Source organism: Myotis nattereri, assembly GCF_964212035.1.
Source record: "Myotis nattereri genome assembly, chromosome: 11".
In the NCBI taxonomy this organism is placed as follows: domain Eukaryota; kingdom Metazoa; phylum Chordata; class Mammalia; order Chiroptera; family Vespertilionidae; genus Myotis; species Myotis nattereri.
The window spans coordinates 52,274,546-52,418,724 of record NC_138086.1 but is presented as its reverse complement, the minus strand read 5'-3'; the positions used below and the strand labels follow the sequence as shown (position 1 = coordinate 52,418,724).

The 144,179-nt window shown below is 39.7% G+C and overlaps 3 protein-coding genes across 7 annotated transcripts in view; all 3 read right to left on the bottom strand.

Moving 5' to 3' along the window:
- Positions 1-32,175: 32,175 nt before the first annotated feature.
- ARL4A (ARF like GTPase 4A) lies at positions 32,176-61,536 on the bottom strand. 5 transcript variants are annotated; one of them, XM_081101982.1, is made up of 3 exons: positions 61,346-61,536; positions 50,163-50,225; positions 32,176-34,512 (listed from the first exon to the last, which is right to left on the bottom strand). In XM_081101982.1, the coding sequence occupies exon 3, from the start codon at positions 34,421-34,423 to the stop codon at positions 33,821-33,823; it is 603 nt and encodes a 200-aa protein (XP_080958108.1). In that variant the 5' UTR covers positions 34,424-34,512; positions 50,163-50,225; positions 61,346-61,536; the 3' UTR covers positions 32,176-33,820. The 5 variants fall into 5 exon arrangements, 4 of the variants coding, with proteins under 4 accessions (XP_080958108.1, XP_080958109.1, XP_080958106.1 ...); XM_081101983.1 differs by lacking the exons at positions 50,163-50,225; positions 61,346-61,536 and adding an exon at positions 35,641-35,705; XM_081101980.1 differs by lacking the exons at positions 50,163-50,225; positions 61,346-61,536 and adding an exon at positions 35,641-35,661 and having other exon boundaries at positions 32,176-34,509.
- A 4,538-nt stretch (positions 61,537-66,074) lies between these two features.
- On the bottom strand, positions 66,075-120,944 carry SCIN (scinderin). Its single transcript, XM_081102289.1, has 16 exons — positions 120,674-120,944; positions 113,088-113,242; positions 109,229-109,390; positions 96,211-96,360; positions 88,746-88,838; positions 85,910-86,042; positions 85,412-85,500; positions 83,900-84,115; positions 82,539-82,660; positions 81,727-81,817; positions 77,517-77,687; positions 73,080-73,257; positions 72,683-72,804; positions 69,351-69,428; positions 67,317-67,377; positions 66,075-66,904 (listed from the first exon to the last, which is right to left on the bottom strand). Exons 1-16 carry the CDS (start codon positions 120,870-120,872, stop codon positions 66,777-66,779), a joined length of 2,148 nt encoding a protein of 715 aa, XP_080958415.1. The 5' UTR covers positions 120,873-120,944; the 3' UTR covers positions 66,075-66,776.
- A 23,222-nt stretch (positions 120,945-144,166) lies between these two features.
- Positions 144,167-144,179, bottom strand: part of LOC308526578 (taste receptor type 2 member 2-like) — a gene marked incomplete at both ends in the record, with an annotated part of 912 nt that continues 899 nt past the window's right edge. The window contains one exon of the mRNA XM_081101700.1: positions 144,167-144,179. This exon is cut by the window's right edge and continues 899 nt beyond it. Coding sequence (XP_080957826.1) covers positions 144,167-144,179 — 13 coding nt within the window.

Genomic DNA, 144,179 nt, shown 5'->3' with positions numbered 1-144,179 from the left:
GTCTGAAGGCAGTTTTGTCATATGAAATAGAATAGCAATATCCCCTGAACATGATTTAAAATGTTTTTATAATCAAGAACATTCAATTTTATTGAATGAATAATTTATTTATTAAACATCAAAAATGTTTAATTCCTGGGAACTTATTCTCTAAGGAAAATTGTGCAGATGTAGACATTTCTGAGGAAAACACAATCTCAGGATGTTTAGAACACTGTTCAGTGCTTCTTACTACTAATTCAAATATGATCATCAAAGTGAGATTCTAGAGAAAATAAAATGTTGATTTAATACTTAAGAGAGAAGAACTATACAGAGGAGAAATGAAAAATTATCAATACCTTGATCGTATTATTCATTCACTTAATGAATGTTATTGAGTGCCTTCAATATGCTGTGCGCTGGGGAACATGTCATGAAGAAAAGAGATCTGTTCCCCATCATCCAAGTGGGACATGGGAATGATGGCCAAAGGAAAAAATTATAATTGTGATGAATGCTACAAAAAGGAAAAACTGAATCCAAAGGAAGGTGCCCACCCCAAGAAAGATGTATTTTTTTCCCCTTAAGATCTATTAAAAGAAAATTGACAGAAAAGTAGAATTTTCTAAACAACTAAAGGCTGAGGGACTTTGGGGTGGTGGGTGGCAGGACTATGCCAGACAAGCTTGGATGCAAAAGGGAGGGGGGTATGTTTAATGAAAAGAAATCCAGAATTGCTGGGGGCAGTGGGAGGGTGGGGTTTGGGGGTAGGGAGAATCAAAAGGAAAAGTAGTGAGAGATAGCATTTGGGGCTTTAAATTACAGTAGACAGATCATGAAGGTTCATGTAAATCGTATAAGGGTCAATATTTTAAATCTGTCTCAAAGTCACTGAAAAGTTTTGAGTAGAAATATGACCATTTGATGTGCATTTTTAAAAGCTCACTAATGTTGGGTGGTTGATAGGCTGAAGCGGGTAGCAGTGGCGCTGGATCGTAGCAACAACTAACAATTGTGAGCTTCCTAAGTGCCACACACAATACAAAGAGCTTTACACACATTACCTATGAAAACCCTTTGAGGGAAATACTATTTGATCCCCATTTCATAGAAGGAGAAACTGAGGCTAAGCAAGGTATGAACAAGCAAGGATTTTGAAACCTAGAAGTCAGACCTCAGAGCCCTCACTTCATTGCTATTTACTGTGGATACCAGAAGATTAGTTAGGAGGCCACTATAGAAATTCAGATAAAAGATAACTGTGGCTTAGACTAGGGGGTGTGACAATGGAGTTAGAGAAAAGTGTAAAGATATGAGATACGGCATGCATTCTGATGCCGGAGAAGAGGAAGTAAGAGGAAGCAGAGAGCTGGCCCTAAGTTTGAACATTTGGGTAGATGTTGCTTCCTTTAAGATAAGAAACACTTAGCAGAGGAATATAAAAATTTTGCTTTTGAACAAGTTGCCTTCCAAAAGGAAAAGCCCAAGAGGCTGTTGGTTATATAAGGTGTGGAATGAAGTCAGAAATTAGAAAATCTTGAGCAAATGTATGGTAATTAAAGCCACAAGAGAGAATAAAATTTCTAAGGCCAAAATTTTCAAGTGCAATTTGTCCCAGATTCACTCGAAGAACTTGTTAGAAAGGCAGATCCATGCTCCCACCTCCCTCCTACCCAGACTCTTCTTACTCTGCATGTATCCAGGGAGGGGAATCACAGGTGACTTTTATACACTTGGCCGATTAAACTCTAAGAAACTCTGAAAGAGGGAGAGAATGAATAACAAGAGGGAGGATTAGGACAGGATCTGATAACTCTACCAATTAAAGGCTAAATATAGGCCTGGCCAAAGTGGCTGAGTTGGTTGAGCATCATCCTGTACCCAAGCATGGCACACTCACGGCCGGCCAGCATAAACAAGGCATGTGGCCCACTGGCCGCAAGTTTGAAGAGGCTTGCCACTGAAAGGTGCTGGTTCGATTCCCTTTAGCATATATGCCTGGGTTTTGTTTGATCCCCAGTCAAGGTGTATACGGGGAGGGCAGGAGGGCAACTGATATTTCTCTCCCTTTCTCTCTCCCCTCCCCACTTCCTCTCTCTAAGATGTCCTCAGTTGAGGATTTAAAATAATAATAATATATATAATAAATAAACATAATAATAAAGGGTAAATATATGAAAGGGATAAGAATATACCACCACAAAATATACCACTTAGAATAAAGATTTTGAGCTGAAGGCAATTGAGAAAGAACAGACAGAGAAAAGCTCTCTCTGCCCTCCCCATTTCTGCCTTGTGGACAAAAGGGGCCACATGCTAACCTGACAAGCTCAGGGCAGGACTGGCAGTCCCACAAACTCAAAGACCTAAAGTAACCATGAAAGAAGGTCTGAAATTAAACTTTAACTAAGCAGTTATGGTGGGTAGTCAGTTACCTCCTAGGCCGGTATCTTCCCTGACAAGGTCAATCTTTTCCTCAATTGAACTTATTATCTTTTTGCATCTATTAAAACATATCATGCAAGTAAAGTAAAAAATAAAACTATTTGCTTTTCCTCCTGTGAATTGGTCTTTTGCCAGTTTAATTTGCAGTCCTCTGAGACTGAACCTAAGAGGGTAGAGGAAGTTTTTCACCCCTTTTATATATGAGGAACTCCCAACGAAATGTATGGAAACATAACAGCCAGAATGATAGGAGACATATAGATGAGAATTGTCTAAGAAAATCCAAGTCAGGAGAATATGTTTTAAGAGAAAGTTGGCAACAGTGTAAAATGCTGACATCTTATCAGCATTATATGAGGGCCAATTCTGTTCTAGCTTGAAAACCCGAAGGAGAACACATATAACCACGATTAAGGGGAGATCCAACTACATCTGCCTATCACAGCATGTACTATTTCTTTTATGCTTTATAAACTTTATTTTACTTAAAACATATATGGACTTTTATGGCAGGTATTATTAATATAATTAATTACAAATAAAAATTTGATATGTATTGAGGTTAAACTATATGTGTGAGTTTCGGTAGAATAAATGGAAGACTCATAATTCAAACCCAGATCTGTCTGATTTCAGTGGCAATAATCTTTCAGCCTCTTAGGGTTACGTCAGAGCCCTGTTTCAGAAGCCTAAAGGAGGGAGGGGCACATTATTCAGAAAGGGTGAGACAGAAGTGTCAGGAAGGTTACACAAGAGCTGAGCCTTGAGAGAAGAAATTGACCAGTCATACAAGGAAGGGAAGGGTGTTTTCTGCAAAATAGTACGTGCAGTCAGGATGGAAAAAAAGAGCATCAATTTCAGGGAACTTGTGAAGCACAGGATTCATGTAATGGAGATGGGGATCTGAGGGAAAAGTGTGGAGGTAGGAACTTTATCCTGAAGAGAAACCATTTAAATATTTTAATAGGGGACCGGCTGGGACAGATTTGTGTGGGAAATCTGTGTCGACAGTGTGAAGGATGAATTAGAAGAAGAGGATGAATGCAGGCTGGACAGGCCAGAGCCTGGACAGTAACCTGAAAAAAGAGTTTGTCAGAAATATCAGACAGGCATAAAATTAAAGACCTGGACAACTTCAGCCAAGGTGGATGGGAAGGGGAGGTAACAAAGAGAAAGGAATTTGGAATGAATATCTGGCAGGAAATGGATAGAGGAAAGCAGATGGGGGAAAACTGTGAGTTCAGTTCTGGGGTTTGCATTGCCTGTGGAGCTTCCAGGAGGACATCTTACAAAGCTGGCTGTATGGGCTGACACTTTCAGGGCCGTTGCTGAAATCATGGAGTATATATACACCAGTGATCCCTAAACTCATCTGGCCAAAGCAAGTATTCTGAAAAGAGTTTAGAATTCTGTCCTGGGGAAATGTTGAAGCTTTATCCGTGACCCTTCCCCATTTATTTCAACAATGAGATTGTCATTAAAGAAAGCAAGGAAGAAGGTAGCAGGGGCCTTATCTGAATCTTCTCCATAGTCTTTATCATTTTGCTAAAGATTCTTTTTATCAATTTGCTTGAAAACTTGTAAAAATATCATTCATGAGGACAAACAGAATTTATCTAACACAAGATACATTTTGATTCATTGTTTTTATTACTATTATTATTCAGTTTTCATTTGTTTGTGAATTTCCAATATCCAATGACTTGTTTTTCTCAGTTTTGGTGTACAATTTGGATTAGATCAGCAATTTTCAACTGGTGTGCCGCAAGAATTTTTAAAACATGCAATACCTGACATTTAGTCAGGGACGCTAATTTCTTTTCCCTTAGACCAGTGGTCAGCAAACTGGCTCACGAGCCACATGCAGCTCTTTGGCCCCTTGAGTGTGGCTCTTCCACAAAATACCACGTGCAGAGGCGCATGTACAGTGCAATTGAAACTTCGTAGCCCATGCGCAGAAGTAGGTATTTTGTGGAAGAGCCACACTAAAGGGGCCAAAGAGCCACATGTGGCTCTCGAGCCACAGTTTGCCGACCACTGCCTTAGATGTCAAATAAAAAAAATCACAACAATAACTGTCTGATGTAAATAAATCAAAAGAAGACCTTTCTTTTTTTGTCACATTGGCAAAAACACATAGTTTTTGGTGTGCTGCAGAATTTTAGTAATTTATGTGTGCCTTGAGGTGAAAAGGCTGAAAATCACTGGATTAGATAAAGGAAAAAAGGTTAGGAAGTTAAGTTGTACCATCTTTTGTACTGTGACATTTTAAGTAATCAAAACAATTTAACTGTTATGTGAAAAATTCTGTCGTCAAAAAGACAAAAATCAATTAATAAAGAATGACAAGGATGATGTTTATTTTGTAAAGTAACAGGCTACTAAAACTTGTTTTAATTTATCTCTAAAGGCAACAGTGTCACAGAGAAGCAATTTCACATCTCTTATTCTTGGGGCAACATACGTATTCTTTAAGAAGTTTAGACAGGCCCTAGCAGGTTTGGCTCAGTGGATAGAGCATCGGCCTGCGGGTCCCAGGTTCAATTTCAGTCAAGGGGGCATACCTCGGTTGCAGGCTCCTACTGGGCCCGGCCCTGGTCAGGGCTCATGCAGGAGGAAACCAATCAATGTTTTTCTCTCACATTGATGTTTCTCTCTGTCTTTTCCTCTCTCTTCCACTCTCTCTAAAAGTCAATGGAAAAATATCCTCAGGTGAAGATATAAAAAAAGAAGAAGTTTAGGCAGAAATATTGCACAATTTTCTAAAGTAATGCCTTTAAAGGGGAATTTCCATAATAATTATGTAATAATTAAATGAAAATAGCGGCATTGCTAGACAGGAAGGCCCATCCCAGAAAAAAAACAAAAACAAAAACAAAAACACTGGTAGATTTCCGTTAAAAAGTACTATTGAGAGGGTGATGAGGTAAGAAATAAGATGAATAATTCCAGTTCATGAAGAGAGAGGCCGTCCCCTTCTTTTCTGGCATGAATGCACTTTCTCTTAGAAAGATGAGTCATCGTGTACAATCCAGCTTTTCCTTCTGTGATGCACACTGACTGACTGACTTGATATGGATCAAACCCATCCAAGGGAAAGGTGAACACCATCCACAGACTGTCACGGAACTGTCCAAAGGAAGAGTATGTGCTCTATTGTTCTCTCTAACTAGATTCCTTCTCTTTGGGGGAATTCCTGCAGTTGCACACTTTTTGTCGGTTACTCCGGATCATATATAAAATTTATAATTAAATTAACCTTAGCCAAACCCACTGAATTAGAGGCTACTTAATCACCATCCACTCCTATTATATTTGATTACTCCCAAAAGACATACTAGGCAAAAGTTGGCAGTCTAAACTAGGCATACATGTTCAGGGAAGAAATAAAAATAAAATTTGTAGGGCTGAGGACAGAGAAAGAGCTTATGTCAAGGAGTGTTGGGGAATCATGTAGTCTAAATTCTTTCTTAATCAGTAAGGAGAAAGAAGAAATGATGGAGCAGAAAAAGAAGTCTTTTGTCTACAATCATTATTGATAAAAACATTATCTTATCTCGGGCCAGTGTAGCGAAGTGGTTTGAGTGTCTGAAGGCTCACAGGTTTGATTCCCAGTCAAGGACACATGCCTAGATTGCAGGTTTGATCCCTGGCCCTGGTTGGGGTAAATGAGGGAGGCAGCCAATCAATGTGTCTCTTTCCCATTGATGTCTCTCTCTCCTTTCTCTCTCTCTCTTTCTCTTTCTCTTCCTGTCTCTCTCTCTTTCTCTCCCCCCATCCCTCCCTTTCACTCTCTCTAAAAATCAATGGGAAAAATATCCTCAGGTGAGGATTAACAACCATTAATAATAACAACAACAAAAAAACACATTATCCTTTATTTCTTATAATTGATTATTTTTGTTTAAAAAGAGAGAGAGGAAGACCAGTTTTTGTTGTTTCCACTTATTTATGCATTTTTTGCATCAACCAAAGAATGCATAAATAAGTGCTCCGACTTGGGATTGAACCAGCAAACTTGGGATGATGTTCTAACCAATTTTACTACCTGGCCAGGGCCAAACATTAACTTTTATGATTCTTTACATGAATGTTCAAGTAAAGGGGGTCATGAGTATAAAAATTATTGAAAATTTGGTAATATTGTATAGTAAATATTATTAGGACTAACCCATGTACCACTAACTCCTCCTTTCTGAAAAACACCCTTCCCATAACCAGACCTGATTATAGAACAAGACCTTGGTCCCATTCTGGCTATTGTGAATCAGGGCAGAAAGGGAACAAGAGCTCATCCAAATGATTCGCTTCCCTAAGCCAGGAATAGAGTTGGGTTTCAGATACTTCAGTCCTTCTCCTGGCTGCTAGCACTGGGAAGTAATATACAGCAGAAAAGCTGGTCTTTAGAGAAAAGAATGAAAGAGATGTAGAGGAGAGGTATAGAAACAAGAGGCCATGAAATAGCCTGAACAATAGGGTAGGTGGTGCTTTAATGAATTAGTGAAATAGTGAAAATTAAAAGTCTTCCTTGGTGCCCTAACTGGTTTGGCTCAGTGGATAGAGCATCAGCCTGTGGACTGAAAGGTCCCAGGTTCGATTCCGGTCAAGGGCAGGTACCTTGGTTATGGGCACATCCCCAGTAGGAGGTGTGCAGGAGGCAGCTGATCAATGTTCCTCTCTCAATGATGTTTCTAACTCTCTATCCCTCCCCCTCTCTTTAAAAAAATCAATAAAATATATATTTTTTAAAAAGTCTTCCTTGGTACACGTTAAAAACACTGTCATTATACAGATGAAGGGCGTGTGGACTACACATCTGGAACTAAGGAAGATGTCAGGACTGAAGAGAGAAATGTTAGACTCATGGGCATAGAGAAGGTTTTGAAATTTGTGGGGTCAGATGAGATCAGAAAGAGATAGAGAATAGATAGAGAAGGAGGCCACAGCCAGATCCAAGGCCCTTCAGCATTTAGCAGGTGAGTAGAGAAGGAAAGACTAGCAAAGACAAGCAAGGAGAAATAGCAAATGAGGCAGAAAGAAAACAAGATAACTGCGGTGCCACAGAAGCCCTGAGCACAGAGTGCTTCCAGAACAGGTGAGCAAGTCATCTCTCCTAAGAAAAGAAACACTTTTTAGAATTACTAGCATTCAGTTTAGGGCTCACCAAATGAGCGCTATTGGTATTGGCTAAATTAAAGCCACATATCTAAAATTTTAAAAAAATTTTAAAAATAACATAAGCATACATAAACCAAAAATATTTTACAATGCCTCAGACCAGAACCAATTGGATTTTGTTAAGAAAAAAAAAGGGGGGGGAGGGCAGGAGTAAGTTGCCTTACAGTATTTCTTGCAATGATTGAAATTGGTCGCAGGATTAGTCTAAGTGTGAGACTTTAGAAAAATGTCGATGATAACAAGTTTTTGTGAGGTTCACTTGCAGAAGCATTAGGATATAGTTTGATGGCCAATAGTGAACACCTATCCCAGAGAAGGGGGCCTGATAATAAAAAGGAAAACTTCAATCAGGTGTACTTGGCTGGAGTGAAGACGATAATCCCCAATTGTCTATGAAGTCTGTGAAGCTATAGAAGAGACCATGGTGATTCTAGGTGTGGGGTGAGGCCACTGGGGGAAGTGCTTAACTATGTAATAATATCTATCAACATCATCCCCTCCTCCAGTAAGCATCCAATCTAAATAAAAACAACAAGCTTCTTGTGCCACCTTCAAGGGAAGTCCTTTGGCCCCCAGTTTGAGCAGACTGAGCCTGCCTTTTAATGCAAAGGCTGGTGTAATGAATGGCTGAATTTCTTACTGGTTAAGATCTTGAGCTCTGCACTCTACCAGGCCTTGTTAGAATTCCAGTTCTTCCCATTATTAACTGAGTGACCACTAAGCCTCTCTTTCCTTGTTAGTGAAAAGAGGATTATAGAAGTTACCCCACCACATCATGCAGAAAATTAAATGAGAAAATGAATATAGCATTGTTAAAGCAAAAACCACAGACCCAAAATGGTGTCACTTGTGCTAAAAGCCCATGATATCAAAACTAGATTTAATACCTGATTTCATTGCAGTTTCAACCTCTCCTAGAAATGTAATTTCCATCAACCAGTCTGGAATTTTCTGGTCAAGCACCAGTGACATAAGCTGTCACATGGGCCCTCCACATCCCCCATAGGAAGAAGAAGCAATCTGCCTGGTATAAATCCTTGCCACTTCCTTTCCTCCAAAGGAAGATATCCTGGTCTAAAAATAACCTTTTTTTTTTTCTTTTGTTAATAGCTCCCTTGCCCCACCCTTCTTTCTATAAAAACCTTGCATTTTGTACAACTCCTCAGAGTGCCCGGAAGGTTGTTAATGGGGTGCCGGCCTCGCTCATGAATCATTTAATAAAGCCAATAAAATGTTCACATTTACTTAGTTGAATTTTGTCGTTAACAGCATTCAGCACGCTGCCTGTAATCAGCATTCAATAAAAGATAGTTTTGTATTATCTATTGTATACAATAGAGTTCGGAATGGAATATGACATAGGATGCATTTGAACCTGTAACAGGGTGTGAGGAGGCTAGGAAGATGATTAAAATCTCATGAAGGTGATTGTTAGAGGTGATTGGGAAGCAGGAGATTTAGTTCTCCAGTTTCGGGTCAGGTTCCAAGGTCAGCCCATCCGGGCTAACACCACTTCCTAGAGCTGCCTGTGGAGACCAAAGGTTCCTTTACTATCCTGGCATATAGAAGTGGGTATTTGCTAGACATGAATGTGTTGTTACAAATAAAAGTATGAATTTCTCTAAATCAACCCACTTCTTTCTCACTGTCACTGCACTTTTCCTAACATATGGATTTCCTAACAGATGGATTTCTGAGCCTATTTAAGTGATGGAGTGGATCTTCGTTCAAAGCCTTCGCCAGCCTGTGAGTCCCTGAGTTCCCATCCTAAGACTCCTCCTTAGGCCCAGAGAATCTCCCGGGCCGGACACTCTGCATCACAATAGGCGAGCCCCGGAGAGGCCGTTTGGAAATCCCAGGGCTGCGGTCGAAGTCCAGACCTCCAGGAAGGACACAGTGTTCTGTTTGTGTAGCACAGGGTGTGGCTTCGGCCGCGAGTAAAATAATCTTAACACAAAGGCCCGGAGCCCCCGCCGAGCGGCCGTGAACTGACTCAGCGGAAAGCGGTGGGAAAGGAAGCTCGCGCTCGGCCTCCGGGGCCCTCGGAGGCGGCCCCCGCCCCGCTGCGCTGCCACCGGCCGGCAGGAGGGGGTCGCCAGCTACGTGCTCGCGCACTGAGCAGAGAGGACGAGACCAGCCCGGGGTGAGCTGGGGAGAGCCCAGCACCCGCTCCTGGCAACCTCTCTCCAGGCCCCTGCCTCATCCTGGTTTCATTCCAGTGAAACCTGGTTGCTTCCAGGGACTGGGGCGGGGGGGCCCTTTACTGCGCTCAGTCACCACTCACAGCTGCGGGGAAAGAGGCGGGCGCATCAAACACCCCCAGTTAATATTGGGGGGACTTAGGGATGTGAGAAATGGCTCACCGGTCCGAATTTCAAATGACGGACTGGGGAACAGAAGCAAGGCGAAAATGAGCCTTTTAATAGCACTCTGGGAGCGGGTGCCCACTGTAGAGGGACACAGGTGGGGCAGGGACACAGCCTCTCTATTTAGTCCCTCCCCCGGCCCCTCATTGGCTGAGCCCTGTGAGACCGCCTTTTCCCCACAGGTCGCCGAGGTCTGGCTGTCTCCCGTTGGGTCATTAACAGATGGGGCTGAGACCTTTCTAGCTGCCTCCCCCTGGGGAATCTTCCTGTAAAATGCGCTATCGGCCACCGTGCAGCTCTCCTGCCCTCTCCCCACCCCCCACATCCTGTTCGCTCTGGGAAATTCAGGAAGGGCCTGGCCACATGCTGTTTCTATTCTATGAAGATGAATGGGAAGCATGTGTCTTACAATGAATATCATTATAAATAGACGCTTTGATTATCAATGTCCAAAAGAGACCTGTGTTTTGAAAGCAAAATACTGACAGTTACACATTCATTTCGTACAAATTAACTGGTGAGTTAAAATCTAGCAAGGTTTTGCTCAGGTACTTTTTAAGGTTCTACACAGGCCCTCACCATTACCACCACCAATTTAGGCTTCACAAATAAGCAGGGCACATTTTAGAAAGTGTTAGGTAATTTAAATCCTCTGATCATGTATCTGAAATTTTAAAAAAGGAGGTCTCAATTATGCAAAATCAGGCCATAGTGATTAGATTTTTCCTTATAATTGCTCAAATCTAATTTGACTCAGATCATTTTGTCTAAATGTCACTTAGTCAGCTTCACCTAAAGATGTGGAAACTTTTCCTGATAAAGACCGGATAGAACTTCATATTCTATTAATAAGATTAATGTTCTGCCCTGGCCCGGTAGTTCAGTTGGTTAGAGCTCCTCCCAATATGCTAAGGTTTCGGCTTCTTTCCCAGGTCAGGGAATTTACAAGAAGCAACCAGTGAGTGCATAAATAAGTGGAACAACAAATCAATGTCTCTCTCTCTCTCTCTCTCTCTCTCTCTCTCTCTCTCTCTCTTCTCTCTCTCTCTCTCTCTCTCTCTCTCTCTCTCCCTCTCCCTCTCTCTCTCTCTCACTTTCTCTCAAGTCAATAAATAAAAATTTTAAAAATGATTAATGTTCTGTGGAGCTTATATCCAAATAAACATATATTCAGGAAAAAAATGTACTAGGATGAACAAGAAACACTTGATTTACCTTTTCTTAAACTACCAGAAAACTGATTAAGAACAAATTAATGTTTTATCCTCACCTGATGATATGTTTATTGATTTGAGAGAGAGAAACATCGATGTGAGAGAGAAACCTCCAGAGGTTGTTTTTTTTTTTCATGAACCCCGACCAGGATCAAAACTGCAACCTAGGTATGTGCCCCCACCGGGAATCAAACCTGCAACCTTCTGGCGCAAGGGATGACACTCCAACCAACTGAGTCATCCTGCCAGGGCCAAATTAATTTTTGTTTAAAAAATCATGAATTAAACATAATGGTACATTTACCCCCAAAAAAGTTCCAAAATATGAAGATAGTTAAAAGAAGCTTTATTGTGAGCTTTTTGCCAAAAAACATTTGAAGTTAGCCCCAGAACAACCTAGTCTGCTGACAATATCCTGTGGGTTAAAATTTTATATATTTATGAGTCTTTTCATTAAAGTTTTAAAAAATAGTTAAAATATATATAATTGGTAAAATATGGGATTTTCCTTCATCTAGATTAGTAAATATGATAATGTAATAGGGTTTGGGTGGGTGTTTTTAAATTGGTCTTTTTAAAGCTTTTCTTACTCTGACTGGATTACATGACTCTTTTCTTATTCTAGAAGTTCTGAAGTGCAAAACGGGGAGTAGCAAAAGATAAACTACACTGCCTATAATGATGTGACAATAGGAATCCATGAAAGGAAGGTTCCTTACAAAATACGAGGCCGCTGGAGAATATTTTTGGAAGCAACCTAAGTGTCCATCGATGGATGATTGGGTAAAGAAATGGTGCACACGAACAATGGAATATTACTTGGCCATAAAAAAGAAATCTTAACATTCATACAACATGGATGGACCTGGAGAAGTACTATGCTAAGTGAAATAAGTCACACAGAGAAAGACAAATACCAGATGATTTCATTTATATGTGGAATCTAAAAAACAAAATAAATGAATAAAACAAACAAACTCATAGATACAGAGAACAAACTGATGGTTGCCAGGTGTGAGGGGACTTGGGGGACTGGGTGAAAAAGGTGAAGGGATTAAGAAGTACAAACTGGTAGTTACAAAATAGTCCTGTGGCTATAAAGTACAGCATAGGGAATACAGTTAATGATATTGGAAATATCATGGGAACCACTTCCTAAGTTATATAAATATCTAACCACTAATATTGAATGTTCACTGTAATTGAAATTAAAAATAATACTCCCCTTTAAAATGGCATTTGTCTTTGGAAGATGTGTATCTACCCCCTGAAGAGAGTGTACTGAACACCTAAGTGTACACTAGGTCGTGTCCCACCCAGATCCTGGGACTAACAGTAGGAAATAAGACGGACAAGTTGCTGTTCTCACGGACCCTATATTCCTGTGGAGGAAGGCAGGCATTGAAACACATAAGCAACTAAATCAACAAGAAGGGAGATTGCAAAAAAAAAAATTACAACAGAGTGTAATAAATAAATAAATAGAGGTAGGGTTGCCAGGCTTAGCAAATAAAAATACAGGAAGCTGAGTTCAATTTGAATTAAATAATAAATAATTTTTACTGTGAATATGTCCCATATAATATCTGGGACATACTTTTATTTAAAATACATACATTGCTTATCTGAAACTCCTGTGCTTTATCTGAATACCTACCTGGGAGACTTCTGAAACTGGGAGGTTGAGAAAGGCCTCCATGAGAATGTGATACTGACAACATGCCAGATATAAGCTATAGCGAACGCCCTAGAGCAGAAACAGTGTGTGTGCAAATTACAGTGTTGAGAAATTGTGAGGGTCAGAATTGACCAAGAAAACACTTTCTCACCATGTACCAGAGACGTCCTACGTGGGGAACAAAGAAGGTAGGGTGGAGATGGACTGAGAGAGGAAAGATGCTGTAGTGAATGCAGCTGCCGAGTGGGCAGGGTTTGGAGTTTCTGTGTAGCACATTAGAGTTCCTCACTGGAAAGGTTAGGAGGAGGAGGCACTTTGAATAAAATGTGTGAACCTGAGGCCAGAAGAACCTACTTAGGAAGAGAGGCTCCATAAATGAGAGTTCCTTAGGAAAATTTTAAGATTTTAATTAATTTTCTTGTATCATCAGGAAAGTCATACAGGGTGTAACTTTAAACTTACTCCATTCACGACGTAATTCCTTTTGAAAATTGTCTTAATTCTTTAGAAAAAAAAAAAAAGAGGGGGAAGGAAATGGAATATACTGAGACAAACACAGCAATTTTTGGAAAAAAGGAGAAAACAATTAATGATAGGGAAGCCTGGATTTTCCACTCCATACTTCAAAGGAGACAACAGGAAGGGGTGGGAACACTCTTGGGGACCAGCACAAGATATGTGCCACCCACAACACACGACACCTCGAGATATGACTGGAGGGTAATCTAAAGTAGGTCCTGCATACTTTACGTATTTGATCAAATTTCCTAAAATTATTCACCAAATCAGAAAGCAAGGTATTTTAAAAACAATTAAAAGGCTTGAATAGGTCATTGCTTTACTCTCTCTTAGAGCAAGAATGGTTCGTATACTTGATGTATAACAAATACAATTGATAAAAGAAATTAAAATCTAATCCTATCTAATAAAAGAGAAACATGGTAATTAGCGTATGACCGCTACCCTTCCCATTTGCTAATCAGGGCGATATGCAAATTAACTGCCAGCCAAGATGGCGGCCTGCAGCCAGGCAGCTTGAAACTAACATGAGGCTTGCTTGCTTCAGTGACAGAGGGAACCAACATTCCCCGCCTGCCTTGCCGGCCTCTGAGCCTGCAGTTTGAAACATTGTAACAAATATAGAAGCTAAACAAAACCCCAGAAACCTGCTTTCAGCTAGCCGGGATCTCAAAGCTGGAGTTATACATTGTTTCGATTATAGAACCGAAACAAACCCGATACCTGCTTTCAGCAGCGGACAGCCTAAGAGCTGGAGCCTCAGAGCTAAAGCTGACCCAGAATTAAAAAAAAGAAAAAAAGGAGCGGTTGGGAGCTTCCATCACCAGCCAGCCTGAAAACAGCCCTCAGCCTCTCACCCAGACTGGCCAGGCACCCCAGTGGGGACCCCCACACTGAAGGGTGTGTGACCAGCTGCATACAGCCATCATCCTCTCACCCAGGCGGGCCAGGCATCCCAGTGGGGACCCCCACCCTGATCCAGAACACCCTTCAGGGCAAACCAGCTGGACCCCACCCGTGCACCAGGCCTCTATCCTATATAGTAAAAGGGTAATATGCCTCCCAGCACCGGGATCAGCGGAGCCACGAGGCCTCCTGACACCGGGATCAGCATGACAGGGGGCAAGGCCCAAACCCCCTGATCGCCCTGCAGCTCTGTGTGTGGAAGGGGGCGGGGCCACAACCTCCCTATTGGCCCTGCTCTGTTTGTGACAGGGGAAGGCGCCCCAACCCCCTGATCAGCCCTGCTCTGTGCCTGATAGGGGGGAGCTCCCCAACCCCCTGATCGCCCTGCGGCTCTGTGTGTGACAGTGGCGGCGCCCCAACGCCCCCCCCCCCCACAGGCCCTGCTCTATGTGTGACGGGGTAGAGCCATAACCTCCCCATCGGCCCTGCTCTGTGCGTGACAGGGGGTGACGCCACAACCTCCCCATCAACCCTGCCTTGAGTGTGACAGGGGGCAGTGCCCCAACCCCCCAATCAGCCCTACCCTGAGCGTGACTGAGGGTGGCATCGCAACCTCCTGATCCGCCCTGCTCTGTGCATGACAGGGGTGGCGCCCCAACTCCCCAATCGGCCCTGCTCTGAGCCCGACCAGGGGCTACACCTAGGGATTGAGCCTGCCCTCTGCCACCCGGGAGCAGGCCTAAGCCAGCAGGTCATTATCTCCCGAGGGGTCCCAGACTGCGAGAGGGCACAGGCCAGGCTGAGGGGCACCCCTCCCCCCCGAGTGCACAAATTTGTGTGCACTGGGCTTCTAGTGGTTTATAATAGCAAAAATAATTGAAAATGATTTCAGTAACTAGAAATTGAAGCATTCCTCTTTTATGGACTATTATGCAGTTATTAAAACTGAGATAGATTAGATAGATAGATAGATAGATAGATAGATAGATAGATAGATGATAGATAGATAGATAGATAGATAGATAGACAGATTTGCAGGGTGTCCCGAGAAAATGTATACACATTTTAACAACTGATAGCTACATTTTTTAAGGTGCCTGTACATATGCTGACAGAGATCTGCAGTAACCAGCCTCTTGCTTTGTCTGGAATTGGGGGTCGGGGCAGTGCTCAGGATTTTCAGTGTTAAAATAAGGACATTCCCTACAAACCTGGACCAGTTGACCAACCTAGCAAGATCTCCAAAAACACTGTGATAAAGGCAAGTTGGCATATGAGGTAGAAAACAAAACAAGAAGTATCTACATTTAGATGCAGAGGTATATGTATTCAAAGACTAGGGTTAGAGAGGAAGTTGAGCCTGTCACCGTTTTTATTTGTGTTACATTATTACTTTATTTGTTTGTTCATTTATATATTTATTTATTGGTTAATCCTCACTCGAGGATATTTTTCCATTGATTTTTAGAGAGAGTGGAAGGGAGGGGGAAAGACAGAGAGAGAGAAAACTAATGTGAAAGGGACACATCAATTGGTTGCCTCCCACACAAGGCCTGAGCAGGGCCTGGCATCTAGCCTGTAACTGAGGTACATGCCCTTGACCAGATCAAACACGGTACTCTTCAGTCGATAGGCCAACAGTCTATTCACTGAGCCAAACTGTCTAGGGCCATAACTATTATTCATTTAAAGAGCATATCTTGTGTAAAGGAAAAAAATGAATGCTTTTATGCTTGTATATCTTTAATTTTAGGATGAGTCTTTTCAATGTTTATTTCTATTGATTTCTGTTTATATTTTAGGTAGATCCAGGTCTTCAAGTAATATTATTATCTTACATTGTTAGCTGTTTAAAACAAAATACTTTCAGTCTATCTTTATATGTTTTTTTTCTCGAAAACACATTTTACAAACTTATTTTAACAAATCCTCAACCAGACTTTTATACTTCAGTTTAACAGTAATATTCACCACCACTGTGAGTTGGTATACCTCATACAACTTTTATTCCTTAAAATCATATATATTTTTGGTTTTGGGTTTTTTTTAAATTTATTGCTGACAGTATTACAAATGTGCCCCATTTCCCCCGTCTTTGCCTCCCTCCACCCAGTATATTTGCAAAGTCCTGTGACATTTATTATAATTTAAAAATACATTAGATATTGTTGGCAGAAAAAAATGCAGAATGTGCTGTTTCCTGATGTTTGTGTTACAAAAGTTCAAAGAATTGACTTACCAATAAGTAATGATTTTGTTATGTAATATTTATACTAGTGGAGTTTTGTAATAATGAACATAATTTCAGTGGGCTGATGAAATTGCTGGATTTCAAAATGAAAGTCTCTTGTTGACACTTCATTTCCTTTATTGAGAGACAAACACTGTAGGCATTCCATAAAAGCTGAGAACATGTTGGAAGGCTACTGTGAGGAATTTAAAAGAAAAGGTGCCAACTTCAAGTCCTCTGTCAAACTATATATTCCCACATATTTAAGAATCAATAGGATTCAATGATTTACCAAGTCATTATAGAATATCATTAGCTAATAAATCTAAGGACAAAGGTCTCTCTGAACCATGCTATAGGATGTTCCTTCAGTGGTTTCGATGGTTGTTAATTACACACATTGCAAGAGTCATAGGCATACAAGAAGCAAGTCTATCCTGCTATGTTTTATTATCGCTATCATTACACTGCTGTTTTCTCAAATACGTATTTTCAGTAAATGCTTGTCAAAAGACTAGTTTAGCTAGAACTTAATGATTATTTTAAAATCACTCATTACTGTCAGCCTTAATGTTTCTATCACTAAGCACAAAATAATAATACTTATTACCTATTTCCTGAGGCCCTGTATGATAAGGTTAGTATTATAATTTGCTGAATATTATGCTTGATAAAATAGTTGTGAAAATAATGTATCATAGTATTCTACCAACTAAAGCGATCCAGGAGGGAAATCTAAGAAAAGTATCTTCCTTTAACAGCTTTGAAAGCAGATTTTCAAAAACTCTTTTCTACTTACATGACTTTTTTTTTAAACAGAGTTAAAAATGAAACCAAAGGAAGTAGGGAGAAATTTCTAAAAGAATAGAAAAGGTGATTGTGCTGGACTTAGTGATTTTCTGGTTTTAAAATCATCCAAATCCAAAGTAAGTAATGAGAGTTTATTGTACCTCCACCAAGACAGGATTCCAAGATGACAACCGTGACAATTTCTAGATACCTAGAAATGAATAAACACTGAGACCTAGGTGCCCCCAAAGTACAAACTGCCTTTTACGTGGCCACTCATGCATTTTGTTTATATGAATTCCTATGAACTCTGTGAACTTGTAAGCTATAAGGAAAGTGTCCCTGTGCTGTGTCCAAGGTGTAATTATAATGGGCCTCTCCTGCAGACTCCACCCTGAGTTTCAATCAGCTTTCAACAGGCCTGAGATCCTTGTCAGGATGTGATCAGTATTCATGCCCCATATCAAATATACAGAGACAAATGCAGTTCTAAGTAACACTAGTCCTTCATTTAAGAAATATCTTTATATTTTAAAATATATAGGGTGTCCCAAAATTCACGCAAGAAGTAATTTTGATAGAAAACACGGGTTTATACTTAAAAATTGTAAATTTTTATTGATTCATAAAGTATATAGTATAGGGTTATGTATGGAATAGCACATTGGGTAAATGGCCTCCATAGCTTTGCTGGCACATATGCAAAGCTATGGTCTTCATTGTCCCTGCTCCTGGGCCATAATTGGTACTTGGTAATGCTTATCAAATTGAAGGGACTGAAATCAAAGGGCAACAGATATTAGAACATGATTCAATAAACCAAGTAAAATTAGGCTTTTATTTTTTGTTGTTGTTGTTAATGCGCACACAAAATTCAAATCTTGCGTGAATTTTGGGACACCCTATATAATGGTGGTGTAACAGGGTTAATATAATATTAAAGAGCTGTCAATTTCTGTAATGCAGAGAGAAAAGAGTTTTAATGGATTTTTAATTACATTACAATTGCCCTTTTTTGGTAAGCTCAAAGAATATTTTTTAATGTGAATTGATTTTAATTAAAAATTGAGCATCTCAAATTTTTGAAGGCCAATACTGACAAGGCACATGGCTTTCTGAGGTAGAATTTGACACTCAGTTTCATCTATTTATCTCTCAGATGAGTTGAGGGAGAAAACGGGTCAAGGATCATTCATCTGGATTGATTCATTCTATTTGCAGCATGGAAAATTGAACCAATTTCTCCAAGTACCTTACCTTCCTTTCTTGGAAGGCATGGAGCAATAACTTTTATTTGGAGAGCAGTAAAATCAACCCACATTTCCACATTGTTGAGAGGCTTAGCCAATAAGTATGATTTAAACACACTTTATACAATAAAGGGGCTCTTACTGGACAAATCTAGGAATTTTGAGCATCAAAATAAATAATAACAGTAAGCCATGCACTGTTTAATGATGGGTGTATGTTCTGAGAAATGCTTCATTAGGTGACTTTGCTCTTGTGCAAACAGCATAGAGTGAGTTAACAACCAAATGGTATGTGCTACACTTTCATAGGACTGGTAGCATAGTAGGTTTACATCAGCATCACCAAACACATGAACAATGCATTGCACTAGGCAATAGGAATTTCTCATCTTTATTACAATCTTATGGGGCCACTGTCATATATGCATTCATTGTTGACAGAAATGTCATTATGCAGGGCATGATTCCACTGAATTGTAACTCATTGAATAAAATAGGAATTCATGAATCCTCAATATTATAGATAAATAAATAAATGGGAAGAACAAAAAGCTCTTCCTTACAGATTAATACCTCATAATGTAGAAGGAATGAAGGGATTAGAAAATCAACATTTTTCAACCAATCTATATATATAAAAGCCTAAGCGACCAGACAACCAGACAGTAGCTATGATGCACACTGACCATCAGGGGGTAGATGCTCAACGCAGGAGTCAGTGGTCAGTGTTCTCCCACAGTGGAAGCGCCGCTCTGCTGACAGATGGGTGCCAGATACTCTTACGGAAACTCCCCCTGCACACCTGAGTGGTAGCGGTGGCAGGTGCAGCAGGGCTGGGATGAGCGGGAGCAGCAAGGTGCCCAGGCCGGGCTCAGGCTCTTCCCCAGCTGCCTGCCACTTGGTACACTCCTTTGTGCTATGCGGGATCGACACAGACAACGGGCTGGAGCTCAATGAGCTGGTAGATAAGGCTGGGCTGCAGGGGCATGGAGGTCCACTGATCCCCGCAGGTCAGGCCAAAGGACCCCACTGGTGCACAAATCTGTGCACTGGACCTTTAATCCTATATAATAAAAGGCTAATATGCAAATCAACCTAACAGCAGAACGACCGGTTGCTATGATGTGCACTGACCACCAGGGTACAGAGGCTCAATGCAGGAGCTGCCCCCTGGTGGCCACTGCACACCCACAGGGCGAGCGCCACTCAGCCAGAAGCCAGGCTCACAGCTGGCAAGCCCAGCAGTGCTAAGGACCCCTCGGGGGATGTCCGACTGCTGGCGTAAGCCCGCAGTCGGATATCCCCCGAAGGGTCCTGGACTGCAAGAGGGTGCAGGCCCGGCTGAGGGGGGACCACCCCCCACCAGTGCACAAATGTCATGCACCGGGCCTTTAATATAATAATAATTAATCAGGCAAGAAATAGCAATGGATGCTAAAACTAATTGGTGAATGAGGGCTGAGGAAGAGGATTTTATAGTCTCAAAATTCTCCCCACAAAATAATGATTAACTTCAAAATTTTTTAAAAATCACACATTTATAGTAGAGAAACCTCAGAGACAGACACCATCTTATTTAGTGATTAAAATTAACATCACAAGTAATGAAAAAAATTGACACCGTGTGCCTGCCATCTGACTAGATACAATGAAAAAAGAACACACAGAAAAACAAAGCATCATTTCTGTAAAATTTTGTTCAAAAAATTGTATGACCTGTATATAATTATGAGATGACATTAAATAAACCCAAATTGAGGCACAGTTTCCAAAATAACTGGCCTATAATCTTCCAAAATGGCATGGCTGAGAAAGTCAAGGAAAGAAGGAAGAACTGCTCCAGAACAAATGAGACAACCAGGTACCACAATAGATCCAGGATTGCATTTCGTATCTACAGAACATTAGACAACTGGTCAACCACGGATAAAGTCTCTGGGGAAAGATTATACAAAAATTTTTATACTTGCAACTTTTTTATAAGCTTGAAATTGTTCCAAAATTAAAAGTGGAAAAAAAAATTTTAAGTGCTCTTTTTTCTACCATGACTCCAATGGTTGAATTTCCCAATAGTAAAGTTCATATAAGAAATAATCTAATACATTTGCCAAACCAAGTTTAAACACTAAACACTCAGTAAGTGGTAACTCACCAAATGCCTCATCTATGCATTACTATAATTGTTATTATTAATACTTAACATTTATCTAGCACCCGCATTGTTATATATAATATGGCAAAAGTATTGGTTCCCTCAAGGAGCACTTCTAAAAAAAATAAAAACGTATATACAGGGGCACATATCCAAATACAATGTTTATAAAGGGACAGAGAGCCAAAGACAAAACTAGACTCAGCTATTCTTCTCCCTTTTATTTCAGGTTAAAGGAGGTACAAATCCAGGTGTTCACACATTACCAAATTACTGCTCTGTAATTTGAAAGGAATGACAATGACATCCTGTTGTGGTCATAGGCAATTTAGTATTACAGTACACCTGTGAAACCAAGCCATCAACATTTTGGCAAGGCTGTGTAATTAAAGAGGTAACACTTACTACCTACATTATTGTTGACTTCCAGGATGCAGCCCTCTGTCTACCTGACTTTCATTTACAAATAGGGTCAGAGGAACCCAGTAAAGGCAGCACCTAGACAAACCTGTGGCTGGCTGCTGCTCCTCCCTTTGAATCAGAGCTCCCTAAACATTCCCTTTTGCAGTCAAGAGGCAAAATTTTAGTGCTGACTCTTGAAAAATGTCTTTATTTCTTGCATGTTTATTTATGTCAAAGTCTTCCTTCCCTTTTCCAACACTAAGTTTTCAAATAAACATTTGCTTGTTATTCTACAGGCCACAGACTGTCATATAAAGGAGAGTCATAGCTCATTTAGACTGCCGAAGAATCTCTAAAAATTACATTGATTGGCAGAATGTCAGGGATTGCAGAGATCCACACCAACCTTATTCTATCTGGGAAACTTCAGAGAAAACTTTATTGGTAAAATAATAATAATAATAATGATAACCTAGCCAGTTTGGCTCAGTGGATAGAGTGTCGACCTGCAGACCAAAGGGTCCCAGGTTCGATTCCGGACAAGGGCACATACCTTGGTTGCAGAGCAGGAGGCTATTGATGTGTTTCTCTCACATCCATGTTTCTCTCTGTCTTTCCCTCTATCTTTCACCCTCCCTAAAAACAAATGGAAAAATATCCTCGGGTGATTAACAATAATGATGATGATGATAATAATAATAAATAATAATAATAATAATAATAAATTGAATGCTTACTAAGAGTGGGTAAGGTTCCAAATACTTAACATGTAATGATTCCTGTAATCCTCATAACAACTCTAAAAGGGACTATTATTGTCCCACTTTAATGTTGTGGCCCAGAGAGGTTAAGTAACCTATCCAAAGTTACACAGTTGATAAATGGGTAAAAACCAGCATTTGAATACGAGCAGTTTCCAGAACCCAAGCTCTTAATATCAACCTCTCTCAGCAAGCTTTACAGGTCATCACCACCACTGGCTTCCCAATGAAAATTAAGCTTCATTTATTCATTTTGTACATATGTGGATGTGCAGTATGTGCACGCATGTGCCATGTAGTGTTCTAAGAGCTAAAGATACAACAGTGGATAAATTCCCTGCCCTGTTGGAGCTGACTTTCCAGCGTAGGAGGTAGACACAGGACCCACCTCTGTTTCGCTTACTGCTGTATCCCAAATACCTGGTAGCATGAGGCAGCCATTCAAATACTTCTTGATTGAATGATCTCTGTGCCAGAAACCATGCCAGATGACTTATAAAACCTTTCACTACCTAACCCTTAAAGAGAGGTAGCATCATCATTTTAAAGCGAGAAGGGTGAAGCTCAGAGACACTAAGTAATTTACATTTAGTCACACAGCTAATGCATGTCAAGATAATGATTTAACCTCTCTGTAAAACTTAAAGCAAACACCCAGTTTTTAGCATGGGGAGTTGTTGACAGACTGAGCAAGAAGGACCATCTTTCTCTGCCAAACTGAAAGCCTGAAAGTGTTTTATTTATTTGATTAATCAAATGTGTCAGGTTTTGGTCTAGGCCATTTGACAATGCCCATTTTCTTAAGATGTTGCTACTGTCATACACCTTTTTCTTTCTCATACCTTTTAGTACCAAAATAATTGGCATGATCCTGAAATCTATGACACTTTTCTACTTTACTAATAACTCAGGGTTTTTTACTAATAACTCAGGGTTTTCAAAGTTTCCAAGAGTATTATGAAAAAGCAGCATTGTGGGCACCAATTAGCACTTTATTTCTGAATCTCTAACTCGTCTCTATCTTTTGTGAGACGAACAGGGTTACTTGTTAATTTCTAGGACACCTGACTCTTCTTAGCACAAAGTATATGCAAGGCCTACAGAAGGAAAAGCGTTTATTCCACATTGCCTTTCCCCTGAATGCTCTCAAATTTGCCCTAAGCCATCTGTTCTGAGACATCCCTGGATCAATGTTCTCAAGTTTAGATACTTTGACATCAATGTCAAGCTAATGAAAAAAATCCCACCATCCAGAAGAAAGGGAATCAAAGAGAGCCAGGTAAATTTTCACTAGGACTGTCCTATTTATGATGCTTTTTTTCCTGCCACTAAAAGTACATCCCTCCATCATTTCCAACAAAGCAATGGTTTCTAATTCTGGCTGATCTAAGTGTGCTGGAAACCTAAGAAGAGTTCAAATTTTAAAGTACTGGCTCCATCTGTTAGAGATTTGATTCAAAATGTCCAAGGTAGAGTCCAGAGATTTCAAAAGTGCCTTAAGCCATTTTGAAGTAAAGCCAGTTTGAAAAATGTTGTTCTAAGGAATTCCCTTTTGTCACTGACCCATTTCTGAAGATCTACAGAGATGAAAGATTAAGAGAAACAAGTACATCTTGTTTTAATATTTAAAAAATATGTTGGCCTACTGGATGCCATGATTTCTAATTACTTGCTGCTTAGTTATTCAGTTTCTTCATTTAAAATTTAAAAAATGACTATTTATATTCTTATTGATATTACTTACAGCTGCAATAGGATGGCAAGAGTCCATTTTCAACCAGAGACCATTCTACAGCAGATGTCTTCCAACACAAACTATATGAACTTACATTTTCATGAAACAATTATACTGCAAAGTATGGGTCTCAAACTAAAAACAGGGCGGGGAGGGAATACCTAGAGAAAAATTCTTCTTGATTGTAGAAAATATTCATGTAGCTCAATTTATAAAAGAGAGGCTCCTAAAATGTATTGTGTAAATTTTTTATTCTAAATTAAAGACTTTAAATATATTGGAAGAATTATATATATTAAACAAGCCAGATTAACATTTCTATAAAGCAAATTTTTAAAAATGTGAAACTCATGTATCTAAACATGTAACAGTTGGTGACATAATCACACTTTTAAAAATATTAATTTTTTGAAGCATGAGAAATGACTTAAAAATGGATTTTCTGTCAACTTAATGGTTAAGTTTAGTAAATATCAATCACTTGGAGGACTTATGAGAACAGATTGCTGAGCCCAACCTCAAATATATATTTGTAGGTCTGGGGTAGAGCTTGAGAATTTGCATTTCTAGCCAGGTTCTTTGGTAATGATGATGCTTCTGGTCCAGGGACCACGCTTTGAAAACCACTGTGTTAACCCATACCAATTCCCATCACTGAAAACAGGTAATACAGTATACGTCGAAGCTGCATTACCTGAGTTAGTCTTCAAACAGGAGGAGTGGGGGTCAGCGACAATGCTCCAGGTAATTCTGTTGGGGCATTAATTTCTTCCTTATTTCAGATGTAGAGAAGACAGGGCCCAAGAAAATATGGGTTTATTTTTTACTAATAACTCAGTGTTTTCTACTTAATTTGTTTATGACCCAGTGCCTAGTACGAGTAATCTCAACTCCAATAAAACATAAGTAGAAGATATAAGACTGAAATTTGAAAGTAATTAAAAAATAACACAGTGTAATACTTTAAGCAATAAATAAATAAATAATAACACAGCACACACACCTGCCCTACAAACACAAACCACCACCATCATCTACCAGATGTACCCACAACACAGTCAAGTTTCCACAGAAGGGTCAGAATACAGATCCCTACTTACCATTAGATAAAATTTATGAATTGACTGCTATCAATCTTGAAACAGTTTGAAGAACCACAATATATAGACAGTTCCAGATTTTTAATTACTGAAAAGTAAATTATGTCTATACGAGAAAAGAACCATGATTTTAAATTTTGTTTCTTACAGAGAAAGATGAGATTATATTTGCTAAAATAGATTGGTGCTTTAGAAATTGAAGGAACTGACCCACATTTCAAGACAATTTAGTATGATTAGTATTTCCCATGTTCTACTAAGCTCCCATTTTGTGCCATGTACACGAGTGCTAAGAAAAACATATTAAGAGCTTTTTTTGAAGACTTTCAGTCAAGATGGCAATGTATGTACATGCAGTGCTTGCCTCCTCTCACAACCACATCAAAATTACAACTAAACTTCAGAACAACCATTATTCAGAATTGTCTGAAACCTGGCTGAATGGATGTCCTACAACTATGAAAATAAAGAAGCCACATCAAGACTGGGAGGAGAAGTGGAGATGCTGATGGGCTGGTCCCACACCTACATAAATCAGGACGGATCTCTCAGCTGTGGAGATTCCCCCTGAGGAGCAAGGGGTCCCAGCCCCACACCAGGCCCCCCAGCCCAGGGTTCCAGTGCCAGGAAGAGAAGTCCTCATAATTTTTCTGACTATAAAAACCACATCAAAGCACCACCACACAGTCATCTACACAAGTGGGCCCCTGCACAGCTGATCCTCCACTGTCATGGAGGTTGGTGGTCAGTCAGTCCTTGCAGCTGATCGGCCTGTGGGTAAATCTCTCCCATTGACATGCCAACAGCAATCAAGGCTCAACTACAAGAGGTGGGTGTACACAGCCCACAAGTGGGACACACCTCGAGCACCCAGTTTGGGTGGTTGTAAAGTCTGTGCCACTGGACCCAATAGAACACCTAATGCATTGGGCCACTCTACCAAGCCTCAAGACATAGCAGCTCTACATGATACATAGAAACAAACACAGGGAGGCTGCCAAAATGAGGAGACAAAGAAACGTGTCCCAAATACAAGGACAGAAAAAAACTTCAGAAAAAGAACTAAACAAAATGGAGACAAGCAATCTACTAGATGTAACGTTCAAAAAACTGGTTATAAGGATGCTCAGTGAACTTAGTGAGAATCTCAACTGCATGAAAAAGGAAGTCAGAAATGAAGGACACATTCACTGAAATGAGGAATAATTTACAGGAAATCAACAGTAAAGTAGATGAAGCCAAGAATCAAACCAGTGATCTGGAATACATGGAAGAAAAAAAAGAATCCCACCCCCCACTCCCCCCACCACCACCAAAAAAAAAAATGAGGATCATGTAAGGAGCCACTGGAACAATTTCAAACATTCCAACATTGCATCATGTGGGTGTCAGAAGAAGACAGAGAGCAAGAAATTGGAAACCTATTTGAAAAATAATGACAAACTTCCCTAACCTGGTGAAGGAAATAGATATAAAAGTCCAGAAAGTGCAGAGTCCTAAACAAGATGAACTCAAAGAGTCCCACACCAAGACACATCATAATTAAAATGCCAAAGATTAGAAACATAGAGAGCATCTTAAAAGCAGCCAGAGAAAAGCATTACCTACAAGGGAGGTCCTATAAGACGGTCAGCTGATTTCTCAACAGAAACTTTGCAGGCCAGAAGGGAATGGCAAGAAATATTCAAAGTGATGAAAAGGAAGGACCTGCAACAAAGATTACCCAGCAAAGCTATCATTTAGAATCAAAGGACAGATAAAGAGCTTCCCAGACAAGTAAAAGCTAAAGGACTTCATCACCAGCAACCCAGTATTATATAAAATGTTAAAGAATTTTCTTTAAGAAGAAAAAGAGATTAAAAAATATGAATAAAATGGCAATAAGTACATATCTATCAACAATTGAATCCAAAATAAAATAAATGAACAAGTAGAACAAAAGCAGATTCATAGATACAAAGAACATTTTGACACTTGCCTGATGGAGGGGGGTTGGCAGGATGGGTGAAAAAGGTGAAGAGATTAAGAAGTACAAATTGGTTGTTACAGAATAGCCATGGGGAAGTACAGCACAGCATAGGGAATACAGTCAATAATAGTCTAATAGCTATGTAGGGTGTCAGATGGGTGCAAGGTTTATCAGGTTGATGGCTTAGCTATGTAATGTCTAGGCACTGAGGTGTACACCTCAAAATAATAGAATAATGTATATCAACTGTAATTGAAAAATTAAAAAAAGATATAAAAAAGAGCTTTTTTTCTGAAATAGTCCCCTTAAAAGTAAGTATTCTTAAGTACATATCAGAAAATAGTCTATTAATAATAACTATCAATTAAATGTCTACTATGTGTCAGGGACTCTGCTAAATATCATACAATGTTTCATTTCATCCTTTCAACCAATTAAACCTAAATGGTAGTTATATATATGCCTCAGGTTACCAATGAAGAAAGCAAGGCTGAGAATAAATAAATTGTCCAAGATAAAACTAGTAAGTGGTGATCTAGGATTCAAACCTGGGCTTGGTTATTATAAACTACTAGAGGCCCGGTGCACAAAAATTTGTGCACTCAGGGGAAGGGAGGGTCCCTCAGCCCGGCCTGTGCCCTCTCGCAGTCTGGGACCCCTTGGGAGATAACGACCTGCTGGCTTAGGCCTGCTCCTGGGTGGCAGAGGGCAGGCCCAATCCCTAGGTGCAGCCCCTGGTCGGTCGGGCTCAGAGCAGGGCCGACTGGGGAGTTGGGGCGCTGCCCCTGTCATGCACAGAGCAGGGCGGATCAGGAGGTTGCGATGCCACCCTCAGTCACACTCAGGGTAGGGCTGATTGGGGGGTTGGGGCACCGCTCCCTGTCACACTCAAGGCAGGGTCGATGGGGAGGTTGCGGCACCACCCCCTGTCACGCACAGAGCAGGGCCCATAAGGGCGGTTGGGGCTCCGTACCCTGTCATGCACAGAGCAGGGCCAATCAGGGGGTTGGAGCGCTGCCCCCTGTCACTCACAGAGCAGGGCCCAATACGGGAGTTGGGGCTCCGTACCCTGTCATGCACAGAGCAGGGTCGATCAGGGGGTTGGGGAGCTCCCCCTGTCACGCACAGAGCAGGGCCGATCAGGGGGTTGGGGAGCTCCTCCCTGTCACTCACAGAGTAGGGCTGATAGGGGAGTTGGGGCACCACCCCCTGTCACACACAGAGCAGGGCGGATCAGGGGGTTGGGGTGCCGCACCCTGTCACACTCAGGGCAGGGCCGATGGGGAGGTTATGGCTCTACCCCATCACACACAGAGCAGGGACTGTGGGGGGCAGTTGGGGCGTCGCCCTCTATCACCCACAGAGCAGGGCCGATCAGGGGGTTGGGGAGCTCCCCCCTGTCACTCACAGAGTAGAGCTGATAGGGGAGTTGGGGCACTGCCCCCTGTCACACACAGAGCAGGGCCGATCAGGGGGTTAGGGCACCGCACCCTGTCACACACAGAGCCGCAGGGCAATCAGGGGGTTGGGGAGCTCCCCCCCATCAGGCACAGAGCAGGGCTGATCAGGGGGTTGGGGCGCCTTCCCCTGTCACAAACAGAGCAGGGCCAATAGGGAGGTTGTGGCCCCACCCCCTGTCACACACAGAGCCACAGGGCGATCAGAGGGTTTGGGCGCCGCACCCTGTCACACACAGAGCAGGGCCGATCAGGGGGTTGGGGCACCGCACCCTGTCACACACAGAGCAGGGCCGATCAGGGGGTTGGGGCACCGCACCCTGTCACACACAGAGCCACAGGGAGATCAGGGGGTTGGGGAGTTCTCCCATATCAGGCACAGAGCAGGGCTGATCAGGGGGTTGGGGCGCCTTCCCCTGTCACAAACAGAGCAGGGCCGATAGGAAGGTTGTGGCCCTGCCCCCTGTCACACACAGAGCTGCAGGGAGATCAGGGGGTTTGGGCGCTGCCCCCTGTCATGCTGATCCCGGTGCCGGGAGGCCTCGCGGCTCTGCTGATCCCGGTGCTGGGAGGCATATTACTCTTTTACTATATAGGATAGAGGCCTGGTGCACGGGTGGGGGCCGGCTGGTTTGCCCTGAAGGGTGTCCTGGATCAGGGTGGGGGTCCCCACTGGGGTGCCTGGCCAGCCTGGGGAGGGGATGATGGCTGTTTGCAGCTGGTCACACACCCTTCAGGGTGGGGGTCCCCACTGGCGTGCCTGGCCAGTCTGGGTGAGGTGCTGAGGGCTGTTTTCAGGCTGGCTGGTGATGGAAGCTCCCAACCGCTCCTTTTTTTCTTTTTTTTAAATTCTGTGCCAGCTTTAGCTCTGAGGCTCCAGCTCTTAGGCTGTCCGCTGCTGAAAGCAGGTATCTGGTTTGTTTGTGTTCTATAATCGAAACAATGTATAACTCCAGTTCTGAGATCCCAGCTCGCTGAAAGTAGGTTTCTGGGATTTTGTTTAGCTTCTATATTTGTTACAATGTTTCAAACTGCAGGCTCAGAGGCCGGCAAGGCAGGTGGGGAATGTTGGAGTCCTCCGTCACTGAAGCAAGCAAGCCTCATGTTAGCTTCAAGCTGCCTGGCTGCCGGCCGCCATCTTGGCTGGCAGTTAATTTGCATATTGCCCTGATTAGCCAATAGGAAGGGTAGCAGTCGTATGCTAATTACCATGTTTCTCTTTTATTAGATAGGATACTACACTGCTTCTCAACATATATTGAATCTATAATATCTACCATTTATTGAGCTATCAAGTGTTTGGTAACTAACCAAACTAGTTTTCGAAATAGTTTACAGTATTTCATTGAAACTCCTCAAAATTCTATGTGAGTCTTCATTTTACCAGGAGGGCATTTGTATGATGAAAAGTTTCAAGGAACTTACCAAAAGGTCACATGTATAATAATAGCAAGAGAGCCAGATATGAACCCTGATGACCCCAAAGTTCATACTGTTGTAAGCTGGTTCATTTATCTCCCTAAAGTAGCCTCCCCTATAGGTATATTTCTAACTCTCACACCCAGAATACTTCAGCTGTGGTTAGTTGAGACTGTCAAACATTTTAATATTAACTTTATTAGTTTAGCATGCTCTATCAGTTCGTATTCAGCTTTAATTTAGTTCAATACTTCAGTCTTCCATTTAATGTAATTAAATCTGGTCTCTACATCAGGTTGCCCTCACTCTACTCTTAGCTGATTTTGAAACTAAGTGTACATTTAACATTCTGCTACATTTTTTTATTGTGCTAACATATACATAAAATTTACAATTTTAACTATTTTTAGATGTATAATCCAGTGGCATTAAGTACATTCACAATGTTGCATAAGCATCATCACTATTCATTTGTAGAATGTTCTGCTAAATTTAAACTTTAAATTAAGATTCGTTGTATTAACTAAATGTTAAGTGCTGTATCACTGAAAAGTTTAAACATTCTTTGTGTGTTATCACTGATGAAGCCATCCTGTGTGCATTACTGATGAAATTGTATTAAATAGTACCTTGAAACACTCCACCAAAGACCTCCTTCCAGGTCAACATATATAATTAATGAAACATTCTTTAAGTGTCAAATGCCTTGTACAAACAAAAACATTCTAAGTCTATGCCTTTCCCTCTGTTCATAGCCATCCTTCTTCTATAGACTAATAATCCTCTCTATATACATATATTTATACTTAGTGACTTCATTTTTTGACTTTCATAATTTATTCATATTTTTATGTTTCTTAGTGAACCTATGCAGGCTAAAGTGTGTGTGTGTGAGTGTGTGTGTGTGTGTATGTGTGTGTGTGTGTGTGTGTATATATATATATTGATTGACTTTTTTACAGAGAGGGAGAGAGATAGAGAGCTAGAAACATCAATGAGAAACATGGATCAGCTGTCTCCTCCACACTCCCCACTGGAGATGTGCCCGCAACCAAGGTACATGCCCTTGACCGGAATCGAACTTGGGACCTTTCAATCCGCAGGCCGACACTCCATCCACTGAGCCAAACCAACTATGGCAAAGTATACCTTTTTTCCCCCCTAAATGTTTATAATCCATTTTATAACAACTCTCTTACATTTAAGTCACTGTAAGTATCAAAAAGCTGTTTTTTAAAAATATATATGTATTTATTGATTTCAGAGAGGAAAAGGGAGAAATAGAAACCTCAATGATGAGAATCATTGATCGGCCTCCTGCATACCCTCTACTGGGGATTGAGCCCACAACACAGGCATGTGCTTTATCAGGGAATCTCCTGATTCATAGGTTGACGCTCAACCACTGAGCTTACTGGCTGGGCAAAGGGCTTTAAAAAAAATTATTTAATGTTGCCTTTAATAGCAATTTGAAATTAGATTTGTCAAGTCCTTGATTTTTATTTGGTATTAAACTGAATAACCTTGAATATAAGAAAATATTTTTATTGATTGATTTTTTAAAGAAAGAGGGAGATCGATTCGATTTATTGTTCCATTTATTTATTATTATTTTTTTAAATATATTTTATTGATTTTTTACAGAGAGGAAGGGAGAGGGATAGAGAATTAGAAACATCGATGAGAGAGAAACATCGATCAGCTGCCTCCTGCACATCCCCCACTGGGTATGTGCCCACAACCAAGGTACATGCCCTTGACTGGAATCTAACCTGGAACCCTTCAGTCTGTAGGCCGACGCTCTATCCACTGAGCCAAACCGGTCAGGGCTATTCCATTTATTTATATACTGGTTGCTTCTTGACTGGATATCAAACCCACAACCTTGGCCTATGGGGACAGACGACGCTCTAACCAATTGCGCTACCCCGCCAGGGCCTATAAGAAAATATTTTAGAAATACACTTTAGAAAAGGTAAACCTTAATTTAAAAAAAAATACTGGATATAAAAACATTGTCTATTCTTCAGGGTTTGACTCATTATCCTACTATCCTAATGGTATTAACAGCTATAGTGTTAACAAATAAGTGTTGAGGAACCTGAATTTAGCAACCCGGGAAGATCTTACAATAGTTCTGTAATTGAAAATGTACTTTATAAATAAAAGCTGGTATGGTGTTCACATTACTTTTTTTCATTGTTCACTAAATTTAAAAACTTATATAATGGACTGTTTATCAAATTCTTAGGCTACAAAATAAATATTAATGCAAAAAAATAAACACGAAGTAAACTTTTAAGAGACAGTTAAAACAGTACTATTTTATACAGCAAGTATAAAGTATAGGAAGGCTGGGCATCTTTTCAATCTTTTTCTCAGCAAGCTTTGTTAATCCACCACGAACCTAATGAAGTTTGTAGTATAATACATGAGTCCATACCAGTGAAGGGTAAAATAAAGTCCTCCCAGAAAACAGCTTTCAGTGCCTCTCTCAACTTGAGCAGAACCCAACTACCATAGGACTAGGTAACCCAGCTGGTCAAAGTTTTCACACCACACGCCTAACTAAAGGCTGCAGCGAAAGTGGAAATACATTAAACTCAAACACTGTTCTCCTGCCTCAAGTAGTTTATTGGTAGTCATTCTCCACATTTCTATAAATATAAACATTCTAAGTGACTGTCACTAGTGCAGGTACATTTAATATATGTAAGTAGCTCCACAGGAAGCTACTTCATTTTGTGTGTAACAAGAATCAAGGCTCCAAAACTCAGCTGTGCCACAAAAAAAAAACAAACCCCAAAATACCTTGCTAACAAAGTGAATTTCTTTTGGTTATCTTCATTACAAATAAATGTTGGCTTTACATGTAGAAATTATGTTGATTTGTTCATATATGATCACTGGAAGTTAAGTCTTTGCCTGTAGATAAGAATTAGATAAAGGTTTTTCCTCCTTTTAATTTATAGGGTTTGTGCATTCCAATGTAAACAGCACCAGTCAATTTCACAAAACACAGCTTTGCTACTTTCCCCTTCATTTTCTATAACTGTAATTCTTTTCTGCAGTACTGTATCATTTCTTCCTACCTTATAATCAGGACTGTTCTGCCTGTGTAACACTGTTGTTTGTAAACAAAAAATTAAAGCTCAGAGTATAAGATAAGATTATCTCTTACATTTTTCACTCCACAGTGCATCAGGTGCTGTTTATAAAGCTATTGCTCCTTTCAAAACATTACAAAAATATATGAAAAATCACATCTGTGTTTAGCCAGCGAATATTAATAAAGCATTTTACAACTGGAATACTTTAAAGACCATGTATTGCAAATTACATCCTCTTGTCTGAATTCATCAATTGCTTTTTTCATAAATCCAGACATACATCCAAACATATGCATTTATAACAAGTCTACATACCCAAATTTAGTATATGAAAGAATTAAGTAAATTAGGTTTTCCAAGTAGAAGTGCTTCTGATAACAAACTATTTCTAAATCCCCTGCCCCCCACCAAAAGGTGTCTTAAACTTGACTGTGTAGAAAGATGTATAGCTATTTCTAAAAAGTAGAAGACTACACACCAAAACATGCTGTGTTGGGAAAACTAATCCATGCACTTGATTTGAATATGCCTCAAATAGCTCATCTTTATTAATTTAAGTTAGACCAACTTAAACATTGTCTAGAAATAAGATACAGCATTACATTATTTGACTGCAGAAAATATCAAAATTCATTTGGCCAAAACTTAAAAAAACAAACATTTCCGTTTGTCCCTTACTAGGTGGACCAATATAACCAATATTACTGTATATATATTAATCTACCATTTCCATCCATTAGCATTTTATCTTTACATAAAAAGCCTTGTAAGCAATTTCCTTGCAAAGCCATTCCCCTCCCCCACCCCCGCCCCTCAAGAAAACATAAGCACAAAACACTAGGCAGACATTCTTCTTCAAAGTTTTATTTCTCTAACTTCAGGTCAAATTTCAACAACTGCTTTCTGGTCAATTTACTATCCTTGCTTGGCTTCCCAAAATGGCAGTACCAAAAGATTTGTGGGGTAGGGAGAAGAGACCATTTTAAGAAGCACTGCATTTACTCATCTTCCACAAGGCAACAGAGTTGGGCATCTGACTGTTGAACAAAACAAAGCTTTAACAGCATCCAGAAGGACAGGCAGGCAAACCAGGCTTCCATTTGTCAAAATCAGACCAGAGAAAATCTACGCCACACAGATATGAAAGGTTATCACCACTCATCTTTTCTTTTTCTGTTGCCGCAGCATTTTTCTTCTTTTAATTATCATCTCATGTAGTTTCTCCAGTCCTTCCTTGAGTCCATCGCCTATGATTGCACAGGTGGGCTGCAAATGCCAGGGAGTTGACGAGGTGAGTTCCCCCATTGCTAACAATTTCTCAATTTCTGAGAGAGACAATGAGTTCCTCAGGTCTTGTTTGTTAGCAACTATAAGTACAGGGACTCCTTGGTTTTCTGATATCCTAGTTATTTTATGAAGTTCGGTTTTCGCTTCTTCCATCCTTTCAACATCAACAGAGTCCACAACAAACACAATGCCGTCCGTGCATCTGGTGTATGACTTCCACAGTGGTCTTAATTTCTCCTGACCACCTACATCCCAGAAGTGAAAAGTGACTGTCTTAGAATTTCCCAAGGTTACCTTAATTTTCTCGGTGTTAAATCCTTTGGTGGGCACAGTATTCACAAATTCGTTGAACTGCAGCCTGTATAACACAGTTGTTTTTCCAGCACAGTCCAAACCCAGAATAACAATGTGATAGGACTGGAACGAGGGCAGGCTGGACAGGATAGAAGTTTGGTCTGACAGTCCATTCCCCATTTCCAGTTGCAAGTAAGTGTTCCAAATTGAAAGGCTTTCTTCTCAATGCTTTACAACTTTTCTTCCCAGGGGATCCAGCTACCAGACTGCTGAGGGGGGTAAATGAATAAGTTATTCTTGTGAAAAAAAAAAAAGTACGGCTTTTCTCTCTTTGTATAAAATAAGCAACACGAGGTACCGGATAAATAAAACGTGCTTCAGTAAACAAACCAAATGAGATATGAAACGTACGCAAACCGAGGCAAACGAGAGAACAATCACTGATTGAAATTCTTTAACATTCAGTGAAGTTGCAGTAATGCGTACTTTTCTCTACCCCTCCCTGCCCCCTTGGGTCCCCAAACCTCAAAGACTTCACCCCCGAGACAACCTAGCCACCACCAACCAGTCCAGGTTGCAGTAACCATACAAGTGCCTTTTTTTTTGGCTGAAAACACACATCCTATCTAGAGGAGCTAATTCCGTATATTTAAAAGCATGCCCAAGGTCACTGGTATCCTCCCACCTTACGCACCCCGCAGAGAACCCCCCAAGGCTCACCTCCCGAACTGGACTCTCCCAAGGAGAAAGCATTGGTAGGCGTCGCTACGCGGTGGGGAGAAGCCCCGCGCGGCCGCTCAGCTCGGATGTCCACGCAGCTCTGGCGCTCGCTGCACTGAAACCCTGGTTTCAGGCTCGGCCACGCCCACCCCTCACGGCCCACCCAGGAGCCCCAACCCCATTGGCCGCCCGCGTCAGCTCGTCCGCGCTAGGCCCGCCCCCGCGCCCTCGTCGGGGGAGTAACTGCCGCTCCCAGCGCGGCGGGGCCGGGCTCCCCGTAGGTCCACACGCACCACCTGTTGCCCTCAAGTTAGAAAACCAGGCGCCCGCAGAGGGAGCCGAGCGGCCCCTGCAGGACAGCGGCGCCCCGGCCGGTCCGTGGGGCAGCCAGACCCACGCCCCGCCAGCCCGGGCGCACCTGCAGCGCGGCCCACGGGCGCCACTCGGCGACTCGCACATCCGGGGCCCGCGTCGCCGCCGGCGCCTTAACCCTCCGCTGGCGGGAGGGACCCCCCAGCGGCCGCGGTGGCTCCCCGGCGAGCGCACCCGACCCGCGACACCCAGCGTCCGCGCAGCCGGAAGCCTTCCCCTCGCCCCTCCACACCCAGCCAGCGAGTCCGCCTCGACAGGGCGTGGCCACCGCCGCCGCCTGCCCGTCCGCTGTCCGCTGCGCTCACCTGACGGACCGTCCGCGTCCCACATCGCTCACAGCCCCTCGAGAGCGCGCTGGGACCTGCCGGGGGGTACCGGCGAGGCCCGGGCCGGGGCGGGGGCCCAGACGCCGCTGCGAGAGGTGCCGGGCGGGCGCCGGGGCCAGGCTGCCCTAACGGTGCTCCGCCGACCGCTCCCGAGCTGCCGCGGCCCCGCCCCTTCGCCGGCGCGGGCCAGTAGGGGCGGGCGGGCGCTGGTCGCCTAGCAACCGCAAAACAAGGTCACGTTCGGACCCTCCCGGCGCTGCGGGCGGCGCGCGAGCTCGGGTGGGGCTTCAGGGTTCCGCCCCGCGAGCCGTGGCTTTCTGCAGCCCACGGCTAGGGTCAGGCGGGCCCCACCCACCCACCCACACCCCACCCTTGTCCCAGCCCGCGCCGCGCCGCCTTTCTATCCGTGACGCAGGTGAGGGGTTCCAGGGGACACCCGACGGGCGGGCCCCTTATATAACGGGTGACTGGGACGTGCACTCAGTCATTGCCCTGAGTGGCCTGGACCTGACTGGTGTCTGAAACGCACCTTTCTTTTGCAAAGCAAATAAATACTCTCTTTGCGCTTGATCCTAGCAGCATGTCTGTGAGGTGGCGACGGATAGAAATAGCCCGATTTCATAGATGAGGACATACACGGAAAAATTAAATGGCTGCTTCTAATGACCCAAGGAAAATTAGTGGTGGTCCTGGAACTTGATTTTAAAGTTTACTAAGAAGGCAGGGGAGGGTGGGTGGATGGAAGGTGATCAACCAAAGGACTTGTATGCATATATGCATAACCCAGGGACACAGACAATGGGGCGGTGAAGGCCTGGGGCAGGGGCAGGGGCAGGCTGGAGGGGGTAAATCTCGGGGGACATGGGGGACATATGTCATACTCTCAACAATAAAGATTTTAAAAAATAAAGTCTACTAGTCATTAAATGCATAATGCCTTCTGTTGGATAACTCTGACTAAGTGCAATTATGTATTTGACCCATAAATTTGCAAATATTTTTTGAACACCTAATAGGCAGTAGGCATAATTCTATGTGCTTGGGTGTAGAATGGTGAGCAAGTGCAGACATTGTCTCTGCTCTCCTGGAATACTGAAGTCTTGTGGGAGAAAAAGTAACCAGATTCCCATATGAATAAATTTAACAAAATGTGATTGTTGATGATGTCAGAGTCTTTGTGACAATAGAGAAGGAATGGTACTTAAAGTTCTGAGAAGGCATTAATGAACAAACATCTTTTGGTGACTGTGCAAGTTTGGAACTTGGGAGAATCTATATGGTGCACTTTATTTTTAAACGTTTAGACTTTTTAAATATTGATTGAAATGTCCTTAAATGTCCTGATTTTTCTCAAGACCATTATTGCTAGTGATATTTATCTCCTTTATGACTAGCATAGGAACAGTACTTGTTCTACTTGATTTTAAATAACTGACATAAAGCCTAAGAACTAATCATGATGCTATTTCCAAGACAGTCACACTAATTTTGAAAATAAAGCTAAAAGCCTCAAATTGCATATTTTACCAAGTTATTAATTGAATCCAGTATAAGGTAAGACTTGTTTTATTAGTTATAATTGTGGACTCCCATTAGCCATCCTACATAATAAAAGGGTAATATGCAAATAGTTCAAACTGCAGAACAACCGAACAACCAATCAAAGCATAATATGCTCATGATATGCTAAGGCTGCTCAACCACTCGCTATGACATGCACAGACCATCAGGGGGCAGACAGTCAACTGCTCAACCAGTTGCTATGACGTGCACTGACCACCAGGGGACGGATGCTCCAACCGATAGCTTAGCTTGCTTCTGGGGTCTGACCGATCAGGACTGAGTGAGATGGGCTGGACACACCCTGGAGCCCTCCCGTGGTCCCTCCCTGGCCTGATCATGCAGCGGTGGGGTCACTTGGCCTGGCCTGCACCCTCTCGCAATCTGGGACCCCTCGGGGGATGTTGGAGAACCAGTTTCAGCCAGATCCCTCAGGCTATTCCCTTTGGGAGGGCACCAGACACAGGGCTCATAGCTGGTGAGCGCTGCGGCGGCAGTGCGAGCCTCTCCTGATCTGGACTGATTGGGCGCGACCCCATGGCAGGCACAGTGGGGCCTGGATAAGCAAGAGCGGCAGGTATGAGCTGCAGGTGGCATTGGACTGCAGGTTTTGGCCCAATCCCTGCAGGCCACCCAGAGACACGACCCCCCCCCGCCCCCACCCCCCTGCATGAATTCGTGCACCGGGCCTCTAGTATACAATAACCAGTAAGCAAGTGATAAAGGGCTTAATGCAATGACTAAGTCTAGTCCAGCCGTGGGCAAACTACGGCCCGCGGGCCAGATCCGGCCCGTTTGAAATGAATAAAACTAAAAAAAAAAAAAAGACCGTACCCTTTTATGTAATGATGTTTACTTTGAATTTATATTAGTTCACACAAACACTCCATCCATGCTTTTGTTCCGGCCCTCCGGTCCAGTTTAAGAACCCATTGTGGCCCCCGAGTCAAAAAGTTTGCCCACCCCTGGTCTAGTCTTTTTCTTGGAAATTTAACAGGATTCATTATTAAACTGGAAAAATTTGCAGATTCTCATTAAATCAAGACTTAAGAGCATGATGCAAGGACAGCTTTCTGTTTACAAAAGCTTTGGAATCAAGCAGGTCCTTCCCATAGTAGGTGCAGGGGTGCATTTCTGCAGAGACTTCCCTGGAGCGAAAGGATGAGATAGGAGGACACTGAGAGCTGCCAGCCTTGCAGAACCACCGCCACTGAACGGCACGCTAACGTTAGAAGCAAGCTTATAACTAGAGCGGGTGGCAAAGTACAGCCTGTGGGCCAAATTTGAGAGAGAAGAATGGTTTTTACGTGTTTAAAGGGCTGCAGCAGGAAAGATAAGAATGTGCATTAGAGACTGTCTGTGGCCCACAAAACCTAAAAATATTTGCTCTCTGGCTCTACATAGGAAAGTGATACTCCTGCTTTATGAGCAATAACAATCATATAAAACTGCAACAAATGATATAAAAAGTGATGAAATTTATGAAATACACTGTCCACTTTGTAGCACAATGTTCCTGTAGAAGGCCCATTCAGATATTATATTTAGATGCTATGCCAGGAAAATGCTCCCTTTAGGCTATATTTCATCAACTGTGCTGAGGAGCTCAGGGAACTCATGGGGATTCTATAGAATATTTTACTTTTTGAGGGAAACATAGTGCCATCTGTTGGACATTTTATTTAAAAAAATACATATATATACACACACATATATACATACATACATATATACATATATATACATATATACGTATATACATATATATACATATATATACATATATATATGTATATATATAGATTGATTGATTTCAGAGAGGAAGGGAGAGGGAGAGAGAGCTAGAAACATCATTGATGAGACAGTATCATTGATCAGCTGCCTCCTGCCCGCCCTCTACTGGGGATAGAGCCTGCAACCTGAGTATGTGCCCTTGACTGGAATGGAATCCAGTCCAGGACCTTCCAGTCCGCAGTCCAACGCTCTATCCACTGAGCCAAACCAGCTAGGGCTGTTGGACATTTTAAAAACTACAACTATTAAGGTGTCTGGATCTATCTATATAAATGGAAGCTTGGATTATTTCTTTCGGCCTGAGCCACCATGAAAAAATTACTGAGACACTAGGGACTGTGTGAAACTCTGTCTTTACTTCTGATTTTCCAAATTGGCTAATAATGAGAATTACCTGGTAATGTCTGTAAAATTATAGATTATGCCAAATCAGAATAATCAGGAGAGGGACTAGTGATCTGTATTTTCAACAAATATCTCAGGTAATTAATGATTAAACATTCTGAGGAAATGGGTAAATTTTCTCCCTTCAAAAAAACATAATCCAACTTAAAAATGGGCAAAGGGCCTGAACAGATATTTTCCCAAGAAAGATATAAAAAATAGCCACCAGTTACAAGGTTGCTCAACATCACTAATCATCAGGGAAATGCAAATCAAAACTACATTGAGATATCACCTCTCACCTGTTAAAATTGTTGTTATAAAAAAGACAAGAGATAATATGTTGTCAAGGATGCATAGAAAAGGGGAGCCCTTGTGTATTGTTGGTTTTCCACTATGAAACACAATATGGAGGTTCCTCAAAAAAATTAGAATAGATACATTATATGACCCAGCAATCCCACTTCTGGGTATATCTTTTAAGGAAATCACTATCTTAAGAGATATACACACCATGTTTATTGCAGCATTATTCACAATATGTAAGACATGGAAACAACCTAAGCATCAATGGATATTTGGATAAAAAAAAGTTGTGATATGTATATAATTTTTAGCCTTAAACAAGAAGAAAATTCTGCTATTTGCAAAAACATGGATAAACCTGGAGGTCATTATACTAAATAAGTCAGATAAAGACAAATACCATATATCACCTATATTTGAATCTTAAAAAGTTGAACTCATAGGATCAGAGAGTAGAATGGTGGTTGCCCAGGGTTGGGGGGGGAAGGAGAAATAAGGGAGATATTGGTCAAATCATTATGGGTATACACTTCCAGTTATAACAGCGATTCTCAACCTGTGGGTCGTGACCCCTTTGGGGGTGGAACGACCCTTTCACAGGGGTCGCCTAAGACCATCGGAAAACACATATATAATTACATATTGTTTTTGTGATTAATCACTATGCTTTAATTATGTTCAATTTGTAACAATGAAATTGGGGGTCACCACAACTTGAGGAACTGTATTAAAGGGTCGCGGCATTAGGAAGGTTGAGAACCAATGACTTATAAGGTAAATATGAAGATCTAATGTACAGCATGGTGACTATAGTGTAACCATACTGCATTGTTATTTGAAAGAAGAGAGTAGATATTAAATGTTATCACCACACACACACACATACACACACACACACACAAATGGAAACTATGTGAGATAATGGATATTTGAACTAACCTTATTGTGGTAGTCACTTCGCAATATACATGTCTATCAAATCATCATGTTGTACACTTTAAACTTACACAATGTTGCATGTCAGTTATATGTCAGTAAAGCTGGGGGGAAATGTGCTAGAACAAGGCATTTTCCCGAGCCTTTTGATAGAATGATAGGAGAAAAATGGATGCAGTTTATGTTTCTGAAGTGTATCAATACCATTCACCAAAATACTCATTACCAAAATACTCATGGTAATTTATTCATGCTTCATTACCTTATAATCAGAAAGTGTTTTTGAGCTGGACTCCATTTCTAATTGCCTCTTGAACTCATCTGCCAAATACCCAGCATGTTCAAAACTTAATTAGCACTTCATTTTCCCTCCTGCTAAAACATGGCCTCCTCTTTTAGTCCCTGCTTGGGTTGATGGTAATTCATTTAATAGCCTCAAGTAGAAACCTCGGAGTCATTTTAAAAATTATCCTATGCCCCACTTATGATGCCTCCCTCACCCCATCTTTAATCCATTTCTTTCTTCACATTCCATTTCCGCTCCTTACATCTGGCTCTCAAGATGTCTCCCCTAAACTAGTTAATTCACCTCCTGACAGATTTTTTTCATTCATGGGCAGTGGTGCTGGGATTTGTCCCCTATGTCTGGCACCAGAGTCTGTTCTCTTAGCCATTACACTCTAGGGAGTCCACATTTAGTTAATTCGCTTTGATTCACTGTAGCATAAAGCCGGGTATAAGTTTGGACAAGTCTGTAAAGACAGAATGTCAGAAGGGAAGTGCAATCTAAAATTCATTTAGAATGACTCCTAGGTAAGAATCCACTGGAACACCTGTCCAAAACCCTCCTCCTGAGGCCCACTCAGTTTCTAGTCAGAGGCAGTCTGTTCCTTCCTCTGGGGGGCGGGGGGCCTCGTGGACATCTGGACACCACTGCCAGATGGCCAAGCGGTAGAAAGGTGTGACACCACCCTCCATTCAAGGCCTGCTTCCTATGTCCCTGTTCCTGTCTTGGACCTGCCTCTTCTGGAATGATTGACAGTGAGAATGTCCAGTCCAACAGGGCCCCAGCGAGGCTATTCCATCAGAACAGTCGAGTCCTGCTTCTTCTCAGTTTAACTGGCATTCTGTGTTATATTTTATTTCACAATCCATTTCTGTCCAATCCTTTTTGCATTTCTGTCTTCCATCATGAACATTTTAATCCCCTCTGACAAGGGTTTCATGTCCTGTGGTTGGAGTTCTCCAAGACTCAGCATTTAGATCTTTACTTTGCCCCTAAATAATTGCCTCTAGTACCAAGATTTGAAAAATCCCTTACTCTCCCAAATTTGTCTCTAAACCTGGACCTCTTCCCTGAACTCCACAACTGAATATAAGCACCTCTAACAACTCCTAAACCGACCCCTCCGACTCAGCATTTCTCATCCTATGCATTGGCAACCCGATTCACTACTTCCTCAGAGCAAAACCTGGGAATTGTCCTCATACACCACACTCATCATCAGCAGGTTCTGTGGACACACGTCCACACCTGACCACTTCTCACCACCCACTGCCGTCATTCCAGTTCATGCCCATTGTGTCCCTGGTCCTCTCATGTGGGCTCTTTCCTAAGGAAGGCCTTCTCTGAGCATCTTACCTAAGGTATCTTTCCTGCCCTCCCTGCCCTGCCATCGCTCTCTATCCCTTACCCCGTCTTACATCTTCTTCCTAGCACTTCCTAGCAAGGATGTCATGTGGCTCTTATGTATTCAGTCAGAGTAACTACAAAAAGAGTGGAATCATTAACAAACAATAGGAAGCCCAACGTTGACTTGAAATCAATGTGGTAGACAAGACAGCAAGTCTGAATTAAGCATGTAGGTAGGTTTGCAGTGGTGGTGATTTACACATAGAGAACGGTCTAGCCCAGTGGTTTTCAAACCTGTGATTAGAATCACCACTAAGGTCTGTTGGTTTAATGCAGAGATTTCTATTAGACTTGGAATTTTAGATTATAGGCTGATATATCGTGACTGATTATTAAGCAGGGAGCACATTTTGATGTTCTCACACTGCTACAAACGACCATTGATTATAATGCTATCGTGAGCAGAAAGTAGCAGGGAAATAATGATTGGAAATCCAGCAGCAGGATTATGAAAGTAAACGCTATTTTCGTGGGTAACAGCTGCTTTACGCGGCTTTGTGCCTCCTATGTCAACAGTTTTTTAAAGTAGTCTAAGTTGCAGGCCTGGCTGCTGTGCTCAGTGGTTGAGTATCAACCTCTGAACCAGGAGGTCGTGGCTTCATTCCCAGCCAGGGCACATGCCAGGGTTGCTGGCTCGATCCCCACTGTGGGGCGTGTAGGAGGCAGTTGATCAATGATGCTCTTTCATCATTGATGTTTCTAACTCTGTCTCCCTCTCCCTTGCTCTCTGAAATCAATAAAAAAATAAAATGAAAAATAAAAGTGGAAAGTTGTATATAAGAATCCCAGTGCTAATAAGAGCTCTGCTGGGGAGAAAGGTCAATTGTAGGCAAACTCATATGAAATCATATGTGAATTTGCTTGATATTGTATCTATTTTCTTTTCTCTTATGTTTATACTAGAAGCCCGTTGCACGAAGATTCGCGCAATAGGCCTTCCTTCCCCTGGCTGCCGGCACTGGTTTTCCTCCGGCACCCGGGACCCAGGCCTTTGGTCCGGCCACAGCGGAGAAGCCAAGCCTCTTCCGTCTTCAGTCTTCAGTCTTCACTCCTTCACTCCGGCCGGAGCCTTCAGTCTTCGCTCTGCGCCTGTGTATGCAAATTAACTGCCATCTTTGTTGGGTTAATTTGCATAGTTGCTCTGATTGGCTGGTGGGCATAGCAGAGTGACACAAATTTGCATGTGTAGATATTTTTATTGATTTCAGAAAGGAAGGGAGAGGAGAGAGAGATAGAAACATCAATGATGAAAGAGCATCATTGACCAGCTGCCTCTTGCATGTCCCCTACTGGGGGATAGAGCCAGCAACCCGGGCAGGTGCCCTTGACCAGAATCGAACCGGAATCTTTCAGTCACAGGCTGATGCGCTATTCACTGAGCCAAACTGGCTAGGGCTATTTTATAGCCATACTCTTATTATCATTTTTAAATGGTACAGGAAAAAATTATTTCTCTATGTGACTGAAACTTTTTAGTTCCTAACTCTCTTTCATTTGTCATTGACAATAGCATATTTGGTGATAATGTATGGTCTTTTAGGAATACAACTCTAATGTATGCTCAAATGATTTCACAGTTTTCAGATCTAGATGTACTAAAGCAGGCTACCTAGGAATGAGGTCTTTAGAACTTTCTGGAATGAGAAGTAGCTGGAAATCCTTGATTGAAGCTGTGGATAAAAGTAGGTGCAGGATAAATCACCAGGGTTTCTGGCATAGACGCACGGTTGGTGTGATTACTAGAGAAGACGGGAGGACAGAAATCTGGAGGAAAGCCTGTATTTTCACATACATAGCAATTTAAAAATTATATTACTTTATGCAATTGCCCAACTGCCAGGAGGAGGTCAGAAGAGGTGTATCTATTTGCTCTGGCAGGGGAGACGGCTTCTCCATTTCGTGAACAATGCAGCTCAGTGTGTATCAATATCGTGATCTTCGTGTTCAGAACCCAAAGAGGGCTGGGCAGAGGCTGAGGAAGGAATTGCTACTGGTCAGCTGAATTGAGTCAGCATTGCTAGGTGGCTGACACATGGTCTTCCTTTCACCAGAAGGGTGTGCTGTGCAAGTAGAACAAGCTGACAAGGCCCATCAGAGACAGACGTGGGAAGGGCGCCCTCTGTAGGTGGTACAGTGTCAACGGAAGACGCAAACAGAACCTGAATTCTATTTTCTAATACTAATCCAGCCTCTGGCAACTGACAGGAAGTTAGAAAATATCTGTAGAATAAATACATTAAGTGTGCTTAGAGTCTTTGTGTGTCATTTCCTCCTTGGGTTTTCTTTGTGGGAGTGCATTGAGTAAAGTTACTTTTGCAAAACACCAATATTTGTTAGATAACACAATACTTTATCAATATTTTATTTTTTAGCTTCCTAAAGGTTACGGAATTTATTAAATCAACAGCATTTTAGTCATAAGAAATGAGGATTTAAAATTATTTTAAGGTACTGAGTATTTTTGGTGTGAACCAGGTAAACTGAGCAAAGAGACTTCATAATTGCTGACCTTCCATTGAAGAAAATAATAAAATTGCTGTCTACGTTCAACTAATTTAATGAGAAACTTGACATTTGATAAGTCATTTGCATTTTTATAAATATAAGTATTTGTTAAACAAATGAATAAAGAGCACTTACATTTTATAAAGTTACTTAAAAATTTTTCCTTATTTATCAGTTATCCTCCAACTGCCTTATAAGGAAAGCAAGATCTGTGTGGTTTAGTCTGATTTTATAAATGGAGAAACTGAGGCTCCATGAGGTTAAATGACTCTTTTTCTGAGGGTCACTAGACAAGTGTTTTGGAGATGTAACTTGGCTGACTCCAAGTCAGAGCTCTGCCTGTGACCACATGCTGACTCACTCTGGGATGTGGAGTGTGGAGGAGGAAAGAGGTTCTTTCATAAGGTTTCCACTATAACAGATTAAGGCAGTAAAAAAAAAAAAAATGGAAGAGCACTATGTCCCTGTTTAAAAGTACATTTCCTGATTTTAGCACAATAACCCCTCAGTATGCTTCATTTATCATGAGGATATAAGATTTAAGGATGAATAGCAATCAATCTGGAATGTATTGAGAGCTGGCAACAAATTTACGTTCTCAATCCAGAAGGATTTTATGGTCCTAAGACATATCCAGATGTAGTTTCAAAGTCAGGGAGTGAAATGAGTTTAAAGTTTAACCCTCACACAAAAATAACTAGTGTTGTGGAGTTGCCCTGCTGTCTTTTATTTAAAGATAAAACTGCCTTTTAATAGAAAATTGGGGGTTTTCTTAGTGCCCCAATGACCATCATACATTAAAGCAACGGGTCTATATTATTTAGAATAGTAATTTTCTGTGATATAAATTGAAAGTAGGCTGGATTGCTTATTAAACTTAGAGACAATATACTTCTTCAGGAACCTAAAATTAAATTGGTCAGATATTCAGACTGGGAAGTCACCCCGCTTTACATCATAGCTTAAGACATTAGATAGAAATGTTGTACTAAGACAGGTTCTCAAGTAGTTCTGTAATTCTGAAATTACATTTGTCTCCAAGGTATCCTAAACACTAAATATTATAAGACAACAGTGTTTCAGGAAACAGCTGAAATATTAAAAAGCTGTGTGTTGAATAATTACAAAGGCAAGTAGCATTCATTTTGAAGTCCTGATCTATATAAAATAGCTTATGACACAGTACACAAAATGGAACTCAATCCCACCATTTTAGTCTCATACTGTAACAAAACTTTATTTCATTCTAAAACAGATGTATACAGAAAGTATAAATGATCTACCAAAATATTTTGGGATAACTGTAGATGTGTGTGTGTGTGTGTGTGTGTGTGTGTTAAAATCTGACCATAAGAACAATAGTTGCTAACCTATTAGTATCAAAAGATCAACTTAAGAATGTAATATTTGTATCTAAGAGAATGTAATGTTTTGTATCTAAGAGTAAAATTATAATTAATTCTTAGTTCTACTTATTTATAGCTATAATTGGTAAATATAACAAGCGTTGACAAGAATGCAGAGAAAAGGGAATCCTTCTGCACTGCTGGTAAGAACTTAAAGTGGTACAGCTACTATGAAAAACAGTATGGAGGTTCCTCAAAAATTAAAAATAGAACTGCCATATGATCCAGCATTTCCTCTTAGGGTATTTATCTGAAGAAAAAAAACCCCTAACTTTAAAAGGTATATGCACTCCCATGTTTATTGCAACATTATTTACAATAGCCAAAGTAGGGAAACATCCTAAGTGTCTGCTGATAGATGAATAAAGAGCTTGTGATGTGTGTATATAATGCATATTACTCAGCCATAAAGAAGAGCGAAATCTTGCCATTTGCACAACATGGATGGGTCTCAAGAACATTATGCTAAGTAAAATAAGTCAGACAGAGAAAGACAAATATTTTATGATTTCACTTATATGTAAAATCAAAAAAAAAACACAACCACCCATCCCTCTCGCTGACCCCCCCTTCCCCCCCCCCCACAAAAAAAACTCAAGCTCATAAATACAGAGAACTGACTGGTGGTTGCCAGAGGTGGGGAGTGAGGGTGAGATAAATGGGTGAAGGGGATCATGGTTCATGGGTCAACACTCAACCACTGAGCAATACCAGGTGGGCCTAAAATGGATTTTGATGATGGTTATACAACACTGACTATACAAAAAAATCATTAAATTGGTTTAAAAAGAGGTGGGGGGTGGGGTGGGGGACAATAGCAATAGCTCCAAAAGTAATCAGTTTATACAAGAAAATCAGGTTTCTTTTTAAAAGATTTACACACTTGCCCATGCACAAGGATATTTAAATCTAGCACATTTAGAGAGGTAGAAAAAAAATCATTTGCAATACTCCTGCTCTTCAGGGTAGGCTCTTATTCATGTGGTGTTCAGAAGAACTAACATTTGACTGAATTCATTATAGCTCTTTTACTTCAAAGGGAAACTATCATCAGGCTTGGATAGATCTCCTCGAGTTTCTGTATCAAAATATCTGGTCATCCGAAGAGTGACTGTTTGACAAGCAAATAATTAGCATATATGAGCTGACTCTGTCCAGTTACTCATGCGAGACTCCCTAGAACAGCAGAATGCCTTTGAGGGGGTCAGTTTAGAATTGTGTCCATTATGTGTTTTCAACTCACAGATAATCCACTCCAAATAAAGTATAAAAGCTGCATTGCTGCAACATCAAAGAGGAGAACTAAACAAAGACTAACCAAAGGTATTTGGCAATCTACTGTGCCAGTGGATAGAGACACAAATCTCAGTTTGGCAGCCGTGTTGCATACATTCTAATCCAGGCTGAACGTTCGGACCCCTCAGCAAGCCAAACGCCCATGAGACTAGTAAAACTTGGGCGTAAACACAGACAGTGCTCTGTATATGAGTTTCCTTGGCAGCCTGATATTTACGTTTTGGAAGTTAAACATGCATATATGCAAAGACAGACTATGTCAGTACAAAGGCATCATATTTATACACTGCCTTCCTGCCAGCACTGTTCTAGGCTCTGGGGAAATAAAATGCATTATGGTACCTATTTATAAAATCCTGCAAAAGAAAGACAGTATGTTCTTTAACCATTATTATAATAGATCTCACCACATAATTTCCTTTCATGATATTAGCCCTAAACAAAAACCCTTAAAAAGAACACCCTAAATAAATTTAATAAAATACACAGAATACTAAAATTTAAATTTGCTTTGTGTCTCCCTTGTGCCTCTTCTAGGAACATAACTTTAAGTGGCTTAACAGAGATCTGGATGCCAGATATTTTTCCCATCCTAAGGAGCCCAGACAACAAATCATTTCACACATGGAAGGGGGGAACTGTTGGTTCATTTTTAGATTTTTGAGATAAACGTCGCTAAAGCAACTTTGGGAACTCTTCTGAGATCACGGAACTTTCTGCATTATTCACTGATGTTCTGGATCCACAGCCCTCACTGAGGTCAGAATGAGACGTGACTACATCTCATATCTTCTTTCAAGGAAATGTCGACTCTAACATTTTGGTCTGCATGTAGCAGTCCAAAGAAATAAAGAGATAAAGAAAAGGAAGGAAAGAAGGAACGAAGGGAGGGAGGGAGGGAGGAAGGGAGGGAAGGAGAGAGGGAGGGAGGGAGGGAGAGAGGGAGGCCTCTGGAGGAGGAGGTGGAGAGATGAGTAGCAGCCCCTTTCAGCCAGGCTAAATGCTGGTCAACAATACCTCGGCCTCCCAGAAACATGACACCCTATATTTAGGGAGACGTGGACTCTAAACTCTTAAGATTCTGAGCCATTCTCATTTCTCACCTTGTCCACACTCTCCTTTAAAAGGCTTCAAGGACATTTTTCATGTTAAACTGTTACAAGGTCACAATCTTCCTATTGTCTGAGAAATAAACACATAGATGGCTCATTGTTGACGTAGGTGCTCAAAATTTTTCAAGGTGCCGGAGAAATTCCCCTCCTCTCCTGACAAAGACAAGGAAGAGTGATGGCACAAACTTAGGTTTAACAGATGGAAACTTTCTTGACATAAGAAGACGCTTCCAGCTTTCAACTCCTCTAATGCACGTTCTGAATTCCTTCTGTGGAAAAGCTGCTCCAAGTTCTAGTGCAGGTCTGGTTAGCAGGGTTCTTATTACTAGGTGGAAGCAATTATATGCTCCCAGGAGCGCTACTGACGGGGTGTAGAGGTTAGGGATATAGGCTGTTCACACACAGCTCAGCCCATCTCACTAGCCTGCACTCTGGATTCTATCACAGAACATAACAGTCCATCGAGGCTTTTACTTTGTACATAGTTACACAGGAAAATCTGAGTGTTAGTTTATACATGTGAATGTGAAAGGGAATAGATCAGGAGAAATTTCCACCTCCATCGTGTCTTTGGTGGGCCAGCGCTCCATGAAAACATGTCCACATCCATCTCTTCCTCTGACCATTTTAAGGAGTTCAGGGCCATCCCTGTCATTCTCACTCCATTCCAGCTAGTCCCATGGGAGGAAAGATCTGACAAAATCTATTCCAACTCTAGATCTACCACAAGCTAAGGCCAATGTCAGACGATTAGGAAAACAGAAATGAGCTTGCTCTTGTTTACCTGGGAGTTGGCATGAGCCAGAATGATTTGGATAACAGCAACATCAATCTTAATTAATGAATTATTAAAGCCTAGACCAGTGGTTCTCAACCTTGGCTGCACATTAGAATCACCTGGGAATTTTTTTAAAATCCTGATTTCTGGGCCTCATCCTCTGAAAATTCTGTTTCTTTGTCATGGGGTGGGGCCACAACATTAGTAACAAAGAAACAGAATTTCCGGAGGATGAGGCCCAGAAATCAGGATTTTAAAAAGATTCCCAGGTGATTCTAATATGCAGCCAAGGTTGAGAACTACTGCCTTAGACTAAGTCATGAATACAATTTTAATTCACTACTGTTTGCAGTCATTGCAGAAATAATGGAAAAGCATTTTATGATGAAACATTTTAATAAAGGTGCCATTTTTATTATAACATTTAATAGAATTCCTCGAGATAAGATGGGCTTTTTTATGTTTACTAAATTTAAAAAAAAAATGTCACAGGGAAAAGAAAACATTATGACTATTGAATTCTTATTCTTGAATTAGGAAACAAATACGTTAGAAATCTTGATTCTGAAGAGATGGAGACTTGATAAAATACATGCAAATATCATAGTCAACTGCATACTGAAAATGCTGTGTTGGTAGGGGACGGATGTGGTCAAATAACAGGCTGCTTTTCAGATCAGGAGAAATAAAAAAGACAAACACAAGTTGCAAAACACATGGGATAACAATACCTTTGATTTGTCCTCTGCTGACTGCATTACACAAGGAAACTGCTAATCAGTATCTTCATTTCTCTGCCAATGTAAAAAGGAAATTTATCACTTAAGAATTCAGCATATCCTTTGGCACTCCTTTGCATGCATTCTGTTGGGTATGTACCATAAAGTGGTATTTCTAGGTTATAGGGCATGTATATATTCATCTTAATAGAAAGTGAAAGTTTTTCAAACCACCGTATCAATTCCCACTTTCGCCAGCAGTGGATGAAAGTTCCAATTGCACCACATCCTCGCTAGTATTTTTACTTGGCATTGCCAAGTGAAATATTTGATATTAGCCATTCCCTAATGAATACTTAGGTTATCATGTTTTCGAGGTTTAATGGCTTTTTTATATTATTCTTTGTGAAGTGCATTTATAAGATCTCTCTCTCTCTCTCTCTCTCTCTCTCTCTCTCTCTCTCTCTCTCTCATTGTTTGTCTTACCCAGGGACAATAGCAGACTGGAACAAATGGCCATTCTACATATGCTGGGCATATGCAGGCTTTGAAATTCAGACCCAGTTCAAATGCATTAGGCTTAAGTAAATATTAGCTTTTTAAATTTTAATTCAAAGTAAATCTCAACTTATTTATTTTGGTAGAGAGGCTGGTTTTTCTATACAACAGTATACATTTACATTGCTTAGTTTTGGAAAATGACCGGTAGGCATGACTGAATGGTAAGCCAGGTGGACAGATGCTTAATGTTTATTTTTTAAAAAATTTTTTAATCCTCACCCGAGGATATCTTCCCATTGAGTTTTAGAGAGAGTGGAAGAGAGAGGGAAAGACAGAGAGAAATATCGATGTGAGAGAAACACATTATTGGTTGCCCCCTGCACGAGCCCCAACCGAGAAGGAGCCTGAAACTGAGGTACATGCCCTGGACTGGAATTGAATCTGGGACCCATTAGTCCGCAGGCCGACACTCTATTCTCTGGGCCAAACCAGCTAGGGCTAATGTTTAAATCTATAGTGGGTTCCTAGCCCTTGCTGGAGGCCAAACATTACAAAAATACAATGTGAAGGCAATTCTTCCTCCCAGGACTGTTAGAAACAGGCAGTGTAAAGAATTATGTGATATCCTGCTTGTATCAAGAAATGAGAATACCAAGAGTTGCGCTTAAATAGATGATCTTACAGATTCCCTCTAATTGTCTCTCCAAGGCAGGATCAGAGAGGAGAAATGAGACTGGCCTCTGCTAATAGATGTAGATTCTCCGCTTTCTCTTGCCTTTGATTAAATGTTACAAACATATGCCAAATATCAGTTTGAGCAGATTAGCTTGCTTGAGAACACATATATCCTTCTCTCTTCCATAAGTACTCATCTAATGTCTTTGATGTTAGATTAGTGCACATTTGGTAAATAGATAATGTTTCAGGTGTATTTTGCTTTACTAAAATAATACTTCGTTATAGATAAAAAAAAGTTTTGCCCAATTTATACACCCATTTGCAGTGTATCTGTGAACCTGTTTTCTATATTCTGATGGCCAGTAACACTTTGATATTTTAACATTTGCCAATTTAGTAGATAGACAAAAATATGATTCTTCTGTTATATTTTAAATGTATTAAATTATGAGTGTCTTAGAATATCTTTTTAATATTTGTTGGTAATTTTTATTCTTTTTTTTAAATCCTCAGCTGAGGACATGCTTATTGATTTTAGAGAAAAAGGGGGAGAGAGGGAGAGAGGGAAGGAGGAAGGGAGGGAGGGAGGGAGGGAGAGAGAGAGAAACACAAAGCGGTTGCCTCCTGCACACAACCTACCGCAGATCAACCTAGACTGGGGGTTGCACCCACAACATTTTAGTGTATGGAATGATGCTCCAACCTACTGAGCCACACCAGCCAAGGCCATTTTTATTCTTTTCTGTGAACTGTCTTGTTGTGTCTTTTGACAATTTTTCAATTAGGTTGTTGACTGTTGATTTATAAGAGTTCCTTTTCAATTTAAAAAAATAGTATTTGAATAACTATAATGTTAGCTATATGTATTACACATTAATTTCTAAACTTCTCATTGGTTTTTGGTTCTTATATTTTCATGTAGTTAATTGTATCGTGTTTTTCTTTCATGAGTGCTTATGTTTTTGCTGTGATGCACTCAGAAAGGGTGTAGCTGTGTATCCTCCTTTTGGGAGCAGGTTAAAACATTCTGCAACACAACTGAGTAAGTATCCTAGTCTCTCACTATATTCTTCCTTATTATTCTTTCACCTGTCCCATGTTTGAGATTGCCATTCAATAAGTATTAACTGAGGTCTTACCGTATGCCTAGCAATTGGAGATGAAAAAAGTCAGTAGGTAAACTATGGAGACATAGTCAAATACAATTTAAATTAACCCACTAATTTTGTGAAAAAGTACTCTTTAAACATGTTCTTCTCTCTAGCCTTAAACAAGTATAATATTAAACTTGCCTCATAAGATACTTACAATTTTTTTTTATTTTTCCCTCCATTATTATTCCAAGAAATAGTTCAATGCTTTCCTATATTGTTCTTGTTGAATGCAGGAGAAATGCTATCTTTCTTAGTGTACAATTGAGCTGCTGTAGCAAAAAGATCCCTTTTTAGGGAAATAGCCTATTGGGTAATAATCAGTACTGAGTCATGTGGTCATATCAGCTCCAAGTGAGGCTGGGGAATTTCATTTCTACCTGGACAACCACAAATTTTGCTAAAATGGTGGTAGTTTCTATGATTGGAAGGAATTAAGGGAAATTGATTACTAGAAGGCATTAAGCAGTTCCTACCATAACCTATTTGCATGGTAACTCAATTATCTCTTGTTTCTTCCACACGAACACATCTCCTTATCAAAGGTGAACTATGTAGAGTCTAATCCAGTCTAGCTCAAAATCCAGAATCTCTACATGATGCAAAGTTCTTTCCATGAGTCCTGATGTGGTTTTTTTCCAGTTCTGTGACCAATAAACTGGTAGATGACGTCACTGTCATTTCCCCAGCCCCCAAGTTCCACACACACAAACACACAAAACACTAATATTTAGCGGTGGAACAGAACCAGGATACCTGCAATAAAATATCATACTTTAGAAAGAGAAGAATGGGAAGCACACAGAACCACTTGTTGATAGGAATGCTGAAATCTGGCTGGGCAGAAATTCCGAAGACTGTCCTCACTAGCAATGGAGTAAGTTTCTGGATGAGATCCTGCCTCTGCTTTTGGGGAACTTCCTTGTCGCACTGTCCTTTGGGTCTCCTGGCTTTGTCCTTTGGAAAATTCTTCTCGGTCCATGATCCCCTGAGACACATTACTGTGCATATTGGAGAGCATCCCTTCTTTTCTGCTTAAGATGGGGAGGTGGACACGGAGTTCTAGTTTTAAGCCGAATACAGCACGCGTTTCTCAGCTCTCTGCTACTGCTGGGTTAGGCTCTCAGGAGGTGCTTCATGGTTAAACAACCACAAACTTGTGTAGACTAGACTTCCAAATTCTTTAGCAATATAATTTGCTCAAAAACATGTTGATTATTTTTGTCTATTTGGTTCCAAGTAGTTGTATATGAAAGAAACCACAACCAAAACTTCATCTGGATATAAATCTGACAGTGCTACCCGCTCCCTACCCCCCCCCCCCACCCCCCTTGAATTAAGAGCAGCCACATTGGGTGAGAAAACAACATCCTTCATCTGATTCTAGATTGGCTTACACATCTGGTTGAGGACACTTAAGGGAAGGCTCTTGAGCAATGTCCTGAGTGACAACTTTATCTACTGTTATTTTGTTTACAGAAAACAGTTGGCTTTTCCAAGTTACTAATCCCTTAGTCAACTTAGATTAAAGGCTACCTGCTGCGAATAGAGCAGAATTATAGCTCCTTTCATCTCTCCTTTAAACTGATTCATTCTTGCCTGACTTCACCTCTCTTACAGTAAGTATATTGCTAAAAGCTGCCAGAACAGCCAGTACACATTACTATTCCGAATTCTCCCAGCCCCTTTCTCGGCGGGACAGGCTTGGTGTATCCTGCCTTCTCAGTTACCACTGGTAACAGTTTTATTTGAATGTTTTGCCATAAAAAGGATTACTGGCTCCCCAGCCGGCCACATCTATTCACTCTTCACATATCTACAATTAAGGCAGGACCACAAGTGTTTAGAACATTTTTGTGTAAACCTCCACTTCTGATAACCAGCTTTTCTATTAATTAAGGTACAGGCTAAACTGCTCTAAAAAGAGACTCCAAAATACAGAGGTTCAAAAGAGAAAGCAAGTTCTTTCTTTTTATCTATCGATCTTTAAATAAACAGATCCAGTCATGGTAAGGAAGCTCTGCCAACTGCTACATGAGGCTTCCATCTCCGGGCCTGAGGTGCCTACTCAAGTTCTCATCATTTCCTAGCCAGTGGAAAAGGGACTAGGAAAGGGAAGGACAAAGATTTCCTTTTATAAGAAGAGACTAGATACCTGGATCCCTGCCCTTATGAAGCAAAGACCTTTTGCTCACATGTCATTGGCCAGAATTCAGTCAGATGACCATGCCTTGCTTCCAGGGACACAGAATGTGGCCTACTACATGGGTTTCTATTACAGTACTAAGAGGAAAAAGGAAAGAATGGATAATGGAGACCAATTAACAGATATAGATATTGCATTAATATAATTTGTTCCTCCCTTGCTTGGTTTTTTTTTTTGTTGTTGTTGTTGTTGTTGTTGTTTTGACAGCACTTTGGGGGAAATAGCATGCATATTTAGAAATAATATTTTTAGCTCCCAAATTACATTCAAAAATTACACATTTTCAAGCCATATTTCCTATCTTTGGAATATTCAGACTGTTTATCAACACCAAGTCACTAACCAATAAAAATATTTTTTCTTCGTAATACATTCTAAGTCTGTTATTGTTCTTAGCCTAAGTTACACTCAGTTTTTATCAGAGCTAAAGAGAATACTTCTCTAAACTTCTACATTCTACTTTCTGAAATGTTCAATAAAATCAAAATTCTTACTGATGTGTTTGATGGTGGGAGACTGTACATGGTAAATGCAAAAGGTGAGTGAGTACATAAAATGATTAATATCCTTATCAGAGGTGGGTTTTATTTTTCCTTCCAAAAAGGAGGAATTTTCCCTGTATTCTGCATAGGAGTTCATTTCTGAAGATTTTACATCTCACCTCTGCATATATGACAAATCCCATCGAGCACAAAGTACTTCAAGCTCATGAGAGTTTCTGGCATCCAGTTTTCTTCATTATCATCCCACCCTCACCACCAATATTATTTTATTCATTCTACTCAATCCTTGAACTTCTCTCAATATCCCCCCTGCCCCAGATTTCAAAGGCTTATAATTTCCTTCCTTGACAGATCTACTTCTGATACATCTATTTATTTTGGTCTTGTCTTCTGTCTTCATATTCTGTACATCCAGAGACTGTGCCAAGCTCTCCTCAGTCTCCTTCTCTTCTCATTTGGCTTAACCTAGGGTGGACGCTCAATGATCTCCTCCCGATGCCAGCAGTTATGTTGGTTTTATACCAGCACCCACACTAACCCGTGAAGACCATCTAGTACCTGGACTGTAAGGTGAGTAGGTAGGCAAATGCATTCTTAACCAATAGAGAAACTGAAGTTGAAAAGTAATTAAGTGATATAACTAATATACCTGGCCCAACTAGTAATGGTGGAGCCAGGATTCTTCAGAAGGTCTTTTAATCTAAGGACCGACCTGGACACCACACTGTTCTTTTGTGTTGTACTGTTATTGTAATCAACTGCACTGCTTTCAGACAAAGCAAAGGAAGGCCAACAGCATCAGAAATGTGTCCCTTAGATTTGGTCATTAGGTTTCATCAGGGAGATGCCCAGGAGGGGATCTGACTTTGCCAAGACTGAGTAGATTACTTTCTAGGGGGGGAAACACATGCCTAGAAAATTGAAGAAAATTACACCCTTTTCTTTTTGTTCTCACTTAATAATCATCTTAAAAGCCAGCCAGTACAAAGTACATTTTTAAAAACCCACAGAGCTGGAAATTTTAGAGTCATAGAATATTTTCATGCACTACAGGGTACCTGCAATTCTTATAAGAAAATAGAACATAATTTCCATACTTTTTGTTAGCTCTTTTTTAAAATTAAAAATTGGGTATTCATTATTCTGTGACTATTTTTGCCTACACGTTCTTCTGAACTTTGTGGCAGTTTGGGTGCTGGGGTATAAAATAATTTGCTCCTATGTGTCATCTATAAAATTTCTTGAGACATATACCATGCTTGGCAGTGACCTCCTCCCTTAAGGCATATCATCATGGAATCATAACGAAGGGGTTGTGAGAGTTCCACGGAGACAGTTAGGCAGTATAAAAACTCTCTGCTTTCAGGCTCTGATGACCTCTTGGGGCCAGAAACATTATAAAAAAGAATAAAATGCAGACTCAAATGAGCAGAAGATTCAAGGGTTCCAAAAAAGACATTATCTCTGGTGCCCTCAATGGAAGTTCACGTCAAATAATACTTGATCTTATAAAAATATGACCTTTTTAGAAGCACTGTTATATTCAGAAGTCAAATAATGCTTCTTTTCATTCAAACCTGGGTTGAATATTATGCACCATTAGAGGCCTATTGCTTAACCTCACAGAGGACCCCGCTGAGAATATTACCATTCTAGCAATGTCCCTACTGGATCTTCAAATACATAAATTCACAGATATCCTGTGACTGAGAACAGAAAAATGCCACTCTCAAAAACCAAAGCTCCAAATTATCTTATTAAATTAGAACTCTAGTTCAAAATATTTTGGTTTTGGTTAAACTCAAATGAGATAGCCTACCCACCTATACTTTTGTCTTCCAACTAGTGTTGTTATAATTGTGCAGATGGCAGCTGCCTTATGTGAGCTCAGACAGGGACGTTCTTTCTGCCTCTGTATATAAGTGTCAGGTGGAACAAGACCAGAAACTTTGAAAGATTAGGAAAGAGATGAAATGCTGACTAGACTTTCCCCCAGCTACAATTATGTTTATTTTTTATTTTAGAAATGAGGGTGTAGGCCGAAGGTGGAATTAATGGAAGAGAGTGGGAATATCTACTTGTTTCTCAGGTTATTAGCTTTTACCCAATATGCCCACCCATTAGAACACTGGTTTTATTGCATACCTTTTCACACAGAGTGGTAGACAGGGTAATAGCCTCCCTGACCATATCCTGTCTGGACCCTGAGAGTATATTACCTTACAGGGCAACGGGACTTTGCAGATGTGATTAAATTAAGGATATTGAGAAGTGGAGATAATCCAGCTGGGCCCAATATACTAACAAGAGTCCTTATAAGGGAAGGAAGGAAGGAAGGAAAGAAGGAAGGAAGGAAGGAAAGAAGGAAGGAAGTCAGAGTCAGAGAAGGAGATATTACTGATGGTCACACAGCAGTTTAGATAGAAAAAGAGATCTCTGAAGCTGCTACACTGCTAGCTTTGAAGATGGAAAAAGTGGCCACAAGCCAAGGAATGCTGGAGGCCACTAGAAACTGGAAAATGCAAGGCAAGGATTCTGCCCCTAGAGCCTCCTGAAGAAATTCAAGCAACCCTGTTGGCCCACTTTAGAATTCTGAGCTTCAGAACTAGAAGGCGATCGATCTATTTGTCTTGTTTTAAGCTACTAAATTTAGGATAATTTGTTATAGTAGCAATAGGAAATGAATACACTAAGATTCAACAACATCAATTTTAAATATAGAATATCAAAATTACAGTGTTTAAAATTTTCAAAAAGTTATTACCTTACACACATACCTGTGTCTATATATTTTAGTACTGTTAAATAATTAGGTCTTATAGAGTTCCTATTTCATGATGATAAAAATATGGCAAATTTAGTTTATTAATTCAGATATCTTATTTGGTTCTTTTTGTAAAACATTATATGAAAAATAAAGGAGCTGCCCTATCATGTGGTATTTACTTATTTTTGTTTGTTTTTTAAAACAATTTCTCTGTAATAATACGCTACTTTATTTCCATGTTGAAAGGTAGTTATTCTAGGTTAGTGATTCTCAGCCTTGGCCCTACTGACACTTTGGATGAGCTAATCCCTTGCTGTGAAGGGCTCTCCTGTGCACTGTAGGATACTCAGCATCATCCCTGGGTTCTACCCAAGAGATACTGTAACACTAGATGTCCCCCAGTTCTGACAACCAAACATGTAACCAGACATTGCTGCCAAATGTCCCTTGGGGAGCAAAATCGGCCTCAGTTGAAAATCAGTACTTTAGGCAATGCACAATTTGGTGGTAAATATCCCATAAGCGTCCATTAGAACATTCACAAGAATATTTAGTTATATTATTATAAAATTATCAGAAAGGCATGGGTAGTTGCTTCCTTATAATTCACCTCAGCAAAGCATTCCCTCATGGACCCCCTCCATTTTCTTCTTGCCTCACTGGGATCTTTTCCTCCTCATCTTCTCCAGCTCCTCCTCTCCTCTTGCACCACTAGGTGACAGAACATTCCAGGGGTCAGTTGTCCTCTTAGATGTCTTCTTTATCTATACTCACACTCTAGGCCACCACATCCACTCTGTCTTTAAATGTATCTATCTATACACTGATTCACAGCAAACATATGTTCCTGGCCATGAATTCTCTATTGAACTTGAACAGCCTACTCAATAACTTCAATTGACTGTCCAATAGGATAAACATGTCAAAAAATGGACATTATCAATTCCTTTTCCCCCAGTTACACCTTCTCCTCACACAATGTTTCCAAGATAAATAAATAGCAACTCCTGTGATACTCAATGTATCTCATTTTCTCACATCCTATATCAAATCCATCCTCCTCCCACTGACTTCATATGCAGTCCCTCTTCACCACCATCACCACCAGCTCTGCCTGGATTATGATCACAGCCTCTTGCTTGGCCTCTCCTTCCAGGCTGGCCATCCTGCAGGCTCTCCTCCACTCTGTAGTGAGACAGAGCCTTTCAAAATGGGAGACAAATCATGTCACTCCATCTTATCTCACCCAGTGGGAAAATGGAAATCCCACTGATCTATGGACACCCACTACCTTTCTGACCTCATCTCTTACCCTTCTCCATCTCTCTCAATCTCTCTAGCTCAGGGGTGGGCAAACTTTTTGACTTGAGGGCCACAATGGGTTCTTAAACTGGACTGGAGGGCCGGAACAAAAGCATGGATGGAGTGTTTGTGTGAACTAATATAAATTCAAAGTAAACATCATTACATAAAAGGGTACGGTCTTTTTTTTTTTTTTTTAGTTTTATTCATTTCAAATGGGCCGGATCCGGCCCGCGGGCTGTAGTTTGCCCACAGCTGCTCTAGCTATACCCCTTCCTCACAATTCCTTGAACAAGCCAAGCAGCTTCTTAGCCCTCTGCATGAAAGGCTCTGCAGGTCCCCACCCAGAGATATGCCTAGAGCTCTGTATTAGTCATTAGTCATGGTTCTCCAGAGAAAGACACTAATCAGCTAAGGTATATACAAAATGACATTTCTTACAAGAAGTTGGCTCACATGATTATGGAGAATAATGTTTAACCAGATATCTGGGCATCCTTTGGCCTAGTTAAGGTTATACACAAAGTTAACCATCACAGACTCCTTCCCTCATTTATTTCAGGTCTCTGTCCAAATGTCACTGTGGAGGGGCCTTCTCTATCTAAAATATAATCCCTCACTTCACAATTCCTATCCCTCTCTGGCTTTATTTTTCTTCATATGGAAGAATTTGTATATAAATATTTGCTTGTTTTCTGTCTCCACCCACTGGACTACAGCTCCATGAGGGCAGGGTACCCTTAACTATCTGCTCTCTGCTGGTTCACCAGCACTAGGATATACACCAGGATATAAATATATAAACATATGTGTCAGGATACCAGGATGTCAGGATAGCCTGTCAGGTCGCAAATACATTATAAAATGAAGATGATTGTATGCTATTGAACCTCAGAACTGGAAAACAGTGTAAAATACTCATAGAATGGAACACAGTATAAAATGCTTGTAGGCTAGGATCACAGCCACATTAACCTTCCTAGAAACACACACTTTTCCAATCTACTAGGAAAATAAAAGTGAAAATGGCCATTTCTCAGTGTTTTCAGGAACTAGCAAAGCCGCTCTTCATTAACATGGACACAGAGCGCCCTCTACTGTGCTGTTGGGGTGTGCACATCTCTGAAGGTATTTTTTCTCTCTCTCTTTTTAATGGCTAAATACATGGATACATCTCCCCAAATCCAAAAGCATTTTGTGGTTTATTTGATCAGCATACAATATCATAAACTACTTTTTTCCCTTTTTGTTGACTTTATTGGGGTGACACTGGTTAACAAAATTATACAGGTTTCAGGTGCACAATTCTGTGCACTGTATTGTGTGTTCACACACACACACACCCCAACTCAAGTGTCCATCCATCACCATTTATCCCCCCATACCCTCCTCCACCTCCCCCAGCCCCGCAATCACCACACTGTTGTCCCTGTCCATGAGTTATTTCTTTTTTGCTCAATTCTTCCATCTCACACTCTTCCCCGCCTCCCAACAGCTGTTAGCTCTGAGTCTGTCTCTATTTTGCTTGTTTCAACTTTTATTTTAATCAGGCAGAACACTGTTTTAAAGAATTTAAAGAGATATACAACAGAACTTCCATCCGTAATGCTTTAAATAAAAATCTATTTCTAGAATAAACAGAAAGTAAATCTTATGCTGTTGACGGATAGATTTTAATTTTTTTAACAGAGTATTCACTGCCTCAAATGTTGAGACCAGGGTAAGACATATCAGGGCTTTTAAGTCAAAGGAATGTTTTGCAGTTAACTACTGTGTCAAAGAGTTTTTGCTACTCTGTACATGAAAATACAGTTGACCCTTGAACAACACAGGCTCGAACAGCGTGGATTTACTACGCATGATTTTCCCCCCATAAACACATCCAAGCCCTAGTATCCATGGGTTTCGCATCTGCAGATTCAACCAACTGCAAACCGAAAACAGTATTTTCACATTCCCAACCTTGTATCAAAAATATTTGGGGGTGGGGGGGTGGGGAGGGGGGAAGAGTAAAGGATGTGCGTAGTGGTGGCTTCGGCATCCCTAATCCTCGCTTTCCTCAAGAGTCACCCCTAATGCAGACATACCTCCGAGACGTTGCAGGTTGGGTTCCAGCGCAGCGCAGCAAAGCGAGTAAGGCCAGCTGTAATCATTTTGCTGGTGAAGGGTCTTGCTTTTATTTGCAGAAAAGGAAACACCTGTGAAGTTCAATAAAACGATGTGCAATAAACAAGGGCCCTCTGGATAAGGAACCCCCCACAACCCCTCCCCCCCCCCCGAGTTGTCAGAGCGCCCCGGCGGCCGTCCAGTCCCCACCTTCGCGGAGCGTGTCTGGAGCAGAAGAATGGAAGCTCCAGGTGCCTCTCGAGGCCGCGGCCCGGCCAGCCCTCTGGCTGCCCCGCTCCTCCTCGCGCAGCCCCGGCTCCCAAACTCCTGCGCAGCGTCTCCTCTCCTCGGAGCGCCGGCTTGGGCCAGGGGAGCGCCCAGGACTTGGGCCTCCAGCATCTCTCCAGCGGCCTCTTCTTGCGGTAAGACATCAAAGCCAACACCGAAGCTGGTGATCCCGCCAAGCGGTACAGACCCTGGCCGCGTGGTCCCAGGCCACGCCTGGTGCGGTGGGAGCTGGAGAACCGGCGGGATCGCCCCGGCGACTAGCGGTTTTCCAGGGACCGCAGTTCAGACTGAAGCTCCGTGATCACTCTGAGCACCGCATCCCGCATCGGAAACACCCAGATGGTCCCAGCCGAGGTTGGACGCGCCCCCTAGCGGGAGGGTGTATAACCTGGACTTCAACCCACCTCTCCCACCTGGGTGATGACGTCACCGGCGGGCGGTGGGTCAGCAGGAGGATGCTAGCGGAAGCAATGTCAGGCTGAGCCAGCACGAGGAGGTGGCCGACCCCGTCGTTAAACTATGCAAGACCCAAGGAGTGCGCCCCCTGTTTCTGGAACGGAGGCTGACCAAATCTGCCCCTGCGTTTACACGGTTTTCTCCAACAAGATCACACCTATTCATTCATGAGAAGCAAGGTGAGCGCGCCCAGTGGGAGAACCAAGACGACAGGGTCCCTCTTTGAGTTGTATGTGTAGTGTAGTCCCAATCGGAAACCTGCTGAGATAGCTCGGTCTTTTCTAGTTTAGAAGGTGAACTGATATGAAAACTAATGAGCAAAAGGAGCTCATGAAGAGGCAGTTCTCTGCCCTTCCAAAGAAGCGGCACCTGCACCTGTTGAAGATGCTCTGCACAGGCCTCGAGCCCTTCACAGGAAAGCGAGGGCAGGCTGGATTTCAGGCGGTGCCTAGCCCAAGCGCTAGCTGATGTTTGACCGTCATGTTGTTGCCATAGTGGTAGCCTCTGTACCCATGAGTGGTGGTCACTGATTCTCCCCACCCCCTGAAGGTGGTTGAACCAAAGCACCAGTAGGCCTGCCAATGTCCAGGGCGGTGGCCCGGGCTTTGTCCCACATTCTCTGGAATGTTCTCCCCTGGAGACAATGAGGTTGAAGCCAATTTCTCGCGGTGGTCACTTCTCTGACTCTGAGTGACTGTACCCACAATTTATTGTTTGTTAAGAGAGACATCTCCTTTCCTGCATCCATGCTCCATAGAAGCTCTCCTCTTCAGACATCCTGCAATGAAAGGACGTGGCTTCTGCTGTTTTTACTAGACGGTGTTTTTTACCACATCTGTTTCCTCCTCTCCCCTGCTCCCTACAGCCTTTCTCCCTCTGAACTTCCTTCCTAAGAGCTGAGAGTGAGGGGATGATGTCAGATCACTTCATGCACCAGGAACTGAGCTACTTAAACTGCTGGTCTGATTCTCCTGGGTGGATACTGTTCCTTTTTTTGTGGAAAAATAAATATCCTCATGGTCTTTTGTAAATCCTCAAAATAAGAAATGTTCACCTACATAAATGTTAAAAGAGCCTATCTTATGTATTAGATGCAATAAGACCATAGGGAGTTACTAGACTAAAAGAATTGTTTACTTTCTATTCAAGATTTTTAAAAAAATGTATTTTGAAAATGCTGCTAGATGTTGATGCTGACTGTTTTTCTCCTGGGAGTAAATAGTTGGTAAAGGGAATGGAGCCTGTGGGGTTGCAGAAACATGTTGTACTAGCTGTGCCTAGACTAAGGGTGACAGCTTAATGATGATGAGAAAACAAAATCTTAATTTCTTTTCTAGTCCAAAGATTCTATAGGGTGGCCATAAAGTCTAAAAATACAGATAACACTATTTTGTCACTCACTGTTAGGCAATATCAATAAATCATTTGGTAACAAACAACAACACAAAAAATATGGGAGTAGGGGAGCGGGAAGGATCTAGAGCCAGAGAGAGCTGTATTTGTTTTTCAAGAGGCTGGATGGAGCAGGCCTCTAGCCTTGCTGCATATTACACTCACCCGGGAGCATTTAAAGACTATTCGTGACCAGATAAATCCCTTTCACCGAAAGTACTTATCTCTCCCTTTCCAACTTTCAGTTCTTTCTCTTACTTTACTGAAGTGGTTCTCCATAGATGGCAATTTTGCTTCCCTCTGCCGCAGGGACATTTGGAAATGTCTAAATGTTTGTTACAACTAGATGTGGGGAGTAGGGAGAGAAGGATGCCACTGGTGGGGGTAGTGAGAGAAAGATGGTACTGGTATCTTGTGAGCAGAGGCCAGAAATGCTACTAATCATCCTGTATTGCACAAGGCAAAGAACTGTCCAAAGGCCAATGGTGTCAAGGCTGAGAAGCCCTGCCTCAATAGACTGGCTACGACCTCCAAGAGAATATGGAAGAGATGAGAACAAACATCTTGTGCCAGATTTTAGTGGAAAAAGTTTTGTTCTTCCACTCTTAAATATGTCAGCTATACATTTTTTGTAGATACCCTTTTAAGATCAAGAAATTTCCATTCTATTCCGTTTTCTCTGTGTTTTTTTTTTTATGAATGTTACTGAATTTTATCAAACACTTTTCTGCATCTATACAGATGGTCACCTGGTTTTCTCTTTTAGGCTGTTAATATGGAGAATTCTTGATCAATTTTTAAATGTTAAAATGAATTCCTGGGATGAAACTCCTCTTTAAATTTTTTTAATTTATTGATTTTAGGGGGGGGGGAGAGAATGAGAGAGAAAGAGAGGGAGAAAGAGATTTGTTGTTCCACTTATTTATGCATTCATTGGTTGCTTCTTGTATGTGTCCTGACCTCAGATCAAATCTAAAACCTTGGCATATTGGGATGATACTCTAACCAACCGAGTTACCTGGCCAGGGCCTGGGATAGAACCCCTTTAATTTTTGTATTGTTGGATTCAATTTGATAAAATTTTAAGATTTTTACATCAGTGTTTTGAGGAGTACTGGTATGTAATTTTCTGTTCTTACAATCTTTTGGTTTCATTTTGGTCAGGGTAATACTAGCCTCACACATGAGTCGGGAAATTTTCTCTTATCTTCTATCATTGTCTTGTATTATTAGGAAGAGTTTGTCTAGAATTAGTTTTATTGCTTAAATGTTTGCTAGAAGTCACCAGTAAAGCTCAATTAGACCTAGACTTTTCTTTCAGAAGGTGTTTTACTGTGAATTCAATTTCTTTAATATGAGTGTACATTGCTATTGAGGTTTATCTGTTTCCTCCTGAATTATGTTTAGTTTATCTCCCAAGAAATTTGCCCATTTCATCAATGCCAAATTTATATGCATAAGATTATGTTTCATATTTTCTTTTTAGGGTCCATAGGTTCTGTGGTGATACCCTTATTTTATTTCTGATATTAGCAATTTATGTTTTTTTCCCCTCTCTTGTGAATCAGTCATTCCCTTGTCTCTATTTTCTTTGTGTTTAATTTGCTCTTACAGTTTCTTAAGGTGGAAATTTAGATCACTGACTTGAGGTCTTTCTATTTATCTGTGTTAGGATTTAATGCTATAAATTTCCTGTTAAGCACTGTGTTTGCTGTTTCCCACATATTTTGGTGGGCTGCTTTTCATTTTCATTGAGATGAAAATATTTTTTAATTTCCCTTGTGATTTCTCTTTTCATCTAAATATTTGAGGATTAGCCAGATATCTCTGTTACTGATTTCTAGTTTAATACATTGTGGTTGGAAAACATAGTTTGTGTAACTTCAATACTTTAAATGTGCTGAAATTTGGTTTTTGGCCCAAATATTTTCTCTTAGTGCATATTTTAAGTGCCTTTAAAAAACAAATATAAATGTTTATTTTATCCTTCTGAATACCCTTTCCAATATATGCTGTTTTGAAGTCAATTTCTTAATGGTCTCACAAAATTTCACTAAAAAATGAGTGAACTATATTATTTGAAGCAAGGCAAGGTCTATAAAGCACTCACACAATATATATGTTTCATTTTTTAACAATAATAATAAAATGGCTCAATTAAAAAAAAACTAAACCTTTCATAATTATGTAACCATGGAAAGGCTGTCTAATTTTGACTACTACTGAATGAGGATGAATTAAGAAATGCTAAATTGCCCGGCTAGAGTGGCTCAGTGGTTGAGTGTCAACCTATAAACCAGGAGGTCATGGTTCAATTCCCAGTCAAGGCACATGCCCAGGTTGAGGGTTCGATCCCCACTACACTGAGGCATGCAGGAGGCAGCCAATCAATGATTCTCTCTCATCATTGATGTTTCTATCTCTCTCTCCCTGTCCTTTCCTCTCTGAAATCAATAAAAGTAAAAAAATAAATGCTAAATTCATATATGCATAAAAGGATTTAACATTAAAATTAATAATGTGATTAACTCACATATCACATTTGAATAAAATGTCACAACAAATATACTTTTTCAAAAAGATGTATTTTAATGATGGAAAACTGTATCAGTGAAGTGCTTTTGTACATATTTTTTGGGTATGATAAACATGTACTTTCAAATATATATATGTATATATATGTATATATGGAACAGAATACAAATTGTTTTGTCATGAAAGAGCTGTGCTTTCAAAGGCTTTTAAAAAGGCAAAAGAGGTGAAGTTTCTCTCGGAAAATGACACTTAGGAGTTAATGGCATCAAAATCACATTGGCTAAAAAAGGAAAACAAACTTTTAAAGCCATAATAACATAAACTTTATTACAAATATACTCCTTGTTTGAACACTAGAAAGGAGAAGAACCTAAGAAACATTATGGCTGTCTTCTCTGGCACGTTAAAGAACAAGTTTGGCTAATGGCTCCTGAATACTAAAATTTTCCGACAAACTCCCCTAGCTTGTGCCTAGCTTTTCACCTTTATACATCATATAAAAATACATAAGTCAGTTTCAAGCAGAGCTAATAAAGGTCCATAACAAAAGTTTAGTTTTGGTTATCTATTGACATCAGAAAATTCCAGTTTAAAAAGAATTTCAAACCAATCCTAGGCATTAAAAAATAGCCATATAGCTGAGGTTAATTTTCTAAAGTCGAATAAACAACCAGCCTCCCCCAACCCCAACAGCAATGGGACAGCCATACTGTTTGTTTGCTTATTCCTCCAAAAGCCAGTTTACCACCTGCTGGAATCCCAGCCCAGAAACCAGCCTGTGAATGTGGGTGGCTCATAGCCCTGTTTTATTATGATAATTGGCGTCCTCCTGTCTCTTCCAGAAGGGTCTGTCTCAAGGTACATTTTGGCTAAAAAAGAAGGACAGACATATAAATTTAATTAGTCTTGATTAAAGTAGCTGTAGAATGAAAAGTTTTTCAATAAATATAACAAATTAAATCTTCCTTGCCCCCAAGTAGTCAAATATTGTTCCTTATGAACAATTACTTAAAGATTTCTCTCATCTACTATAGACTGTACCATGGGAGTTCCATTATTGCCTGAAAAAAATCCAAACTTTATGGAATTACACTTATGGCATAATCGTATATTTTTAATAACAAAAATTGTGCCAGAAAATAACCCAGGATCGTTCAAAAGGAATTTTTAGAAAAACCTAGGTTATACTAGGTTATAACAGTTATGTAGATTTTACTATTTCTATAATAAAAAAAATGTAAGTGAACTTAAAAATTTCAGGATAATTGATATCTAGCTTACCAGACTTCAGAGATTCTGTCTTCTCAACTTCATTGGCATCTTTGCCAATCCAAATAAAAATCTGAAGAATGAAACAATATATAGTGTTGGAGGAGTGTTGACTCAGTGCTGGACCCCATGCAAAGTCCTCCTCACACACTGCTCTTTACATCTTCACAGCCTCACCAGTGAGAAATGTGGACACAATTGCGCGGAAGTCCAACCACTTTCCCAGTGTCTACACTTATTAGGAGACGCCTACAACTTCTATCCAGACAACTTTCAGTCCAGATTTCACATTCTGATATTTTGTGTTTAGATAGTGTTTTCCAGTTAATAAAATGAACACTCCCAAAAACAACTTACGGATTGTTTAATTTCCTTTTGCACTCTCCCCGGGTGTGTAAGACAATCATCCCCATGTTATCCTGGGGGGCCCACACTCGGCTTGTCTATGGGCACTCCAGACTCCCTTGAGGAACTTCTGACTGAAGCTTCGTGTTCTCTAAGCAGTGGTCGGCAAACTCATTAATCAACAGAGCCAAATATCAACAGTACAACGACTGAAATTTCTTTTGAGAGCCAAATTTTTTAAACTTAAACTATATAGGTAGGTACATTGTTATTAACTTAATTAGGGTACTCCTAAGGCTTAGGAAGAGCCACACTCAAGGGGCCAAAGAGCCGCATGTGGCTCGCGAGCTGCAGTTTGCCGACCATGGTCCTATAGTACTGTATTCTCTAACAATTTGGTAAAAGTGCTATACTCTTGAATAATTAAATACTGATGTTTCACCCTGACCGGTTTGGCTCAGTGGATAGAGCGTCGGCCTGCAGACTGAAGGGCCCCAGGTTTGATTCCAGTCAAACGCATGTACCTTGGTTGCAGGCACATACCCAATAGGGAGTGTGCAGAAAGCAGCTGATCGATGTTTCTCTCTCATCGATGTTTCTAACTATCTCTCTCACTTTCTCTCTGTAAAAAATCAATAAAATATATTTTTAAAAAATACTGATGTTTTATTTAAACTGATATAATATATTCTGTATGTGTCCTTCTCCTTCTTAAATATGTAGGTTGCATACTTCAATGCTGAAAAATTCTCCTGAATTATCTTATATGTAAATCATTTTAAAGTCACTTGTTGGCAGGAAAATTTTGGTCAAATTAGTTTTGATTGTGTTCTAGTTCATACTGAAAGGGCTGGGATATTTGCTTGCAGGGTGGAGAACAAGCCACGATAGCCTGGTACTGTATATGAAGTATAATTGACATATAACATTATATTAGTTTCAGGTGTATAACAGAATGATTCGGTATTTGTATCTATTGTGAAATGATCACCACAACAGTAAGTCTAGCTAACAAGAATCTAAGGGGTAACATAACTGAATGACTTAGGAATTAAGAGCAGACCTATAATATTGTTTGGTTGACTCTAAGAGTAGGCCAAATTCAGACAACTATTTCGTAACTGTTCATATCATTTAGTTCCTAATATATTTATTTTATTATCATTGTTAACTTACAATAGTAAGTGGAGGTTAAAAAATCAACTATCAGTGTGCCGTGTTAAATCACCATTAATTTTCTCCAAAATAAACATAACAGTGGCATTCTTTACTCTGTAAATTCAAAACTGTTCTGTGTCTGTTTCTTTCCCAGGATAAGAGTCTCCTGTGAGTTGTCAAATTTCAAGAGAAATTCTGAATATTTCAGTCTCCCCCACGGCATTGTACTCCTGTTATACCCACTTATTATACAACTAATGCATTTATTAGTTGGCTAAATAAATACATGAACAAGTTAGGAGTGAGTGAATTTTACAAATAAATGAAAAATAACGTTTTTTGCCTAAAATTATACAGCCAAAGTTGGCAATCGTGGAATTATTTCCACATTAAGATATCAACTTGCCAAAATGTGTTGTCTCCTTTCAATACAACCTAAATCCATAGGCCGATGTATTATTAGACTTGCCATTTCTCAAAGCAGGTTTTGGCGGCTCCCAGCTACACGTACTCTCTCTTGTTGTGAACAAAATATAGTTTTACCTGTTCCCAAGCATCTAACAGCATGACATCATCTTCTGCTAAATCATCCTGGGTGAACTCTCCCGGGACCTCTTCAATCTGAAATGTATAAAAACACTTTATGACCAAACCATCAAGAAATAATTTTTCTAATATATAGACAAGTTGCTTCACAGATTTATGCTGCTTTCCTAAAGTCTCTAAAGACATTTTTGGCATTTGTGGACAAAAGAAAAAGGTTCTGTGGGTAGTGACCACACAGGGTGATCTGATCATAAATTTCTAACTGGGCAGATCATGGTGGACAGCGACACTCCAGACCTGTAACTTCTTTAGTGAAAAGTTTAAGCCAGCGCTGTCCATTATTCTTGTGCATCTGGGTTAACACAGCTTGGAAATACCAGAAGCAATACTCCTCAAAGGAGGTCTTCACTATAGGTAACATAATCTTGTTACCTATCCTGCAATGTAGTCACCACCTTGCTTTTTCTCACCTCCATGTAACCTTCCTTGCGTTCCCTCCTAAACTTCAAATGCATAAAAGAAGCTGCACAACTGCTATTCTCGGGAGCATCTGAAATCTGCTTCTGGCACATGTTGTCAATTTCGGCTCAAAAAAACTCTTGTAAAAATTCTCTACAGGTTTGAACATTTCTTGTCGACACATTTGAGTTTATGGTCTGGGTATTAAACTGTCTTTCATTTTATAGGTCAAGGTTGTTATAATAAAATCAATAGGTTTGTTCATTTTTATAAATCAACAGTTCTCAATAAGACGAAATTATAACATATGGGTATTAAACTGTCTTTCATTTTGTAGGTCAAGGTTGTTTTAATAAAATCAATAGGTTTGGTCATTTTTATAAATCAACAATTCTCAATATGATGAAATTATAACATAATATTCCATATGCAAAGTTTCATTATTTTAAAGTGGGTTAAATTGTATGCTCTATAGTTAACATTAAAGGGTTTGAGAAGGTTAGTTTAACACATCCAGTACCAGCAAATATGTTTTTACTGATTTTAGAGAGAGGAGGAAGGGAGAAATAGAGAGAGAAAGAAACATAGATATGAGAGAGAAACATTGATCAGTTGCCTCTGTATGCACGGGGACTGCACCCTGACTGGGCATGGAACCTGCAACTTGCAACTGGGAATCAAATCCATGACCTCTTGGTTTACGGGATGATGCTCCAACAAACTGAGCCACACTTGTTAGTGAAAAGTTCAACACGTTTAAAGAGTTCTGGATAAAACCCGCCTGATCCTTAGAAAAGTGTGGTAGATTGGATTATGGTTCCCAACTCTTCACTCCTTCCTTCTGCCATGTGACTTTGCAGTACAGTCGAGTAGGCAGAGTGGACTGTGGCCTTAGCTATGTCATATTAGCCAAGGTGACCAAGCAGGGGTCCTCTTGTGCCCCTGGAGTCTGTCATGGAAAACACTGGCATGACCTTAAACTGCAGCCAATGGAGAACCTCCCAGCTGTGCCCAGCCAACCTGGTCCTAGGTGATCTGTAGCCCTCTGAGCAAGATAATACATATACAGTATCCTGTATGAGATACTGACGTTGTTATACAGAAAAACAAATCAAAAAACAAATAAGCAAACGAAAAGCTAACCATTTACAAAGGGCAAGGAATTTGTTTACATTATCTTTTAACAGAATACTTGCTAATCTGATAAAGGTTGAAAAAAGCAAAAACCTTAAATATTACTTACTTTGTGCCCTGCACTGTTCTAATCCTTTATACACAACAACTAATTTTGTGCCGCGCTGGCTCGGCCAAGGGTGAACCTGAGTGGGGGCGGCTGAAAGGCTTAGAAAAGACAGACAAGAGAATGAAAGCTGGGTCTTGGTGGGTGGGATGCTGCTTCTCTGAGAGACCGTGCCAGCGCCCACAAGCCATGTCTTTATTTTATAGCAGATGCCACGAGGCAAAGTAAGGGTGTGACCAAGATGTTTACAACATTCTCATGGGTTTCAATCCTACTCAACTACATGCACCTGAACTCTATCACTCAGGCTCGTGGGGCCACGTGTTCGGACCACAGGTTCAAGCTTACAACTACATATAGCTGTTGGCTATAATTGTGCTGGGAGGGCTCTGCCCTCCAAGCTGGGACTTGCACATGGCAGTGAGAGGACTGTGCCCTCTCATCAGTCCAAGGCTTGAACCTGTCCAAAACACTGTAGCTGCTCCCCACATAATTTAATATTCACAACAACCCTATGAAGAAGATACTAGGATTAGCCCCATTTAACAGATGAGAAAACTACAGCACAGAGAGGGTAAGTAACCAGCCTAAAGTCACACAGCCAGTAAATAATATCACCAAGTAAGTATTATCACACAGGCAGATTGGCTCTAAAAGCTGTGCTTTTAACCAGTGGGCTCTGCTGCCTTTAGACATGAATCTACATGTCCAAAGCCTGCTTTCTGATGGTGATAAGATGAAACACTTTTTAGTAACACTCCTTTTCTTTAAATTGTGAAGGAAGTAGGAGCTTCAAATATCAAACAAGAAAATGAGTAGGTGTAGAGGAAAAGTGGTTTTTTTTTCTTTTAAATATGTGCATGATAGAAAAATAAAATAAACACAAAGACTAATAGATTTTTTACACCTAAGAACAAAGCCTAGATATTATTTTTGTAAATTACATCTTCATTTAAAACAAACATGTTATTAGCAATATTAGCAAATAATACTAATAAGAAATTATAGAAGCATGTTCTAAAAAGTTGTTTGAATGCACCTTTTTTAACTATAGAATTTCTATAGTTACACTGAGATAATGGGCTACCAGCCCAGGATATTCCAGAGCTCAGTACAATACCACTCTTCTATATATAGATGCTTTTACTTCCAAATTCCTGGAATTCAAAGCCTGTGAATGACTGAAATAAAACATTCCTCCTGATTTCAGTTACTTTGCAAGTGGGTATATAGTGTTCTGTGATTTTACCCAATGATTGTATTTCCATAATATATATTATTTGGTCAACCTGGTGAAACTTTTTATTTCCCTAGGATATTAAAAGGTAACATTTACATAGTTGGATCAGAAACGACTCTTTTTGCCTACAAGAAGTGTCAAGTTATTCAATTAGCAAATCCATCACATGCATGCTGACACTGGTGCACGGCAGCTGGTATTTTTCAGAGCAGCTTGATTTATAGAGTACATCACACTATTCCTGTGCTTTCACATCCATTACGTCATTGGCTCTGAAAGCTACCTGTGTGGAGTGAAGAGTAGCACCTGTGGTTTGCAGGTAAGTGAAAACTGAGAGAGTGTCAGAGAGTGTCCGAGCCAACACCGGAAAGTCCCCCCCAAAACACTCACAATGAACCTTCCGGTTTTGTTGGAGCAGGCGTACAGCCGAGGCGGGTGGTCTTCAGCCTGGCTCTCAAGCAGGGGAGAGGTCTGGTAGCGCTTTCTCCCTCCGAGGGAATTCCAGAACTCCTCTGTGGAAGACACACAGAGTCACCCGAAGCACTTCCGGGAGCACCTGGCTGCTACTGCGTTACATCAACAAATACTATCTTACTTCGACTTTAATGTTAAGAAATTATTTAAATACAGCAGGTATCATCACCCACTTTGGCAACTAATGGATTCTTATGCCCCCTCCCTCCACCGATAATCTTTACCAAGTAACTATTTATGGAAAAAATAAATTACGTCAGTAGCAATCCTACCAGATGTAAGTTCTGGTTAGCCTCGGCCCCACAGCACACACCTGGCTCCGCTCCCTCCTGAATCCGTGTGGTTTTGCATCTGAGCACACTGGCCACGTGCTCCGCCCCCTTCTCCTCCGCCTTGCTGGCACCTTTTCCTACCCAGATGTAGCCATTATTGTGTCGCAGTTTCAGGACAAAAACATCGTTGGAATTCAACGAATTTGCATCCACATCTACCTACAGTGTGAAGAAAAACAATACAATGGGTCAGACTCACTGCTGCCCCTCAATAAACATGTCAGAGAAGTTGTGACAGGGACAAACCATCCTAGCCTTCTGTCCTGACTCCCGAAAGCTTGTTCAGGGCAGCACTGCGGCTTAAACACATTAGAGCAGGAGCACTGTGGTCTGTGTCAGCTTAGCTCAACTGCCCACAGACAGGGGCACAAAGCTCCAAGAACAACATTAGCCAAACTTCAGTGATAAATAACAAAGATAATATCCAAAGGGACCAAAAGAACAAGGATAGGCTCGAATGGGGAGGAGGACGGATAGGAGGGCACAAGCTTTACAAATGACCTAGATAAGGCAAAGCTATTCAGTTTTCTCTCCCCTGCTAAACAGGAGGTTTATCAGATAACCAAAGGGACACCTTAACATCACAAAACAGGGACTGGAGTCCAAATTAGGCAAAGAGATAATACTATAGATTCACTAAAAAGGGCTCCAGGCTCAGATCAATTATTGCTCAAATTATAAAAGACTATTTATAGGGGATTGAAAACACAGCACTGACATGCCCCTTCCTTTCAACCAAGACGCAGTGGCCACTGTGTTGGATCGGCCTGGTGAACAGCCTGCTCCATGTGGCCACGGGGAGTGAGAGGGGCCCGGGCGGGCCCAGACTCTGGCTGGAGACGGAGGCTACCGGGGAGCTCTGGGCGGGAACAGGCATGTGCAGCGTCTCCGGCTTGGTAGTGAGCCTGAGCGTCTGTCTAGGTGGGCTTGTGACTCTACGTCCAGGACCTTGTGATGTTGGGACTCCGTGTGAGTGCCCGTGAGGCCCTCTGGCTCTGTGACGCTGTGACGGCGACAATGTGTGTGTCATTTCCTGCGTGACTGTGGGACTCCAAGTGACGTGTGAAAACAGGGAGATGAAGAATGAGTGATCAAGGCTGAGATGGAGTGATGAGGGAGGAAGAACATAGCAGTGTGTTGTTCTTGAGGCCGAGTGAAGGAAGCGTTTCAAGAAGGAGCTGGTTATCAGCTGTGCCAAATGGTGCTGTTTGGCCAACCACATTGAGGTACCAGGCCAAGGCATGGACTATGTGTAGAGTAGTATTTCACCGGGTTTGTCAGGACCCTGTCCCCAGAGAGCAGTTGAGGAGGAAGGCATGGCCGTTGGAAATATTAAAGATGTGTCCCAGGGGCGGGGAACGTTTGGGGATGCAGTTACCATCATCTTTCAGTAGGAATGAGACCTCATAGACCAAGCTCAAAAGAATCTATCCGATATGATGACAGAATTATAGAAAACATGACTTCTGATTTCTCCTCCAAACGTCTCCTCATTGATACGGAAGGAAGAACTTGGCTGATGGAGAGACAGGGGCAAGAGATCCATGCCCAGATCGGTGAGGGGTCAGGGAAGCCATTCCAAAACAGAATGTTACAGTGCTCGTCTCCCAGGAGATGAAACGATGATTTTGATTAGTGCATTTCAGAGAGGCTAGGAATGTGGTGGCCAGTTTGGGAGGCCCAGGGGAAGAAAGAGCTGTATCCCAAGCAGTCCACCGTGTCTCAGAAAGAAGTGTCCACTGGGAAGAAACCAGGAAGGCAACGATTCTCGCCAACTCTTCCATCAGAAATTAACTGAGGGTGCCTATAGATGACAGCCTACCCATCTTTTCATTTGATAGATTTTTTAAAAAAATTAGTCATCATTGAATAGGAGAAGCCATGCACAGAATATTTTGGAAGAGATCAATACATATGATGGCCTTTAAACTGCATAACTGAATGAGACCACCCTGAAGAGACCCAAGGCTGGGCCTCGGAGCCCGCGAGTGCTCATGGGACAAGCGGGAGAGGAGACTCCAGCAGGACTGCCCTGCCGAGAGTGGCCCTGAGGTTCGGAGGAAATCCTGGTGGAGTGGTGTTTCAGAAGCCTCGTGGGGGGAGCCCAAACGAAACAGTGTTTCAGGAACACAGGAAAGCGCGACTGTGGAAACGCTCATGGGAGGTTAAGACAAGTGGGACCAGAGAGGGCAGAAGGCAGGTGGGACTGCGGGAATGGGTGTCCGAGGGGAGTGGCTTAGAGAGCTAATAGGCTTAAAAGAGTAGAGAAGGTGAATTAGTGAAGACGTCGGTTTTGAGAATTTGTGGTTTTAAGGAGGGCGGAGAAAGGGTGTCACTGAGATGGTCCCGGTGAAGAGATAGTCTTTAAAGGGAGGATGTGAGTCTCTCAGAGGCATGTTTGTATTCTGAAATAACTGATCCAGGACAGAAGAATAAATTGATAATACAGGAGATAGAGAAGTTTGTTGCCTGCAATAACGATGAACTGGAGGAGGGACAATAACATGGGACAGAGAAAAATCCAGCGAAGTCCTAGGTAGCCCAGATGTCACATTTTAATAGGAGTCATGTTTTATTTTTTTAAAAAAAACATATTTTTATTGATTTCGAAGAGGAAGGGAGAGGGAAAGATAGAAACATCAATGATAAGAGAGAATCATTGATTTGCTGCCTCCTGCCCACCCCTACTGGGGATCTAGCCCGCAACAGAGGCATGTGCCCTTGACCGGAATCAAACCTGGGACACTTCAGTCTGCAGGCCAACGCTCTATCCACTGAGCCAAACCAGCTGGACATGTTTTATTTCTTTATGTAATAAATATACATTAAATTATTTGCCAATATCTTCTTTACACAAACATTACTATTTATTTTTAATTTATGGGTAAGAATAGATTGGTATTAACTTATAAAATTATTTTGTATTTATATGTAAATAACTATTATAAAATATGTATTATTAAATGTAAATAAATTAACTATTCAAATTTATTTCATAAAACAGCTGGGAAGAATATGCAGATGCGCCCTGACTGGTCTGGCTCAGTGGATAGAGCGTCGGCCTGCGGACTGAAGGGTCCAGGGTTCGATTCTGGTCAAGGGCATGTACCTTGGTTGCGGGCACATCCTCAGTAGGAGGTGTGCAGGAGGCAGCTGATCGATGTTTCTCTCTCATCGATGTTTCTAACTCTCTATCCCTCTCCCTTCCTCTCTGTAAAAAATCAATAAAATATGTTTTTAAAAAAAGAATATACAGATGCAGACAAGTTGGTGAACTTGGAGGGTGTAGAGGTGACTTTTGTGTGATCACATTTACATTCTCTGTGAATTCTGATTCTGTTATCCGTAGAGAGCAGGATGTTGGAGATCTGGAGAGAGAGAGGAGGGCCTGAAGGGTATGGTGGACAGAAAAGGTTTGAGGACAAGAGTGGCTGAGAGAAGCCAGACTGATGGGGACAGTGAGGCCGGGCTGACGCCATCAAAGACTAAGAGAGGGAGGACTGGCTGCTCAGTCGATGGCAGCATAAGGGGCTGGGGGAGGGAGAGTCTGATAAAGAGAAGTCATAGGATAAGCAGGGAGCGTGCCTCATCCACACCGTCACTGCAGCTGGCATGGGAGAAAAACACAATTTCTACTTGAGTGGGCTGCATGGGAATCTATATTCTCAGAGTACATCAGAGCATGAAGGGAGAGGGTGGCTTAGAGAAGAGGTTGCAGGTGGAGAGATGCTATGACCTACCTGGTTTTAAGGGCTCAGCTGAATGGCTTGTGCAGAGAGGAAGGGTTGGCAGAGGGTCCATGTTTGAGGAGGAGGGTGTAAAGGGCAATTTAGGTTGATATGGGAGACTTGGATTTCTAGAGTGACTGAGAGCGGGAGATGAGTGATGGATCATCCTAGAAGTCAAAGCACTCAGCCATCTAAAAGCCTGCACTGCTGGCCCTGCCCATCTCTGGAGGCCTTCTTGTCTTATGACACTGTGATATGGGGTTTGATTTCTTTCACAGCTGCTGTCAGATTGAATAATGGTCTGGCCCACTATGGCAAAGCCTGTTTCCCACATTCGTTACAGGCATACGGACAAGGGGCTTCCCTCTCGAATTCCCTAGTGTGGTCATCTGATCACCACCCACCATCCATCTTCCCCCAGGCCTTCCAAGGTAGAGCATAAGCTGCCTCATGCCTTTGACAGCTTGATTTGTTACGTTATTCTTAAAATCCATTTGCTTTGGTATAATGCAGTTGGCAAATGTGAGAAGCCTAGTGTCTGGAGTTAACAATTTATTCAATTCTCCTGCCTTTATTATTTTTACTGTGAACACCAGCTTCGTTATAAATGTGAAGGGAGTGTACTTGCCAACTTTTAAAGGCTAATACTTGCTGGGGGCTCAGGTGGTTTTACTGAATGTGTGACATCACCTCCACGATCCTGGTGATGGATGCCAGGTTTCTCCGGACTTGAAAGAGACGCGTGGGGGCAGCAGGTGCCTGCCCTCCGTTCTTTGATGTCCCATCCTTGTAAATAATGAGCGGTTTGTCTTTGAACAAACTCAGCAGGTGAGCAGGTTCTTTGCCCTGGGAGACTCGAATCTGGGGAGGGATATAAAAAAAAATAAAGGGTGCCATGAGAGAAGGTTGTATTTCCAACTGTGCTCCCACTATTCTTTTTAAAAATAAAACAAATAAACAAACAAATGAAAATAAACCAGAAGTCAAGAGCAGGAGGAATAATGATTGACAGAAGATGTGGACTGATGATCATTAAGCCCAGTTTCCTCACTGACTTAAGAATCATTTATTACTCCAGACCCCACACTCCTGGCCAGCACTTCTCAGGGGAAACATCGCCATACGGCACCCACTTTCTGCTTCCAGAGAGCATAAAGATGTAAGATGTCCCTCTATACCTCCAGAAGAGAAAAAACAAGTGCTGACGCATTATGCCATCTTTCATGAAAACTACTCTTTTTTCAAGAGTACCAACACTTTGCAGATGTTTAGGAAAATACTTGTTTCTCACATGTTTTGGATCTTGTTCAGGTTAAGAGATGTGCATTCAAATGCCTCCACAAGTAAGACAACACAAAAACACACTAATAGTTTCCACATCCCTACAACGCAGATGAAAAAATAATTGTAAAGCCATCTGGGTATAGATAAATGATTTCTATCCAAACATCAAAAACAGATAAAAAGAAACAGAATTTGCTTTCTATTTTTAAACTTAACTTCAGAAATGGTAATAATTTGTTTAACATAAGCACTTTAGAAATACATTATAAAGACTTTTCAGGATAAGAAAATTTAAGAAAATAAATGGGAAATTATTTAATTTCACCTAGTAACTTAATACTAGATATTGCATTAGAAATGCACTTTCCAGTTCTTGCATAAACTATGGATGCATTTTTTGTATAAACTGTTCAGATTTTGTGCTGGTCCCCTATGTTTGTCCATTATTCTGCCCTGTGCTAAGATTAAAGCTCTCTCACCTCCTCTGTTCTATCCTTTTCTAGAAGCCAGGCAGTAGGAATGCTGATGCATAGACCATCGTAGGGAGGCCTAGGGAGCACTGACAATAGTTATGTTCACAGATATCCTTCAGGGAGTAGGTATTCAAGTAAGTGAGTAGCAAATTATGAAAATGTCTGTTGAGTCACAACCCCAAAAGCTTGGAGTGAGCTTAGCTAGGAGTATCTAACACCGCTGCTGGCTTAGCACTTCCCTCAACACTGAGAAAACCTTAATTGCCAACCTAAAAGAAGAAGACCACTGATTAAGACTCATTCTACCTGTGAAATGAGAGAGACAAAGTAAGTGGAAGAATTTTCAATACTGTTACTGTACTCTGCAGAATGTTTCAAACAGCAATTAAGAACTTGAGCGTATGCATTTTTGTAAACTACTGCCATCTGGTGACTAAACTACACATTACCACTTTGTCAATTTAGGATTCAACTGGCTAACAAGGGAAATAAATGTATTGGGTATCTCAAATATTTTACCATGAAATGTAGAATTTATAATGCATAATAAATATCTTCAAAGTTTTTACATAATTTGGTAAGGAATGTGTTAAAGATAAATTAAATGGCATAGATGATGCCAGTTCTTAGATAGAAATATTTAATTCAAGGAATGAATATAATACTTCACGGTGAAATACAGTCCAGTATATTTAAAAATTCAATCATCTTATTAATTTAATTAAAAATTACAAAATTTAATTGTTTCAAAAGTTAGTATGCACCTTTACGTATAGCTCTAAATCGTTTTATAGTATATCTATCAACAACTACCAAGGCAAAAAGGAAACTAGCTGGAAGATCAAATTTTGCCTCCACATCTTAGATTGTATGTACCGAAGTATCTGACTTACCTATTTAATTATTAAGAAGCAGTTACACATAAAGTTTTTCAAACAAAATAAAAAATTTGTATACCATATAGAATCTTGCTCACTTGACATCAGGCATGAGGAAGTTAGTAAGGCACATTCCTGGGAAGGGAATGCCTAGTGCTACTGTATCAGAAATGTTACTATGCTGGCCAAACCAGTGCCTGCTCTCAGTCTAAACCCCAATCTGGGAGATGCTTTTCCCCACTGATGGGAGCAAACTCCTTTCCCAAAGCCAGCCAGAGGAAATACCCAGGCAGTGTGAGCTACTCCAGCTAGAAAGGGAGGGAGGGAGGGGGGGGCGGTGGGAAAGAGAGGAAAGGAGAGAGAAACACACACACTGAAGAGAGCTGGATAGGCAAGGAACAAGCCAGTGCCACTCCCGGGGTTAAGAAGAGTAGACAGACAGACTGGAGCACACTGAAGAGTAACAAAGTCTGTATTTGAGGTCTGTATTTGAGTTACACATTGAGGAATTAAATAAGCAAAGACCAAGGATTTCCTGTGATTACTACTAAGGGTCCTGAAACAAGTAGCAAATATTCCATCATAAACATGAGAAGAGGAACTTGAGAGAAGAGGAAAGAAGGTCAAACCAGGATGGGAATGGTCCCTTGGACACAATGAGAACACGTAGAACTAGACACCGATACCAGAGTCCCATTACATGACGTTCAAACTTTATAATTAGTCAGCACAATATTTCTCTCCCTCCCTCTTTCTCTATCTCAATCTACTTCTCTCTAGATAAGTAGGTAGATAGATATATCTAAATATCTAGATATAGGTACATACATGCACTATATATAGATACATACGTAGATACATAGAAATACAGATATATCGGTGGAGTCATTCATAGAGACATCATTTAGAATCTGAGTTCAGTCATTTTTTTTTTTTTTTTAGTTTTATTGCTTAAAGTATTACAAAGGGTGGGTTCAGTCATTCTTAACAAATTATTTATTTTTAGAAATACCCAAATAAAGAATCCATCTCTCTTCCCACACTATTCTCTCCTTTCTCCTTTTTCTTCTCTCCTCTCTTTCCTGCTCAGTGATTTCTTTCCTTTTCTCCCCTTCTTTCCCTTCTCTCCCTTCTCTCCTTCCTTTTCTTTTCCCATTCCTTCCTGTTCTCTCTCCCCTCCCCCCCTTTCTTTCCTTTTTCTCTTTCTCCCTCCACTCCCCCCCCCCCCCCCCACACACACACACACCCTCCTAGTTTGCTAGACTTTGTGTCAGTCAAAATTCTGGAACCCAGAGGGAAAAGTAAGGGTCTATGCTCTCATCAGACATTCCTTACATACTTTTGTGATTTGGGAGTGTAAACATTGTTCTATTAATTAAAATCTCCGTCTGTGCTTGTTTTATAATGCTGTATTTAATTCATATTGCTTTCATAACCAATTATTATAATTTTAGTGACTTAAATCAGCATAAATTTATCTTATAGTTCTGGATGTCGGAAGTCCTAAAAGAGTCTCACTGGCCTGACATCCAGGTGTGCCTGGGCTGCGTGCCTTTGGGCTCTAGGATTGAATCCATATCTTTGTCTTTTTCAGCTTTTAGAGGCGGCCTGTATTCCTCGGGTTGGAGCCACTTGCATCTTTAAAGTTAGCGATTGCTGGCAGAGTCTCTCTCGTGTTGCCTCCTCCTAACTCCGCCTGCCTCCTTGTTTCACTTGTAAGGGTCCTGTGATTACACTGGATCTGCCCCATCATCATGGATAAGCTTCCTATTTTAAGAAATGCTACTTTGCAACCTTAATTCTGTCTCTATTCTTAATTCCCCTTTGCCTTATAACATAGCGTGTTCACAGGTCCAGGAGATTAAGATGTTGACATCTTTGCATGGATGGGGGTGGGGGAATAATCTACCATATCACATCTGTTTAACAATAGCTGGGCGTGGTAACTCAGCACAGTTTTAATGTCAAGTGGCTGACATTGACATATGATGAGATTCTAAAGGAAAGATCCTTTCGGGCTCTTAAGTCTATTAATAGTATGTTTGGGGTTTTGTTGTTTTTTAATTTTGTTTCCTTTCTCTTTTCCCGAGCCTGAGAGAATTACTATGGCACAAGAGTAGAGGTATTTGAATTCCAAAAAAGAAAAAGGTAATATATAGAAAAGGTCAAGTTCCCATCCCAAGTGGGGTGGGGGGCTTAAACTAGACATTGGGGGCTAGTTTAAGTGGGGCTAGTAGAAATTGAACTTCGTAAAAATATTCCAACCTGCACAGCACGTCCTCCCAGGGATCTGTCCAACTGAACAGTCAGGAATGCAGATGTCGTCAGCTCATCTCTCGTCGCATTGGCTCCTTGCCTGGAGGGGACCCAAGCAAAATAAATTAGCTTGTATTTAAGTTTTAAAACCTTCTAACACAGGCATTTCAAGTAGAGACTTGAGTTATTATGGTTTCACATGACGTGGCTATAGAAGCCACCGTTTTTCTGCAAGTACTACCGTGGAGCCATGACTTGTCCTGTGTACTGTCTAGAACTGCATGTGGTAGGTATCCTTATCTCCATCGTGCAGGTAAAGAAACAGGAGCTTAGCTCCTTATAACTTAGGACAGTAATCGGGTCTGTCTGACTTTAAGTTGGAGCTGCCTATTTTGGGAAACCATATCCCATAATGAAAATTCTCCATCTGAGTAGGAGAACGTGAGCCAATCCTATGAGGCTGGATATCAAAGGCACTTCATTGTTCCATGAATATTCTGTGAGCATAGCACCAAATGTCTGAGCCCAGGAGATGAGATATTCAGCTACATATCCACTAGGAGAACACTCCCCTTTGCATATCAAAACCTTTTTCCTAGATTAGAGAGAATGATTGTTATCTAATCCCCCCTGCTTGTGGGCAGAAGCTACAAAATATAGTCAAAATCATATTGAAAGGACATACTACAAGCTATAGAAATCTCACTAGGATAACTATAGGACAATTCTATCCTATATTGCATAGAATTTCATGACATTTAACTTGGGAGCAATATCTGGCCTCTATGAAACTTGAGGTTTTATAACAGAGGGAGAGTCACCATGTGTAGATAATCTGTCCTCTGGGATACGTGTAGAGTATAATGTAGCAGTCGCCACCGTAGAATTCACCGTATGAATTTTGGTTAATTTCGATCCTACCGCTGCTTTCCACACGCCAAATCTGGAAGGGATGGAATACGTGTACCCAAATTAGCATTTTCTTGATCTAATAATACTTCTCAGGAGTTTCTTTTAAAAGTTGGTCTAGATCTATTCCCAAATAACTTTTAATAATAAAAGTTAGTATTTTTATTTTAAAAGTTATTGTATTATAAAGGGGCAGGATAGGAATTTGGAGACGAGCGGGTGAAGAGATGTGCTTTCAAATAGAAGCCTTCCCACACCATCCGGTAAGCAGAGAAAGGCAGCAAGGCCTGGTTAACCCAAGGGCCTGGAGGGAGCTGGGTTTCAGGAGCCCTGGGTGGCACGGCAGGACATCTCAGAGATGCTGTGTTCTGACATGGGGCAGTAGCCAGGACACATCTGCCACAGGGTTACATGGCTGTGCTCAGCTCCAGGAAAGAGCGTCTGAGCGGGAGATAGAGCCAGACCCAGAAGCTGTGAGCCCTCTGACAACAGTCATGAGGGGTACTGCTGCCTCTGTAGTTCCCACAACGCTGTACAGCGGCATAGATTCCGATTTCACATCTTTGAAAGGAAGAAAAACAACTTCCTAAATCTCTTTACTATCTACTTTGGTTCAAGCACTGTGTTAAGCCCTAAGGATATAGAGAGAAAATATTCAATTCATGCCCTCAAGGAGGTAAGACATCACCCAGTTGTCATGAAGTTAGATGACTCAATAGTGGACTGAGTGTGAAGAGATTTCAGTTAAGAAATTAAGGATTTTTTTTAGCATTTTTGTAAAAAGAATCAAGGAATAATTAATGAACTGATTCGAATGCTCTAAAAATATCTGATTTCATCACATAACACATGTCCAATTTGTTTTTGTGAATGCCTCTAATGTGCGAGGGAAGGACAAACTGATAGTTGTTGGTACATTCGAGGCAACACCCCCTCTGCAGACAACCCCAGTTCTGAGAGCCGGAGCAGTTCTGATTCAAGAAACAAGACAGGGTTCCATATCGGATCTAAGATGACATTTATGTGATCATGCACAAATCACCTGACTTCTTGGAATCCCAACATCTGCTTTATAAAATGGAACTGAAGGTCACATAACATCTCTTCTAGCTTCCAGTTCCCAGTTTAATTTCCAGTCTTGGACCATCTTTATTCATAAGTAAAATTCACATTTTACCAAGTGTTTATTTCCCTGAAGTTATATTTCCACATGTACTGGCATAAATGGGCTTGATGATATAAACAAGCAAACCCACAAACAGAAGGTAAGTACCTGCACTTTGCCAGAGCCATCATCCACCATATTGTGCTGGGCTGCCATTTGCGGAGAACTGTGCAACTTTGAGGCATCAAATGGAATTTGTTTTACGTGGGCCACTTTCTCTGTGACATACACTTTCCCGAAGCCGTCACTCTGATCTTTATCTCTCCAGTCCTTAAAGAACTGTTTGAAGATTGGTGTTTCACCTCCTTCTGGAAGAACTTGAATCTGAAATTTAAAATAATAATAAAAAAATAAGAGACTGAAGGAAAACATTAATTTAGTAGTGAAGAAGGAAGTAAGGAAGTGAAAAGATTGTCCTGGTTTTGGTGATGACAGAAGCAAATGTAGGAGCTGGGATCCTTAAATGACTGCAAATGGGAGGTTATTCTATATAACAAAAGCCTAATATGCTAAGTGTCTGACCATTCATTCAACTGTTCAACCAGTCGCTATGACACGCACTGACCACCAGGGGACAGGCGCTCCAACTGGTAGGTTAGCTTGCTGCTGGGGTCCAGCTGATCGGGACTGGGAGAGATGGGCCAGAAACACCCTGGAGCCCTCCTGTGGTCCCTCCCTGGCCCAAAGAGTGCACCGGTGGGGTCCCTCGGCCTGGCCTGCACCCTCTCACAATCTGGGACCCCTCGGGGGATGTCTGCAGGCCAGGCCAAGGGACCCCACCAATGCACAAATCCATGCACCAGGCCTCTAGTAAATATAAAACTAAAACAATCCAACCTTTTTTCCTCATAATTGAAGTTATTGCCACTGAGTCTGGATATCTACAGTAAGAATAAAGTTCTTCCCTATGTTATCATGGCAGTAAATAAGTTTTTTTTCTACATTAAGGTCACTGCAGTCTGTGACCCAGAAGAAATGATCTCATGAATATACTAGTGCCAGGACTCAGTTAGTTGGAGCATTGTCCCATACACCAAAAGGTTGTGGGTTTGATTCCCGGTCAGAAAAAAAACCCATGCCTAGGTTGTGGGTTCAATCAGGGTGTGCATCGGAGGCAACCAATCGATGTTTCTCTCTCACATAGAGGTTCCTTTCTCTCTCTCTAAAAAATCAATAAACATGTCCTCAGGCGAGGATTTAAAAATAAAAGAAGAGAAAAGACGAGTCTGAGAGGTTCAGAAAGGAAGAATAAGTAGCCAGTGTCTAAGCTGATGTTGATGAAACCACCTATTAGTCCACGTCTGCACAGCTTGTGAATAACTGATAAGCTCTCTCAGTTAATTCAACTGTGGTTGACTGTTTTGACTTGAAGACTGTGGAGGAAATAGATGAACTATTATTTTCACTACACAGCTTCATGGGAGTGTTTTCTCCAGTTTCTGCAAAATTCCATCCTCCACACAGATAGAGTCAGGGACATATGACACACCATTGCACACAAGGGAAGAATGACTTCACACCTATATATTACTGTAAATCAAATTCTTTCATGAGTTTTGTGGAGTTGTCATGAGCTCCCATGTTCAAATTTTTTTCTAGCCAGTTCATTTCTATACATACTTGGGTTTTGGTGGAATAGTTCATTTGATCTAGGAATAGTTCAGCTGTCTTCATTGCAGCCTTTCTTTCCCGGGGATTAGCATCTTTACCTAAATTACAAGATAAATTAAAGAAAGACAGAATTTTAGTAAGGGAAGATATTATATGATCAAGTAATACTTGTGCACAAAAGTAAACATAATTAGTTAATTTAAATATGACACTGAGAAAATGGTAAGAATTTTAATACATTAAATATATTTAACAATGTAGTAATGAACACTACACATAAAAAAAGATTCTGTTTATATTGTCCGAGTGTCTTTTTACCACCACCATCCCTGACAAATGATGATAATAGAAGAAAATGTGGCTTTGATGTCTGACATTTATATGAGCTATTTATAGATCAGAAAGGTAGGGTGTTGTTTTTTTAAATCAGAAAAGATGCTTTCTTTACACTAATGAAGAAATATCTATAAATCTGAAGTGCAGCAACACAGTCAGTGGCTTTCTCACCTTTCCATACGAAAATCTTTTTTGCAGCGCCGTGGTCCAAAATAAAGCACTCCTCAGAAAGCAGCATGGCCATGGAGAAGGGGTTTTCCTCTGCCACCAGGGTCACCCTCATGGACCCACTGGCATCTGAAACCTAAGAGAAAAACTATGATCTCATTTGGGGATGACAAAAATGTTCTAACATTAGGTTATGGCAATAATTGCACGACTCTGCAAATGTAACAAAATCACCGAATTGTACACTTTAAATGGGTGAGCTTTACGGTATGTAAATTATATCTCAACCAAGCCAGGGGTTTTTCTTTGTTTTTTATCTAAAGAAAATCATTTTATTCACTATAGTATTAAAAACAATAAAATAGCTAGGAATAGATTTAACCAAGGAAATGAGAAAATTATGCAATGAAAACAACAATACTTTGATGAAAGAAATTGTTTTAAAGAAAACAAATAAGATCTGTGAGCCCAATTATACCCTCAAAGACTTTTTTAAAAGTTCTTTGGGATAAAAGAACTATTCATAAAAAGTTAAGTTTTGACACTGTATCTGAAACATCAAAAAATAATGGTGATAATAATAATGGCTATGGTTTGTTGATGTTTTCATATACTAGGCACCATGCTATGAATTTAACATGATTATTTCTGAATTTTTACAGCAATCTTTTCAGATAGATAATAATCTTACAGTCATTGTGCACACACAAAAAGCTGAAGCTTAAATATTTAATCAGCTAACATTTTCTGAGTGCCTACCAAATGCCAGGCATTGTTTTAAGGAAGGCATTGCTACATTACAGTTTACCCTTATAGATTTTTTCCCTCAATATTGGCACTGTGATTTAAGTATACTTTGTATAAGTTATCAAAGTAAATTTCCTCTGACACAAATTAATTATTAATCTAGACTCCCGAAGTTTGAAAATTGACTACACAACATTTTTTAAGTTGAAGGTGGACTTACAAAATTGAAAGTGATATTCATGCTCAGGTTAGAAGTCACTGGTTTTCAAAGGTCTGCTTGCAGGCTACAATCACCTGGGTACTTGATAAAAATGCAGATTCCAGGGCCCTCTCTAGCTCAGTGGCAGTTTTGCAGCACCATGATGGGGCTTAAATTCTGCATGTTTAAAAACCGCCCTTGGCTGCCTCTACTGCTCCACTTTACTCAGCAATCCCAAATTAAAGTACTGCATTTTCAAGGGGACTTTATATTTTAGATGTATGCAATACATGATAAATCCACTAGAGGGAGGCATGATGCAGGATTAACATGTTCACATTGTAAAATACTTCTTTAGTCCACAATGCTGTCTAAGAGGGAGAATCATTTTATCTGATGAAGCGACATAAAAGATATTTGTTCAGCTGTTGAAAATAAGCAGCCACGAAGTCTTTAGATATCTCTGGGTGACTTATATTAAAATTATCAGTGTACTTAGAAGAGGTAACCACATTTCCCTTTGCCATCAAGAGAGAAAGCAATCCACTTCCCCTTTACAAAAAGGAAGTTGTGCTGCACAAGTTAGTAATTTGATTTTCACTTAAAAATCAGTGGTTCTGGGCTAGAAAGTCACTTAAAGAGCAACAAATGTAACTCCTTCCTCTAACAGATGAGAAAACTATTCAATTCTGTAAGGAGATGACAATCTGCTCCCAATCATGTGCTTAGGGAGTTATAAGGGGAGGGAACACATGAGTGATCTCATCTCTCCTCAACTGGTATGTCTTGTGGCTTTTGTTACCTTCATCAGCAATAAAATCAAAAGATTATAGAGTTCGAAGGAACTGAGTAATCTTCTAATCTAATCTAATCTCTCTCTCTCTCCTTTTTTCCACATAAGAAAACGAAGACCCAGAATGGTCATGTCTTGCCCAAGGTCAACCAGCCCATTATGCACCACAGACATGACTTGGAACTGGGTCTGCTAATCCCCAGGACAGGTCTGGTTTTCGCCCTGCTTCCTTCCAGCTGCTTGATTTGATAGCTTTGCTCTCCTGTAACAAGGAAAGCCTTCACTATGGCTAAACAGGATATTTAAAATAAAGTGAAGATTTTATAGCTTATCCAGAGTTTATATGAAAAAGCTTACATAATATTTTTACTCCATGGAGGATACATTTTGTTAAATGTAATATATCAAAACACATTGCTGCAAACTAGTACAGTAACTGCAAATTTTTATTTTTAGAGCAATGAGTTCCCTTATTTGTTTTTAATAAAATAAGTAATAAAAAGAGAAATTTTAATGAATATACTAACTAGCACAAACAATGGATTTTATCTACACATTTCTCTTTGAATATCAGTTTAACAAAGTGTCCCGTCCTGTCCCGTCCCCCCACCCCACCCCCATCCAGTCCAGTAAAAACAACAGAACTCACCCTGGCCAATGCTCAGTGGTTAGAGCAGCCATGGGCAAACTACAGCCCACGGGCCGGATCCGGCCCGTTTGAAATGAATAAAACTAAAAAAAAAAAAAAAGACCACACCCTTTTATGTAATGATGTTTACTTTGAATTTATATTAGTTCACACAAACACTCCATCCATGCTTTTGTTCTGGCCCTCCGGTCCAGTTTAAGAACCCATTGTGGCCCTCGAGTCAAAAAGTTTGCCCACCCCTGGGTTAGAGCATTGCCCTGAGAACTGAAGGATCTTGGGTTCAATTCCAGTGAAGGGCATGTCCCTTAGTTGTAGGCTCAATCCCCGCCCTTCTCATGTTGATGATTCTCTCTTTGTCTTTCCCTTCCCTTCCACTCTCTCTAGAAAATCAATATCCTTGGGTGAAGATTAACAAAAAACAAAAAACCCAGAACTCTAAAAGTGAACCCACCATATAGAGTTTAGCCATTTTCCTGTTAGTTATGTCTGCTATGGTGTCATCGTCATCATCTCCATGGCTAAGCACTGGCTTTTTTCCTAAAACCTGGAAAAAAGTAAACAGATAAAAGATAAAGACCTCTCATTAAAGAATGCAGAATTTAAAAAAAAAAGAAAAGAAAAACATGTAGCATTTCTAAAGACATAGATTATAAAATATGTGCAATTAAAATGACCAGGCTCAAACATTTCTCAGCAATCATACTACACTGGCCTTTTCCCATGGGTCAAATCAATCAATTGCATTAAGTAAACAAACACTAAGTTTGCTAGTGATGGGAACTTCCAAGAAAATAAAATCCCAATTTATAAGCTGAGGTGTCCATATTATTAAAAATTAGCAGGAATAGAAGCATGGAACAGACTGCTGAATCTCAGAGGGAAGGCAGGGGTGGTGGACAGGTGGGAAGAGATTAACCAAAGAACATGTATGCATATATGCATAACCCACGGACACAGACAATAGTATGGTGAAGGCCTAGGGTGGGAGGGATCAATGGGAAAAAAACATCTCTAATACTTACAACAATAAGGATTTTTTAAAAATTTATTAAAATATGAGTTCTAAGTTCAGTTCTGCAACAGAATTACTTCTGTGACTTCTGCTTCTTGAAAAAGCAATCTATAGGTTTAATTAATTTATTATTACAAAAACTTGGTTCAAAATTACTATTTGAGGTAAAGTACTATTATCATTATTGACATATTATTAGCTACATAAAGTGCAAGTTCTTGATGACCATATCATGCTTCGTTTTCTAATCTATCCTTGGCACTTTCAAAAGTGCCTGGGGCATAGTAGATGCTTAATAATTTAGTTGTCAAATTAATATATTTATTTATTGTTGCATATATGATTCAATACAAAAGTTCAAGCAACCCATTTCATAAAAAGTATACTTGAATCTGCTTTGAATTTCTGTACACTCAAATCACACACAAAAAATAACTCTATAAGAAATCCTGATTAATTTATTTATACAAATATCATAGAATGTTAAGGACAAGAATAAAATGTAAATTTATTCTAAACAATGTGATTTTTATAACAATACTGATATAAATTTAAGTTTAGAACATGCACAAAAGGTACGAAATTCATTGTATTTTATATTCAATATTCCTTACAATATATTGTGTGAAATACAAACTGCTGAATGGCAAATGACAATAAAAATGTATACAAATCCTAATCCTTGCAGGAGTACAGGCACAGACTCAAGTTTAGAAATGCATTAAAGAACTTATTTCCTCTGGGAACAAGCCCATATTTTTGCTTATACAATGACCAATAAAATACTTTAGCCTAACTGGTGTGGCTCAGTGGTTGAGTATCAATCAACCCAGGAACCAGGAGGTCACAGTTAGATTCCTGGTCAAGGTTCATGCCTGGGTTGCATGTATGGGGTGTGCAGGAGACAGCCGATTGATGAGACTCTCTCTCTCCCTCTCCCTTCCTCTCTGAAATCAATGAAAATATACATATTTAAAAATAAATAAAATACTTTAATTATTGTACATACTAAATTATTATAATATAGTTTTTCTTTTTTGCTAAAAGTAAGATTAAGACAAAAATTAAAGCACTTGCAATTAAAAGGTTTACTTTGGTAGAAGTATGTATATCTTTGAAGAGCAGTGACAGGTCGCCTCATGTACCTTTTTGTAACTCTGCTCTAACCAAGACAGGAGAATTTGGAATCAATAGTCTGTGTTAAGGACATAGCTAATACCAGTAAGTCTCTCAGGGGGCCAAGTGACTCTGAGACTTGAGGCATTCTCTAGCTTTTCATTTTCAGGCAGCAATTCCCATATCAGCCGGGGATCTTAATTGGCCTCTCTCAAAGGACTCTGGCTTAGTTGGGAATTGAACCCAATGGGTTTACCAGAAACAGGTTTACTAGTAACTCCATGGGTAGGGGGATATTGTTAGGTAACCCTAAGGAAGAGTCTGTTCAACCAAACACCTCAGTGGGGAACACAAATGAGTTTCCACCACATTGCCCAGCCCTTAAGGGTCCTGCCTAGAAAGAGGAAAATTAAATGTGCCCATTTCATCAACGACCCCATACACTGTGATCTTTGAAAAAAGTTGCAAGCACAGCTTTCCTTTTTTTCTCTGCAGATTGGGTAAAGCCGAAATTGAAAACACTCTTTTAAGGTTTCTCAAGTGACCAGTATTTGACTCATGCAATCCTTTGTGAGGGAAAGAACATATTTTGACAATTTGAAGAGGAAAGGAAACAGAGAAGCCTTATCTGAGGATGTTCCATAAAAATTTCACCTATTGTTCTAGCCAAGACCTGTCACTCAAATGTGGAGCCCTCCTTTCCGTCAATAATATTCTGTAAGTTTCCACTTAAAAGTATCACCAGCTTCTAACATGAACTGAACTGATCCTTCCACAAGACACCATGCTCAGCTCCCCATTGGTGCCAGCGACTCTCCAGTCTCCCATCCACCCGAACTGAAAATCACGTGGTCAGTTATGACTACTTGCTGCCTCCACTTTGAATCTCCCACCCACTTGTCGTTAAATTCCGCTTTTTTATGATAATGTGTAGAGTCACTGATTCCTTAATTCCCACCCTAGCGAAGTCCCTCATCGCCCGTGGCATGGGTTATACCTACTGCTGTCAACTCCCTCCTGCCTCGGTCTCCCCTCATCTTTCCATCTATTCTGGACACTGGCCTTTTATTTCACTTTACTCCTATATTTCAAGACTAGGACTTCTAAATAAAGATTTATATCTGGAACAGTGGTCTTCAAGTTCAGTGTTCAAGCAACATCTGGATAACCTGATAAAATACAGATTCCCAACAGCCAGCAACTAAGTACCAGGCAGGGGTGAGGCCGAGGAATCTGTACTCTGGATCATTCTGAATCGAATGCTTCCTGACAGAGCATAACTCCTACGTCTGGCTTCCGAAGTCCGCCTAGAGCTGGATGTTACCACCCTGCACTGCTTCTCAGCGTCCTACCAAACACCGTCTCCAACCAGGCTGATGTTCCCGGTGTTCCTTAAGGGAGCCTTGAACTTTCCCTCCCCAGGGCCTCACCTAACACCGCTGTCACTTCTGCCTGGGCTGACTGGTGTGGCCGAAGCATGACTGAGCAATAAATTCTTTGGTTGGTTCAGCTAATTACTAGCCGCACAGTCATAGTTACCACTTACTGAATGTCTCCTGAGCCACACACTGTAGCAAGAGCTTCAGTCACGTGTCATTTCATCCCTGTACGAGCCCCCAGCCTGCACTGCTCTCTGTGGAAAATGAGACATCACCTTCTTCTTATCTCCATCGTTTTAGTGTGCCTTCTGCTTCTATTTTTCACTGAAAACAAAGCAAGTTCTCAGGTTCTGTGAGCTAACGTTTTAATTACTCAGTAATTCTTATGTCTTATTTCCTTTCCCTAAATGAAAAAAAAAAAAATTGGTAGTTTACAAGCATATGGTAAATAGAAATAAATTGTAAACGGGAAGAATAGTCTTGTTGTTAAGGTGTTTTTACTTGTGTTAAGACAAGTAAATATTTGCTAGTAGGGAAGATTAAATATTTGTTAAACTAACAGGGAAATAAAAGCACAGGTGATTCTCAGGAGAGCTGCGACCTCACTTAGCCAGCTCAGTGTTAGAGTAACATCAACATATTTGAGATTGGATTTAGAGGGTACAACTCACACTAAAGTTAACTCATACATTATTATTATATGGGAAACTAATTCACAAGTTATTCTCATATGGAAAGATAACTTACAAGTTATTATGACATCGATACCTAGCTCACAAGTTATTAAAATACATCAGCCAGAATGCCAACGAATTTAGCCAGAACAGTTGTTCTCACTGGCTGCCCATTGGAGCCATCTGGGGAGTAAAGACTACAAAAGTCTGGACCTGAGTCCAAGACTAGGATAGAAACTCAGCACTGTGTTTTTTATTTTTTATTTTTATTTTTTAAAATACATTTTTATTGATTTCAGAGAGGAAGGAAGAGGGAGAGAGACAGAAACATCAATGATGAGAGAGAATCACTGACAGGCTGCCTCCTGCACGCCCCTGCTGGGAATCAAGCCCACAACCCTGGCATGTTCCCTTGACCAGAATCAAACCCTGGACCCTTCAGTCCACAGGCCAATGATCTATCCACTGAGCCAGACCAGCTAGGGCAGCACTGTGTTTTTTAAAAGCCCTCTGGCCCTGGTTCAGTGATAAATTCAAGTGTTCGGTGGTATCAGCTTTGTTTTAACCTGGTTCATCTTAACCAACAGGACAGGTCTGCCAAGCATTTCTGATGTCCACGTAGCTTCTCAGGGACCTTCTCGCCTGGACAATTTCCATGGTCTTTGGTGGTCTGGGAGCTGCCCCGCAGCAAACCTCTGGTAAAGATTTTAGGTCATTTGCCTTTTCTGGGGCGCATTAGACTTTTTCTGTAAGCCTCATGCCCATTTGAACATTTCTACCTGGTCAGTGTTGGAATGGACACTTGTGCCCTTTGCCTTTGGGATTCCTGATTTCTATGCTTTACAATGAGCATCTCCCCTCCTCTTTCTGACAATCCCTTCAGTTGGTAGGCTCAGGCGATCTGCGCTGGGTGGACCCACCACTAAGAGACTCTCTGACCTTGTTCCCACATTTAAAATGGAATAACAATAAATTTCACTCACAATTATCTGTATATCTATATCTATATCTATATCTATATCTATATCTATATCTATATCTATATCTATCTATATCTCCAAAACAATGTAACTGAAAATTGTGATGCACCGGATACCCTTACGAACATAATACCACTTTTTCATTTGCCCAAGCACTATCATTGTAACCCAGTTCCATAGCAGTGTGATTCTTTGCTCTGAAAAAAACAAAACAGGACTTAGAAGCACCATCCAGATGGCCTTGATTTAGAGAGTTCTTTCCAACATGTGAACACATTTCCTCCTGATAGTAAACAAATATTAATTACAAAACCGATACTAAGGAATAATGAGTTGTTGACTCTTAAAGAGTCAACTTTTAATATCAGGGCTGGGCTCCTCCTTAGCACAAGATATGCATGTAAAGTGATATAAAGTTAATATTACTGTTAACTATTATTACATGTTGTAAAAACTAACCTACATAGTGAATGTCAAAGAACTGTGAATCGCTGAATTGTAGAGATCTGGCCCTTTGATATCTGAGTTTTGGCTAATTCTTAGCACAAGGGATAAGAAGAAAGTGATCTCAATTGTGGAAAGAAGATATAGTCTTAATATTAGATTTTTTAAATTACATATTATCGCTAATACTATAACAAGCATGAGGGGCAATATAAATGGAAAGATTAGAAACCTGCATTCTGGTTTGATATTTATGTTAGTTTATCAAGTCAGATATAGACTGTGTGGGGGCAAAGATCCCCCCTTTCATACAGTCCATCTGTCTTATTCATGGATTATTCTATTTATAGGTCCTATCACTATTACCTCATTCCATCTGCAAACCAAAAGAAAATGGACCTCGTTCAGAAATGATTGCCAAGCGGTGTTAACTTGGACTGATCATGTAACAGTGGCATCTTATCAGGAAGGTCACAGTCTTCATGTTGAACTTTGGTGTGGCAAAGTGAAAGACTATTTGAGTTATTACTTTATTACAGCATATGGGTAACTACACAGTATACTTCGTAGGGTTCTTCATAACATTGCAACTTCCCCCACTGGATGAATTGATGAGGAACAGAATGGGTATCTGAATTAAATAGTAGAAATCCAAACAAAAGATTCATTAAAATAAACAGCAAATGAATTCTGCCTTGAACCGTGCCTGGCACATAGTAAGCTATCAATAAATGGTAGACAGAAACAGCTAGAGCGGCTATATAGTGCTCGTGAAAGGATATAACCTTGCAGCATGCGCTACTTGTCACTATGATTCTTTGGATTGGGGTGCACACTAAGTATCATTGCCTTAAAGTAAGATGAAGAAACTAGTTTAAATATGATACAACAGAGAGAAGGAAAGGAAAATTTTTGGAGCTCTTTAACTTATTAAAAATATTTGACTGGTAAACTTATAAAGGGACCTTTTTTTGTATGGCTCTCATAATGTTATTTCAATTAGATAACAACTACTGGTGAAAATCTCCAATGTGCCCAGTATCATGCTACATGAATAGGAAATTTCAAAATATTTAACACATTGTTAAATTCCCCAAGAATTTACAAAAAGACACTGGAAAATAAAGGAGCGGTAAATAAGAAAGCTAAACCACTTGGACAGCACACAAAAAGCAGCATGCTTTTCTGACAAAATGGTTTCTGCTATCTCTGAGTATTAAGCTGAAAGGGACCATAGAAGCCACTATGTCTAATCCCTCATTTTACAAAAGAGGAACCAAAGCCAATGAGAGGTTGAGGGACTTGCTCGGGACTTAAGATGACCATGGAAAAGCTTAATCTGAGAGTTAATGCAACACTGCTTCCACCACCCACTCTGTAAGGACAAATTCTGTTCCTGGGTCCATTTCTATCAAAGTATAGCTTTGAAACTACTGAAACAAGAGGTTATAATCAATTTAAAATACATTTTATATATAGATTTTTGCTTCCAAATATGAGAATTAGAAGACTTAAGTGGTCATTAGATGTCTAGAACAAAGGCTTAAAAGAATATTAAAGATCAATTTGTTTTGAATAACTTTCAAGGTCTAATTTATTAGCAATGTCATTCTGACTATTGGAAATCCAAGTAAGCCTTCCCAAATTTTATTTTTTTAGATGGCCTTTTTTTCTGATCATAAACAGAATATACAATTATTATAAAAAGGAATATACAATTATTATAATAAGTTTGAAAATACAAGGGCAAATGAAGAAAATATCAAGCAGCCATATCCAAAAAAAGTCAAAGATAATATTGGTATTATTAGTAATATTTCAGCAGATTTCTTTTAAATATATGTATACTAGAGGCCCGGTGCACAAAAATTTGTGCACTGGGGGGGGGGGGGGGTGTCCCTCAGCCCGGCCTGTGCCCTCTCGCAGTCTGGGACCCCTCGGGAGATAATGACCTGCTGGCTTAGGCCTGCTCCCGGGTGGCAGAGGGCAGGCCCAATCCCTAGGTGCAGCCCCTGGTCGGGCTCAGAGCAGGGCCGATTGGGGAGTTGGGGCGCTGCCCCCTGTCATGCACAGAGCAGGGCAGATTGAGGCTTCCTTTGATAATCATATTAACAGTGAGAGAAAAGTCTTGATGTTCTGCTTTCCCAGTGCCATAACTTGGATAACTGTATCTCCTCTTACCGAATCTGACCTTAAGTAGTAGAGAATTTGTTAAAACTAATACACATACACATACACATACGCACACACCTTGTCCCACATGCTTGCCTTAAAAGTAGTAACCTTGCAAACACAACCTAAGTCACAATACCTTTATAAGCTCTGCTGGCTCATTTCCTTCTTCCACCACAATTAGTTGAGATCTTCCATTTCTTTCATTGTCCCGAATGCCAATGGCCACCTGGCTGGCCTTCAGGCGCTCATATTTGTTGCATGAGGAACCACACCACTGGTAAATTTCCTAAAAGAAAGAGACAGATCTTTTCACCTCAGTGATATGTGGAGAACATTCAGACCTATTGTAATACACATTGTGATTAACTACAAAGAAGTATCCTATATAATAAAAGGCTAATATGCAAATAGACCAAACAGCAGAACAACCGGAACCCTAACCATAACCCTGATCGCTTGGCACTGTCAGCGGGGCAAGGGGCAGTTGCCGGCCCCGATTACCTTTGAGGGCTTCTACACCTCCCCATGCTCCTAAGAGGCAATCAGGGCAGCAGCCGCCACTTGCACCCACTGACGGTGCCCGCCCGCTTGCACCCGCTGCTGGCACCAGCCCTAATCGCTCCGCACCATCACCCGATGTGAGCAGGGCCAGAGCCATCAGCATGTGGGAGCAGTGGTGGCAGGGCGGGCCTGCAGGTAGACAGGGGACCAGGGGCTGTGGTGGGAGGGGCTGGGCGGGGGTACGCAGGAAGGGCCGAGACCCGACTCTGTGCCCACAGCAGCCTCGTAGCCCACAGTTCCTTTCAAGGTGCACAAATTCATGCACTGGGCCCCTAGTAAAAAATAAAATTAAAAAATATAAGGTCACAGGTGTTTTATTATAAAGTTGTACACCTGAAATTTATATAATGTTATTAACCAATGTTATTCCAGTAATTTAATAATAAAAATTTTTAAATGATCTGTTGTTGAGGTATACATGATTTCATATATTTAATTTATATCTTATTCTGTATTCTGTTGCTCTCAGAATTATAAATTAAGCCTTTTTTATTTTATTTTATTTTTAAAAATATGTTTTTTTATTGATTTCAGAGAAGAAGGGAAAGGGAGAGAGAGATAGAAACATCAATGATGAGAGGGAATCATTTATTGGCTGCCTCTTGCATGCCCCCTACTGGGGATTGAGCCCACAACCCAGGCATGTGCCCTTGACCAGAACTGAACCTGGGACCCTTCAGTCTGCAGGCTGACACTCTATCCACTGAGCCAAATCGGCCAGGGCAAATTAAGCATTTTTTTAAACATGGAAAATATAAACATATATCTCACCATTCTTTGCATAAGTACAATTTATGAAAGTAAACATATAGATTTCATAAATTTAAAATAATAAATGTACTATATTTCAGAATGATTGTCAAGAATCTGTTATAGTAATATGCTCTTGATGGTTATAAGAACTGATATAACACTTATGTAAAGCAATTGAACAATTCTTATCAAGAGCCATGAAACTGTTAAAACTTTTGGCCCAGTAATATCATTATCTAAAATTTATGTTAATAAATTATTCAAAAGAGAAAAAAACCCCACATATACAAAGGTTTTCATTGCTATGTGATTGTATTAGTGAAGCATTAGGAAGACATTGCATGTTCAATAATAGGATAAAACTTATATAAATTATGACACAGAAAAAATACTTGATATCTATTTAGAGACAGCTTGATATACTATAAATTAAGTATATTATATTAGCTGACATTTATATTAAAATGTATATTTTAGTCTTGGATACAGTGTTCAAAAGCTATACAGACACAAGTGTGAAATAAAAATAAAGTATCATTTTCTCCATTGAATGTGTGGTTTAACTAAAATATGAAAGAGAAGTTTAATAGTACCTCTCAGCCTGGTGGGGTGCGGGAATGGGCATTATCGCATACTATGTGGGTGATAAGTACACAGGCTTTTTTTGAGAGCAGTTTGGCATCATCAAAAAATATGTGCTTTTGGATCAGAAAATTTCACTCCTAAGAATCTATTCTATAGCAGTCAAACATGGGATACAAAAACAAAGAAACACACAAACCAAAACTCCCCATCCATGGAAAGATGGCTATATAAATGTATTACATGGATATTGGAGACTAGACTTCAGTGGTTAAACATTGAGGAAAAAGTTCCAATACTGACGTAAAAAATCATCCAAGGCATATCATCAAGGATAAAATAAAGCCCTAGAATAATATAGTTCCAATCAAGTAGAAACAGAAACATAATCTCTGTTCCTGTGTTTGCAGAAAAAGATTTTTAAATAAAAGACACAGTTTTAATACAAAGGGAGAATCATATAAATGCAGAAAGAAAGCCTTCAATTTTTATAGTAGCTAAGTCAGTGTATTTTTCCTTTTTAAAAAAACGTCACATTTATTAGGTGCCTAATATGAGCTAGATGTTGGGGATAGAGAGATGAATGTGGGAAAATGAGGAAAAACTGACATGCAGACAATTAGTGCTAATAATATATTTGCACTACATTTGGTTTTCAAAAGCTTCCACACATATTTCACCCAGTCAGTCTTGGAGAGGGGGTTAGCATAGTGATTAAGTGTGAAGGAGACAGACGTTGGTGGCCACTTATTAGCTATGTGACTTTATGTTTGCAATTTTTAATAAATTAATAACAGCAAAACAACATAGTGCCCAAGATTCAAAGGCATTGGCTCTTTTCTCTGGCTATAAGACATTTCCATTCCAGAGTCATTTCTTTATTCAAAAATAGTTTACTGCTTGCCTGAAATGAGAGAGAGAGAGAGAGAGAGAGAGAGAGAGAGAGAGAGAGAGAGAGAGAGAGAGAGAACTATGCGTTCCCAACAAGGATTGTACCCTCAACCCACGTATGTGCCCTGACTAGGAACTGAACCCGCAACCTTTTGGTGTATAGGATGATGCTCCAACCAAGCCACGCGGCTGTGACAGCCTCTGTTAGTTTTTTATTAGTGTATAAAAGTGGGTCCAATTTCTGAATATTTATTTTGTATCTGCTACTTTACTCAATTTATCAGTTCTAATATTTTTTTTGATGGAATCTTTGGAATTCTCTCTAAATAGTATCATTTCATTTGCAAATAATGCCAGTTTTACTTCTTCCTTTTCTATTTGTGCCATTTATTTATTTTTTTATTTAGTTGTCTGATTGCTGTGGGTAGGAAGGAAGATGATTTTTGAAAATACAGATACCTGAGCCCTACCCTTAGGTAATCCCAGGTGTGTTTCTTGAACCCTCCCCAAGTGATTTTAGCATTCACCCAGGGCTGAGAACCCCTGCTGGTACCCTGAGCACCTTGCCCAGAGCACAAATTACAGGGAGCCTGTAACATCTAATTATCTAATGCAGCCATGCCAGCTACTCTCCTGAGTACGTACAGGCTCTTAGCTCTGATCTCTTTGCTCCCTCATTCCATGTGATTTTGCAAATGATTCTCTTCTCAGCAGGTCTGAGAAAGCAAATTTCTAATATTTACACTACAGTGAAATTCAGCAGGTAGATCCGAAGTTAGCTTTCTAAATTTCTCAGGCTTACTAGCAACTTTCATTACTGAGTTGCTTTGTGTTTATCCAACCATCGAACACAGGACTGTTCTCCCTACCTTAGTCGTATAATGACCTCTCCCCTACTTCAAAGAGATTATATAAAATCATACAAAATTTTATTAGCAACTGCAAAGCATTATGGAAGCTTGGGAAATGTGTTTAAAAGTGAATTGTAGATAATGACAATTTTACAAACATAATTATCATTTAATGTTGAATTTTACAATATCCTATGGATCCCAAAATATTTTGTATTTATTACTTTTGGTTGGGAGTTTTTATGTGCAGTATTGATTCACAGAGAAATTTAGTTGTACTAAATATTCCTCATCATTTCTTAGAGACTACAATTTTGAACTTTAAAATAGCAAAAACAGGCCTATGAAATACCCATCAAAATAATAAAACTTTAAGAGAGAAGTTTTCTCTTTAACTCAAAGATGACTGAATCACTAAAAAAAGTGTTATAGAACATTTCCTATTGAGCACAAAAATGAATGTTCTCTGTTATGCTTCCACCTTACTCTGTGCTCCTATTTTTATAAATGTGACACCTTATTTACTAGACTTAATTTTCAGTGGTTAATTCTGACAAGAAATGCAATAAAATATGGATTCTAATTATATACTGCTAAAAGCCGGAACTGGTTAAATAGTCATATTAATTAAAACACCCTTTTCATATAATGCTAATTAATTTTTATGCAAATACAGTTCATTCGATTATGGCAGCAGCACCTGTAAATGTGCTTTAAAATCTAAAACAATTTTAGCAACTCAGTAATTTATATTCCACTATGTGTGGATAATGTGTTTAGTACATTTCATTTTAACAGAGCTCTACTGTGCTGAAATACATGTGTAGTACTATTAATAAACCGTACCGCTCAACACTACTCTATTTAGAAGTCATTGGTTACGACTACTTCACCACTGTGCACAAGGAAGCTTTGTACTCAACTGGCACCATACTTGAAGAATTTTCTTTTTATAATTCTAGGAGTGGGCTGCAAAAACTAAATTCTGCATAGAGCTAAGAACTATCTAAACTGATGAGATAGGTGGATCTGTATTATTACAAAAATGTTTTCATTATAACTTAAATTGTTTTATTTATAATACTTGGCTGGGATTTAGAAGAAATGCCTTTTTCATAAACCTGATTTAAGCATGCTAGACCTGAAAAACTGTAATGCAAACATGGTTTCAGAGGCAACTATTTACCTTCTAAGATCCTAAAGACTTTAACAATTCAACATTAAATGTTGTATTTCTTTGGATAAGTGACATATAAACTTCCTGTAAACATGAAATATCCACTCAATTCAGAATGAAGTTCACTTAAATTCTGGCCAAAATGTGTTGATGTACATCTAGCCCATGAACACTGTCTAGTAGAAGTTTATTGAACTACGTAGTTAACTCTTAATATACAAACTCTTAACGGAAACAAAATTTCTCTGGGTTATTAGAAAAGGAAGAAATAGAGAGTAAAGACAATATCTGTTACTGGCAATTAATTTGGCCCACTAGTAACAAGAAAAAAAAAAAAGCAAGTGAGTGATATTTATAGAAACAACCATATTGGGGGTAAATTAGAAGTTTCTAAAATTTCCTGTAAACTCTGTAGTCAGGGTTAACCAGTAAAACACCAAAGTGCAGCCAAACCTCATTTGGGGGACAGGAAATAAGAGCAGAAATAAAACAATGCTCAGCGATGCCCTTGAAGGGAAGCAAGATTTCAGAAGCTAACTTTAAAGAACACCCCAGACAGCCAATGTGATGGTGACTCATAACATTTGCAAAGAATTCAGCACAGACTAGCTACCCGTTCATCCTTTCTAAATTACTTAATCTAAATCCATCTAAAATTTTATAAAAGGGGGCCATACCTTGTCCTCTTCCTTGTTTCTATTGGCTTTATTTTTTTACTGTGTTTAGTTTTCCCTTACACCTAGTTAAACAAATATAGAAATTCATTTGATATCCTGCTAGGCTGGAAGCTCTCTAAACATAGCTTAAAATATAATGATGGTTTATGCTATGTCTTCAATCTACCTTCTTTTTAATTTAAAAACTTTAAAACATGGTTTTTGTTTTTGGATAAGCAATATATATCCTATTCTATTGTTCAAAGCCAAGCCAACTCAATCCCCATCAATGGCATATATGTGTGTTTTTTAAATGCCTCTAACTGAAGGACAGAAGATGAATGGAGTGAGTATGCAGGGCCACAGATGGCTTGATGACCAGAAGGGAATCAACTGTATGTGAACTAGGGCAGAGCCGTGGTGACGGAGAGAAGAATACCGGGGTATTTAGTAGGCTAAACCTTGCAGAACTGGTCAACCATGCCCTTTGGACATGTACTGGAGGACAGGAAAAGGGGGAAATGATTTAGACAATTCTAGTTTAGTTGCTGGTAGTGATGGCACCTACTGGGACCGGGGACAACGTTGGAGGGTTCTTTTCATAGTGACAGTGAGAGTAGATGAAATCTTGTTCTCTCTACAAGTCAAAGTATTTGGCACACCAAAGAAATTTTATCATCAGCTTATCAAAAACCAATTCTGCCAGCCACATAAGTTGACATAACTATGTTTAAATGACTCATTGGTTTGTCAAACATATAATCCCTTAATGTTCCAGCAACTTCAGACATTTCCCATATTGAAGTGGGGCTTAATAAGTACTTACACCAATGTCCCACCCCAAAACTTTAAAATCAGAATTCTAAAGATCAAATCACAGGTATAGATTTTTTTAAAACCTCTTCCAAATGATTCTAATGTGAAATACTCTGACTTGTGTATGTGTTTGTGGCCTCTCACCATTTGACAACACGTACAGCTGTCAACTTTATACTCATACCCAGCATATACTAAGCACATAATAAATGCCATTGGTCCCTACTCTCATTGACCATACATTTTACAGATTTAATACTAGGTTTATCTTTCCCATTATCTTTTCTTGTTGCCTCAAGGTTCTCCCCTCACAAATCTAGTGGAATGCATTACTTTGAGGTAAGGATGAATTTATCCAGAACAAAGAAGATTTTGCTCAGTTTTTTAGTTTTAAAATTAGCATTTTTAAGTCATAGCAGAGATGAAAGCCTGAAAGTCAACATTGTTTTAATTGAAAAGAACCTTGCTTTTGTTAAAGATTTTTGGGGAAGAGTGAGTTTTCAGTCTAGAAAGCTAGTTTTGCATTTCAAGAACTAATCTTAGCCTTAGGGCCTAGAGTGTATTGTAGAAACCATGGAGTAGGTGACTGTGAAATGGTGTAAGACTGGTTTGTCAGGCCCAAGAATAGAACAATAGATTACAAGATAACTAGAGAATTTGATCAGGTGCAGTGAATCTTTGAAAAGAGCTTGGTACACTTTCCCTTCAGCATATTTGTCATATATTCATCCATGATCCTGAGCATAAGAACAGAAATGACTGTGGGCAGTGTCTAGACAGTTGGAGCAATATGGCTATAGTGTCCCCACAATTCCCGTGTGCCATGGGAAAAGCAATGTGCCTACAGTGTCCCCACAATTCCCGTGTGCCATGGGAGAAGCAATGTGCCTACAGTGTCCCCACAATTCCCGTGTGCCATGGGAAAAGCAATGTGCCTACAGTGTCCCCACAATTCCCGTGTGGCATGGGAAAAGCAATGTGCCTACAGTGTCCCCACAATTCCCGTGTGCCATGGGAGAAGCAATGTGCCTACAGTGTCCCCACAATTACCGTGTGCCATGGGAGAAGCAATGTGCCTACAGTGCCCCCACAATTCCCGTGTGCTATGGGAGAAGCAATGTGCCTACAGTGTCCCCACAAGCCCGGTGTGCCATGGGAGAAGCAATGTGCCTACAGTGTCCCCACAAGCCCGGTGTGCCATGGGAAAAGCAAGGTGGAGCTTCTGAGCTGGGAGTGGGAGGCAGGTTGCTGACAGAATTAGAAGGGGTCTTGTGGTGGATATGGGGGCAGATCAGAAGACCAAAGTGAGGCCATGGATATTTTCCAGCAAATGTCTTGGGACAGAGGCCAAAGCCCAAAGCTCGGGAATGAATGAAAGGGCCAGGCCATAATGAAAGTTAGAGAGAAGTGAGGCCTGAAGACTGCAAACCAGACTCACACTTCCATTCTCAACCCAACCCCCAGGCCCAAATCATAATATTGCACATGCATTCCACCCTTTGGGATAGAAAGGAGATGGCTGGGATAAGTTTGCATTGCTTTAATAGTAAACAAACTTCACCTTAATAAGGCAAGATTGTTTTATTGAAATCCTTGGAATTTGAAGCTTGACAATATAGTTAGGTTGAGTTATAGATGAAAAAAATTACACCCTTATACACAGAACTACATGAAACTGTATGCTTTGTGTTGGTCAGCTATACATCTGTTGAAACACTTGTTGAGTGGTTTTAAGTTCTGGGCCATATACTAGAAACAAAGTGAGTAAGTGAGGTTAATAAGTGAATGGGTAGGCAATGTGGAAAATACTACAAGCAAGTCCCCAAGTGATAGGAAAGTTAAGATAAGGTGTGCCCAGCTCTACATGGGTGTGGCATGGGACAGTGGAAGGAGAAGAGGTAGAGGTTAGGGGACACATTATAAAGAAGGCAATATCTGAATTGAAAAGTTAAGGATGAGATGACATTTGATGCTTGCTGGAGAAAGGTGATGCTGACAGGAGAGTATTCTAGGCAAAGGAACAATGTGCACAAAAGCAGAAGCATGACAATGTGAGGGAAAGTGCCATGCACAGGGTATCATGGTGAGGAAGTGGGCAGGAAGGACAGAGGAAACGGTTAGGAGGTGGCACAGTAGGCATAGTGATTGCACACGCAGCATTTGGGAGAAGTTGCCAAGATAACTCCTGGATTTGGGGGTTGAGGGTGTGAACGAGTGGGGGCAAGGACAATAAGGAGAAGTGGTTTTGGAATGAGAGAGTGAAGTTGATGAGTTCCACGTTTAGATGAGTCATGTTTGAGGTTGTCATGAGGCACACAAGCTAACACATCTGGGAGGCAGTTAGAAATACTGACAGAGGGCTCAGGCCAGAGGTCTTTACAGACTATACATTGAGATTTACCTGTGGGTGAGTAGCTGAAGCTTTGGGTGAAGATAAGTTTGCTCAGGAAGCATGTATAAACAGGCAATGACTTAAAGTGGAGGCCTTAAAAAACAAACGTAAACAAGCAAAACAACTTGAGGGGGTAGGCAGACAACGTTCAGAAGAATGAGAAAGAGTGGCTTGCAAGGGAGGGGAAGGTGGGAAGAGTGAGGCTGATGCAGAAGGGAGTCATCAAGTGTGTTAGTTGCTGCAAGTGGATAATGATCTAAATGTCCACGGGATTTATCAGAAGGCATCATCTCTGCAGGAAGAACATTTCAAAGAAAGAGTGGGAGGGGAAGTCAGGAGTGTGGGTGGAAGATCGGCTGGTGAATGAGGAAGTGTAGGCTGCTTTTCCAAAGCAGCATGACTGACAATGCGGGGGGTGATAGATTACAAATAGCATGGGGAGTAGGGCAAAGCTGCACACCTGACCAAACAAGTTAACAAGGAAACAGAACTCACCACCCTGTGAAATCTAACTCTCCATTAATGGCTAGGAGTTAACTCCAGATGCCAAACTTTGAGAATATGGGCTTTTTCGTTACTATTCATTCATTTTCTATAGTTATGGATGTTGTGTTGCAATATACTTACATATGATTTTATTATTTAACTAGAGACCCGGTACACGAAATTTGTGCCCAGGGGGTTGGGGGGTGGGACGGAGAGGGTATGTCCCCCAGCCCAGCCTGCACCCTCTCCAATCTGGAATGATCCCACACTGGGATCAGGCCTAAATGGGCAGTCAGACATGCCTCTCACAATCCAGGAATGCTGGCTCCCAAATGCTCGCCTGCCTGCCTGCCTAATTGCCCCTTACTGCTTCTGCCTGCCAGCCTGATCACCTCCTAACCAATCCCCTGCCAGCTGGATTGCCCCCAACTGCCCTCCCCTGCAGGCCTGGTTGCCCCAACTGCCCTCCCCTACTGGCATGGTCCCCCCCAACTGCCCTCCCCCTGTTGGCCTAGTCCCCCCGAACTTCCTTCCCCTGATGGCCTGGTCCCCCCCAACTGCCCTCCCCCTGCTGACCTGATCCCCCCAACTGCTTCTGCTTGCTGGCCTGGTCCCCCCCCAAACTGCCCTCCCTCTACAGGCCTGATCTTCCCCAACTACCCTCCCCTGCTGGCCATCTTGTGTCCACATGGGGGTGGCCATCTTGTGTGTTGGAGTGACGGTCAATTTGCATATTACTTTTTTATTATATAGGATGTCTACAAATACTCCATATCTTTAAAAATAGTGGTAAAGTAATATATACATTCACCAACATAAAAATATATGGTTCAAAAGCATTTTCCAAAGATTCAGTAAATTCCAAATTTCTGAGATCAAACCACATCCCATGTTATTTTCTGAAAACACACAAAATATAAGACAACTTATCAAAATCATCCTCTAAAATGTTGACAATTTCCTTTTTTAAAAAATAATGTGTTTTATTTTATTTTAATATATTTTTATTGATTTCAGAGAGGAAGGGATAGGGAGAAATAGAAACATCAATGATGAAGATAATTAATTGGCTGCCTCCTGCATGCCCCCTACTGGGGATCAAGCCCACAACCTGGATAGGTGCCCTTGACTAGAATCTAACCCGGCACTCTAAAGTCTGCAGGCGGACGCTCTATCCACTAAATCAAACCAGCCATGGCATTAATTTTCAAAGTGATTAAATGGATAATTTTAAAATCTCATGCTTTAGGTTGAGGTTATATTGTCCTGTCTAGAGGGTATTTACTATAGTCTAAAATCCTAACATAGTAAATGTCTTTAAGGTATATGGCATAGCATATTAATAATAATGATTATTTATTAAAAAAATGAAGTCCCTCAAATTCAGTCAAGATACAGGATTTAGGTTATATCATAACTTTAGTGTTGGCCAGCTGGCTTTCGTTGGGAGACAGTTTTAGATGTCTAGCCTACCTTTTCACACCTGGGTAATCGAACAAATGTGAAGAAACTACACTGGCTTCCTTCTGTGTTGTCAATGCAGAAAGTGGTCACAAAATAGTTAACTCAAATTATAATGTTATGGTAGAGAAAAATGTGACTCCATACCTTCTTTGTTTACTGTAACACACCCAAAAATAAAGTCATGAAGGCAACTCCAAGATCTTATTACCATTTAGTAATTTTTGGCGACATACCAACTGATTAAAGGTTAGTTAACATAAACAAGGATCATGTGGGTGTTTGTTCCAATGTATTTAGGGACCCAGGGCTTGATTCCTACTGGGGTATCCCTTTAGGGTGTAGGAAACTTCCACACAGAAGGGATAATCAAACTCAGGTATCTCTGCAACAAATTAATTCCAAATGCCTCTAAGCAGGAATGAGGGTAGGTGACAACTTGAAAGTTATTAAGGATAATTAACAATCTATAATAATAAAAGTGTAATATGCTAATTAGACCAGATGTCCTTCCAGACAACCTTCCAGACGAAGCTGGGGCTGCAAAGGAAGCCCAGGTCCCCGGTGCCTGCCGGCAGCCAGAGGGAAGCTTGGGTCCCAGGTGCCAGAGAGAAGCCGGTGCTGGCAACTGGGGGAAGGAAGGCCTACTCTTACATGAATTTCATGCATCGGGCCTCTAGTATAAAATAAAGATGGTTTATTATTAAACAGATGAAGTGCCTTGAACTTTATACTAGAGACTTTGTCACTTTTTTATGAGCCTGGATTTGTGGGTCAGACGCCCACAGGCAGGCCTGACCTATGGGAAGAGAGCATATGTTACTAGAATGCCAATCTACCACCGCACCCAACTATTAGCCCATGTGGAAACTCAATTCATTCTTGTTCAACAAAATAAATGATTTCACCAATAGTACTACTTTCAGTGAATTCTAAGCCAGATTAGACATATTCAATTCTGAATTAAGCAGATTCTGAAACTGTTACAAGATATTATTTTTCTTTTCTTTCTTTCTTTTTTTTTTTTTTTTTTGAGAGAGAGAGTAGAAGGAAGGGGGAAACTGAGGGAGAGAGAAACATTGATGTGGGAGAGACACATCAATTGGTTGCCTCCCACATGTACCCTGGGGATTAAGCCTGCAACTGAGGTATATGCCCTTGTCCAGAATCAAACTTGGGACCCTTCGGTCTATGGACCAATACTCTGTCCACTGATTCAAACCGGCCAAGGCACAAGATACTACTTTATAGAGCCATACCATTTTATATACCACCAAGTTCACTTAGGGTAGTGGAAAGGATGTGCACTAGGAGTAAAAAAAACCCAGATACTATTCCAGGTCACCACTCAATCCTGTATCAATCCAAGCGACTTTCTCACACCCTCCAAGGCTGGTTTTCTCCTTGTGAAACTGAGATAGGAACTGCCATTTCCAGATGTGACTGTGTGTCAGATGAGACTGAATCATAGCCAACTAAGGTTAAAAATGATATTGGAAACCAGAATCAAGATGAAAATATAAATAAGGAAGTCAAGGCTCAGAGAGGTTAATGACTTGCTCAAGATCAAAGAGTAAATAAGATGACACTTGGTAGTTGTACTTGTGTCTGTTCTTCTAATAATCCTAAGATAATTACAAAGTGTGAAGTAGCCCAGACAGTGTGGTTCAGTAGTTGAGGGTCCACCTATGAACCAGGATGTCACAGTTGGATTCCCCGTCAGAGCACAAGCCCTGGTTGTGGGCTAAATTCCCCAGAGTGGAGCATGCAGGAGGCAACCAATCAATGATTCTCTCTCATCCCTCTCCCTTCCTCTCTGAAATCAATAAAAAAAAAAATATTTTTTAAAGTGTGAAGTAGTATGGTGCATGTGTGTGTGTTTAAGGGACATTGCCCGAAACTCTCAGGCACAGTGCTTAGATCAGTGGTTCTCAACCTTCCTAATGCTGTGATCCTTTAATACAGTTCCTCATGTGGTGACCCCCAACCATAAAATTATTTTTGTTGCTACTTCATAACTGTAATTTTGCTACTGTTATGAATCATAATGTAAATAGATGATATGCAGGATGTATTTTCATTGTTCGCGACCCACAGGTTGAGAACCGCTGGCTTAGACTCGTACTGTGTCTGTTTAAAACTCTAGGACCTTTGCTCTCTGGGGGAATCACTTTTCCCCTTCAGCAATGTTTTCCTATAAACAATTAAGGACAAAAATAATCAGAGGAAGTTCTGTCCAGAGAGAAGGGAAAATGTATTTAAAAAAAATCACCCAATTTCTGTTCTATGGTAGGAAGAACTAAATCACTATGCCATTCTAAACCTATCAAAGAAAATAAAAACTTTGAAGTCCCACTTTGTCATTTAAATACTAGCCAGTTACCCACAGGACACTACTGCATCTCACATAAACATGACCACTTTTCAGGGTGTAGAAAAAGTGATTATGTTTCGTGACACATACATCGGCTTTGATCTGAAGGCAACTTACTTTACTTTTGATGTCAACAGGTGCCTATGAAACTTACAGTGCCAAGGTCAATGATGAAGCAGTCGCCCTGGTTGAAACTGTGCCAGCTCAGGGGAACTTCCGTGGCCCTGACCACTCTCCGACCCTTCACGTGCAGGAGCCTCTTGGCGGTCAGGTCGTTGGTGAGAACGTGATTTAGTCCAGATGCCACACCTCCAGCCTGATCAGTGGGAGCGGGCAGAAAACAAAACACAACAGATGAGGCTTCGAACTAGACACAGTCACGTACGGAACCACAGGTGCTTATGCCAAAACAGCCTACCAAGCCAAGAGAAAACAGCCACCTCGGAGCATGTGAAAATTAAATAGGAAGAAGAGAATTCCTTAGCAAATCAACATTTTTTTTTAAAGTCAGCCTATATCAACATTCAATTTAACTTTGCAAATACTTTCCGAGAAACTTCAGAGTATAAAACCTGCTACAGAAAAAAAAAAAAAAAAGCTGTAGTTCTTGTCCTTTGGAAACTAATTATTCCCAAGTCATGGAGTGAGAGGTAGACAAGGATTTCAAGGAAAAAAGCAACAGGAGGTTGGAGGAGAGCCAGAGGTCACAAGGACAGATGAGGAGCATCAAGAGAATGTGGCCCCCCCAAAGTGCTTACTGTCACAGTGTGAGGAGAGAGAAGGGGAGTTAAGTGCTGGCCAGCTATGGGCTGCTCCTATTTTTTTCAATAAGTACATTATATTCCAATAAAAAATAGCATAAAAACACAGTGATCTGAAAAAAGTTATAAAATGGAAAACAGTGTGGCGTTTTCTCAAAAAATCAAAAATGAAACTGCCATTTGACCCAACAATCCCATTTCTAGGAATGTATCCTAAGAATCCAGAAACACCAATCAGAAAGGATATATGCACCCTGATGTTCATAGAACCACTATTTACAATAGCTAAGATCTGGCAACAGTCCAAGTGTCCTTTAGTAGATGAGTGGATAAAAAAGCTGTGGTACATTAACGCAATGGAATACCACGCAGCTATAAAGAAGAATCTCTTGCCCTTTGAGATAGCATGGAGGGACCTGGAGAGTATTATGCTAAGCAAAATAAGCTAGTCGGCGAAAGACAAGTATCACATGATCTCACTTATATGTGGAATCTAACGAACAAAATAAACTAATGAACAAAATAGATCCAGAGACATAGAAGCATGAAACGGACTGATGGATCTCAGAGGGACGGGGGGGGGGGGGGCGGGGGAAAGATTAACCAAAGAATTTATATGCATAACCCATGGACACAGACAATAGCATGATGGAGGCCTGGGGGAGGGGCGGAGGGATCCACTGGGGGAGGGGGGAAGGAGACATCTATAATACTTTCAAAATAAAGATAAACTTAAAAAATATATAGACTAGACTGAGGATACATATACAATATTTAGGCTACTTTCATATGATGAATCATCAGAATGATATATAGTCCATGAACATTTAACAGTATTTTAAAACTAATTTTGTCTCTACCATTTAATGTCAAAAATGCACAAAAGAAAAACTAAGTTTTACATATGTCTGTATCAGACAGCAAGTAGTTCTGTGAATATTGTTTGAATTAACCTTACAAACTCCCTGCCTCTTTCTACCTATTCCACAGAAGGAAAACAAAGTGGATGTTTTCATTCAACAAAGTCCTCTAAATCTGTGGTGCCATAAATACACTTTTTCTGGCTGACAGATGTCAGATGGTTGCTAATCACAATTATGGCTAAGGGCTGGGTCTTCTTGGGAAAGGTGTGATTAATAGAAGATTTAATATGAGGGAGTGGTGGTAATTGTCTTCTATAACCCCATAAAACGCCTCACAAAGGAAAAACCTCAAGTCAATGAAATGACATGAGGAGATGGTCTTCATATTTTCTAGCTGAATGTTGAGAGTATCCCAGTATGAGTACCAACTTGGGCACTGGAGTCAAATGGTCACCCACTCACATACTAGCTATTAGGCCTTAGCAAGTTACACAGTCTCTCTAAACTTCCATTTACTTATTGTAACAGTGTGATAATGATAAAACTGCACCACAGGGCTGTTATTTAAATTAAATGAGATAATATTCATGAAAATTAAGTATAGCATAATAATCTTTGCTATTCTGGGTAGTAAATTATCTCTGCTTCTACATTTCCTATCAAGTATTGTTGCAACAGCAACACATCATCTGCTCAATGTCACTACTGATAAGACAGTGAACTAATTTTTTTTCTTTTTGCTGATAAATTTGACCTCCATTTGCAAATACCCTCTTTCTAATAAAATGCTGATTCGTAGTGGTTTTAATGCTGACAATTAGAATATAATTATCCAATAACTGTAAAGTTACTTCTATCGTGTCCACTTTTAAATATATGTATCCAGAAAGTTGATTTCAGAAGTCCTGCAAATAGTCAGAAAAAATTACTAATAAGATAAGTTCCTACTGATTGTGTATGTATTATAGGTATTGTATTATGAATTAAATCCTTAATCCTCACAACACTTATAGTGAAAGCTTTTCTTATACCCATTGCACATTTGAGAAAACTGAGCCCAGAAAAGTTACATACTTGCCCTGAGGCAAACCAGTACTATGTGGCAGAAATGTGTGCATGACCAGTTTAATGGCACAGCATGCTTTTAGTAACTATAAGAAACAGGCTTTTCAAAATGTTGGGTTCACTCACATAAGGAAAGGTTTTCGGGATCATTTGACATAAGCTAGGAATTCATGTGAATTAAATAAAATGAGAGGTAATAAGTTCTATATTTAGAGTGGCTGACATCCTAGAGTGGAAAAATGATTTCAAGAGAGATATAGGAACTTGTGTTTTGTCCTGATCTAAATGACATCACAAAATATTCAACTAAGTCTCTGATCAGGTAAGAGCAAAAAGAAACCCTGGCATCATTGTAGGCAAATTTAGTATATATTCAGGATTCTAGTTTATCTCTGAGGTCTGAGGTCTTCACGAGGCTAATATGCTTGAGAGGAGTTGAGGGGTCTGCAGAACACCTATTGGAGCATGTTTGATTTTGAAAAGGACTGTTTCTAAAATGTTTGTCTAGGGAGGGTATATCTCACACTTTGTCTAAACACTCCTAGGGCTGGGGGGATGGTGAAGGATGGCCAGTCTGCAAAGAACCACTGGGAGATTTCCCCCAAAAGCTATCTTTTACTGCAAATGACCTTATAGAGACAAACATACTTAACAGGTTTTATTGTTTGTTTGTTTTAAAAAATAAAGCCATTTGATAATTTTCAGACCAACACACATAAACTGTGTGTACATGTGTGTATGTGTCAGTGTATGCATTTGAATTTGTGGACTGGAACCACACATGTTCAACTCAATGATTTCATTTATTTCATTTCCAAGGTCACCACACTATGTAGGAAATGTGTGTATACTTTTTTGTATTAAGTAAAGTTACAATTGTTATACTGTATTAAGATATTCTAGAACAACTGAAATTCCCAGATAATGGGTTCTTTGCAGCAAATTCAGAGATTTTTCAGAATATCAAAAACAAACTGTTAGTACTCAATTTACCAATATTTATTTATTGAAGTAATTTTCATTTCAATAATTCCTTGTGACAACATAACTGAAAGCTCTTAACTTTTTGAAAAATCAACCTATTGAATAAAATCAAATCAGAGTAGTTAACATACTGCCCTATACATTCCACAAACATTTATTGGGCACTTACTATGTGTCCAGGAGGTACTGGTGATCTATCAGTGAACAAAACAGATTAAAACAAAAACAAAACATAAAAATGTCTGCCCTCAGTGTACTTTCATTCTATGAAGACAAGAGGTGTGCATGAATAGGAAGAGAAAGGAGGTCATTACAGAAACTGTTTGAGAGAGCAGCTTACCTTATATTTCAGACCTCCTTTGAAATAGCCAACAAAATCAGTAGATTCATAGCCTTGAAGTTCTCTATTCTGCACTGGTTTGCCACCCAAATAGTCATCCATCTGCACAGTAAAGATGGCAGCTGCTGTGCTTTCATCCTGAGAACACTCCCTTCCTGAAATGGCAAATGATAGCACCTCACTTATCAAGCAAGGGAAGAATTATGGCAGAGATTCTGATATATATATATATATATATATATATATATATATATATATATATATCAGAAATTGTCTTTGAATTATATATCAATACAACAAATCATCTTCAACAAAACAATCTTCTAAAAATATTATGTTGTTAATAACTAAAATAATACAGATCCCATCCAGGCAACTTCACTGAGGTAGAAACACCAATTCTTAAGAACCAGCGTCTTTATGTACATGAAAATCAGAGCCAGGAACTCAAGTTTTCTAAAAGACTTACTACATCTGAGCTGTGTGACAGTCATAAATGATTGTAGAAATAGTAATAACTTTTATACATTTATAATACCTTGGCTATGGGCCAGACACCATGTGAGTGTTTTACATGGATGATCTCATTTAATCTCTAAGCAACCCCACGCAGCAGAAACTATGTCCTACCGAGTTATAACAGTGGAATGGGAGGCCTGGAAACGCCACGCACCTTCCCTGAGGTCATAAAGTTGACCTTTGGGAGAACAGCACCAGAGCCCATTTTCTGTGATTCTGAAGTACAGGCTCTTAGAAACTACACTACAAAATTTTTTTAATACTTAGACTCTCATTAGCAGTACAATTTTATGGTCATTGGGACATGTCATTTTCCTTCATGAATAATTGATACATAAAAGTTTAGAAGCTGTAACAATAGTTCACCTGAAACCCCAGTTGAGAATATTCACCAAAGTTGAAGAAAGAAAATCAATCATCTATATTGAAGAAAAAACTGGATTGGATTTCTTTACAATTCCCCTTATTCTCAAAGGGGACCTGGGTAGTACGGATCTTCTCAGTAAAAAATCAGTAGCTAGAAGTGTATTTGACATTATATAAATTTTGTGAATGTGTTGTGGTCAAAAGAAATTAGGTAACACATGAAAAAACATCCCTGCAATTTTGCAGTTCAAAAGGACTGCAGTGTCATTCTTAAGCCGACTTTCCCATCCATAAATGAGAATACTAATAGAGGCATAGATATAGATTTGTACAGTGATGCTTTAAAAGGAAAACTTAAATCAAGATTAATACCAAGCCATTAAAGATGATGTGTTTGACTTAAACATCCTTACTTGTACAAGTTGAAACCCAAGTCTCTTTAGGTAGATGTAAATGGACAGGGATGCAATTAATTAAATAGACTAGAAGTAAGTTAACTAAATTATACTACCACTTGTTGATGTTATGTATTGTGAAAGGCCAGGGAAAAGCAATATAAATGAGCCAGAGTCCTTGCTCTAAAGAGGTTGGAAGATCTTTAGTAAAGCCAATAGCAGTCTTTGAATGTGAAAACCAAAATCAAATTCAGTCGTATCATGATGAAATCCTAGCAAGTATTCAGAAACTTATGAACTTCACTTCATTTATTTTCCCTTTGCTAATTTTACTGATTTATGTTGTTTTGTGTTGTTATTTTATATCATGTTACATTATTGTATATGTGCTGTAAGCTTCTTTAAATTGTTTGGGGGATGTGACTTTATATGTAAAACATAGATTTAAAAAGAAGGCTTAATAAGTAGGTTAATCAAAAAACCATTCATAAGTAACAAAAAAAAATCTTGCCAAGTTAGGAATACTGGGGAATATCCTCAATTTGATAAATAGCATCAATTAAAAGTGTATAGCTAACATAATTCTTAACGGTGAAAAACTGAATATTTTCCCATGAGATTGGGAGCAAGGCAAGGTTGTCTACTTTCATTACTCTTACTCAACATTATACAAGAAGTTCTAACCACTGCAATAAGGTAGAAAGAGAAAAGCAAACAGACTGAAAAAGAAGAAATAAATGTTTCTATTTATAAATAAGAGGTTTATCCACACAGAAAATTTTAAGATATCTACAAAATAATTTAGAAAACCTCCCAGAATAAGTGCATTCAGCAAGATAAAAATTAATTGATAACAAAAGGCAGTCTCATTTTTATATAGAAACCACAAACATGAAAAATTGAAATTAAAAGCACCATGCCATTTACGATCAATCCAAAGAAACTAAGGTGTATATTAAATAGGTACATAATCTATATGCTAAAATTACAAAGTGATAATGAAAAGAATGAAAGACCTTAATAAACATAAAGACATATTGGCATGCATTGTAAGAATCAATCTAATAAAGATGTCAGTTTTCTCCAAATTGATCTGTAGGCTTAATGCTATTCCTAGCAAAATCACAGCAAGGTTTATGATAGATTATACGAGTTGATTATAAAATTTATATGAAAAGGCATAGGCCCTAGAATAGCTAAAAGTATCTTAACAAAGAAAACTAAGCTAGGAAAAATAACCCTATCTGATAATAGTGTCCACTATGCAGCTACAGTAGTTAAGACAGTGTGATATTGGTGGAAAAACAGACATACAAATCAGCAGGCCACATTTCCACCAATGCTAATATTTTGTAAAACTATAGTATAGCCATAACCGGTTTGGCTCAGTGGATGGAGCATCCTCCTGTGGACTGAAGGGTCCCAGGTTCAATTCCAGTCAAGGGCATGTACCTTGGTTGCGGGCACATCCCCATTAGAGGTTGTGCAGGAGGCAGCTGATCGATGTTTCTCTCTCATCGATGTTTTTAACTCTCTATCCCTCTCCCTTCCTCTCTGTAAAAAATCAATAAAATACATTTTTTTAAAATGCTAACCTTTCAAAACAAAATAAAAAAACCCCTGTAGTTTAGTATATACTAAAGTATCCTATCTAATAATAGACAAACATGGTAATTAACCATACCTCCAACACGCTTCCCATTGGCTAATCAGGGCAATATGCAAATTAACTGCCAATGAAGATGGCAGCCGGCAGCCAGGCAGCTGAAGCGAACAGGAGGCTTGCTTGCTCCAGTGATGGAGGAAGCCAAGGTTCCCCGCCTCCTGCTGCTGGCCTCTGAGCTGCACTCTAAGAAACAATGTTGCAATTATAGAAGCTAAACAAACCCCAGAAACCTGCTTTCAGCCAATTGGGCCTTAGAGCTGGAGCTGCAACAGTGTTTCAATTATAGAAGCCAAACAAACCCAGATCCCTGCTTTCAGCAGCGGAGGTTTCAGAGCTGGAGCCGAGCCTCAGAGCTAAAGCCGGCTCTCAGTTCCAGTGACAGCCATAGAAGGTAAATAAATCCCAGAATTAAAAAAGAAGAAAAAAAGGAGAAGTTGGGAGCTTCGGTCACCCGCCAGCCTGAAAATGGCCCTCAGCCCCTCATCCAGGCTGGCCAGGCACCCAAGCGAGACCCCCACCCTGATCCGGGACACCCTTCAGGGCAAACCAGCCGGCCCCCACCCGTGCACCAGGCCTCTATCCTATATAGTAAAAGGGTAATATGCAAACTGACCCCAACAGCAGAAGGACTGGGAATGACTGGTCACTATGACACACACTGACCATCAGGGGGCGGACTCTCAATGCAGGAGCTGCCCTCTGGTGGTCAGGGCGCTCTCTCATGGGAGGAGCTCTGCTCAGCCACAAGCCAGGCTGATGGTTGCCAGTACAGCGGTGGTTGTGCGAGCCTCTCCTGCCTCCTCAGAAGCGCTAAGGATGTCCGACTGCAGCTTAGGCCTGCTCCCCGCTGGCAAGTGGACATCCCCCGAGGGCTGCTGGGCTGCCAGAGGGATGTCTGATTGCCATCTTAGGCCCAATCCCCCCGGGGAGCGGGCCTAAGCCAGCAGGTGGTCATCCCCTGAGGGGTCCCAGACTGCGAGAGGGCACAGGCCGGGCTGAGGGGCCCTCCCCCCCGAGTGCACAAATTTTTGTGCACCGGGCCTCTAGTAAGTATATAAGTATAGTACAGCACAGAATACCACAACCAGGATTTGACAGTGATACAAGGCATTTACCTTTTTCCATATCTTCCCAATTTTACTTGTACTCTTGTGTTTGTACCTTTAATTCTATATAACTTTATCAGATATATATATCCACCATCATAGTCAAAGTATCGAATAATTACATCATCAAAAAATCTCTTATGTTGTCCTTTTATAACTATACCCACCTCCCTCCTGCATCACCCTGACCTCATCCCAACCCTAACCTCTTGTAACAACAAAATCAAAATTTTTTCATATCAAAAATGGTATATAAATAAAATTATACAGTATGTAACATTTTGGCTTTTTTTCTCTTACTCAGCATAATTGCCTGAGCTTTATCGGAGTTGCTGTGTGTATCAAAAGTTTGTTCCTTTTTATTGCTGAAGGAGTGTTTCTTATTATTGATGTGTCACAATATTTTTTTAACCAGGCACCTGCTGAAGTATATTGGAGCTGATTCAAGTTTTTTGTCTATTTAAATGAAGCTGTTATGGACATTCATGTATAGGTTTCTACATGAATATAAATTTAATTTCTCTGGAATAAATGTCCATGAATGCAATTGCTGGGTCATATGGTAGTTGCATGTTTAGTTTTGTAAGAAACTGCAAAACTACTTTCCATAATCATATCCCTCATTTAACACCTCCCCCAAGCAATAGAGAAAAACCCAGCTTCTCACATCCTTGCTGGCTCTTGTATAAGTAAGTTACTTGTATTGTAGTTGTATATTGTAATCCACTTCTTTAGATCCCCAGTGTTTTGCATAGAGCATAGCACAGACTAAGTATACCATAAATGTTTATTGCGTGCAACTATATTTATGTAAAGTTTAAAACTGGTAAGGGGAAATGGTGAGAGTGAGTGTTAGTAGCATAGATCTGGATGTGACAGACAGTAGCTTTATCATGTAGCCCTGTTCATGGACATGCTGCTGTAAGTAATCAGAAGCAGAAGGTGGGTGCATTTAAACCACTAGGTACAAAGCTGAAATGCGTAGGAAGGACCAATGCAACACTTCCAGTCATTCACAACAGATTCTTACACTTTGTAAACAAACATAATAAAATGATATAATCTGAGACACGCAAGGGTGTTATAGAAAGACACTGAGGGAGAGACCAGGCAAGATGACTCCATTCTCCTATTTGATGTCCCACTTCTCCCTTTCCTCCTTTTTTCCCTCTTACTTGACCTGTTTCTTCATTTCTGCCCTGTGCACCTTTTTCCACCCCAGTGTGATTTTAACCTCGCTCTCTTTCACCTTCCTTCCAACTGATTTCCTTCAGTCAAACTTTCGTTTTCCTTGAACTTTCAGCTCTTCCTTTCAGAACTTACTCTCAATATGTTTTATTAATCTGCATGAATTCATCCGAATTTAGGTCTTAGAGGGAAATATTACCAGATGAAATCTAGCTTGCTTTAGAGAACAGAAGTAGGAAGAGCTGAGGAACAATTCCATTTAAAGGCCTGTCGGCCCTTTTACTCTAAACTTTTCCATATTCCCCATGATCTTCTCTGGATACGAGATCCCTCCCAGATACCCTCATTTTCCTTTTTTTCTGCAAAGGCTTTTCTGCTTCCCCCTCACCACAGACAGTGTCCTTTCACAGTGCTTGTCACACGTCACTGTCTTATATCATGTTTTGTCTTATTGCACCTCTGAGATTATAAATTTTCAGGGAAGTTTCAAAAATAATTAATATGCAAAAATGTATTATGCAATGCTGGGCACAATAAATAATTACTGAAGAAATTAACTTATTAATTAACACACTGTTAACTTCAGTTTCAGCAGATCTTTAAGATCATAAAATGTTTCTGCCCAAAGCATTTTCTATTAAATTTTTTAAACTTGGTGAGCACTAAGTGAATAATTAAGAGTTAATAATTAATAGTGATTCTGTGTAAGCCTTAAAAGATATAGTACTTGAAGACCTTATATGAGTAAGAAGGAACCTATAGAATTTTAAAAAAAAACTGTATTCAAAAAACTCTTGCAACCCTCTAACAAAGTTAACTGTTATTTATAGCAAGAAATGAAGTTCTTTCACATTTCAATTCACCAATGTGGCAAATGTAGCATTTCAGACACTTTTATTCATTTCAAATACAAGTTCTGGATAGAAAGAACAAGGTGAGGACATTATTAATTCTATCGGCATTATTCACTCATGAACATCGTTATATGTTAGGGTTTCAGTGTTGTTTTTTTGTTTTTGTACAAAACATGAAATAGACCACTGTCTATGAGGAATAGTAACATTACAATGGGACATCAAAATGCGTTTGGGACCCAGCTTCAGCATCCTCAAGCCAGCACCACATTTTAATATCCAATGCTATAATGAAAACAGTCCTTTCTCCCATAGACATTTGTGCATCCGCTCCATGTGTTGACTAACATTGAGAACATCACTTCTCAATGTTTTCTACCATTTTCTTTCTTAAAATGTTCAAATGTTAGAAGTAAAAATAATGGCTGTCAGAGTTTCAGAACGTGTATGTGTGTGTGTGGTTTTCCCATAAGCTCAGGAATAAAACTAAAAATAAGAAACACAAGTCCCCGGGAGGCAAGCTAGTTTTAACAGGAGTCAGTGAGGCTCAGATAATCGGCACGTTGTTACTAGTAGATGGGGTGTGCCCACTGGCGCAGGAGCTCACTGGGAGAGGCAGGACATTCAGGATGTTTACGAGTAAAAGTAGAAGGTGGAGAAAGTAGAACACACAAGGCCCAGTGTCCTGAGAGTCTGGCGTGAGTGCAGCCCAAAATAATTACCGCTGAAGGAGCTGATTTGTTCCAAAGTGTCCTTGTTCAAGTAGATTAATAAATTTTAAAATAATTATAATAAAGAAGCTCCTGTAAATACATAAATAGGCCATATGAAGCTATTTATTTATAGGATAATATCTGCATTACTTGTTTCATTATTTATTTCCTGCTTCTATCCAACTTGGCCAGCATCATAAACAGGAATGTTAGCCACACTTGCCAGCCGCGTGGTGGAGGTGAGGATCCTGACTTAAAGCAGCCAAACAGGAATCACCGCAATTAGTAGAGAAATACGCGGGGCGGGGGAATAATTAATTAACAAACAAAATAAAACCTCTCGCCAGCTGCGGGGGATGCCACAGAGTTGTTTGACTTCATCTCCTCCCCGAAGGGGAAACCAGGACTGAACTTGTCCGCAGGTGAGCGCGACTTGGCTAGCGCCCAGGTGGGTGTGCCCAGCAGCGGCTCTGCCAGGCAGTGGGGTTTGGAGCTGGAAGGTGAAAGAGGGCGGAACCAGCCTCAAACCCGGGAGATGGACCCGGCAAAGGTCAAAGTCAGTGGGATAAGAGTGTTCCCGACTTCGCTGAGCCCAGGGTTTGCAGCTGGGAGAAGGTGGCCAGCCCCAAAGGCGCGGCCCCGCGGGGGCGCAACTGAAGCCAGGTCCCCAGGTCGTGCCCGTTTGCACCCTCCTTCCTCGCAGCAGGGGAGTCTCAGCTCGCCGCGGCCTCGCCCCTCCCGAACCTGGGGCGTCCAGGTCGGGCGCCCGCGACCCTTACCCAGCCAGAAGTGCAGGCGGTAGGTGAAGCCGCGGCACGCCTTGCTCGTGTGCAGCACCAGGTACGCATCCCCGACGTAGAAGTCGCCGTAAGCGCTCCGGGGCACCGGCACCAGCTCCAGCTTCTCGATCCTCCAGACCTGCAGCCCCGCCTTCTTGCCCGCCCGGGAGAACTCCGGGTGGTACAGCTCCTGGGCCATGGCTGGCGAGCTACTCTCCGGAGAGGCCCCTGGCGCAGGACCTGTTGACCTTGAAGTTGGACTGAACCGAGAGCGGCTGGAGGGACCCAGTTCCCCAGGATTTTATAGGGTTCGCCCTGCGGGAGGCGGGGCCCCAAACGGGAGGGGCTAAGTGTCCAGGCGGCAGTTACACCAAAGGAGAGGATCTCTTCCCAGAAGGAGCGCAGTGCCTTCTCCACAATTCCAAAGCCTTTCCCGGGGGAGGAGGGAAATGGGAGTCTCAGAAACGTTGAAATCCAAAGGCAGGTTATAGAAATGCCTCCTCCGAGTCAGGCAACAGATGCAGGAGATTAACTAGATGGCGCATCGTCTTGAAAAAATTGGCTGCCCAGGTAACAATCATCTTAATAACCGACGCCCTCATTTCCTTGGTCACTCGCTCCATATTTGATGGCTGAAGTTGCTCTCTGTCTTGACCTGTCCAGTTCGAATATGCCTTGAAAACCAGCACGCCAGGTGTGAGAAGGATGAAAACCTGGAAGCCTGGGGGTCTTACCCCAGGGACAGAGCTCTGTAATCCCCGGGGGTTCAAGAGCTGCGGTTAAGCTCCTGGCCTCCTTTGGTCAAGACAGTTGCTGAAAATAAGAGGCATCGTGCTCTTGGGGTGCTCCCAGGCGAGCTGTGTGTGGCTGTGACATTGTGCTTGGCCTGCCTTGCCAGTTACCTGTTACCTGGCTTCAAAAATGTTCTCATTTTTCCCCTACAGTTTTTGCGTCTCCAGCACAGGCGAAGCACTGTAAAATATAGATGGAAGTTTACTATGTATTTTGCAATCATTTAACTGAAGCTGAAATGGCAAAGGAGTTCACTGTTATTTCAAAAGCAAATCTCTCACCATGTAAAGAGTAAGAAAGATGATTTTTATGCATGTACATTTCCTGTTATTATTTCCCAAATTGCAGGTCTCTGAAAGTCACTAACAATGTATGATTCACTTATTTCCTTAGTAGTTTAATAGATATTATGTGACCACAGTAAAAAAAAAATCAAAAGTACAAGATGTACAATAATGTTTCTATTTCACCCGCCACTTTAAAAAAATCTGGAATTTTCCTGTTTTTTGTGTGTTATCTGTTATAGGTTGCGATCCTGGTTGATAAATATCACTAGCTACATTCTCTTTTTCCCTCCTCATCCAGACAATGAAAGGCAGGTGTGTCCGGCTCCTTTTACAGATGAGGAAACTGAGGCTTTGGAACTTGTCAGAGGTCATTCGGCTGGTGAGTGGCCAAAGAGGAATCCAAGCTCTCTGTGTCTAATGCAAAAGCACATGCTGTTTGCAAAAACTTACTCTTTCAGTCCACATTATTTGGACAAGGTTTGTTCACATAAGTATACATGATATTTTTATTTTCTTCCAGCTTGTTCCTAGAGAGGCTTCTGATCTAGTGTGTCTAATGCAACACCAAGAAGTTTAAACTTTGTTCTGAGTCATTCATTGTATGACTTGATTTCCTTATCTGTAAAGTGGAAATCATTTTTTTGTTGTTGTTTTCTCGAGGGAAAAAAATTATGAGAACTGGAGCTCTGGATTTAAGATAGCGTTATTAACTTAGTTCAATTTCAGTTTTAGTGATAATTCCGTTCCTTTTAGTGAAGAAATAAAAAGAAAACTTTGGTATAGGTAAGTGAAATTCCCTCTCACTTAGACAAGGTCTGAGGCAAAGGCCTAGAATGCACCAAAAAAGTTCAGTAATCAAGATCAATACTATTTTGAGGTAGTATTTTAAAAATTTTAACTTAATGTGAAAAATCATGATAAAAATACCAAATTTTCAAATAAAGGCAGTATTGTTAATAGTGCTTCACGGGACCATGTTGAAAGCTGAGGCCTTAAAGGAAATACTGATCTCTTTTACTTAAACTTTTGATATTTGGTTTATCATTTTGGCATTAATTTTGATATTTTAAAACATTGCATTAAAATATTATTGATCTTAATTACTGATTTTTTAATTTTTATTTTATTGCCATCTCCCTTAAATATGTGCCTGAGGCAAGTGCTCACTCCTGTCATGCTAGCTCTTACCTGGCTAGGCAATCTCTGGATTCAAACTTGCAACAGCTACCTAATAGATCCTGTCAAGGTCAAGTTCAGCATGCTCAAACAGTCTCATCATTCCATCCAAACATGCTTCTCCTATTTCTTCCTAATTTCATTAACAACATGATTTCATTTTGACTCAGCAGCCTCATTTTATCTCCATGTTCATTCAACTAGGGCAGTGGTCGGCAAACTGCGGCCCCTCGAGTGTGGCTCTTCCACAAAATACCACGTGCGGGCACGCACATACAGTGCGATTGAAACTTTGTGGCCACACTCAAGGGGCCAAAGAGCCGCATGTGGCTCCCGAGCTGCAGTTTGCCGACCACTGAACTAGGGTGTCCAGAATTTTTCCCAGCTGCCCACTCTCTTGTTATTTCTCTGATTTCCATCTTCTGATTCCCATCTTCACTGCCAGTGTGCCCACCTACCTATTCTTTCAATCCCTTCCCCCAGTGATCTGCAGAGGATGGACCAGTGTGGTTCCCTGGGGACTGTGAAGCTGTAGCCTCCAGGTAAAGCTACCTAGGTGACTATGCTTATAATGTCTAGCCTCCCCTTGGCTCTCTTCCTACTACTAATATTAATAACCTAGCTAGTTACGACAATAACAGTAATACCTGCTGAAAAGATGTCATTGAATAGTTGATTTTGGATTAAATTACATTAAAAAATCAAGTTATCAATCTTCTCTCAGTCTAGTTAGAAACAGCCAAGATGGGTAAGTCTTTTACTAAGAGTTTGGAGGTTTGAGGTATCAGCTTGTGGTTGAATTCATGGTAGGTGATCTTCTAGAATGTTAATGACTAAAGAGAAATGTTGCATAGTTTAATCCTGGAAATAAATACGTTAAATAGTATAATTGATTCATTGTGCATGCAATTCATTGGGATGAGTTGTTAAACACACACACACACATACACACACACACACAACTAGTTGGCTTCAAATAATTTTCATTCCCCAAGTTGTAGACTCTTAGAGTTGAAAAACTCTTATTTTCTTTCCATCACTGCATTGTGACCACAGAGTTGTTGAAATTAAATATATGCCAAAGACAGGAAGTGGACTTTTGTCCAAGGAGAAAAAAATGCTTCCAGAGTGCTATTTATTTGCTTTCCTTTGATTACAAATAACAAAATAATATAATTGATAATAGACTTCTTTTACTGGTAGTCCTTAAAAGGAACCAAAGTTTTGCCACCCCCAAATCTGTGCCTTTTGGGATATTGATTTTAAGCTGGCTATTGAGAAATGTAAGTCTCAGAAAGAATGTTTGACCCTTCCCCCTTTTCTGCCCAAGAGACTTTTTAGAAAAACCATGAAAGAAATCTTAGCATATTCACCTTAGTCTAATTTGAATTGAGTATGGTGGGTGGGAGGACATCTAGCAGGGGCATGTTTACTAAGTTACCCGCCCCCCACTCACCCCCACACACATCTCATTGTTTTGGGGTTTCCTAGCAAAAATTTACTTGCAGGCTCTCCTTCAATTACCTACAAATTGCACATTTTCACTTCTAAAATCTAAAACTACATCCCTCCTTTCTCTCCTTTGTCCAAAATGTCATATATACCCAATTTTGCCTCACTGTCTTTGGAATTTTCATGCTTATATGAATATTCTGTGCATACACACTACAAATTTGATTTTCTCCTGTTAATCTGTCTCTATTAGTTTGATTATTAGCCCAGCTAAAGAACTTAGAAAGTAGAAGGAAAAGTATTATTATTTTTTTAGCTCCCACATTCTTCTGTTAGTAACTTATGTTTGATTTACCGAATTATTTGAAAGTATAAGCATAAAAACTGGAGTTAGAAAACTTGAGTGCTTTGAGGATTAAAAGAGATCATGTATGGCAAAGCCCTGAGAACAGTCAATACACATAAGGTTAATTAATAATCAGCAGGGATCTTAGCCCCAGTACTTATCAAAGATATATTATGATTAAAGTGAAAATATACTCTAAGGAAGGGTATTTCATCCCTCCTCTCCATACTAGACAAACTAAAACTTATTTTTTAATTCACCTTTTTTCTAAAAAAAAAAAAAAGTATCAATCAGGATCTAGCACTTTCCCTTTCACTAGTGAGTTACTTAAAAATTACACATGCTATAATACAGGCAGTCATGCCTCAGTAAGTACTAAGGTGAAAGTTTTATTAGCCTTCAATGTCTGTCGTTTTGATTAATAATCTGTATTTTGTAAGTCTGCTTACTATAGTAGGTTAATTCAGCACTTTCTTCTTATATTTTTATTATATATAAAACTATTTGTTATTATTATTTAGAAAATAGCTAACCCCTGTAAGATTATTGAGAGAGGACATCATTATCAATTTGGGAGATTACATATTAGAGAATGCTTATGACTAAAAGAAAGGTTGAGAATCCAAGGTCTCATGAAGATTTATGATTTTAAAATGATAATTTTTGCTTTAAGCTTATATTTATGTGAATAGAGATCTGAAGATAATTGTGGGTTTTTTTTAAAATATATTTTATTGATTATTTACAGAGAGGAAGGGAGAGGGATAGAGAGTTAGAAACATCAATGAGAAACATCAATCAGCTGCCTCCTGCACACCCCCCACTGGGGATGTGTCCGTAACCAAGGTACATGCCCCTGACGGGAATAGAACCTGGGACCCTTCAGTCTGGAGGCCGAGGCTCTATCCACTGAGCCAAACCCGTTAGGGCGATAATCGTGGTTTTAAAATATAAAATTGAGCTAAAGTTGCTTGAGATTATAACAGCTTTTGTTGCTCTGTGTCTATTTATTAATAATTACAATTAACATGTTATTCAATTTTGTTTGTAGCCCTGAGTTTAGCAGCTTGTGAGAAATAACTTCATATTTTCAAGGAATATTTCAACAATTACTTAACATTCACATGCTCAGATCATCATTTTGTTGTGCAGGTATTTTCAAAAATAAAGGTCATTAGTTCACCTAAACCAAAAATAGCAGATTGTTTAGAAAAGTCAAGATTTCCTTCCCACTGACCAGAAATCACTTCCTTCAGCTAATTCTCTTCTTGATTCAACATCACTTAATATGAGTTTAAATTAAGCAACTTGACTGGTATTCCTTTCACTCTTAGCTTCCCCTAATCTTGATATTTTGAGACTTCCCTGAAATAATAGGTTTCTATGGACTATTCAAATTTATCGGAAGAATTGCTGAAAATATTTTATTTTATATATTTCAGAGAACTCTATATTCTGCATCTGACAAAACTAGGAAAAAGTTTTGTCTTTATCTAATGGCACAATAATAAGTTTTAGCAATAACATATCAAATGGAAAACATTTAGAACAAGCATGTCAAACTTGCGGCCCACGAGCCATATGCCTTCTTTATTTGGCCTGTGTTAACCTTTGAGTTTGACATGCTTGATTTAGAAGGATTTTATCCGATTGGAAAAATATAGGGGGGAAAAATAGGAACCCCAATATTTCATCACTGTTCAACAGGGTACAGAAAGTCTTGGACAATACAATAAGATCAGAAAAATAATAAAAGATATTAAAAATTACTAGGAAAAAATAAAAACATTAATTACAGATAATAATCTGAAAATAAAAAGGCTAAGAAATCTCCTAACAAACTAATAGAACTAATAAGAAAGTCAAACAAGATTATTAAATGATTAGAATGTGTTATAAAATGAGATGCAAATTCAAAAAATTTTAAATACTAAAAATTGTATGTGTATTTGATTTCTGAGTAAAAAAATGATTTCTTAAACAATACCCAAAATATCATGAAATATAAATACAAAGGAAAAAAATGTATCACTTTGACTACATTCAATTAAAGATGTGGCCTCAAAACAGGACAACAAAGATAAAATTAAATGATGGGTGGTAGACTGTGAAAATCTTTTCACTTTCTAAAAATGACTAAGGCTATCAGAGATATATAGAAACAAAAAGGATGCAGCCAAAATAAAGTCAAGGAACTTTATGGAAAAGTAATGTGAACTTATGGAGTAATGTGGCCACTAAATATATGAAGAGTACTCATTGATTTAGGCCTCACTATTAATTGGAGGAACAACATAAACAGTGTTTGAATGCTTCCTATGGTTCAGCACTATAGCACTTTCTTTAAAAAATATTTTTATTTATTTCAGAAAGAAGGGAGAGGGAGAGAGGGATAAGAAAAAATCATTGATTAGCTGCCTCCTGCACACCCCCTACTAAGGATCAAGCCAGCAACTGGGGCATGTGCCCTGACCGGGAATCAAACTGCAACCTCTTGGTTTATAGGTCGATGCTCAACCACTGAGCCACACCAGCTGGGCAGCAAGTACTTTTTAAATATAATTGTTCTGATCCTCTTAGCAAGTCTATAAACTATGTATTATTATTGTCTCATTTTACAACTTAGTCAGCAAAAAGTTATACAAGTATTAAGTGATAGAGCTGGAATCTGAATCCAGGTGGAATGGCTTTGAGGCCATGCAGCTAACCACTATCCGCTAGGACTCCATTGGTTTTGTTACACTATTCTAGCATCAAAGGCTGGTGAGGAGGGGAGGAAATGAGAAATCTCATGGAATAATGCAAGAGGGGCAGCTCTAACATGATGTGGCCATTTGGAGAACCATCTGGCAACATTATGCAAAAGCTGCAACCGCATACTTTGTGCCCTAAAGTCCCACTCTTGGGTGTCTACTCCAGAAATGCTCTTCACAGATGCACAAGGAGAAAGGCACCCTAGGAGTTGAAAAATAGGTAAATGTATGAGTAAAATGTGGTATATGGACAAGCATGACAGGTATACTGTGCGGTATCAGAGCCAATGAGCAGCATGGAAAGGATAGCAGTGTGGGCATATCAAAACTATAAAATTGAATAAAATAGTAAGAAACAGGACATGATGCCATCCAAACCATACCTATATTAATAAAAATAAATTTCATGAATGCACATGAAAAGACCATGAGCCATGTAGAATGTGAATTAGAAGAACGTACATTAACTGCATGTGAGTAGCTGCCATATGGGTGGGAAGGGAATTGATGGTGGAGGAAAGAATGGGAAAAATAATGAAATAAAACAAAAGAGGGAAGGTGCACTGGTGGACAATAAACATTTGCCATGAACCAAGAAGAACGATCAATTAAATTCTTTACTATGAACCAAGGGATACAATCAATTCTGAGATCCAAAACCCCAAAGCAAAACAAAGTAAAAATAGCAATAAAATTTAAATTCTATCTACCTACCTACCTATCTATCATCTACCTATGTTTGAATATTTTTTTATGTTGGCATATAAATACATAAAATTTAGACCTATTCTAATAAACATTGTGTAGGCATTTAAATAAACTGGGGGGTGGGGTGAGTTTAGAGAATAGCACAAAGAGAATTATTGGAGCATAACATAGTGGTTCTAATTCCATTTTTTTTCAGTAGTATACTCCCTTAGCTAAAGAAAAACCTTTAATTCAGGAAGTGTTTCGCATGAATTGTAAAACCTGGGTTACTGATTGACTATCTTATTAGCATCTGGTTTAAGAATGTGTGCAAAAATACTTGTTTCTATGACCTGAAATCTTGCAGCCCTGCTAACAAACTATTATTATAAAAACATTCAAATAATTATTGAGGATCATATGGGTTATACTGCATCTATGTTGTCCTTTTGGGGGGGGGGCGGGGGGAGTCTAGTTTTAATCCTTAGAATGACCCATTTAATATATTTACTTATTGATGAAAGAAACAGCAAGGAGGAAACAGCTTGCCTGTACTTAATGTAAGAGAAGGCAGAAAAATGTTTATTCCCTTTAAACTATATTCTTCCCAATGGTCATAATTACATACTATCCTCATGCATTTATGATCTTTATTATGTGATTGCAATATTTAATTACTTAAATAATGACAAAAATGCAATGTTTCTTTAAAATATAGAGGTAAAAAATATAAAAGCATCTTGTTCGAATTTAGATACATAGTTAAATATTTGTGAATAAATTGGCACAATGTCTGTGATTTATCTTGAAACACTCCAGGAAAAAAAGTTGGGGAGGAAAGAATGAAATGAAATTGGTAAGTGATAATAATAGTTGATACTAAGTGATGGGCATATAGGGGTTCACTATTTTCTTAGGCCAACTTTTGTTTAAGATTAAAATTCTCCATTATCAAACGTTTTTTCTTAAAGAAATTATAAATGGGGGTTTGGTGTGATTTTAATAATTATTTTACTATAATTGCTTTCCGAAATATTCATGAATGAATAAAGCTTTCAGAGCTGTATGGCTGAATATATTTAGAAGAGTTTATGATACCAATCCAAAAGGACAACCCCATTCAGGATGTACCCCATTTCCAAAACAACTGGCAGGTGGGGTTGCTTTTCTGTATGTGTGGCTATCATCGGAGAGTCCTCTTCCTCTCCAAGTTCATGTGGGGCAGCTCTTGTCTACAAACATTGCTTTTTCTCTTGAGCAAAATCAAACCATCGGTTATTGAATATTTATGGTAATCAAGTAACTTTGTGGAAGAAAAGATTGTGTTTTTTGCAATTTCCAAAAGACAATTTAAAGAATAATCGCCCAAATGAACATTAGTGAGTGAAATTGGTTAATGTTATTGACACAGTTTAAACTAGTGGCTAATTTGTTTCAGGGAGAATTTTCTATAAAATAGTTGAAAATCAGTACATTTATTTTGAAAGTTCATAATCATTTTAACATTTTAAATTGTGAGTACTGAAGTCTAAAGGAGAATATTCAGAGGCAGATGAGAATAACTAGAGGACTTTGCCAAGCAGGTTTTCCATTTAACAATGTAACAACCTGGCTTCTTTCTCTTCTCATATCAAGTAAATTAAGCTCATTTTTCTAGAAAAGGGTGACATCATTCAAAAGGTCATCAGGAGCTTAACTTTCTTTTGTCATCTGGATGACTGAGGAGATTTTAAATTTACATAATTTTCAATTTTTCTCTTAGGATTATGAGATTTAAAGTGCTCTGCCCATCTGCTAACAGAAGTTTAAAAGTAAATAAAAGAGCCCTACCTGTTTTGGCTTAGTGGATAGAGTGTTGGCCTGTGGAATGAAAGGTCCCGGGTTCATTCTGAATCAAGGGCACATGCCTGGGTTTCAGGCTCGATCCCCAGCAGGGGATGTTCAGCAGACAGCCAATCAATGATTCTCTCTCATCATTGATGTATCTCTCTCTTTCCCTCTCCCTTCCTCTCTGAAATCAATAAAAAATATTTTAAAGTAAATAAATAAAAGATTATAAAAGGAAGATAGTTTGAAATTTAAATATTTCAACTTTGTGCTTCAACAAGTGAAAAAAAATGGAATGTTTCTCCACAGTCATTAAAAAAATATAGCAGTTATCTTTGCTTTTAAGTTTTTTCTATTATCCTAGAAAATATGGAGAAGGCATTCTTCAAGTTCAAGAGAATAGCAACCCTTATTTTGCACATCAAATTCTGTAGACAAATGAAAATGTCTTAATACTTCGTAGTTTAGGAGATATAGTTGAGCAAAGTTGGTTTCCCAGTGATAAAATTCAAGATGAAAAGACACTTGAAAACTGTTTCCTATGTTTGCTTGTGTAGTTAGGGATCTGGACTTTCCATTTATGAAAAACAAAATTACCTGGGTTTGATTTCCAGATTCTCCATTCATAAGCAGTGTGGCCTTTGACAACCTAGTAACCTGCTCAGCCTCCCCATCTATAAAATGGTGGTGATGAGTATATACTGAACACATATATATGAAAACATATGTACATTGTTATAAAGGTTAAATTAGATAGTGTATACAAGGCACATAATTTAAGTAACTAGAACATTTGTAGTTATATAAATTAAATTTAAAAGAAGAAAAACTCCAAACTCTTATTATGAGGCCGCATTTTATTTCCCTTGGCTATATTTCCTCAATGAGACTTCTGACTTTCAAAATCACAAAGCAATGAGTTTTGCCTAGATCCATTTCTATTTCAGTCAACAATTTCCATTTCAAAAACCTTTAAAATTGTATTTTGTGATAGTGAGAATCAGAATTAATCTCTTCTGCTTTCTACCTATCAAATAAGAGCAGTTTATAAGCCAAACCTATATAGTAGGACTGAGATAGAACAAAAGTGTTGAATTTTATTCCACTACAAAAAAAGAAAAATTACTATGAGAAACTTCTCTCCCTTCCATAATTTTTGATGTAATGAAAAAAATTGTATGTTCCTACAGTTACTCATAAAAAAAATTTTGAGGGGTACCGTTTCTTCCTGCCTTTTGTGGAAAACAAACAAATTATTCTTCCAGTGAAAAGAATGATAAATCCTTAATTTTAATTTGTATAGCAAATGTTGAGCTATTTCATTGATAAGGGTTAGAAAAGTTAATTTTGAAGTTATCCCTACATGTAACATAATGGTTAATGGGCCAGGTTTTGCAGTTAAGAAGCCTGGATATTATTTCCAGGTCCTCTTTACAAGCTGTAGCTCTTATAAAGAGGACCATGTAAGCTATTGAAAGAATTTTGACTTAAGATGTAAAGACACTGGAGGGTTTTGAGCAGAAGAATGGCATGATGGGAACTGCCTCTTATTTTAATTTTAATTTTTGTTAATATATATATGTGTATATATATATATGTGCGTGTGTGTGTGTATATATATATATTATTTCAGAGAGGAAGGGAGAGGAAGAAAGAGATAGAAACATCAATGATGAGAAAGAATCATTGACTGGCTGTCTCTTGTATGTCCCACACTGGGGATCAAGCCTGCAACCTAGGCATGTGTTCTGACTAGGAATCTCCTAGTTCAGAGGTCGATGCTCAACTACTGGACCACGACTGCTGGGCGGAAACTGCATTTTAAAAAAGCCAAAACACTCTGCTGTTTGTTGAGCATAGACTGAAGTGCGGGACCTCCAGAGGAGGCTATTGCAATAATTCAGGAAAGAGAGGAAGGGGATTCGCATCAGTGTATTTACTAGAAGTGATTAAAAGTAGTTGGGTTATAGTATAATGTGAAGTAAAAGGACAAGAGTAAATTCACCTGTATAATGTATTTAATCCAGTATTTGCTACATTTATTTTTCTAAAGAATACATTTCCTGTTCATGGCCCAACTGTTAAAATTCCAAGGAATTTTTATTATGTAGAACATTCTTTGGGAAATGATATCACTCATTGCCTCATCTTTCCCCTTAATGTTGCTTTTGCAAACAGAGCTATTAAATCCTTATTTGACTTTATTCCATTTAGTTTTCATTGTTAAATTGGAAAAAAGATAGGATAATTCATGTGATAAAAATGTCAGTGGTATGAGTATCTACCCCTTTTTTATTTTTTAATTAAAATGATAATTAGCAAATACTTATCAAAACAAAGAAATTTGAAGTCATTTGTTTATTTTCCCACAAGATTTTAAAACAAAATTTTAGAAAATGATTTGCCGGGAACCAATTCCAGCATGTCATAATTTCAAGAATTTCATCAAAAGGTTGATGAGACTTGAGGACTCAACAGGGTTGAGTCACACATGTAGTCACCTGTTGGGAATGGCTAAAGGCATTTCCCCAAACCTGAATAGGAAACTGATTGTGGCTGCCAGACAGTTAAAGGGCATCTTAATCTACATGTCATTGCCTCCTACTGGCCAAATACCTGAACAACCGTAGGCTAATTCCCCCAAACTGACAATGCTTCTGTACCCTTTGAAACCTTACCCTTTGAAGTGTATTATCTCTACTTTGCCTTAGGACAAATTGTGTTAATAAAAGCAAGGGTCCTAGACAAGGAGGTAGTCTTCAGTTCCTTTAGCTCATCGGTTCTCAGCCTGTGGGTTGCGACCCCTTTGGGGGTCGAACAACCCTTTCACAGGGGTCGCCTAAGACCATCGGAAAACACATATAATTACATATTGTTTTTGTGATTAATCACTATGCTTTAATTATATTCAATTTGTAACAATGAAAATACATCCTGCATATCAGATATTTACATTACAATTCATAATAGTAGCAAAATCACAGTTATGAAGTAGCAACAAAAATAATTTTATGGTTGGGGGTCACCACAACATGAGGAACTGTATTAGAGGGTCGTGGCATTAGGAAGGTTGAGAACCACTGCTTTAGCTGAAGGTCCTCTGACCCCCAATGCCTTTCAAAATTATATCTTGTCTCCGGACTCTTTATTAGTCTCTGGATTCCTATGTCATCTACGCACAGCCTCTCCAGATTCCTGAACCCTTCTTGATGCTGGGACAAGAACCCTGGCAATGATTTTAATTAATATGTTAAAGGAAAGACTTTTCCCCCCTCTGATATTATAAATTCTCCATGCCTAATCTTCAAGTACATTTTGTTGTTGTTGTTAATCCTCTGCAAAGACATTTTTCCACTGATTTTTAGAAAGAGTGGAAGGAAGGGGAAGGGAAAGAGAGAGAAACATCCATGTGAGAGAGACATATGGATTGGTTGCCTCCTGCATGGGGCCCTTTGGGGCGCCGTGGATCAGCCTGCAACTGAGATAGAAGGTAGTGCCCTTGACCAGAATCAAACCCGGGACCCATACAGTCCTCAGGCCAACACTCTATCCACTGAGCCAAACTGGCTAGGACCAAGAACATTTTTTGTCTCAGAGATCTTCTCTCTTTTAATACATTTGAGTGTCTGAAATAAACTTCAAAACATATATGGGGGGCGGGGGGAGAAAAATAAAGATTCAGGCTGTGATTCAATGTGCCATAAACCTACAAAATAAATGTTGATTGTCTTAGTCCATGTCACCATATAAATATGGACATAAAGTTCATATGTATAACTCAAATTTTTTTGAGAAATAGATACTACCCTAAGATTTCTGAAAAGAAGTCTACTTATGGGAACAATTTAAACCATAAGAAATGGTGCTGTACCACAAAGTAAACTTTTCTCTTTTTGTCTTTGGAAAATCCCCCCAAAAAAGTGCCCTATTTGTATACTTCAACTCTGGTTGCTACATTGTTCTCTATATTTTTACCTTTTACCAGTTATACCCCCCTAATAGTATGATATTCATTCTGAGTGAATATGTGACTATATATAAGGAATTCTTCTTGTTATGGTGAAGGATGCAAACAAATAGAATTTGCAATGCCTGCCTTAGGGAAGCTTGGTAATGAGTAAGCATTATTCTTGCTTATCTGCTTCTTACCTTAACCTGAGGCTAGAACATCACTTGGACTCTGGGCGTTAACAGAAAGGACAAGTTTTTGTCAGCATTTCCAGGTATGGTTGAGAGATCTAACAAACTAAATCAAAACCATGATGACAGTATTCTTATCACTGTTACAACAAGGGAATTTCAATGTAGCAACTTTAGTTTGAAAAGTTATTTGCTGTTTTAGAACTTTTGTGTGCTTCTGGAAGAGTGCATGTTTCCCTAGAATCCAGGACAATGCCCAAGTCCATCTATGTTTTTATAAGGAAATGCACAGAAGATAAACATTCAAGAGAGATTTCAGGAAGCCCTCTGTTGTTCTGGTCCCTCAGCTTTCTAAAAGAACAAAAAAAAAAGTGTGAGATCAGAATTTCCTGAATCAACTTCTATAAAGGGTGAGGCTTACCTGACATGTCACTCCTGGAACCAGGAATTTGACTGCAAATGAGAGATGTCATCTGTTCAGTGCTCTTATCTCTTTACAGTGATAACTGCACGAAAATAGAAAGGACGAGTGGAGCAGGACTACAACTGATATGAAATGAGAACTATATCACCTTAGCCAAGCACGTTTTTTTCTGTTATTTATCAGAAACTATGCGTGCGCCTGACATGGTGATAGATGTGTATTGTGTTCTGGGCCATCATCTTGAATAAGTGCTCTGAACAGTAAATTCCTAATGAGAACTTTCATTTCCTAGTTTATAAAATTGTAATAATCATCATCATGATGATAATAATAATAATGCCTAACTAAACATCATGTGCTCAGGACAGAATGAGTGAAGTTATGCCTTTGAAAGTGATTGCATATTGCTGAGTTTGATTGGTAAGAGACAACTGAAGGGTGCAAAAATCAAGAACTCCTGCCCTATCCTGTTTGGCTTAGTGGACAGAGCTTCGGCCTGCAGATTGAAGGGTCCCAGGTTCGATTCGATTCCAGTCAAGGGCACATGCCTGGGTTTGGAGCTCTATCTCCAGTGTGGGGTGTACAGGAGGCAGCCAATCAATGATTCTCCATCTCTCATCAATGATGTTTCTATCTCTCTCCCTCTCCCTTTCTCTCTGAAATCAATAAAAACACAATGGGCTGTTTTCTGTCCAGTTGCGCAGAAAGAGAAAAAAGAAAGATGATATTCCCTTTCCCATTGTAAATCCCTGAGCTTCAGGGCAGACCTTTGTTGAGGAGAGCAAAGAAGTTGTAAGATTCAAGTTTTAATTTAGAATAAGTGAGACTTCCTTTCTTTTCTTTTTCTCTTTCTCTCTCTCTCTCTCTCTCTCTCTCTCTCTCATCCATGTTGTTGTATATAGTAAACTTTTTGTGCTGTAGTTAGCAATAGTCTACGATTTTCTGGAACTGCCTTTAAGTCACTTGGTAATGGACAGCCATGTCATTTCCTTTGTGGTTGGACCTTGTATTAGGCTACAAGATAGTAGTAAGCTTAAGCACAATATTGCCTATAGAGGAGAAGCCCCTGCTGTTACTGTAGTAATCAAGATGTTCTCATATGCACATTGGGATCTTTGCAATTTGAAATAAACTTTGAAAGGCTAAGTCTGCACCCTAAGTCATTGGTGGGTTGACTTCATACCTACACTTATAAATATGAAAAGAATTTCTGCCCCTTTGAAGACAGTTTTCTGGCCATCCATCTCCTCTTTATGTATTTATCTGTACTCTGGTCCTCTTTGAGAGCTGTCTGCTGAAAATTCATCCTCTAGATTCCCCTCATTTACACAAATCCATAGATTAATCTTACTGAACTAATATCTCTCTCTCTCTCTCTCTCTCTCACACACACACACACACACACACACACACACACACACACACCTTTCAGTCAACTCATAACTTGGAAATTTTATATATTTTACAAAGAAAATGCATATTGTACAAGAAAATGCATAGCTTTTGAAATTTTATTCATAAAATATAGCAATTGCTAAGTGTCATGTGCTATGTTCCAAGTGTTTTACAAATATAAACTTCTGACTTTTCATAACAACTCTGTGAAGTTGGTACTATAATTATTGTCATTTTACAGGTGAGAAAACTGAGCCACAGAAACTTAAGCAACTTTTCCATGGTCATGCAAAGCCATATTGTTATCATTAATAACAATAATAAGTGAATCAAGATGATAGGCTGTGCCTAGGATAGTACCCATTATTCCCATCTTACAGGCGAAGAACTGAGGGAGTGTGGGCAAGTCATCTGCCCAAGTTCACGTGGCAGGGCTGGGAGGCAAAGCCAGACTTTCTGCCTTCGGAGATCACTATACTGACTCCTGTTGTCTGGATTTAGGTTTCTCCAGAAGCAGACACAAGGATTCCAGGGAAACCGGAGGTGATCCCCAAAACGGAGGTAAGAATGGGAGAAAGTAAGACACGAAAAGGAAAGAAGCCAAGGAAGTGGGTCGACTGGAGCTTACCCCTCTTGGGGAGCCTGGAGGAACACTGTAGAACAGGCATCAGGACTGTTGCTGGGTGATATTACACATCGGTGCTTCTGACCTGGGGCACTCCAGCAGCCAGAGGGCCTTCGGCAAGGAGAGGAAGTTAGGCAGAAATGCTCTGGCAGGATAGACAGAGAGGATATAGGCGGCACCAACAGTGTCTGCCAAACCTGGAATTTTGACATGTCACTGGTAATTTTCCAGCATTCCACTGAAACCCAGGAAAAAATAATAATCACTTGTCAAGGGACTGGATTCTTTCTGGCTCCACTAAAAATGGTTTAAGCACCATGAAAATACTTTATTTATAGTTTCTATGATTGTAGAGCTTCTATAGGTTACCACCTTATTAAAGGTGATAAGTAAAAATCCACCTTTTTAGTATTATGCTGTTATAAGTATTACTATAAAAATATATTGCCATAAGTTTATTTTCTACCTTATTAATAACTTGATGATAACGACTTATCTGTACTTAGTGTAATGCTTACATTTTAATCCAAAATGTCTCTTTCATAATTTGTCACAAAGTTTGGTAAATTACATTGGTACTGCATATATAAGGAAAAGATTATACTATTACTAATAAATACTGTCTTATTGTATTTGGAATTTTATTTTTCCAAATAACAAATATTTCATTGGCAAAATGCAACTTTGAGAATTTTATTATAGTATTTAAAACTTGTATATAAAAATGTGAAAGAAAGTAATCTAAGATTCAAGATACTTTACAAACTATTAATTTCATGATGAAGACCAGTACTTTGTGAAAGTAAATCAGAAATGGTATTTTAAACTGGATAAAAATAAGGGAATCTATTAAAAATTTGGCAACTTAATCTTAAATGCACATAGAGTTGCATATTCTATTTCTGGAGCTGAACTTATTTCAGGAACATAAAAAAATTAAACAAAACTAAAATATTTGCTGAGCCTGGAATAGCATGAACTGTGATTGCTTTTAATAAGTTATAAAAGAAAGTAGTTTTTCTTAGATGGTTTAAATGCACTAGCTTAAACTGAAAGAGGATTTGTACTTTCAGAAGCTAATTGAAGAAAACATCACAAATGTCTTGGCTTGCAAGAGTTCCTTGGCCTTTTCAAGCAGCAGTTTAACAGGGTTCTCTTCTCAGTGAGTGACTCAAAATTCTGCCACACGCCAATGGCAAATATTAAGTCACAAAGGAAACTCTCTACATAAGGGTTTCCACTTTGTAATTAAATAAAATGTGAGGTCAAGTAAGTTTCAAAAAATTCTTCAGCCCTAGCTGGTTTTTCCCAGTGGGTAGAGCCTCGGGCTGAGGAGAGAAGGGTCCCGGGTTCAATTCCAGTCAAGGGCACATGCCTAGGTTGTGGGCTCAAGCCCCAGTGGGGAGGTGGAGGGGGGGTGCGCTGCAGGAGGCAGCTGATCAGTGATTCTCATCATTGATGTTTCTATCTCTCAGTCTCCCTTCCTATCTGAAATCAATAAAAATATATTTTAAAAAAATTCTTTAGTTGAAGTTCCATTTGTAACAATACTGACCCCTGGTGGTTGTATAATTTATATTATTTGCCTCCAAGAAAATTAATTCAACTCAAATCTGTAATTCTAACTGTAACGAGTGAAATATATAACTAAACCAACGACATTTGGTGACACCTTCAAAAGGTAACACTTTCTTTTATTATGAATAAAAGTGATTAAATTCCCTGAATAAGAGGGTTATTGGACTGAGGCTTTTTGGATTTTGCAATTTTTATCCAAATAGCTCATAAGGGTTAACATTCATTAAACACCTTGATATTCCAGACCCTGTTCTAAGCACTTCGTATATAACTGTCTCTTTCGATACTTAAAATAACCATATAACATATGTAGTATTTCTATCCCATGCTGTAAATAAGGAAAGAGGCTTAATTACTTGTCTAAAATTATTAGAGAGTAAGAGAACAGAGGTAATCTGATTCCAGAGGCCACACTCTTAACTGCTTTCCTATATTTTCCCACCGGAATAGATTTATTCTTTTTTTTCTAGGTGTTTGTGTATCAATACTATTGTTTTCTCTTTTCTTACTGAGTTAAATTTATGTGTTGAATTGCAAATCTAAGTATAGGATATTTTCATTCAGAATCATGTAATGAATCCCCATGTAACCATCATCTAGCATAAAAGTGATCAATTTCTAGCCCAAATTCTTCAAATGCACCTCCAACATATCTCCCTCCATTCCTCATATTTTGATATAGCACATAATTTTATTAGTAATTATTTTAGGTTTCCCCTAAAAGATAAAAATTCTTTTATTTTTCAAGCATAAGCACAGCTCCACTATGACATCTAAAAAAAAAAGAACATTAATTCATTGATATTGAGTATCAAAGCAAAATTCAAGTTTTCCAGTTATCTCCTAAAGTCATAAATAATTTTGGTTTTGCTTTTTTTTTTTTTTACAGTTTGTTTGTTTGTTTGATTTGGGCTACTTGTTCTCATTTGGTCCAAACTTTCCTATGACCTGAGTATTAACTTCTTTTTTTCCCCCTCATGGGATATAACAGTTCCTGAAGCAAGATCCCTAATGGCTGTGGCTATAGTTGTTTTTTGTTTTTTTAAATATATTTTTATTGATTTCAGAGAGGAAGGGAGAGGGAGAGATAGAAACATGAATGATGAGAAAGAATCATTTAATCAGCTGCCTCCTGCACACCCCCTACTAGGGATTGAGCCCACAACCTGAGCATGTGCCCTTGAACAGAACTGAACCCAGGACCTTTCAGTCCTCAGGCCGAGGCTCTATCCACTGAGCCAAACCAGCTAGGGCTGGCTGTCGTCTTTTGACTTTATTATTTCATTTAAAGTGAAGGTTTGTCTGACCTTCTATTCTGAATGATAGCTTTGCTGGATAAAGTAATCTTGGTTGTAGGTTCTTGGTATTCATCACTTTGAATATTTCTTGCCACTCCCTTCTGGCTTGCAAAGTTTCTGTTGAGAAATCAGCTGACAGTCATATGGGTACTCCCTTGTAGGTAACTGACTGTCTTTCTCTTGCTGCTTTTAAGATTCTCTCTTTGTCTTTTGCTCTTGGCATTCTAATTATGATGTGTCTTGGTGTGGTCCTCTTTGGGTTCCTTTTGTTTGGGGTTCTCTGCACTTCCTGGACTTGTAAGTCTATTTCTTTGACCAGGTAGGGGAAGTTTTCTGTCATTATTTCTTCAAATAGGTTTTCAATATCTTGCCCTCTCTCTTCTTCTGGTACCTCTATAATTCTGATGTTGGTATGCTTGAAGTTGTCCCAGAGGCTCCTTACACTATCCTCATATTTTTGGAATCTTTTTTCTTTTTTCTTTTTCGGTTGGGTATTTTTTGTTTCTTCATATTTCAAATCTTTGACTTGATTCTTGGGATCCTCTTGTCTGCTGTTGGATCTCTGTATATTATTCTTTATTTCAGTCAGTGTATGCTTAATTTCTAGTTGGTCTTTTTTCATATCCTAGAGCTTCACAGATAAGAAAAAGCTAAAGGAGTTCATCACCACCAAACCAGCATTATATGAAATGCTGAAAGGTATTCTTTAAGAAGAGGAAGAAGAAAAAGGAACTCTTACCATTTGCCACAGCATGGATGGAACTGGAGAGCGGATAAATACCACATGATCTCACTCATTTGTGGAATATAATGAACAACATAAACCGATGAACAAGGACTGATCCAGAGACGGAGAGACATTGATTGGACTGTCGGGCCTTGGAGGGAAGGTAGGGGAGGGTGGGGGTAAGGGGGAAAGATCAACCAAAGGACTTATATGCAAGCATATAGGCCTAACCAATGGACACGGATAACGGGGGGAGGGGGAGGTGAGGGCATGAGCGGGGGGTAGGGGAGGGTAGAGGGTAACGTGGGGATAAGGACACATATGTAATATCTTAATCAGTAAAAAATATATTAAAAAAAAAAAAGAAATGTGAAAGAGCTGAAACCGGTTTGGCTCAGTGGATAGAGCGTCGGCCTGCCGACTGAAGGGTCCCAGGTTCGATTGTGGTCAAGGGCATGTACCTGGGTTGCGGGCACATCCCCAGTGGGAGATGTTCAGGAGGCGGCTGATCGATGTTTCTCTCCCATTGATGTTTCTAACTCTCTATCTCTCTCCCTTCCTCTCTGTAAAAAAATCAATAAAATATATTTAAAAAAATATATTTTAAAAAAATATATTTATTTATTTATAAATAAATAAATAAAATAAATAAAGTGAAGGTTTGCCACTGGGTGGCAGTGCAGTACTTGGGATTTTATCCGAGTTTATAAACTGAGACACAAAGAAATTTGTCAGTACTGGTTTCCCTAGTGTTCAATTTTATCGTGTTTTTTCCTCATGGAAATGACAGTAGAGTTTAGCTTACTCAATTTCTTACAACTTTGGAAATAAAATTAACCTATCTTTATGCTGATACTTCTCTCTCTTTCTCTCTTCCTCTCTCTTCTCTCCAAAGAGATGTACATGATTCTTTATAAAAAAGCTCATGTTCAAGTGTCTATTTATGTTGAGTTCACTAATATTAGTTGTTTTGGATGCCAAAATACATATAACATAGCCCTGGATTTTCAGAAAATAATAAATAATTGGCTAGAAAATATATCAACCTATAAGAATGTGGTACTAAATGCCAAGATCAGTCCTAACAGTTACTTTCATGGGACATTAAAGATCCCTGAAGTTTGAGAACTTCGCTGCAGATTTCTCAGGGCAATTAAGCTCAACTCTGATCCTTGAGGATAGTGTTCTTAATAAAAAGGAGAGGGAGGTGGTGGTTTGAATGGGTGAACAGCATAAAAACGACCGAAATTCTCTTTAATGCTCTCATGAATGTCTTTCCAGAATTTTCTAATAGAAAAATATTATTTCATGGTTAAGTGATTCAAGTCACATATAGAACCATCCAACAATGTACTCTCTGGTAGATAATTTTGAGTGCATAATAAAATTTTATTGCACATGGATATCTAGGGATGTGCAGAGATATGCCACTCAGTACCCACAAATTTGGGAAAATAACATGCTGTGGGAAATAAAAACCTCAACACTCTGACTTTTATGTTTCCAGAATATTCATACTTTCGAAAAGCTACTTGAATAACATATTTTTATACAAACAAGTTAACTCAAAATTCATTGTAGTAATAATTTCATCATATAACCAGTAACTGCAGTTTGAAATACTCTATAAATTAATCATGAAGTAAAATTGGTTTGAAGTTATGCCAGAATAAGAATAAGGATGTTTCTTTACTTACTAGGCAGAAGGAATAATATTAGCAGATGCCATAATGTAGCTAAGCAGTTTAACTTCTATTTTATCTCTTTTATGAAAGGGAACAATTGCCAAAGTGAAAATAACAAACATGAATAGGAATGATTTGAAGCTTGAGATAAATGAAAAGAAACAACATAGTTATTTACATGAATTCAAGCCCATAAAACCACATGAATTACATTTCAATGAGAGAAGAGGCAGTAGGAAATGAGGTGGTACCTTTTGAAAACTTGTTGAGAGGACAAGGTTGTTTTACCTGGTAACAAGTTATTGTTTTTTTCCTTATGTAATTTTATGACTATAATCACTACAGAAGCTTTCACACATACTGCATAAGTTATGTACTCAGGAGCTACAGAAATTTCTTAGAAAACTTGATGTATATATTTGAAAAGCAAAAACAATCCATTAATGATTTTAAGATAATTTTTAAATGGACATTTTATTATACATTTGTGAAACTAGATATAGAAAAACCTGTAATAGACTTGATGGAGAAGCATACTGCTTTGAAAGGGACATAACCATAGACTTAGCAATTTTTAAATTAATTAGTATAACATATCCCAACTTATGGTCTCCAAAAATGCAAACCTAAATTTAAAAGTTAAAAATCATAACATAGAAAAATGAATTTATAAAACCTTATTCTCTCTAATTCTCATAATTTTCCATAAAGTGCCAGTCTTTATCACCTCTGTGCTATTTCCTGAATTATGACATTTAAATGTTTTCTTTGGTTTGTCATTTATATATAACATGGGATTATAGTACGGCATCATAAGAAATCCATTAATGACTCATTCCCCTCAACTCTAAGCATAGAATCTGGGTAGCATTTTTTCATGTGTCAGGGAGCCTCTGCACTGAGGAATCCGTGACACAGAGCAGAGCCACAGACAAAGATTGCAAACCTGATATGTTATTCCTTTGTTTCCCACTGTCTATTTCTTACCCCACCCTACTGGCTTTCACCCCCTCAAGTCTAACACACAGAGAGCTAGTTTTCCACCATACACACCCTTATTAAAAATGACCTTTTCTCTTTACTCTGTGGAGTGACCTTAGGCAAATCTGACTTTTCCGAGTATAAAACTGAGACAATTCCACTAGCTACTTTCCAGAGTATTCTGAGAATAAACTAAACAATTATGTGTGAAAATATTTGGTAAAGTTTAAAAAAATCACATATACATGTGCACACACACACATCTTATTTCTTTTTTTTTCATTCTGGCAACTTCTAATCCATTTAATTACAATTTTTTTATAATTAAAATAACTACACATCTTTTGGGTGTGTTTTTTTAAAGAGCTAATGAGAAGTTCACAGATGCAAACAGATAGATATCCTGATACGTAAGATACTATAAAAATTTTTTCTTCCTTAAAGCAAGACGCTTCAAGATCCTTAAAAATTAGCAGAATCCATTCAAATTTAGTAACAGATTTCAAAATCTTCCCCTGGATTTTTAAGTCATTTGCTGTTGCCATACTCCAGATGACACCCTCAGTTGGAAGGAATTAAGACACCAAAGGATTAAGACACCAATTGAATGTTTTCCTGCTTGGAATTCATTGTCAGCAACCTCCCTCAATTATCTTTGGGCATGAGTTTAACAATGCAGGGGGTTGAAAAATATTTCTTCATCTTGTAAAAAATGGAGACCCTGGATTATGTGTGTATATATGCATATACACAGCTCTTAGCATTTACCAACCTAAACTAAGTAGCAAATCAAAAGCAAAATAAGACAGTAGTAACCTGTGTATCTGGCTTCATTGCCTTATGCCCTTTCAACACATAATTTGAATTTTAACAATATTTATATTCATGACTGTCTTTGAAAAATAGTTATGTCTAACCAAATAGCCAATTTATTATATTGTTCCAAGTCAGACTAAATCTATGTGATTTTCCTCATCTAAATCAGAAGATTCTCAATGACCTGGGAAGATGTAACAGAACTACATTGGTCAGCCAAAAGAAGTCTTAGTATTTTATTCTGAGTTCTACCACTCCAACGCAAGTCCTAGTTATTTAAATGTGCTACTATCATAATATTTTTAAGTACATGAGCCCTAGAAAAAGAGATATCCTACCCATCCAACATCAAAATTAGTGCTTCACATGTCTTGGGGTAGGAGATGGACAGGAAATTGCCAGATAGAGAACACATACAATTCATATAAAGTAAACAAAACAAAACACAAGTCCATTGACTCCATGTTAAGAAAATAACGAAATGTTTTACATTAGTCCTTCTTTTCATTGCCTCTTT

Coding starts and splice junctions, on each gene's coding strand:
- ARL4A (XM_081101982.1), bottom strand. CDS start 34,423: ATGGGGAATGGACTGTCAGACCAAACTTCTATCCTGTCCAGCCTGCCC.
- SCIN (XM_081102289.1), bottom strand. CDS start 120,872: ATGGCCCAGGAGCTGTACCACCCGGAGTTCTCCCGGGCGGGCAAGAAG. Junction 113,243..120,673: donor CCGCCTGCACTTCTGGCTGG/GTAAGGGTCGCG, acceptor TTGCCATTTCAG/GAAGGGAGTGTTCTCAGGAT. Junction 96,361..109,228: donor TCATCATTGACCTTGGCACT/GTAAGTTTCATA, acceptor TCTTTCTTTTAG/GAAATTTACCAGTGGTGTGG.